The following is a 144,179-nucleotide window of genomic DNA, read 5'->3' on the forward strand; positions in this document are numbered from 1 at the left end:
TAGCGCCACTAATTCTGCAGCACTGTACAGAGAACTCACTCACATCAGTCCCTGCCCCATAGGAGCTTACAGTCTAAATTCCCTAACATACACACACACACAATTTTGTTAGCAGTCAATTAACCTACCAGTATGTTTTTTTGGAGTGTGGGAGGAAACCTGAGCACCCGGAGGAAACCCACGCAAACACAGGGAGAACTTACAAACTCGTCACAGATAAGGCCATGGCTGAGAATTGAACTCATGACCCCAATGCTGTAAGGTAGAAGTGCTAACCACTTAGCCACCGTGCTGCCCATTGATAAATTAGCCCCACGGAGGGCAATAGCCTCACTGCATAGGGTTCCCTCTAATCCTGTATGATTTCACAGTGTTATACATTATGGAGTAGTGGAGCAGTTGAAGCTTATGATAAGTTTGATTATAATAGAACACTAGGGAACAGACTGATCCACTATTGTTCCATTAATGATACATCAGACTCCCTTACAGACAAAATAGACATAAAGAATAAGATAAAGAATAACATCACAGAATAACATGTACGTGACATTGTAAAACCAGGTTCTTTATCAGATGTCACTAGTCTGAAAACCAAATAGTTATCTTTACTTTTCAAAGCCATAGTGTAAATGCATTTGCGTTTTATTTTATTCCAAATAATTGCAGAGATTAGTGTTCTTTATGAGAACTGTGGTTTCACATCATTGCACAATAAGATTGAATAACTTTCACAGTGGAAAATCCAGTTCTTTGTGGTTGTTGTTTAAATACACCATCAGAAGCTTTTATTACTAGATTAGACAAATCCTTTGTCCGGATTGTGATCTCTACGGCACTATAAATTTCCTATAGCAATATACCTTATCTATATATTCCTGGAGCCCCAAAGCCATTTCTTCTTATCTAATTGGGGTGTTAGGGTCTTTCTCAACATCCGCATTCCTTGCAGATGAAAGACAAATTCACTTGTCTCTTTCCTGTTTCCCATATTACACGCTAAATTATTCCTCCACTCTGACATCTCTGAAGCAGTTTGCATTGGGTGGGGTAATTGCTGTAGTGAAGACTGGGAAAGAGAAGAGTGCAGCTATAGGATTAAAGGCTATATTTCAATAAGGGGATTTGTGGAATAGCCTGTGGCAGAGTTTGTTAATATTAGACTACACCAAGAGGATTTCATGAAAAAGACACAATATTCCTGTATGATATAGTGAGTTATAATTATTCTATTTATTCAAACATGCCCATGTTTATAAGGACTTAGGGGCCACGCACTATTACCGTTACTACAGTAATAGAGGCGCATTATTACTATTAGAAGGGTAATTTCAATGCTGATTTTTTTTCCGTATTGTTCTTTTTTTCGCATTGTTCTTTAAATCTGCCCCTTAATCTATAAGTGCGATGTGCTTGAAAAGAGAAGACTTCGGTTCGCATTTAGCCTCTGCAGTGTTGTTCTTATTAGTATACTGTCTTTGTTACATGTGTCACCTTTGTGTGTTTAAAGCCAGTTATTACATTGCTAAAAGTGCAGTTGGAAATGTGCATTTAAATCCATTAAAAGTATACAACAAGGCCTGGTTTATGCCACCTAAGAACAGTGGAAAAATCAGGTTTTACAGGGAGAAAAATGTGCTGTACTTACCTGTAATGATGGAAAAGCCTCCCAAAATGTGTAGAGATTTTGTCATATCATAGACCTGCATCCCCTTATGCCTGGAGAGGCGGGGCGGGTAAGGGTAAACTGAGTACAGTAAGGGTGCAGAGCTGGATTAAGGCTTTGGTGGGCCCAGGGCACTTAGGACAGATGGGCCACTATCGTCAAACTTTAAGGGCGTAGTGCAGTGGTTCCCAAACTTTCTCAGTTCGAGGCACTCTTAAGGTCTCCATAATTTTTCCAAGCACCCCTAAGCCAAAGTAATTACTGGGTAGTCCCGTTTCTTGAGTAGTTGGGTCAAAATATTGTAAGAAGTATTTAGGCCCCTTTACCATCACACTGTACCCCTTCACCATTTTACACTGAGCCCCTTCACAATATCATAAGTGCCCCTTAACAATGTGCCCATTCATCATGTTCCCCTTCACACTGGGAGGAATTCAATTCTCAAGAATAATGCGGCCCGCGCACTATTACCATTAGTACAGTAATTTTAACACAGATTTTTGCTTGTATTGAAATTACTGTACTAACGGTAATAATGTGCACTATTACTGTAGTAACACACAGGCTGCGTTATTCTAAAGAATAACAAGGTCAATTGAATTGGTCCCACTGTGTCCCCCTTCATCAAATCACTGTGTCCCCTTTACCAGATCACACTGTGTCCCCTTAACTATATCACTCTGTGTCCCCCTTCATCAAATCACGGTGTCCCCCTTCATTAGATCACTGTGTCCCCCTTCATCCAACCACTCTGTGTCCCCCTTCATCCAATCACTCTGTGTCTCCCTTCATCCAATTACTTTGTGTCCCCCTTCATCCAATCACTGTGCCCCCTTAATCAAATCACTGTGTCCCCCTTCATCAAATCACTGTGTCCCCTTTTATCAAATCACTGTGTTCCCCTTCATCAAATCACTGTGTCCCCCTTCATCCGACTACTCTGTGTCCCCCTTCATCCAATCACTCTGTGTCCCCCTTTATCCAATCAGTCTGTGTCCCCCTACATCAAATCACTGTGTCCCCCTTCCTCAAACCACCGTGCCCCCATTCATCCAATCACTTTGTGTCCCCCTTCATCATATCACTGTATCCCCCTTCATCAAATTACTGTCCTTCTTCATCAAATCACTGTGTCCCCCTTCATCAAATCACTGTGTCCCCCTTCATCCGACTACTCTGTGTCCCCCTTCATCCAATCACTCTGTGTTCCCATTCATCCAATCACTCTGTGTCCCCCTTCATCAAATCACTGTGTTCCCCTTCATCAAATCACTGTGTCCCCCTTCATCAAATCACTGTGTCTCCCTTCATCCAACCACTCTTTGTCCCCCTTCATCCAATCACTCTGTGTCCCCTACATCCAATCACTGTGTCATCCTTCATCCAATCACTCTGTTTCCCCCTTCATCCAACCACTCTGTGTCCCCATTTATCCAATCACTCTGTGTCTCCCTTCATCCAATCACTCTGTGTCTCCCTTATAGCTGTTTCCTCTCCGTTCCTTTACTTACTTTCTTTCCTCATTTTCCTATGTCTTCTTTCTTGTTGTTTCTCTCTACTGACACTGTCGGATGTGATGACGTCATGCCCGACAGTCAGTGAGAACAGTGAGGAGGGCGGAGGATGATCCGGCGCCACTGGAGTGGTAAGTTTTTGTTTGTTTTTTTCTTCCTTCTTTTGCCAGGCCGGCCGTAGCACCCAGGTGACAGCGCTGCGGCACCGCAGGGAGCCGCGGCACACACTTTGGGAACCAACAGAGCCGGATTAACCCGAGGTCTAACTGAGCTACAGCCCAGGGGCCTCGGGCAGGCATCCAGGGGGCCTTTGAAAGTGCTCAGCTGCTGAGCCTGTCACTGTAGTCCTTCCCCGGTGCTCAGTAATCTCCTTACTGAGAAGATCTTGTGAGACTGAGTCTCGGTAAGGAGCTTACAGCGTGCCGCAGAAGGACTACAGTGACGAACAGAGAGGTAAGCGCTGGGGGGGGGGGGGGCTCACAGGGGGGCTTCATGGGGGAATGGAGGCCCCCTTAGCCCAGGGGCCTTCATTCCCTTAATCCGGGAATAGATAGTGAGAATGGCATGCAGTATACAGAATAAGAGTAATTGTAGTGTACTGGTCAATATTAAAAAATAGGAACATTACCAGTGGCAAAATCTTTAAAACCTGGGACTAGCCTTTGAAATTAGGGATAGTTGGCAACTATGCTGACACAGGATTTAATGGTTCATCACAAAAAACACATTTTACCACAGTTGTGGGCTGAAATGTATTTTTATAAAATACAGATTACATTGCCTATTAACTATGTGATGGTTCAGTGACACTGATCTCTGACTAACAATGATTAAGAACTCGCATTGGCATGAAAAAAAGTTGCATTTGGCCATTTGGAGTTGTTTGCGGTACATTTGACTGGTCCATCTGCTGCAGCCATCCTGCTTTTAAACAGCAAGCCTCAAACTTACCTCTGGGGTGTGAGGTTAAAATACTATACCATGAAGTTATTAAGCTTGAGATAGTTTGAAAATATTGGAACTAGCTTGATCATGGTTGAACTGTTCGCTCTACTTAAATTTAGCTGAAGTTTTTAGTCTAAAGTTTAAGAATTTATCACAATTTTTCCAATTTTAGTATGACGAAACAATTCAAACATCTCTACCACTGATTGCCATTTGTGATGTTGCTTTACCTACCTAAGCCACCCCCGCGCCTGGCTGCTAATCACTAGAATTGCTCAACATAACAGTGATGTTTGCAAGCAACAGAGGGTTAAACATAAACGTCTGCTGTTTGTTTTAATAAAAGTGTTTTTTTTAACGCAAAAAGATTTTTAATAAATTTTCCAAAGGGAAAAATATACATAGACAGTCACAGTTCAAATGTCAGATAAACGCATCAAGTATCTCAGACAAATACTTAATAAAAGTTTTAACTTTTTGTTTGTATGGAAATTAATGTCCAATTCCAAACATATACACGTTTTAATAAATCCACTTTTTTATTAATTCTGTCTATCTGCTATGTTTTAGTTTTTAGAGGTTTAGTATGTACAGTATTTAATTTCCTAAAGTACAGTACAAACATTGCACTGTGTGTCTGGTCTGAACAAGCAGTCAATGCTTAAAAGACAATGGTTCTCATAGACATATACATATCCCCCCCCCCCCCCCCCCCCGTGAAAAGCATAGCCGTAGTGTTTAAATTACATTTCATGTTGTTAAAGTGAAGCCTTAAGCTGGGGGGAATTAAAATATCGTGTTATAGTTGACAACACGAGCCGTTAAGAGTTAAATAATTATCACTGCCAGACAATCGTAGTTAAAAGGGGGAGGGGATAGTTAAGGGATAAATCACACTGGGGGAGTGGGCTGGCTCTCTCTTAGTTCCTGGTCTGCGGATACCTCCCTCCCACCCTGAACAGTTGTATTGATATGTTGTTTAATTCTTTTTTCTTATGAAAAGGCGCAGTTGGGTAGGGGAGCGGTGCAGTCAGTGACTAATCGAAGGTGCTACCGTTTAATGGCCGCATGTTGCTGAACCTTTCGCAGTAACCCGACTCTTGGTCCTCTTGAGCGGAGGGTCCCTTCGCGCGCCTTGAGCGGGCGCGTTATTGTGAGTCCAGAGGGGGGCAGTAGCGTTGATGCCAAGTTTAGCTCCGGCCAATGTAAAGACTTGGGACTCGTAAAGTCTTGGAACAGTGGTAAGTGAGGTTTACAACTGTATTGGTTTCAAGATTAGTTGTTAGATGACTGCGTTGCTCTCGCCGCCATGACAGTTCAAAAAATTTCATTAATAAACTGCGACCCCTTACCAAATATACATACTGTGTCCGTGTGGTTATTTTAGTTAAGTATAGTTAAGAATTTAACAATAAAGGTTATAAGTTGTGTCAAGGTATTAACACTGAGCATTTTAATGAAATGTTGAATATTGAGGAAAGAAAGCTATAACTTTCTGTAAATTAATAAACTGATCCTTTTTTTTACAATGTGATTTTACAATAATAACCTTTCCCACACTGGAACACTGACAGATTACATGATACTGTCCTAGCCTTAAACTCAGATTACACCAGAGCTGAGTGTAAATTATACTTAGTAAATAAATTTGACGAAAACAGACAGCTGATTTCTGACTGTTTCTCACAGATGGGATGAGGAGGAGGGGGCAGGGATTATGTCTTCTTTCATACATGTTCTTCAATACAATTGTCATAGAAATATGTCAGTTTTGGGGTATGAACTGTTTAGAAATAAAAATATCTTACATTGCAACAACAGGATGATTAATGAGAACTGAGCATAAAATGATGGGCAAACATATACAGGGACATGTGGAGGTACCCTGGTGATTACACTTCAGGTTGGCAGTATTATCTGGGAATTGCAAACCAAATTGTATAATTATGTAAAAACAATTCACGTATGTAACAGGCAATGTAGGTAACAAATATCTGCTATATCTTAGAACACTAGTAATAGAGCTCTTTGTCTATTGATTTAAGTTAAGTCATTAATTGATCCTGGTCGTGACTTGGAATGTGGGACAGACTTTCAGACAAATATTGTACTGTCAGCTCGAAGTTCTGCAAAGTCTAAATGACTTTCTGAGTTAAATAGTTGTGTCCTTCAGGCATTCCTCTCTCTCTGTAATACTCAGTCTTGTTAATCTCTATGTTTGTTCACAATTGTGAGGCGCTACGGTATATGCTGCCGATATATATGAAAAAATGTTAATAATAATAATTCAAGTAAAATGCAAAATAATACAGCTCACTATTTACTGCGACTATAATTGACCAACAAATGATAATTACCCACTGAATTATACCATAAAACGAAAGTGAAAAGGCATCTAGAAATATTCATATATGTAGGCTATCCCTTGTAGGCTCCCTTGCGCATTGGATAAATTGCACAACTTATCTAACTTTAGGGTGATGTCACACGGTGACCCACTGTACTAGGGTAGTCACAGTCCTCATGTCACTAAAGATCTCTTTATCTTTAAAAATCCTGGGTGCCCATCTGCCACCAATGCACTCCTGACGCTCCAGGCTCAGATTTTTGTGGCCTTTTCACAAATTTGAACATTGGTTTATCATCAATTGAGGTCCACAGTTCGTCATGTTTACTTGTCCAGCAATTATTGATTCAGGAGATCTAGACACACCAGTTTTGTTTTCCAATATTAGTGAGTTAACATGATTAGAAAAGTAGTAATGATTTCACTAATCTTGTAATAACAAAACTCAATAGATTTGGATCACAAAATAAAGCTTGCTATTATTATTATTACCATTTATTTATATAGCGCCAATAATTCCGCTGTACTGAGAAGTCACTCACATCAGTCCCTGCCCCATTGAGGCTTACAGTCTAAATTCCCTAACAGACTGGCAGACAGACTAGGGTCAATTTGTTAGCAGCCAATTAACCTACCAGTATTTTTTGGGAGTGTGGGAGGAAACCGGAGCACCCGGAGGAAACCCACGCAAACACGGGGAGAACATACAAACTCCTTACAAATAAGGCCATGGTCAGGAATTGAACTCATGACCCCAGTGCTGTAAGACAGAAGTGCTAACCACTTAGCCACCATGCTGCTATAAAATTGACAAAGACCAACAAGGACATTGGAAGTCTGTGTAACTATTGGAAAAGATCAGACAAGACATTGGAAGGCCCAATATGTCTTGCACTGACGACACGCACATCAATATTTGCCATCTGTGTGTGTGGTCATCTGCTGATCGAAGGGACCGGTTCCCATATGGTACAGTTTCTAACGGCCATGCACATGGATGTCCGAGCACCCAAAACGCTGCAGGGGAAAAGGGCCCCTGTCCTCGTGTGAAGGGCACTCGTTTTGCCGTAAGGGAAAATGGGGAAATACAGGAGGGACAACTCCACAAGGTGAGTGCACCACGGAAACAGCCCTCGCCCATTTTAGCATAAGTTTCTGATTTTCCCAAAAGCTTGCCATGAACTTGCTTCAAATGGCGTAACATGGATGAGGTTCATAGTTGGTTAAGGTCCCTCCCTCAACTGACTGTGGCTTTACAAACGCTAGACAATTGTTGTCAGGATTTGAGTAAAAATAATTCCATACATAAGAGGTGGATTTTTTGGTTTTATGTCCAGGCATGACAATAGCCTTCTTCTTATTACATGCAAGGACTGCTTCCACAGGTGCAGGACTTACACAAACAACATCATCCTCATCAACATCCTTATTAGCGCTCTCATCGGCTACACAAATATCCGCCTCATCCTGTTGCTATTCCAAAGTGGCATCCTCAATTTGTTTATCACCGGCTACACTTGGGCTGTTCAGGCACACATCTGCAGAAATGCTGAAAGGGGCCTTCTTTATGGGTACACTATCAGAATGGTCACGATTACACATAGCACTCATGGATTGACTCTCCTCGTGGATTTGTGTCATTTCTTAATCTGAACATACATTTTCCTCTAATGCCTTACTGTTTTCTTCCAGCTCAGCTTTAACACGTAAAAGTATTTGGACACCACTTTTGGAGTCCGACTGACAAGGTCTTGTTTGGTCACGCTGACCTTACATGAAGATGCCTCAGTGACAGTTGCAGAACTAGCACTGATAGAGAAAGACGAAGGCCTCATTCTTTCCTTGACACTGTGTGTGTAGAATGGCATGTTGGCAATTTTTTATTTTCTGCAGATAACTTTGCCTGGATTACAGGTCTTTTGGTTTCCCTGACTTACAAACACTATGCACTTTAACATAGGCTTTACCAGATGACGTAGAGGGATTACTATCATCATGACTGGTGCCAGCAGCTGCTTGTTGCTCCTGCACTTCTGTGTACTGCTGTGAATCCATTTTGATAACACCGTACACGTTGACTGCAAATTCAGAAGACCAAGCCTGCCAGCCCTAGTATTTGTATTTCAGCAATGACAATTAGCAATGGAGCAATGGAGCTCTCCTCTTTGTGTGTAACCTATATAACACAGTACAATGTGACTGCAGATTTACACCAAGCCTGCCAGCCCTAGTATCTGGATTTCAGCAATGACAATTAGCAATGGAGCTCTCCTCTTTGTGTGTTACCTATATAACACTGTACCTTATGGGATTGCAGATTTAGAAGACCAAGCCTGCCAGACCTATTAATTCTTTCTATTTCAGCAATGACAATTAGCAAAGGAGCTCTCCTGAATGTCACTGGAGACTTTGAAGAACACTGCTACACCCTCCTCTTTCTATTCTACCTATGACGATGCCCAACTGCTCTATAGACTGCCAAGAACTGTGCTACCCCTTCTGTGTCCCTTTGTGAAATGGCGCTGGATCACCGTGGAGGGCGGTACTTATAGAATTCAAAACTCACAAGATCCGAGATCCGACGTCATAACGATGACGTTTTACCTCGTTTTCAATTCCGAGGGCGCACGAAAGTACCTATGCTAAGTTCGGGTGTGTTCGAGTCTGAGCATCTCTAATTATGACCCCACAGATGGATACAAGTGCTCGGAACCCAAAGCAACTGACAGGATCACCCCTTTGTGATCAGTTTTAGCATTCAAAAAGAATAACCTGGACATTGGAGTGTAGAATTCAATATGTATAACTTTTTTTTATTTTGGTTGCTAGTAAATATGGGGAATACTTCACATTTTTCTGGTCTTGCAGCATCAAATAATAGATTATCACTGATCCTATCATTTCTAATCAGGTGATAACCACAGAAAACCAATTATTTCCAAGATAAGCAAATGCAAAGAAGAGTATTTATGTTATCTTATGGAGATAATGTTGGTTCTTAATCATAAAAAGCTGGGTACTTATGTTTCATTACTTGTAATTATGAAAAGCTTACATCACAGTTCTGTAAGCAGCCAATTCACAGTTTTCACACACTTTGTGATCTGTTGCTCGGCCTGACAGCAGAACAACTGAATGCCATACTGTCCATTTGCCTCATCAAATCCAGTTGATGTTGGTACACAGCAGATCCAGATGCTTTCCTGTATGCACTTTTAATTTTAATAACTATAACTATATATATATATATATATATATATATATATATATATATATATTAATATTAATTTAAAAAAATAATATCTACATCCCATTAGTCCAAGAAATTGAAAAGCTTTGACTAGAGGTTGAAAGAAATATCAAGATTCCTTTATTTTGCAAATTAAACAAAGTCCCCAACAATAATTTTATTATTATTTACCTTCCAGAATCTGTGATATCACAATTGCTCCCTATTGCCTATAATAGCCAGAAGTCCTCTTGACAGCTTCTCGTAAGAAAACAGCCTCTAGCATAGAAAACAGATCCCAGCCTGAGGACTGCAGTTCAGGGACATTTGCAGACAGTCATTCCCTGGAACACTTTTGGAGGACAAGATAAACGAATATACATTTTAATTATTACCAGTAGTAACAAACAAATATGCACATGCTAATACCATGAGACCATTCAATACTTCATTCAACATTTTTCACAGGTATTAGTGAAAACCTGGACATGATTCCTGTAATCTGTGAGGTCTGTGTCTTTGATATCTTTTACTTGGTCTAAACGGATTGTTCTGCAGCCGAGAGTGAATCATAGGAAGGAGAATGGATGTATGAATATATTCCCTAGGGCCACCAATTACAACCCTGTTACATATGGCCAGACAACCATTGTGAGTAACATACCTGCCTTCAATTAGAGAACTGGTACATGACTCAGAACTTTTCAAAATTCTTAAGAATAATGTGATAATCTTTCCCATGTTAGAGGGAACAGAAGTCTCTATTTGGGGCACAATGTTATTTTACATCTTATGTTTACTATCATTTATGTATGAGTCATTATGATTATGCATGCCGCAAGGTACATTGATCTACACAAGTGGCATAATAATATTATAATATATCAGTAATCCCCAGTCCTCCTACTTTTCGTTTTTTGTGAAGGCTGCACATCTTAACCCTAGGAAGTAAATTTATCAAGCTGCGGGTTTAAAAAAGTGAAGATGTTGCCTATAGCAACCAATCGCATTCTAACTGTGATATTGTAGAATGTACTACATAAATGATAACTAGAATCTGATTGGTTGCTGTAGGCAACATTTTAACTTTTTGAAACCCGCAGCTTGATAAATTTTCCCCTAGGTGTTTTCTGCCAGCCCAGATAAATTGTGATAGGGATAGGGATCTTTGAGAACTTTAATGGAACTCGTATTGGGAGAGTTTGCCTTAATTATAAAGGTTTAGGAAGGATGTTCAACCAACATATGGGGTATATTTATTAACATGCGATCAGCCATTATAACGGAGAAAAAGGCTATTTTCCAGGATGGTAAATTGCAGCAATAAATATGCATCACTGTGATTCTGGAAGGTAAATAATAATCAAATTATTGTTGGGGATTTTGTTTAATTTGCAAAATATATTTTGATATTAATTTGCAAAATTGATAGTTCTTTCAACCTCTAGTCAAAGCTTTTCAATTTCTTGGACTAATGGGATGTAGATATTATTTTTTTAAATGAATATTTATATATATATAATTTATATATATATATATATATATATAGTTATTAAAATTAAAAGTGCATACACCCCCAAGAAAATAAATGTCACCTATATAACCGCCATAGAGGGAGGCAGAGGCGGAACTAGCGAGCTGTGGGTCCCGGTGCAGGAAGGCGGGAACTGGAGCAACCCTCTGCATCTACTCTATTATCTCCATAGACCCCGGTGCACCGCACCTGCTGCACCATTGGTAGTTCCACCACTGGAGGGAGGGTAATGTGGGGCTTAGCGAATGCCAGAAGCACGATGTCAGCGTACAAGACTATTTTGTACTCTTGAGGTCCAACCTTGTAACCCGAAATGTCTGTCTATTTTAAGACCACCCATTAATGGGGAGGCATGTGAGGAAGGGGTTAAGTTCTCCAGAGGAATGGGTAGCCTCTGGGAGGGGGTGCACAGTTTTTTGTAGTCCACCCTATGCAGACAGCAGCCCCTGCTGACCAGAGATTGGTTTTCACTATAGCAGTGGGCAGGGCTGCCATCAGTAACTGGGGGGGCACAGTACTAATTAATCTGGCAGGACTCCCCAACCCTCTTTGCCATACATACCCCCCACCCATCACTGTATATGCTCTGCTCCACTCTGATCAAAGTAAATGCTCCACTCCCCGTGCTCTATTAGAATAAATGCTCCGCTCCCTCATCTCCTATCAGAATAAATGCTCTGCTCCCCCCTCCCTTATCACAATAAATGCTCCACCCCCATCAGATAAATGCTCCACTCCCCCAACCCCAAATCATAATAAATGCTCAGCTCACTTACCTGATGTTCACACGATCCGACAGATCCCGGGCACTGATAGACAGGGAGCGCGGCGCACCGTGAAGGCTTCAATGACTGGGAGCCACAGAATCACATAGGGGGACAGGCGGTCAGAGTAAGGAGGGGGGGGGTCGGACAAACAGAGGGGTCTGTCTGGGCCTCCAGTCTGTACAGCTGTAACGGCTGTACCCCCTGATGAGGCAGTGGGATCCCATGTTCGTGTTCTCCCTGTTACAGTGGAAATCTCAAGTGGTGAGGGGGACCATCTCAAAGCTGGAGTTGCAGTCACGTATCCTTTTGGACTTTTTAAATTTCTTTTTTTGAGTGGAATTATCTATTAAGAGCATTCTCTATATGAATAACTGATGATGATGATGATGATATAGACAAAGCCGCTCATGCATGAAAATGTGTCTGATTGTACATGCTCACCGGCTGGCACACAGATAAACAGTGAACAGATGTTAGAATATATCACTATGAGGGCCACAATATCAGTACTCAGTTTTCTGATTGCAAATCCTGGACGGACACTGGACACAGCTTGCTGCAATTTTGGTCTGTCTGGTGCTTGATGTTAGTATGTGAGTACTGATAGTGTAGTTCTTATAGTGATCTATTGAGTGCTACCTGAAGATCCACCCAAGTAATGCAGCACATAGAAATACACCTAGTGCAGCTGTACAACTGCAATGCTATAGAAAGTAATAATTATATTAGATGCAAAAAAGGACTGATGTTTGCATTAAGGGAAAAATATATATGCATATGTATATATATTTTCAGGGAACGGATGAGAGTGGGTTTTGGAAAATGCAAAGTGGAAATATGTGCTTAGTGGTTGGATATGCTGTAGGTGGGTCCTGAAGCTAATCTGGCTATGACGTGGCAATTGAATGCTGATTTTTTTGGTGTTGCGAGGGAATGGTTAAGAGTAAAATATAATGAAGAGGACTATTAGCAGGGGGCACATTGATTATGTGTGCAGATGTGTCAAAGTAGTAAAATAAACTACATGTTTGTGATATAGGGAAAAATGGTTTTAATGGGTACAAATGAGTGTGAGGATATAATAAGTGATGCACTAACAGTTCTTGGATGGCATATAGATACATGTAAATAATAAAATTAAATAAAAAAATTATAACAGCACTTGAGACTGTAAGAAAACAGTGGTGGGGAATAAGTGGTTTTTGGCTGGAAAGAGTTTAGTAATATTCAGAGGAACTACATGTAAAGATAATTTGTGCACTACTGGTCCCAGCAAATGGGTTATTTATGTTGAGGTTAAAAAAAAGCCTCATTATTAGTGAGGATTGGTAGCCCTCCAAGCACTGGTAATGTGTTCTTAGTTTTACTGTTTTATATAATATTCTATTGTACCCATTACAACTTTTTTCATGCATCAGTTATTCTAATTTTCTCTCATATGGACCCATTTGAACAGCACAGTGGTTTAGAGGTTAGCACTTCTGTCTCACAGCACTGGGGTCATAAGTTTAATTATTGACCATGGCCTTATCTGTGTGGAGTTTGTATGTTCTCACTGTGGGTTTTCTCCAGGTGCTCTGGTTCATCATCATCATCATCATTTATTTATATAGCACCACTAATTCCGCAGTATTGTACAGTGAACTCACTCACATCAGGGCTTACAGTCTAAATTCCCTAACATACACACACAGACAGACAGACATAGAAAGACAAACTAAGGTCAATTTGATAGCAGCCAATTAACCTACCAGTATGTTTTTGGAGTGTGGGAGGAAACCGGAGCACCCGGAGGAAACCCACACAAACATGGGGAGAACATACAAACTCCATACATCTTCCTACACTCCAAAAACATACTAGTGGGTTAATTGGCTGCCATCAAATTGACCATAATCTCTCTCTCTCTCCAAAAACCTACTAGTGGAACTCAGTCACATCAGTTCGAGCTGCAGAATTAGTGTCGTTATATAAATAGATGATGATGATGATTTCTTTATGCAACAGCAAATTGCTCACGTTAGAATTTCCTTTTTGTATATTTTACTTTTAACTATTGAATTGACACACCATACCCACATTAACTTCGGTTCCCATACCTACAGAACACCCTAACATTGCACAGTATCTCCAAATTGAATATTCCAAACCCACAATCCGTCCTTTACCAGAAAATATATACACGTATATAATCTCCCTCTAATCTAAACATTTTAATAATACTTTTTCTTTGCGCTGTATAACTACACATTAGTAAATCGCAGTGGACACTGCACAGGTTGAGAGGAATCTGCTCTCTCTTCCTAAAAAGACCCCCACGGCTCTCCAGAGAATGCGCCCACTACACTGTAATAATGACCTGGTACAGACAGTAACTTACACCTTACTTCTTCAGCGCACTACACATCCCAAACCCCGCCCACTTATACTTGACTCACAAACCAAGGTGCTCCGCTGTGCCCCGCCCACCGGCTTTAGCCGCTGCCCATTGGTTGCGGTGGAGATGATTGATGTGTGGGGGATCAGCCCCTCCAGTGCTCGCAGTAACCCGGGCACCAGTGTGTAATTGATTCTAGCGCAGAGTTGCGCGCAGTGTCCCATGTGAGTGCAGCATGTCCCGGGACAGGGTGGTCCAGCTGGCCCCTACCTCCCTAGCTCTGGTCCTGTGTAGACTGGATGGCTCAGGAGAGGAGGAGAAGAAGGGCAGCCACATCTTCCAGGACTTCCAGGCTGCCAATGCGAGGTGCTTCTGGAACAGGAGGCTGGTGCGGGCCGTGGCGGAGGTGTCCTTCCAGGGCTGGCTGGAGAGCTGGGTGCTGCTGGTCCAGGGGCAGAGCACGAACCTGGAGGTGCTGAGAGATGCCTGGGTCAGGAGAGCCCTGAGACCCCCTAGGGGCTTCCTCATCACTGCGCTGGGTGAGTAACATCCCCTGGTGCTGAATCCCAGCTTGTGTATTATACATTGTACTTGTACGGACGCCGCTTGTTTATTTGTCTATTGGTCATTCATGATACACTTGTTACACTTTTAAATGAGCATCATTTTCTCCTGTTTGTACACATGTTGTGGGCGTAGGACTTGCCGCTGTTTACACTTTTTTTATTCGTGTTTAAAAATATTTATAGCACATTGTAAAACATATGTATGTGTATATATTGCACAGCTGCTCTTACTTTGGATGTGGTATGCAATCAAGTATTTTATACTTGAAAACTTTAAGTTGTTTACTTTTCCTTGCTGTACAAATATACAATTGCACTTCTCTAAACTGTTCAGCTTTCCTTTATGTAGTGTACAGGGAATGTGATATGTCTTTACCACTAGGTAAAGGCTCCCTAAAGTATTGGTATAGTAGAGCCTACATCAAAATAAACTCTTCCCTCCTTTCTTATCTAATATGTACATATTCTAAAGGTAAATGTAGGTGGGTGTTATGAATTTTACTTTTTTTGTGATTTATTGTCTATGGCCAAATTGGACTTTGGTTGAGATGCCTGGCTGTATAGCATACATGTAGGCATTTATGAAATATGCCAGACATGGGAAGGATAGAAAAAAAAAGTCTGCATTCAAATGTGTTTTTATTGTTGTTGGACTCCTGGGGGTAAATGTATCAAGCTGCGGGTTTAAAAAGTGGAGATGTTGTCTATAGCAACCAATCAGATTCTAGCTGTCATTTTGTAGAATGTATTAAATAAATGATTGCTAGAATCTGGTTGGTTGTTACAGGCAACATTTCCACTTTTTTAAACCCTGAAGCTTGATAAATTTACCCCCTGGTATGAGTCATTCTGGCTCATAGGTGTGTGAACGGCTGGAATTGACACTGTTCCCTGTATGTGTTTATTTTGTTTAATACAAAGTGTCAATAATGTATGTGCCATGGTTCAACCTATCCTCATCCTTTCACTCATCTCTTTCTTGTTACATTGTATATATTTTACTTATGACTTATTGACTTCTTACCTCTTTGTATTACCCAGTATTGTACAGTTTATTACTGCGTTTGTCCACAATTGTAAAGCGCTATCATCATCAACATTTATTTATGTAGCACCAGCAGATTCCGTAGCGCTTTACAATTGGGATATGGAATTTGCTGTCACTATATAAATAAATATTGATGATTGACTTGAATAAGTAAATAGGGTTCTAAGGTCCTGAGTAGCACATGCATATTAACTGGAACAGAGTGCTTTATATAATCACATCTACTACACAAGCACTTTGGCTTCTCTTCTATTCTAAGCTAAAAATCTTTGGTCATTAGTGACCTTGCAGTCCATGCTTCTGCTGACAGATAAGCTATCTGACTTCTTAAAAAGGGGAGAAGGGTAAACATACTTTCTCTGTCTTAAAATTTGCAACTCAGTAGTCCTGGAGCCCCAGTCGTTCTACTAATAGACTAATTTAATTGTGCTTGACAGCTTGTTGTTATTGTATTCACTAAATTGGTTTGCATATAGCTTGTAATCTAGGAAAAGTTGTTGTTTAATTAATTTGCCAACCACACATGTCCATGTGATGCAGTCACTCAGCCTGAGCGCCATATGATTGGATCAGTTCAACCTAACGGACAAGTGTGTGACCAAATTGGAAATGAAAACTGTTGTTTAGCTGGTGAAATGAATAACCGAAAAGATCCGTGTTTAGCCTGCATTAGTTTTAGTTAATGTCTCTTGATTCCTTTACCCACCCACAATGCTGGAATGTTTTTTAAACAATAGGAACAACCTTTTAAAAAAAATAAAAAAATTGGAAAACTTATTTACCTGTAAACACAAACCTAAAAAAGAAAACGCAGTTAATACTTATAGATTTGCTGAGAATATACATTAAGACCATTAAAATGAAAATTAAGCAACTCGGGCAGGTTAAATTCTTTCTAGCCATGTATTTTGGCCACACAGGAAGCAAGCCATTAATTCAGCCACAACGTCAAGTGATCAGATGAGTGTCCATATTGGCCACACACATGGATGGACAAGTTTTACAGATGTTATCAATCAGTGGTTGTACTGAATAACTGAATCACAAGGGATATTGTGCTTTCTCAGCTGATGACCCCATAGACATGCCAGTGGGAAAAGTGATGGGCTCTTTATGACCCTGCTTGGCCTTTGGGGTGGGGTAATTAGCAAGATTGGGGTCTTTGGCGTAATTGACAGGGGTCCCCAAGACTCTGCTCATTATACCAAGCTATACTTCAAATGCAGCATGTATTGTTGGTCACCACGGCTGCAGTGGGCCAGATTATTACGTAGTGCTTGTGGCTGGATATATGTGTTGCCAAACACTATTGAGGCACAGCCAGTGGCAAATATCTGTTCTGAAATGTACCATTTCACTCCATTACCTATATAACCTGTTTTCTTATTGGTATTTTTGTAAATTGGTTGTCAAACCTGCCTTCACATCCTCAACTAGCTAATAGGAAATCGCTAAAATGTTTTTCTCCCTTAACATCATTTAAACAACTTGTCTTTGGAACCTGGAAGTTATGCATAGGCAAACCGAGAGGGGGTTTCCTTGTGCCTGGAAACCCCCATCCAAGCCTGGGGCACTGTATAATTGAGGTTGCCGGACCCTGCCCCTGCTTCATACGGCTCTGATCGAAAAAGAGAGAGCTGCATGCACCGAACAGTAGTGCCCGCAACATTGCCCATGTATATTATGGGCATAGGGAAAGTTGGAGAGCAGCCAAGCACTCTCTAAAATTATAGCCACGCCCCATGCATGCTGGTCACGCCCACTGGCGCCGTGGTGTGGAAATCCTGCGCTTGCCCCTGTTATGCTACATTTACTTTCCTAGATTTGATTTAAGTGAAATAAAACAACTGTGACACTAAGCACCTTTTAATCTGATTTGTACCTGTTGGAAAATGCCTTGTAATGAGATGCATCACATCGCACATCTATCCACCCTGCAGTTACTAGCTGTTTACCTTTTGGTGTTGCCCTTATCATGGCAATATGCAAAATTACCCCTTCACTAAAGGACTGTGACATATGCTACCATTGTACAATAGGTCTTAATTAATAACTTGGTGCAGAGTGCATACGTGTGCCGTAATGTGTGGCAATCGGACATTTGTTCACATTTTCTGAACTCCAGGAATATAGACAGAATCTGATTCTGAAGGACGTCCATACACTATTGGCTCATTTGCACCATGTTAGTAAATAAGCCCCTGGGTATTCAGTGACCATGCCTTCCAGATCCCTGAATACAACATTAGCTTCAAAAATAAAATGCCTCTGACTTGTATTTTTATCTTTTAGTTTATTATTGTAAAAACAGCAGAAATGTTGCTGTGAATGTATACAATAATTTATGTTGTATCTCCTTTGTATGCGTGCGATTACACTGTGTCTTCTATGGGCGGGATGTGCGAACTATTCATAGAGGCTCATATTCTATTGGGTTAGTAAGTGGGGGTGTTTTCATCTTGTGTGTTCAGCTGAGGAGGTGCTATAAAAACCCTGCTGTTCAAAGATGTTTACTTATAAATAAGGAAATTGGCTCACACATCTCACTAATGCTTACAGGCAGACATATAAATGATTACGCCGTACAGTCCTCATAGAAGTATCTATTGAGAAATAGGAGAACTAGTAAAAGTGTTTGTTTTGTAATCTTGCCTTGCTGCTTATTACCTTAGTACGGCTTCTGATGTCCTTGTGCAATAATGTTGCTGCCAACTGAAAGAGTTAATGACAATTATTCTTTTATAAAAGGTCGCCTGAGCCAATTGTAAATAGTGATTCTGAAAAATGTCATCTAGACATGAGCAGCTATCTCTATGGATTGATGGTGCTAGTGATTAAATGGCCATGATCTTACACTGCAGAGTCTAGACATTACAAAGATTGGGTACTGGTGGTGGGGAAGGTCCCCTTACATGGCAGTCTGATATATAGAGTTGTAAGGAGTCAGGAAAATGATATAATATATTGCTGTGTACCTTTTGGGGAGAGTATGTTTGTGTGTGTGTGTGTATCAGTGGCGCACACAGGGGGGTTTCTGGGTCTCCAGTAACCCCTCCCCTCCGCTAAAGAAGTGCCCCTGTATTATCCAGCAGCCGCGGCGCTGTCAAAGAAGCGTCCGCTTCTTAAACATCGCGGCGGCTGCTGGATAGTACAGTGCACACGGAACGGAGCTGCTGCACATGCGCAGCAGCTTTCGTTTTTTTTTTTTTGGGGGGGGGGGGGCCCTCTTAAAAATCCTTAGTGCTCCCCTGTGTATATAATAAATACATTGGTTTGAAGTGGGGGCATAGTTGCCAACGTTGGCAACTTGTGTCCCGGGAGACAGGTGCTCAAAGAATTGTGTCGTTAGCCCCGTCCCCAAAGCAGGCATCACTGTTCGGCCAATAAAAATAGGAGGTGGGGCCACAATAACACGTGTACGGACCAGTAAGCCCCACCCCCTCCCTTTAATTTGCCAAGCCGTCGGGAATCGGGAGAATTGCCTGCTCTCCCGGGAGTCCGGGAGACAGACCCAAATTTTGGAAGTCTCCCAGACATTCCGGGAGAGTTGTCAAGTATGAGTGGGGGTGTATAAGGTGGTATGCCATACCGCCACCTCTCCTACTGCATTCATTGTAAAACTATAAAATTCCATTTATTTACACTTATATTACATTTTTGATACCTCCACTTCTAATGTCTAAATTTACAATTAGACTATTGTGTATGTGTGAGATAGATAAAGATATAATATGTGTGTGTGTACTTGTCTATAGTATATTATCTCCACAAAAGTTACATGACAGTTGGGGGAAAAAAGTACATTAAAATATACTACATAATAAAAAGAAAATGCATGAGTGCTTGTGCTATAAGTATTGTAGGTGACATATATACCATATCTTTATATTTTAGTGATGGAGATTGATACAAGTAAGGAGAGTAGAATAAAAGGGGTAAATAACTACTTGGCTTAAGGGCTATTTAGATTATATACCTGATGGCAGCATAGTAATAGCTTGTGCTTTGTGCTTTTGAAGCATAGTTAGTGCAAGTTTTGGGTAACTCCTCTCATTTAGCTGCTCAGGGAGTTTAGTGGAATGCAATCTTCATAATTTGGGTCTGAAAATTACACTGGATAAAGGAGAGTCTCAGAGCGTCCATGTATAATTGTAAAAATATGCTAACCAAAGTGGTGACCTTCTTTTTGGAAGAGCTTGACCTTGCACCAACATTCATCTCCAAGGGACTGGGTAAAGTGTAAATATAATTATGGTGATGTTAACATTTTATTTCCAAAAGCATTCCACTGAAGACCTACATGCCCCGAGATTATTCCTGAATGTCAGATGCCGCTTGCTTATTATATATGATATGTTTTCCTTATAACATGTGGTTCAGCTCTTTCACGGAATTTCAATATACCACTTATTATGGAAAATTGTAATTGCAATTGAAAATCACATATTTATATTTTGCCTCTGATTAAAGTTGAGGAACCCACTTAGATCAAATAGCAAGTGGCAGGTTTCTGTCTTCCAGTGTGTTGTATAAGGAATGTATGACTACTTTGCAGTTTTTGGTAAAAGTTTAAAAATGTAAATGAATTATAATTAAAAGAAAAAAAGTGTGTTTGAAATAACTGATTCCCCCCCTTATATTTACCTAAATATGTAAAATATGCACTTTCCCCCCCACCACCACCAAGAGGCTATCATGTTGTTAGGGAGGCGCTTCTCTATCTGAGCAGGCAGAAAGTGAGCGACAGCCTGGCAAAAATGTACTGTATGTGGATTGGCTGCTTCATACACAGCAGTAGCGCTAGTGATGTTTAACTGAGTAAAAGTATGACCTGTATCTGATCCTGTAGCACGTTCTAAACATACCTGTAATAAATCTGGTATATCTGGTATATGGGGAAAAAGTAAAATAAAAATTCCTTGGTTAGAGTAAAATATCAAAATCACAGTTATTTATTGGTTAACCTACCAAATCCCAAGTATATGAATATTGAGTCCGGTCCTTGTGGTGCAAAATAACTCTGCGGGGCATATTCAATTGTCGCCGGTTTCCGCAGCATTAAAACTAATGCCGTTATTACAGTAATAGTAAGCTGGATTTCAGACCGCGGCTCAGGGAGCTGCGAGCTGAAATCCAGCGAGAAAACTACCGTAATAATGTTTTTTACGCGCACTATTACCATAATAACGGTAATAGTGTGCGCACCGCGAAATTTTCTGCTTTTCCGCCGACAATTGATTATGTACCTGCATGTTATAAACTTTTGTAGCATACCTGTAATGCAGTTGTCCAAACGTACATTGCAACAATGTATTTTACTTTCAGATTTAAATTTGTCCTTTGGGCATGACAGAGACCACTATGCTCCCTTTTCCCCCTTTCCAGATGGGCAATGTTGAGAGGTATGATGTTGAAACTATGATCATTATCGTTATCATTAATTCTCAATGCCTCATACCGCTCAGAATTCCTGTTTCTGAATGTTGGAAGTGGTGTGGCCGATGAGAAAAGAGTGTAACAAAATTGAGAGTTCAAAACTGTGTATTTTGTGTATGTCCATAGTGTTGGCAACTTCTTTTTTTTTTGTTTGGTAATCCTATCCCATAGTATAAAGATGTGACCATTATAATTTAGGAACCAAGCGTTGAGACCTTCACCTCTGCTGTCCCTTGGATTGTGTTGCTTCATTTGGAAGGATGGCCCTGAATATGTATTTGTAGTTTGTGTTTGTGACAGAGTTTCTAGTTAAGTGGATGTGAGGAGTCTCTAGTGGCTGGGGCCCTTCAATATATAATATGGTGATACAGTCTGGCTGTTGTCAACACAGTTTGGTCATATACAAGTCACTTCCTGCCTGTCTTTACCAGTAATATAAACCTCTAGGAAAAACAAATCCGCAGTAGGACACAGACATTAGAGTAAAACTAAATGCATAGGTTAAAGAATGGTTGAAGGGCGAAGGGAATAGTATATTACATTTGGAGGTCTTGCACATATTGGCCTTGCTGTGTTCCATATATGCATTCCATCATGGAATTAAAATTCAACAAAAAATACTCTGTGATTTCAAATAAAACAAACAAGCCTCAAACTTTTTGTTAATTGCAAATAAAAAAACAGACAATAATTACTTACATAAGCATTCACCCCTTTTTGCTAAGTTACTTAAATACACCCCAGTGCAATCACTTGTCTTCAGCAGCCACACATATCATTGATTGGAATCCACCTGTGAACTATTAAAGTGTTTAAATTGATTTCAAAATAAAAACCTGCGTCTGGGAAATATCCCACGGTTGATTAGTGGATCCAATCACAGGCCTCATCATGATGATCAAAAACATTTTAAAGGTCATTGAAAAGGTCCAATCAAGCCTTAACAAGATTTTAAAGACTTAACAGTCCAACAGCGTTACGGTTGAAATGTAATGTCCATTATAAAGAAAGCACTGTGAATTTTCTCCAGAACGGAGCATCAATTCAGTAAGGGCACCCCCTTGGAACTCCGCCAAAAGACCTACCTTAACTCTGACAGAGCTAATCTTCTATGAGAGAGAGGAGAGAATCTGTGGTGCCCAGGTATCACGTTGACCCATATATAGTCGTTTCTGATGTCTGCAGTGCCCTGGCGCTCTTCAAGGTCAGTCTTGTGCGTCTTTTGATCATGTGTCAGAAAACCACCAAAACATTTTCAACTGTACTAGAGGGTCATGAAGCAAAGAATTAAACTAAATGTGATAACAGTTCATGTAATCAGAGGAGGGAGCACTGTGCTGTCTGCATCACGTAATTTCTTTCCTTCGTCACTGCTAAGGTTCGTGTGATGTTTGGGTCATTGTGGGATCTCGCTTGCATGTAGGGACAATTTTGCTGCAAGCTGTGTCCTGGGGGCATATGGTAAAATTTTGGAGCAAAGTGAAGGTCTAAGGGGCATTTTCAGATGAGTAAAGTGGGGGGAGATAAGGTAATTTTGGGGTTATTTTTTTTTTTTTATTTTATTATTAATGAGATTCAGTATGTTGAGCCTTGACCATCGTAAGCCAATTTACCATTATGCTGAAGTACTGATAAATGCTGTACTATTCTTTTTGGATAGAAATGTTATTCCACAGAAAACAATGTAGTGTGGCGCTTTACAAATCAAAAATACTAAATGTCCTATTGAGAATTTGAATTTTCTACGTATTTCAAATGATTTCTTTGAAATTATTTGAAAAATTGCTGTTTCCAAGTGATCTCCATCCAATCTGAAGGTACTCGAGCCGTTTTTAAGAAGATTGTGTGGAACGCACAAAGCGGCTTTTACAAGGTTTGCTTATACTATATAGACCTGTTATTGCGGATGATTCTGTCAAGTCTTTAAACAAGGGAGTAGATGCTTATAGTATTAATTGGCTGTTTTATTTTTGTAATAAAAAAAAAAAAAGCTTTTGCATTATTGGTTGGCATTGGTGTGTGTATGTGTGTTATAGTAGGAATTCTCCAATAAATACATTTTGGTTCCCCAATGTAAGGAAATAAATATGTTATGAACATTGCAGAGACTGTGGTTTTCTCTACTTGTGTATTCAAGTCACATGATCTCAAGTTTTTGGTCAGCTTGGGCAGTACAGTATGTGGTCTAATTAGATGTTCCCTGAAGACTGGTTTACAAACTGGTTTGCCAGCAGCGTAGTAACCAGATATTGTATTTTTATTTCAATTCTGTTTCACATGGTTTTGGAACAAATGGTGTAGTGAATGATGAATTGCATTAGTATCTGTGTAAAGGAAGAATAGCCCTTAAGGATGGGCAGGCTGTATGCTGTAGTCCAAATAAACAAATTACATTTGTACTAGCAAATCTTTTTAGATTGAGATGTTCATACAGTGCTGCTCAGCCTCTTTGTGGGGTGGTCAGTAAAAGGACAGAGTCTTTGCTAGATATAAAATCATACAAGAGTATTTGTTTGGTGTTCCAAGAAAACCTGTTTCAGAGATTCATCTTATTTTATGATAAAGTGTTAAATATTTAAACCGCACATTTGGGCGGTGTAGCCTGGTCGCTGTGTGTAATAATGGTCTTATGTTAGAGCTCTGGACCCAATCTCCAGTAGAAGATTTAATTCGTCTTTATATCACTCTCCGTTCACCTGATCAAATTACTGAAAAAGAGGTACTCTCCTGCAGCAGTGTCTGGCAGATCTACAAAGCTCCTGACACCAGATACTGTATGATAAATATAACACATAACAGACCATATTCTAAATTAGATGGGCTGCAGATCCATTACACCCATGTGTTCTGGATTGTCCTACAAACCTGGTAAGATTAGTTTGATAGCTCAACAGCGTTTCTGATGGATTCTTCCATTCTTGGAAGCTTGTAGTGTAACGCGAAGACCATAACCATACGTAACTCCTGCTGCTCTTAAAGCTTCAGGTATTGGGCAGAATAGATGCCCTTCTCTCTCTTACACTTAAATCCCACCAGTTGGTTTCTACTACCAGCTATGTCCTCAGGGGTGTAAGTTCCTGTCACTCATAATAGTCATATTGGTAAGATTTACTTGCAGACACTTTAAAAAAAACATCATAATAAACCACAAACAACATATAAACATAAAGTCTGTAAAGTTATGCATGACTTGTAAGCACTATAAATAACAGTTAATAAATACATATTATGACAAATAGAGGATACACTCTCACAGGGCCTGATCAACCACTAGGCTGATCAGGCTGCAGCCTGGGGCGCTGAGTCCTGGGGGGCGCAGCGCGGCAGAATTGCAAGCTGGTTTTTTTTTTCCCTTCAAATGCCGGCGATCGGCTTCTTTCTCCACTAATGGGGCCGTCCCTGTCCTCAAGGGGGCGGTCCCGCATGCTCCTGTACCCAATCACGCAGCTAACAGCATCCAACGCTGTTAGCTGCTCTGTCAGTGTGGCTGCAGTTTATTGCTTAGTGTGGTCACGTGAGATCTCACATCTCACGTGACCACACTAATCAAACAGAGCGCGCCCGCAATGACAGTGCAGCTAACAGCGTCGGATGCTGTTAGCTGCATGTGAAGATGACAAGCGCCGGCATCTGGAGAGAGGAGGAATAGAAGACAGCAAGGTAAGTGCAGCTTGTTAAATATCAGGGGGGGGGAGAGATGACTGGGGGGTTTAATGAACTGGCTAATGGGGGGGAGGCTTATAAATTGGATATGGGGGGATTAATGAACTGCTTAGTATGGATTGGATAGGGGGATTAATGGAGTGAAAATGGGGAGGTAATTAACTGGATAGAGGTGGGGCTTATGAATTGGATGGGGGTTATGAATTGGATAGTGGGGGCTTATGAATTGGATGGAGGGTTTAATGAAATGGCTAGAGGGGGGATTAATGAAGTGAAAATGGGGAGCTAATGAACTGGCTACAGGGGAGGTTAATGAATTGGAGAGGGGGGATTAATGAAATGGCAATGGGGAGCTAATGAACTGGCTACAGGGGGGGTTAATGAAGTGAAAATGGGGAGGTAATGAACTGGCTACAGGGGAGGTTAATGAATTGGAGAGGGGGGATTAATGAAATGGCAATGGGGAGCTAATGAACTGGCTAGAGGGGGGGTTAATAAATTGGATAGGGGGGGTCATAAACTGTCTGGTGTAATTGGATAGGGGGGTCATAAACTGTCTGGTGTGGGTTGATAAAAATGAAGGGGGATGAATTGGCTGGTGGGGGAGATGATGAAATAGCTTGCGGGGGGCAGGATCTCTGTATTGTGTGGCGGTGATGTGGGTGCTGACTGTGGTTTCAGCGGTCACTAGAATACTAAATACTAGATAGACAGGGCTTTTAGATGTTACTATATGAGTGTAAATAATTTTTATATATTTTATTGTCTGACTGTACTAGGGGTTGTTTTGTATCATTCGGGGGTTGTTAAAATTTTGCACTATAATACAATTTTTGCACATTTTAAATGCAGGACTCCCAAGTTTCCAGAAGCCAGACAACTGACAACGCTCCAAGAACAAGCAATAGAGAACACCAGGTAGTCTACGCTGCAAGATCAGGTAAGAGAGGACGTGCATAATGAAGTGTGTTTTATGTATTAATTAATATTTTACAATTTTATTTATATCTATATCTATATCTATATGTGTGTGTGTGTGTGTATATGTATACGCACAATGATACGGGCGGGGTGGCGGTAACCGGTGTAATAGCCTAGGGCGGCTGTGACCCTTAATCAGGCCCTGCACTCTCAATATGTTTGTTTGTTTACTACTGATTCAATCAGGATGCCCATTAAGCAGTAATAAACGTCCTCTCGCTCAATATGCCTCTAAATTCAAACATGTTCAACAGCATAAAATCTCTAAATGTACCTTGCAGCTTTCTGCATTGACTTGTGAAGTCTGTGAGATGCACTATTATAGGTGCAAGATTTAGACATTCTTACTATTTCCGCAAAGCTAGCTTAGTCTTTTTCCGTACAAAGCAATATTTCTACCTTTTCTTTATTACTGAGATTAACCTCTGACCAATGTGATATCTTATCTGCTCTCATTTACAGCCTCTTAAATGCACTTTTTGTTTATTAAAAGCTAGATTTACTAAAACTTCTAAAATTGAAAAGTAGGGGTGTTGACCACAGCACCCAATCAGATTCTAGCTCTCTTTCATCTAGTACATGCTAGAAAATGATAGCTAGAATCTGATTGGTTGCTGTGGGCAACACCTCCACTTTTCATTTTTAGAAGCTTTCATAAATGTACCCCTAAGGGTCTGAAAATGGTACATTACTGGGACCCAGGGCCATCTTTTTCATTGGGCACGATGGGCAGCTGCCCGGGGGCCCCACGGGCAAAGGGGCCCCATAGGCACGGCTCTTAATGAGAATAAATAATCCTGCAAAAGAAAAAACCTGCAAAAAAAACCTACAAGGGTCACTGAGCAAGTACATCTATATCTCTATCTCTATATATCTATATCTGTATCTCTATACATCTATATATCTATATCTAGGGGCCCCGGTGCACTGATTTGCCCGGGGGCCCATAATGTTGTTAAGATGGCCCTGCTGGAACCTGATGGGTTCTTTAATTATTTCTACAAAACACATTTAAAAATCCCTGATCCCGCAATTTCCATATTCCGCCAATTACCTTTTTGAAGGTGAGGTGCGCACTAAACACGTTAGCAGCACATCTTTTTTTGTATTTTAAAAACTGTTTATTGAAAGCATCAAAAGTTGTCTAAATAAAGGTTACAGAAATACAAAGTGCAAATAGGTCAATCACCAAGAATACAAGGCTGTAACATAGAACCAATGCACGGGTACAAACAGGAACTTGCAGCATGGATTTTACTAATAATTGGGGGGAGGGAAAAGGAGGGGGGCATGTATTATAAAAAAAAATATATAGATTTGTGAAAACACTAAACTATTAGACACACAAAATCTCCATAGAACCGAGAAGTACATGGTTTTAATTTGTAAAGACCTGCTCAGTTGTGAAAGCTATAACCCATTTCTCTCATTAATACAGATTTGATATCTAGCTTAGTCTACAAAGATCAAGTTGGCATAATTCCTGGCAGGCAGGCCACAGACAACATATAGCAAACTATCTCTTTGATTACGCTGACATGCACAATTCTTTCAATGTTGCACTCATTAGCTGCTCAGAAAGCATCTGGTAGAGTAGACTGGACATACCTTTTATGTTTTTTTGACAATTTTTATAATTGTTTTTTTTTTTCTTCCAGCTTTATACAGGCCACCATATATCTTTATACTCACACTTTTGCTAGGATAGCTTTCTTGGGCTTCTTTCCAAAGGATCCAAGATTCTTGGAGTGATTAGACAGGGATTCCCACTCTCCGCTGTGCTCTTTCCTCTCTCCTTGGAGCATCTCACAATCCATATCCGAGTAGACGCCAGTCTACCATGGTTTACAGATGCAGGACAGGAATAAACAATTTCCCCCACCTTTTTGTTTTTTGTTACTTTCTTACATTCATATTACCTTGATATGTCTCCCACCTTTACAGATGCTTTTACAGTGTTTTACTATAATGTCAGCATTTTGTGTTAACGCCTCTAAATCTCACGGGGAGAACATACTAACTCCACACAGATAAGACCGTGGTCGGGAATTGAACTCATAACCTCAGTGCTGTGAGGCAGAAGTGTTAACCACTTAGCCACCGTGCTGCCCCATACTCCCTTTATTGGGGATAAGCCTGACACCTACATCGAAGACATTATGGGCCTGATTCATCATTGAGCGCAACCAGCATGCGTTTTTAAATTGAGCATGGAAACTGAGCATTCGTGCACCTATATTTAAATCCCAGTGAATCTCCAGATAAGTTTCTATTCGAACCTGGGTGTAAGTAAGCTCAGTACATTTCTTTAGACAGAACAGACTGCAGGATACACACATGTATGTGTGAAGTATCAAGTCCAATCAGAACGCATGCAAAATGTTCTGTGCTATCCAATGGCACGCACACGTGTAGTTTTTAATATAAAGACAATGCCATCACTATCAGTCGGCACTTCTGCCCTGTAGCTGGTGCAAATGATATGGCTAAAGGAGACATACTTAAGGGTAACTCAGACCTGAATTGCTCGTATCTGTGTTGGCATTCCCTTACTGTACATTGCCTACGCTCACCTGCCCCGTTCCGCCCTTCAAGTCGTAGGCAGTAGTATGTGTGATTTGCATGCAGACATGAATTGCGAGCAATTGCATTCCTTGGCGTAAAGTCTGTTTCTGAGCGCACGTAGATGAATTTCCCACTTTTATACTTTTTTTTTTTTTTTTTTTTTTTATACATTTCAGTACTCTAGCATTTGGAATTGTACTTTTAGTATATATGTAGTTCAGAAAACTACGGGGTCTGTTTAAGAAGCAGTGAAGAGCCAAAATGCTTTCTGCGATTTAACAAAGGCCTAACCCCATTCCATCTATGGGTACTAATCAATTTATTAAGCTTTCCGCAGCAAAGTAATGACATCTTAGGATGGCGTTTCTGATCCAGCTGGAGCCTCTCTAGCCTCCCTTGATCCCTCACCCGTCTATGTGCTATGTGCTATGAGTATATCCCTTCCTCCATCTCCCCCGGCAGCCTTGGGCTGCTTTTAAATAGAGAAAAACTTTATGGAAGAGGGGGGTCTGCAACGAGGCTCCCAGATTCAATTGGTTAAAAAATGGTGCTTAGTTATTGATCTTATCTCTCTTGTACTTATCGTCATTGAACTATTGTGGATATATTCAGAGGCATATGGTTTCCTATAGCAGCAACTGCACTGTAATCTTTAAACCATCAGAGACTGTTTGATAAATGACCCTGGAGCCAGTGCTTCCAAAGCCAAATAAACATTAATTTTTCATAATACATCTCTTTATTTTTCTTTACATGGGCAGATGTGTGTTTTACCCATGGGGGACAAGTACCTTGATTTCTGTGGCACAATGATAAATTTCTGATTTTAGTTTCAAACGCAAATGGATTTGCACTTCGTGCGTGTGTGTGTCTGGCGTGCATCTCAATTTCCCTTAAGAAATGTTGGTGTATTCAATTTCTGAGAGCTGGTTCCTACAACACTTTTATACAGCAGGCACCTATGAATTGCATTTCCTAGGGGCCTTAAAGGAAAGTGTGAAAATGTATTTACTGTAGACAAGAGCTGGATTTTTTTGAATGGCTGCCATGGAGAGCTACTAATTGTTTGGACCACTGCTGTGAATATGCTAATAATCTGTACCATTCAGGACATATGCAGCAGCCAGGCTAAGGACATACAGCTTACCCACAGGCTGTTTTTGTACTCTTTATGGAAACACTCTGACTTAAACCAGCATGTTAAAGTTAAGAGTTCTGTAAAAATGTAGCTTGTTAAAAATAGCCTGAGTGTTAACATGTGCTTTTAATCTTGTTAAAACAAGACTTTCCCATTAATAAAAAAGAAAAAAAAATAGACCCCTTTGTAAATCTTTTTATCCTTATTCTGTTATTTCTTTAGCCTAAAAGGCCAACTTGGGTAAGTAATATAATGGAAATAATCTTACTTTGTGTCTCTCTCCAATGTGTTTTATAGCAATAATTAATAAAAATAAATTGGGCTCACATTTTTGTTATTTTAACATGAAACATGACAAAGTACATTTTCACTTATTCATTTCTCAGTTTTTCTTCGCTATTCTCCTACAAATCATTTATCTCCTTTTCAAAATTTCTCTGGTGGGGAAACAAGTATGGCTCAAAGTCACACTCACAGACTCTCAGCTCGAACTCTTTAATTACATTCCATAGCTTCCATTCCTGCTGTTTCTATACTTTTCAGGAGAAGAATGAGAAGGATTACATAGTGTAAAAGCAGTGAGCTCAGAGGGGCATTCCAAAGCCTCTCTGCTCATTACACCATGTGCAATGTTCCTGTGGTTGCCATGATAGTTAAATGACACTGTGCAAAACATGCAGAACTTCAGAACATTCGTAGAAACAAACCAAGGACAAATGCTTCTTCTTACTGCCTGCCACATATATTTTGGATTGCTGCTTTAAGAGAAATGTGTGTGTGTTTTTTTTGTTTTGTTTTGATTTTTAATCTAGTCCTGTAAAGAGCAGGCAACCAATATCCATATGGGTTGAGTGGAGCAGCAGTACAAGATTTGGAGAGGGAAAAGATAAGTCTAGCTGCTGTGTTCAAAATACATTGTAGTTTGTTTATGGGAAAATCAGTAAGAAGGGAATTGCTGTAGTCAATACTTGTGTAAGATATATGCACATTCTGGAGATGTTTCCTAGATGCTTGTGTGTAGCTCTGTGTACTGTTCATAAGCAGAACAAAGTTGTGGAGGAAACCTGGATTTGGCAATGTATTACCAGCTTCTAGAAGCAGAAGGATTGAGTAACGTGGTGAATGTTGAGCTTAAGGACATATATCTATGAGTGTTGAATTGTAGAGTACTGAGAGGCAATATAAGAGGTGGGATATTGAGGGAATGAAGGATGTTGTAATTCGGAGGATAATGCCATGCAAGACAGTTTGGTAAACATTGTGGGATTTGGCAAGAGTTGTGGGAGTGTTGGCTCCTTTTTGACCCTGTTGGCAATCGCAAGTTCAATGCAGCAGTATCATGCACATATTTACAATAACGTATTGTTGTGGGAGAGAATTCAGGAATAACACACACAGAGCTGGAAAATGTGCGTCCTGGTGAAAAATCATGGATATTATTGTAAGCTTACGAGCAGGGTTCTCTTACCTCTTTGTCTTTATGTATTACCCAGTATTGTTTTGTTACTGCTTGTTCCCAATTGTAAAGCGCTACGGAATTTGCTGGCGCTATATAAATAAATGATGATGATATTACCGCTTACTTGTTTTAAACATTTTGGTACACTTTTTGTTTTTTTTGTTTGTTTTATTTCTGCTTGTAGGGACCACAGACAGTCCTGAATATAGTAATCTGATGGAGGGTGACTTTATTTCAGAAGTGGGGGGTGGTCTCTTGTGCCAGGTGATGGTAGGATCTGTGTGCATGTTACCGTATGCTCAGTCTTGTGCCCTTTAACTGTCAGTACAGTTGCCTCCCTATGCCCTCTTTCCATGTTTATTTTCTGTTGTTGTTTCTTTAAATTCGGTCATTATATTGGCCAGAATCCAAGAGAGAAACCACAAGGGAAAATTCTGATACTGACTATAGTGTTACAACTAACCTATGTTTATACGTGTTTATAGCTTCATGTCCGAAAATAGGTAATGTTCCATTTCGAAAACCCTGTAGCTGCCCTTTTAGGAAAATTCATACAATCCTATTTCATTAACAAAATTGCACTAGACGGAGAACATCACATCAGCAGAAGTTTGCCCTGTATGTTATTGCTGAATATAATATTTCATGTTTCTTTTAGATGATGGTTTTAAATAACTGTGTAACACAAGAACTGAAATTCTTCAGCTATAATAACAAAAGCCATGATACATTGCTTTGTCCAGCTGTTCCAATTGTGCACAAATGGTGTCAATCTGTTGATAAAGTCAGGGTCTGCAAGGTCTGGGATCGCTGCAGGAAAGATTCCTGAAATCTAAACACAGTATGTAACACACCAGACATTTGCAACATAATAACGAATACAAAGGGCCTATTTTACTGTCACCAATAGGCAGAAATAGAATTGTACCACCTAGTGGATATTTGATTTAAAAAAAAAAAGTTAAGAATGTGTACTATGTAGTAGTAGTAGTAATAATAATAATAATATTTATTGATTTATCTTTTAAACAACTTTGGAACATAGCATTTTCTCTCAAGCCTGAAACTAGTTTAGGAGACCTATTTTTCAGAAATATATTACATTTAGCAGTATATCCTTGTGATGTATCCAGTCTACTGTTTCCTGTTTATGGTCTTCCCTATAGACCCCACTATGGCCCAAATTCCATGTTTGGTTTATTCTTTACTATATGGTTGTTTGGTTTCTATTTCCCCATCTCTTTTTTTGTCTTCTATATGACCTCTTGTGCTGCTGCTATGCCACAGTGCATCAAAAAAAATGCAGATAAACTTGTACGTCATGCTTCTACACTCAGGCATTGTGATAAAAACTTGCTTGAACACTAATAACCACCGTCTGGTACAGATGGACATAGGTGGCTTAGTGGTTAGCACCTCTGCCTCATAGCGTTGGGGTCATGAGTTCAATTCCCAACCATGGCCTTATATGTGTGGAGTTTGTATGTTCTCCCCGTGTTTGCGTGGGTTTCCTCCCACACTACAAAAATATACTGGTAGGTTAATTGGCTGCTATCAAAAATTGACCCTGTTTCTGTCTGTCTGTCTGTATGTGTATGTTAGGGAATTTAGACTGTAAACTCCAATGGGGCAGGGACTGATGTGAATGAGTTCTCTGTACAGCGCTGTGTAATCAGTGGCGCTATATAAATGGTGATGATGATTGGGGGGCAATGTTATGCCTCTGAGTGGGGATTGAGCTGTACTGCAGTCATCCAGCAAACTCATGCATGTACTATGTTTCTTCGTTTTGATCTGAATGGACGCCGCGCTCTCTCCTGTGTAAATGCAGCTACTGGAATCCATTATTCCAGTGACTGCAGTATTCTTGCATCTCTTTCCAAATAGAATTTGATGTGATAAGAGCTTCCAGAAGCACATGTCTGAGCGGTCTCTTGGGGTAAAATATATCTATGTGAACTTTAGCCTCCGTGTAACTGTATAAAATGACTTTAAGACTAACTTGTCTGTGTAACCCTGTCCTAAACACGATAAAATGACTGCGTAATTGTGTGCGCAGACCTAACCCTGTCCTGCATGTGCTGCCTTCCAGTCTCTAGATGAGGAGCATCTAAATGCTAATACACAAGCTAGGTGCCTCCATAGCTGTCTGATTGCCTATAAACATTTGGGGCCAAATCTTAAACATCTGGCTGTTACACGTTCAAGGCTAACAGTCTGATCTAACAGGGGCACACTTGGACAATGACCTTTTAAATAGCGTAGACACGACTCTGGAGTTCAGCTCAGAAATAATGTTGTAATTTGAACAATTTAGTATATGTGTATTTCCTAGTTCAGATTAGTCATTGCAGACTGTTAGCCTTCCATTTATAGTAACCAATAACATGTGTAGTTGCCTGCAGCCATGTTTTTCTGGTTTGTGTGTACAGCTCAGATCAGTAACAACCCTTTTACAAAGTGAGAAATCCTGTTTTCTATTTGTATTTGTATAGCTCAGTTAAACAGAGGGTCCGTTATATAGTCCTACATACTGCTGGGCACGCATAGGTGCAGTCCTCAGTTCTACAAGTTCTATCTACATATCTGATCTATGCTGGCCCTCTGTGTATGTATGTATGTATGTATGTATGTATGTGTAGATATAATACTACATTTGACTGTAAATGTGCAACATTGACTTTTGTGTTTATTTTCAAATATGTCCTGAATTATGTCTCCTTCTTTTGAAACTTGCCCTCGCTCACCCCCACACACAGTGCCCCGACCACAGTCCCTTCGGGCCATTTGGTGAGGTTTGTGTTGTGTCCTTGGTTAGCAGGAACATATAAAGCTCTCTGGGGTGGTAAAGCCACAGGAGGCCTGGCCTATGCTGTTTCCATTCTCATTTGGCATCTTTGGTCTGAGTGTGGCTCAGGGATAGCCCAGGAGCTGCTGAAATTCCTAGGATACATTAGCAGCCAGCATGTGTTTCACATGAGATTACTATATGTTGGAGGCTTTCCACTTGCAATGTGGCTCCTGTTTTGTTTAGGTTGTTTTAAAACCCTCAAAATAAACTTTCTGAATGGCTCTGGATGAGAAGTTTAAACAAACTGCACTAAAAGTAGGAATTGCCACATGTCGTAAACCTGAAGCTTGTGTGATGTTACTTTTTTCTTTTAGTGCTATTTTGTACAATGATTTCACAGGATTATGTAGTAATGCCACTGCCCTTTGAAGTGAGTAAACGTGGTTGGTGTCCCTGTTTTTACTCTTCCTGAGCCTTTATTTTATTTTTATGTAGACACCACTATTACTGAGTCTAGGCATCCGAGGCAGTGTCATTAAATACTGGGTTTACCCCATGCATAATGTTTCTTATGCCTTTCAGGGTATGGATTTCAGCTAAAAAGTTCTCCCATATTTGTTTTTTATGGATATTTGCAAAATGCTGTTACGAAATGTTCTCTCTTATGTTATAGTGGGGGAGAAAAGTGTGTAAATAAATCTGTTTATAGCACTAAGGATTAAGTATTTATAAAAAAATCACATTGAGTACTAAAAAAAAGTACTAAAGGTCACAGTTCTTTTTGCTGTCTACAAGTTCTTCTGTGGTGACTGAGGAAAAGGCATGTGCTGTTCCAGATGAGTATCTTAGTCACCAAATATAGGATTATTATTTATATAGCACCAATATTACACAGCGCTATACATTGACATCAATCCCTGCCCCATAGGAGCTAACATGCTAAATCTCTACCACACACACACTAGGGATCATTTTGTCATATGCCAGTTAACCTGGTATGTTTTTGGACTGTGGCAAAAAAAACAGGTCACTCGTAGGAAACCCATACAAGCACTTGGAGAACATACAAACTCCGAACTTGGTGGGAATCCAACTCCTAACCGCAGCATTGAGAGGCCGTGTTACTACTACTGTGATCCTGATGCTGCACAGGGCGCATGATGCATGCACACTACTCCCACTGATTCCAGCAACTGTTGGGGGATCATATAAGTAAACAAAAAGAGGAGGATCATAGGAGAGGAACATCTGTTGGGGCTCTGTGCATTGTGTATGGGTTATCGGAATGGGATTCTGGGCATTGTGTATGGGTTGTCGGAATGGGGCTCTGGGCATTGTGTATGGGTTGTCGGAATGGGGCTCTGTGCATTGTGTATGGGTTGTCGGAATGGGGCTCTGTGCATTGTGTATGGGTTATCGGAATGGGATTCTGTGCATTGTGTATGGGTTATCGGAATGGGATTCTGTGCATTGTGTATGGGTTATCGGAATGGGATTCTGTGCATTGTGTATGGGTTATCGGAATGGGATTCTGTGCATTGTGTATGGGTTATCGGAATGGGATTCTGTGCATTGTGTATGGGTTATCGGAATGGGATTCTGTGCATTGTGTATGGGTTATCGGAATGGGATTCTGTATATTGTGTATGGGTTATCGGAATGGGATTCTCTGCATTGTGTATGGGTTATCAGAATGGATTTCTGTGCATTGTGTATGGGTTATCGGAATGGGATTCTGTGCATTGTGTATGGGTTATCGGAATGGGATTCTGTGCATTGTGTATGGGTTATCGGAATGGGATTCTGTGCATTGTGTATGGGTTATCGGAATGGGATTCTGTGCATTGTGTATGGGTTATCGGAATGGGATTCTGTGCATTGTGTATGGGTTATCGGAATGGGATTCTGTGCATTGTGTATGGGTTATCGGAATGGGATTCTGTGCATTGTGTATGGGTTATCGGAATGGGATTCTGTGCATTGTGTATGGGTTATCGGAATGGGATTCTGTGCATTGTGTATGGGTTATCGGAATGGGATTCTGTGCATTGTGTATGGGTTATCGGAATGGGATTCTGGGCATTGTGTATGGGTTATCGGAATGGGATGGGATTCTGGGCATTGTGTATGGGTTATCGGAATGGGATGGGATTCTGGGCATTGTGTATGGGTTATCGGAATGGGATGGGATTCTGGGCATTGTGTATGGGTTATCGGAATGGGATTCTGGGCATTGTGTATGGGTTGTCGGAATGGGGCTCTGGGCATTGTGTATGGGTTGTCGGAATGGGGCTCTGGGCATTGTGTATGGGTTGTCGGAATGGGGCTCTGGGCATTGTGTATGGGTTGTCGGAATGGGGCTCTGTGCATTGTGTATGGGTTGTCGGAATGGGGCTCTGTGCATTGTGTATGGGTTGTCGGAATGGGGCTCTGTGCATTGTGTATGGGTTTGTCGGAATGGGGCTCTGTGCATTGTGTATGGGTTGTCGGAATGGGGCTCTGTGCATTGTGTATGGGTTATCGGAATGGGATTCTGTGCATACACTCAACTATACCTCTCCTCTCCTGATTTCTCTCCCTCCCTCCTCTCTAGGGTGTCCGCCTGCCTCTCTGCCATCTCCTCCTGGATGTCCTCTCGATTCCTCAAACTTAACCTTGCCAAAACTGAGCTCATAGTTTTTAATCCCTCTCATACCTCATCCCCTTCTGACCTCTCCATCACTGTCGACAACACCCCTATCTCCCCTGTCCCCCAACTTCGCTGCCTTGGTGTTATCCTCGACTCCTCTCTCTCCTTTGGCCCCCACATCCTCTCTCTTGCTAAATCCTGCCGCTTCCAGCTGCGTAACATCGCTCGCATCCGGCCCTTCCTCTCCCAAGATGCCACCTAATGCCTTATCCACTCTCTGATCATCTCCCGCCTGGACTACTGCAACCTCCTCCTCACTGGCCTCCCCCACTCTCATCTCGCTTCCCTTCAATCTGTTTTTAACTCTTCCGCTAGGCTTATTTTCCTTTCTCGCCGCTCCTCTTCTGTCTCCCCCCTCTACCTAGCCCTTCACTGGCTCCCATTCCCCTTCAGAATCCTCTTTAAGCTCCTCACACTCACCTACAAGGCCCTCGCCAACTCCACTGCGCCCTACATCTCCACCCTCCTCTCTATTCATGCTCCATCCCGCCCTCCCCGTTCTGCCTCTGACCGTCACCTCTCTTCCCCCCTTATAACCTCCTCCCATGCGCGTATCCAAGACTTCGCCCACGCTGCCCCCCTCCACTGGAACAAGCTCCCTCCATCAGAACTTCCCGTAATCTGTCCAGTTTCAAACGGGCCCTAAAAACTCACCTTTTTCTTAAAGCCTTTCTGTCTCCCACTTAACTTCCTACCTTATCTTCTGCCTCCGTTCCCCTACTCTCCCTCTCTCCCCTGCGTCTCTCTGTCTGTCCACCCCTTCCCTTAGATTGTACGCTCCTCTGAGCAGGGCCATCTCTCCTCCTGTTTCCACCACTTCTAACTCTGCTCTCCAGCTACTTAGCCCTCCTCCTCGAGGGTCCTCCACTCCACGTCCACTCTCGCTCCCTCCTCCCCCCTGGGGGTCTCCCTGTCTTCCGCGCCCTCCTTCTTGGGCCCATTCGGTTGCGGATCCTCCCTCCCCCTTTCCCGCCCTCTCTAGCTGTGCATTGAGCTTATTGAGTTACTGTGCTTACTGTTTACTGTACTGTGTTGTCTCCCATTGTATTGTAATTTGTTTGTCCCTGTACGGCGCTGCGGATGCCTTGTGGCGCCTTATAAATAATAAAAAATAATAATAAAATACACTCGTCCGACATTTTTCAGGTTTTAACTATCATTCATTGCGTAAATCCACATCCTCAAGATATTCAGTCATATCAATAAGTTTGCCATGAAATGCTATTATGATATGCTTCAAATTGTTTTTTTTGTCTTAAGCACCAAAACACTAAGAACCATGGGTCCAGTTAATAAAGCTGTGTAGGTGTGTGGGAGCCTCACGTGTCCCTGTCATGTCCTGTAATTGTTCCCCTGATGAAAGCACTGTGCAAGTGCAGTGTACTTTATGGCAGGGAGAAGAGCTTCTTGTTTGCTCAGAACAGTAGACATCATTAGCACATTACACTCCTGCAAGGTTCACTGAGGAGAGTAGCACAGTATAAACAACACTACAAAGAGCTTTAATTAAAGAATACAACAGTCAAAATCAAATCAATTTCTGCAATACAGTGTTTCTCCATGGGGTTCACACATTTGTCTTCAGCCGTTTGCTACATCAACTTGGCTGGTTTTAAAGATTGAGCTTAATTGATCCCTAAAATAGCCACAAGAAAAAGAAAAGGTCTTGTATGCAATTCTGTAAGTTGTTTTTTTAAGAAAAACCAAAAATAAAAAAGTTCAAAGTTTTTCCCCGACGCTCGACACTGTGCCCTCCATGCTGCTTTTGCTCCCCTTCACCTGTCTCCCCTGTATCACACTGTGCCCTCCATGCTGCTTTTGCTCCCCTTCACCTGTCTCCCCTATCTCACACTGTGCCCTCCATGCTGCTTTTGCTCCCCTTCACCTGTCTCCCCTATTTCACACTGTGCCCTCCATGCTGCTTTTGCTCCCCTTCACCTGTCTCCCCTATTTCACACTGTGCCCTCCATGCTGCTTTTGCTCCCCTTCATCTGTCTCCCCTATTTCACACTGCGCCCTCCATGCTGCTTTTGCTCCCCTTCACCTGTCTCCCCTATTTCACACTGCGCCTTCCATGCTGCTTTTGCTCCCCTTCACCTGTCTCCCCTATTTCACACTGCGCCCTACATGCTGCTTTTGCTCCCCTTCACCTGTCTCCCCTATTTCACACTGCGCCCTACATGCTGCTTTTGCTCCCCTTCATCTGTCTCCCCTATTTCACACTGCGCCCTCCATGCTGCTTTTGCTCCCCTTCACCTGTCTCCCCTATTTCACACTGCACCCTCCATGCTGCTTTTGCTCCCCTTCACCTGTCTCCCCTATTTCACACTGCGCCCTCCATGCTGCTTTTGCTCCCCTTCACCTGTCTCCCCTATTTCACACTGCGCCTTCCATGCTGCTTTTGCTCCCCTTCACCTGTCTCCCCTATTTCACACTGCGCCCTCCATGCTGCTTTTGCTCCCCTTCACCTGTCTCCCCTATTTCACACTGCGCCCTACTTGCTGCTTTTGCTCCCCTTCACCTGTCTCCCCTGTATCACACTGTGTCCTCCATGCTGCTTTTGCTCCCCTTCACCTGTCTCCCCTATTTCACACTGCGCCCTACATGCTGCTTTTGCTCCCCTTCACCTGTCTCCCCTATTTCACACTGCGCCCTCCATGCTGCTTTTGCTCCCCTTCACCTGTCTCCCCTATTTCACACTGCGCCCTACATGCTGCTTTTGCTCCCCTTCACCTGTCTCCCCTATTTCACACTGCGCCTTCCATGCTGCTTTTGCTCCCCTTCACCTGTCTCCCCTGTATCACACTGTGTCCTCCATGCTGCTTTTGCTCCCCTTCACCTGTCTCCCCTATTTCACACTGCGCCCTCCATGCTGCTTTTGCTCCCCTTCACCTGTCTCCCCTATTTCACACTGCGCCTTCCATGCTGCTTTTGCTCCCCTTCACCTGTCTCCCCTATTTCACACTGCGCCCTCCATGCTGCTTTTGCTCCCCTTCACCTGTCTCCCCTGTATCACACTGTGTCTTCCATGCTGCTTTTGCTGCCCTTCACCTGTCTCCCCTATTTCACACTGCGCCCTCCATGCTGCTTTTGCTCCCCTTCACCTGTCTCCCCTGTATCACACTGTGTCTTCCATGCTGCTTTTGCTCCCCTTCACCTGTCTCCCCTATTTCACACTGCGCCCTCCATGCTGCTTTTGCTCCCTTTCACCTTGCAAATGGAACATAGTCACTTCCAAAATAAGGAGGGTGCCTGTTATTAATGGTTTGGTGCAGCAAGTTCTGTTCTCAGATCGCTCACATTACCACTTCCCTGAATATTTGGGATCGCCCATACACACGTACACATGAGGACCTTAAAACAGCACGACCACCTACAGAAAATATTTTTTGGCGCTATATAAATAAATGTTGATGATAATATTTTATTAATGTGTCCCTCCTTGCTGGAGGCCTGGGAAAAACAGCCACATGCTGCAGTGCTACTGAACCTGCAAATACATTCATCATAATTTCATCACTTTTAAATGGTGTGTGACCGGTAGGACTCTCTCGATTGTGGCTCCCATTTTCCCCCGGTTTTCGGCCAGGGCTGTAATAGGAAGGAAAAATCCTCCGAATGTAGCAGCCAACAAGCACGGCTCGTTTCTTGTTTTCTTCCCCAAATGATTGATTTGATTTGTTTTCCTGCAGCCTTTCGTTTCAAGCACACCATTTACAGTTATCATTTCTCTCCCGCCGGTATTAAATTTATGAATTTAACAGGAGTTTGCAAATTACAATCATTGTAGCAAATGAGACGTGCTTTATTTTAAATGCCTCTTTGATGTCAGGGCTCCTGATTTTAATGTCAACAGAGTTGAAACCTTGTATTCATTTCAATAGGAGGGTACAATGAGGTGCGATGGACACCCACTTAGGTGTTTTCACATGTGTTTTGGGTTGAACAAAACTTCCTGTTTTGTTTTTTTGTTTTTAAAAAGAGAACATTTAAAACTCAATTGCCTTCATAAACATGTGCTAAAAACTACTTTTAATATATACCTATTTTCACCTGTAGACAGCCAATAAGATTATTTGCAATGTTTTGTAATAAATTTAGCAATTGAGGGGGGGTTAATTTTTAAAAAAATTTTAAATGAACTTTCCTTTTTGAATTGTATGATAGAGTTAAACTAGAAAGGATATAATGTTGTAACTTAATACCCATTAACTGCAAGGCAGTATCGTCCTTTAAATATATGTGGCAAAGCAGTATCTTCATGATGGATTACCGTTACACTTGTGGTTTATAGGTCAATAGTATCCTAAATATAGCACACATGCGCTGGAGTAAAAGATTGCAGTAAGTGAAACACATTTGACATCTCTGCCAACGTGTAACCTCCTTGATGTATAGTTTTCATGTTGCAATTTGAAAAAAAAAAACCAGGATAAAAGTGGATATTGCAGAAGCCCGAGGCATGGGGAGTTACCAATATCCCACTAATCCTAAGAATGGCCTCTGATTGGTAAATGGCAATAAATTCATGGTTATTTGTCTGGTCCCAGTGAGTCCAAATGCTCCTAAGTCTAAATTCTGTACTTGAATCACAATAAAGCAGTCATTGTGTCAATGCATCAGAATCCATTCTGAAAGGTTGTTTTTTTTTCCTCTTCTAAAAGCAAAAGAAAATGAGGTTTCTTGGAGAAAAAAAGGCACCAGATGCTGGTCAGGAAGGAAAAGGCATAATTTGGGCTACAGCTGTTTTCTCATTTTGTAAAATTGTGAATCATGTAGCATCTAGGTCCAGGGACATACATGTAACCTTGTTATGATTACTGGTATGAGGTATCAAGGAGAATGTGAATGAATAGTGCCATTGGTGCTTATTTTCTTTTGAAGGCGAGGAAGATCTCCAGATGAATAGGTCCCACATGCTACTTAGCCTGAATTGGGAAACGGCAGATACTACGAATACAACTGGTTTGTGTGTGGTTAGAGGAGCATTTCACAGACTGCAGTTTTGTTTCGCAATTAAACCCACCGTTCCAGGCATATACATTCACTACTTCAAAATAGGCCCTCTCACATCACCAGACACACGAAAAACCTGCTAACCACAATATTACATGTGATTACTGCTAGCGGTTTGTTTTATAAACAGAAACAAATTGGCAGCCTCCAGGTCAATAAAACACATTTCTAAGTGAACGGTACAATAAACAGCTTGTAGCCTAGATATGTCGCTATCACACATACATTACCTATTGTTAATTGGTGAAAAGTTCAGCTTTGCACTGCACCAGCATTGTTAAATGTTACTGCACTTTTTCTTAAGAGGTTCAGTGTGTTTTAGGGACTAACACTGGTTAAAAAAAAAAAATTAAAAAAAAAATTGAAGTAGATGAATCACAAACATTAACCTCAACTTCTATACTAGTGCATACTTACCAACTCTCCCTGAATGTCAGGGAGACTCCCTGAAATAGGGGTGATCTCCCTCACTCCCTGAAGAGTCTGGCATTCTCCCTGATGCTGAGCCAGTACAAGACGTGGTTGGCTTCGCCATCTGTGGCATGATGACACAGTTCAGAAATTGTGACCCTTTTCCATGTATTGATGCCTATGGAAGGTGGCCATGTTCATGGAGACCAAGATTTAATCAAAGACTGACAGGTAAGACAACATAACTTCAGTAATGGAGACAGAAATGTAAAAGACACCTCAGTCTCTAGACATTCATTAGCTGCTTTTCTTTAACGCATAGTTGCCCAATATCCCGGAATGTCCGGGAGACCTCCCGTGAGAGCAGGGCAACCCCCTGCGATAGAAAGGTGGCGGGGGGCGGCTTAGTGGCACAAATATTGCGTCATCTTAGCCCCCCCCCCCCCCCCTCCTCTCCTGCAGTACTTGGCCAAAATTGTGACAATCGTTTAGGAGCCAGAATGATGTGATTCGTCAAGCCCCGCCCCCGCATGCCCACCTCCCCCGGTATCTCCCTGAAGCTAACAAGGAAAAGTTGGAAAGTATGTACAAGTGACTCTGCTCTGCTATTATGTGATGCCTCTCAATTTACCAGACAATAAGTAATGGGTTTCATTGTAAAGGATGACTAAATCCCAAAATTAAAATGTACCTTGTATGTAAAATGTCATTGGTCAGTGTGAAGCTCTGTATTAGTAATACCTCCCACGTCATACTAAGACAGCTCCTCCCACATTTCAGGAGACTGTCTTGGTGGTATCTCATACAGGTTAGAGAGCTGAGAATGCAGACATGTCGGTAAATGACATCCCTGCCCCGCCTCTGTCTATGAATCCACCAATCCACACACTGCATTTCTGTATTCATTTTACATCTTAACCTTTGCTGGTTAGGAGCTGCCCTGTATCTCGGGGTAAACTGTACTACGCTGTATTTGCTGATAATGGAAATGCTCTGCTTTTTTTAAAATGATTTTCATGCTGTATACATGTTTATTAACAGTTTGTTTTTATTTAAGTGAATAACAAATGATGTGGGATAGATGCTCACAGGAATATGGCAGTGCATGTGAAGAAATGGCTGAATTAGTTTTGACAGCTATTGAATTGAAATATCACTCCTGTCTTTTCCACCGTTGCCCCTGTCATTCCACATCTTATATAATTGTTCAACAGTGCTCCTCGCAGTGATTTGTAGGAGGAGACACTTGGTGATCACATCTGTTTTATGTCTTGTAAATACACCCTTCCCCTGGTAATTTGTAGGACACATTCCTTTGCTCGTCATGTCCCTCTGTCATCACGCTATATCACTAAAGCATCTGACAATTGCTATGCTGTATAATCTAAAATCTGAGTAGAGCATTATACTGTCACATGGTTGGTCAAATTACACCCTGTTGCAATTTTTAAAATGTTTTTCAGCTTTGCCCCTCATCCAACATGATTGCGATCCCTCTCCAACCTCCCTGAACTTGTGCCCCTGCAGTAAACATCTAGTTATACCTCCAATATAAAATGTATCTAGTGCATGGAAACAGGAAATGGTTTAACGGTTCCAGGGTTTCCCAAACCCAGTCCTCAGGGCTCCCCAACAGTGCAGGTTTTCCGGATCACATGTGACATAATTAGGACCACCTGTGGATCTGTTACAATGTGCCAGTCAGTAATGAATACACCTGTGCTCCAGCAAGAAGATATGGAAAACCTGCACTGTTAGGGAGCCCTGAGGACTGGGTTTGGGAAACCCTGAAAACTTTAACAGTTTGAAATAAAATTATAATTTTGGGCTCCCAGATCGATTAGTCCAATGTAACATGGAAGCCTATAACCAGGAGTCAAAATGCATCTCCAGCAACTTGAATTTGACGTTCTGATGGTTCATGGAAATAGGTACACGTTTCCTATGACTTTACGTAACTTCAGTATGTTTGAAATAGAGCAAGGTGGTGTCAAATGTACGGTTGTCTACAAACATGATGAGTACCACCGCCTAAGGGTTTACTAGTGGAGTGAGTATAAGGCTGTGTCCTGCGGAACAGGAACACGTGTCGACTGAATCGTGCCATTTTTAATATTGGGCATGTTGTATAAATGTGGTGTGTATTTTATGAATACTGTAATCTAATTAATCTTATATTATAAGAACTACGTTTTTACTTTTAAACTTAATTATAAAAATGCTATATGTTGAATAAGCAGTGAAATAGTGCCGCTATGTAGTATTTATAACATCACATTGCTATCATGCTGTAATGTACAGTTGGCCATATACCAGTACAGTACAAGCAGAGCCGGTACAGACATGCCATTTCATCTTATCCCTAACAAGCAATGGGATGGGTGGGGGCATATTAAAAATGTATAACACTTCTGTAGTGGTTCATTCTGTAAGTGGGTATCAGATATAATAGTCTCCAGTAGTGGTGATCTCAGATGGCATGTAATTAGTGATGGTTGCCAAATAGATGTCCTATCCGTATTAGCTGCTAAGAGCCAGAATGCTGAGAATACTTGTTTTTCAGATTCTTATTTAATGGCATAGTAGTAGATAATGATATTTATAACCTACCTATATAGGATATCCATATATCTGAGCTACCTCAGTGATTTACTGTAAAGCAAAGTACTTATGATTTTTTTATGCACATAATGTATATAGGTGGACATTGAGTTATCTTCTGTTTATTAATCAGGAATATCTAAATTAATGAGCAGTGATCGTCATTGTAATGGTATATCTCAAACACCATACAGTCTCTTACTAGATTTAAAGCTGTTACAGTCAAAATAAGAAAAGTGATCTTAAAATTAATCACGTCCAAAGGTTTAACAAATTACCTATGATGCGGCAATCCTGAAATCCCTTTTAGGAATTCTAACCTCAAATACTTTACGTCAACATTGTTTACATTAAATTTGCCATTATTATCTTCCCCCCAAAAAAGTGTTTAGAGCATCCTTTAACTTGGCATTCATTTTGATAAATGATGATCTCTGCGTGACCTCAGTGCACAGGACTAAGTACACAAGGCATTATGACTTCAAACATGGGCCATGTATTGGTGGGATGCTCAGTCATTCATATGACAATACACTAGTACTATGTCCGTGCAGATCTGTGTGTGATACAAAGGCAAATTAAAAGATACTTTACTTTTGGGATCCCAAATGCAGTAAAACTGTTCTATTTATATCTAATATATAAAAGCCTAGCGGCGTGTGTGTGTGTGTGTGTGTAAAAAAACTACCGGGTGACAGAGTGCTCAAGCTGCAGTGCCACCTGCTGGGCGGAGTTATATACTACACTGACCTACTAAATTCTTAGCATTATCTTATATATAAAAGCCTAGCGGCGTGTGTGGCGATGAAGATGACAAGAACCTTTTTAACACCTTAAGTAGCTTGATTTGACTAGAATGCATGAGTATCATGCACGGGTTACTTGTCTATAGAGATGAGCGGGCTCGGATTCCGCTAATCCGAGCCCACCCGAACAGTGCGGATCCGAACGGGATCCGAGCACTGTTCGGATATTTCCGGCGGGCCAAAAAATTAAAACGAGGCTCTGTCGTCCAAGTCTCGCGTCGAATCTCTCGAGGGGTGGGAGGGAGGGCCCAGAACAATTCCATCTTGTACCTCTTTTTTTGGCATTATGTGCTCAAGCTACCTCGGTGCAACCTTTTGGCCTAAAACAATATTGTGAGGTGTTCAGAATAGACTGGAAATTAGTGGAAATGATTGTTATTGAATGTTATTGAGGTTAATAATGGCGTAGGAGTGAAAAAAACAAAACACAAAACTGGTTTTTAGCACATTTTATGTTTTTTTCAAAATAAATCCGAATCCAAAACCTTAAATCCGAGCCAAAACCTTTCGTCAGGTGTTTTGCAAAACAAATCCGAACCCAAAACCTCAAGCAAATCCGAATCCAAAACACGAGACACCAAAAGTGGCCGGTGCACATCCCTACTTGTCTAGCATATTTTGTGCTGAGAGGAATGTTGATCCTCGTGTTATATTCATTAATGACTTGCAGCATTATACTTCCTATTGCTGTATTACTCAGTTTTCCCTGGATGGTACAGTTTCTTCTTGCTGGAAGTCTGTAAATGTTTATTTTCTTAGAATTCCAATGCCTAATGCAGCCAGATTAACAGAAGTAATGTGGATGGGTCTCTACATCTGTTTTACTGCATTTGGCTCAACAAGGGAGTATGGTGCAGCTTTTATGGACTAAGCAAATGTCAGGTCACACGGTTGTTTGGCTTTCTGTTTCAAAAATAGAAGAAATAGGAGATCCCTATGTATTACTATTCTGTAAAGCTATACCTTCTTAATAGCTCTGTTAATGCTGGTTTAACGAACCAAATATGTTACAGATTCCTTTTGTCTACTTATATAATTTGTTGAATAGTGACGGGGTTGTGTCAGGTTAAGTTGTGTTGTGCTGTCATGACAGAAACAATGTTCATCTAGACACCAAGGGTATATTTACTAAACTGTGGGTTTGAAAAAGTAGAGATGTTGCCCATAGCAACGAATCAGATTCTAGCTGTCATTTTGTAGAATGTACTAAACGAATGACAACTAGAATATGATTGGTTGCTATAGGCAACATCTCTACTTTTTCAAACCCGCAGTTTAGTAATTATACCACAAAGTCTTGGATCTCTCAATACATGAAAATGTTCCATTTATTTTCTGGTACCTACATAAATTCTTTTGTGTGTTTTTTTTTTTTGCCTTTGAACTTGACTTGAGTGCCTGAGAATAATTTTGTGTGGGTTTTTGTTTTCCCCTTTTGGCCTCCGTAAGTAAAGGAAGTACCAGCAGAGCTGTCTGTCTGTCCCAGCTGCTACCTTTCCCCTGTAGCCACCTCCCCAGCCAGAACATTGTTATTGTGAATTTATTGGCAAATGTGTTTAAATTCACTATTGCTATCAGGTTTGTTTCTCTTTCACCTATTTTAAGTGGCATTTTCATGACATTCCTGTCTGAAGACTGTGGGTATTATATTTCACAGCTGACATAAGTTGACCGAGGAGGGAAGGTATCTGAAGTCTTTCGTTACCCTCTACAAAGACTTTTCCCTGATTTATACACCTGAATGTGGTAGCCTAGCAACTACCCAGGATAAAAGGCTCTTGGAAGGTTCTGTATAAACAGGCTTTGTTGAAGTTCACAATGGCAGGCTGCAATACAAAGGTCAGCAGTAATTCAACAATCTCCCTATGATTTAGCCCTGTCAGCAGCTGTACATTACGGGCTGCAGTCCTCCTAATGCACCCTCATATTGAGAAGTGAACTTAATTTTGTTGCCGTTTGTTTTTGTTTGGCAGAAACATAGTGCCTTTCAGTCATTTATTAACCCCCACCCCTTTTTTTTATTTATTGCTTTGTGAAGTCTTTGTGTAGTCATCATGTATTAGTATTAATTTGTGCACCAACTGTTATTTAAAATCAAACCAAATAGTCACTATACCATGCAAACCTCTTGGTGGTGCTGTGGAGCATCTGCTCCACACGGCTCATACTTGTGTTATCTTGCCCACCAAGTAGAAGTCACAGACGTTGTAGCAAAATGCAGTGGGCCACCTATGTAGATAAATTAGTATAAATGTTGTTGGGGTATGGAATCCTTACCAAGGGGTTAAAATATAATTTGCCTGTGCACATTACCATTACAATTTGGTAAAGGTATTCTTAAAGTGGAATACTACTAAAAATGTTGTAGAGCATGTATTTATCATCTCTCCTGTCTTTTAATGTTGATCAGTTCCATTTAGAAAATTATTCAGAAGTTATTCATTGTGCACTGCCCTATTTGTGAGCGTTGCCTCCTTACTGAACTCATTGACTTTAGTAAATAACCTGCCCTGCTCAGTAATGTATGTAGTAATAAGGTCTGTACGACATCACTGCACTCAGCCATCCAATAGTACATGCACTGTCACTGGAGCGGACCCAGCCCGTAGTGTAATGATCACTGTCCCCTAACTGAAATAAATAATAAAAACATCTTAATCACAGGCTCAAACTCTATGGGTATCATTAAGATCAGCCACACTTTAAAACTTGTAGACTTCTAAGTTTCACAGCCTTAAAGTATCATGGCAAAACATGCAATGGTTAAACACAATTGCAATGCATTTAATACAATATGAATAATCATAATTTGTTGAATGTGGGTTCAAAAGTGGGACATACCCATTGTAATTAAAGGTCACCCAGTGATTTATTTCTCTGTTGTAGTTTAGTATAACAGTAATAGGCATATTACGCCTTAGCTCCCTCACCCTCCTTCCTGACTTACTCTCGGGTTGCATCTTGCTGGCTTCCCGGCTTGGGTTAACGCAAACCTTCAGGTCTTTAAACGATACTGGCCCCAACAGATGTTTCCATCATGAGGATTTGCTACTCAGATTTAGTCTCCAGAGAACTAATTTTTATCAATATGAAACTTTTACTCTAGGTGCGGGTAGCCAAGTAATAACTTTGGCTACCCGAACGTAGTGTGGCGCCAGTCTGCTCCCTCTACTATACCGCTTTAGGGTCTTCTTTCTACTTTATATAATAATCACAATAATAAAGACCAATTGCTTAAAGAATCCCATGAACTTAAGTTGGAAATGGACTCGGTGGACCAGAGGTGGAAGAGTTCCATTAGATCTAAGGTTGCTAAGGAGAATGCATGTTAATGGTATTGAATATTGCATTATGACCCAGCCAGACTGTATGTCAGAGCTTCTCTGGAGGCTTTGCTATCAAAAGTGCACATTATTTCATATATGGGGGCAAGGCCCTACAATATGTGGAGAGATATCTAGTAATTTATTAAAGCCTAAATTGAGACTGTTGGGAGGTAAGAGGTTTTTTGTATTGGTAAATTGAGACCTTTGCATGGCGTGTTATTATTTTTGTGGTTTCTGTATAGCGTGACCAGGCTGATCTCCTTTGTGTCTATTATATAATGTTACAACCATAATAATAAACTGTTTTAAAAAGAAATAAAAAACATATTTTGTTGTTTTTTCTTGAAACAACAAGCATAAGTAATCAGATGCTAGTATAATACCTCTTGATGAGTTTGTCCTCTCACCACATCCTCTGTAGTAACTACAATCTTTAGAGCTGTTATCACATATAATATAATACCATGGTAAGGATAAGGAACGCTGATAGCCAACAAATTAAAATATTATTTCTAGTGGTGTAGGACTTTTGCATTTACAGGCCTGATAACCTACATGTTCGTAGGCTATATCTCATCGCCAAAGTAACCTAGATTCATTCAGGTTTATAAGAGCACCTATCGCCTACACATAATAGAGCCAGCTGACTTGTGAACCAGTTTTCACAACCTGTCAATCCACTGGGAACTAATGACAGGTGGTAAGAAAACAAAACTCTGCATGAAATGCCTCAGTGATATTGCCAGTTCTTTGTGAATTAGTGTTCATCCCACAGAATGGACTTGAGGGCAGCATATGACCCTGTGGATATCCAGAAATACAGGCTTGGCATATATTATATTTATATTACAGAAGTCGCTTGTTTGCATATTCAGTTTCATTTCCAGTGATATGTGTTGGTGGTCTATACATTGATATTGTAATGACTCATGTGACCTTATTATCTGGTTGTCTCTCCTTGCAGGTGATGTGTCTCCGGTGCAGATGAACCAGGTGTCTCAGTCTCAGTTTATACCCCTTGCAGAAGTACTGTGTTGTGCTATATCCGATATGAACACAGCACAGATTCTAGTCACACAGGAGTCCCTGATGGAGCAGCTGATAAAACACTACCCAGGTGCAGACTATTTGCTTACATGTATTTAGGATGTTCTCTATCTCCATAGCCATTCTCATCATGTAGGATGTTTGTATCTGTGCAGTGTGTTGTAAGACCATTATCTCTTCAAGCATCTCCAGAAAGGTAGTAGCCATTTGCTACAAGAAAATGTACATTTTTTTTTTTACACCTCCCACACTTTGCTGATCCAGTTTTTTATCCCATGCAAATTAATTGAAAATGGATATACTAAATCAACAACGTAATTTGTGGAACAATACTGATCTATAATTTATACCTAGGCCACATGTAGTGTATTACATACACTACATCAGATGTTCTCCAACTCAGTCCTCAAGAGCTACCCAGAGTTCATGTTCTCAGAATTTCTTTACTCATGCACAGGCAAGTTGATCTATTTTTTCTGGGTCCGTAATTATCCCACCTGTTTCTCCAGACAGTAATCCTGAAAACATGACCTGCTTGTAGCTCTTGAGGACTTGGTTTGAGCACCTCTGCTCTACATGATCAAAATGTTTTCTGGTGTGACTGATCTGTAGCTGCCACCGGGAACAGATTAGTGCCAGGATCCTGCCTATTTATCTCACCCCAAACTAAGGCTGGGCCGACGGGCAGTGTTGCAGCAGGGCTCCTAGGGATGGTGTGGGTGGGGGCTGGGAGTCCCTCTGTCAGTAGCATGACATAGTGTTTCAACTTAAAGTGAAAGCGTTGTCCAAAAAAAAACAACAACGTTTTAATGTGATTGTCAAAACTGTTTTCAAATCTCACACTGACTGGCTGATGTGGTCATTTATACCCCATTCTTACTGCACCAAAATCCCGGGTTTTTGCCGGGGCGAGCTCAAACGACCCGGGTCTTGGTGCAGTATGAATGGTACAAGTCAAAAATCCCGGGTCTAAAAACCCGGGTCTTCAACCCGGGATTTATCGAGGGGTAATTCCCGGGTCGGACCCGGGTTGCCTGCACTATGAATGGTGCAACCCGGGTTTTTCAACCCGGGTTGCACAGAAAACAAGCTGATTGGCTGTCTGCCTGTCTCTGGAGGATAATGTCATCGGTGGGAGCCCGTGGAAGATTCGAAATGGAGTTTAGGAGAAATGGTGGATGGTGGGGTGCAGATCAAGCTGAAGCAGAATCGGAGTTTGTTGGAGAAAATTGCTTTTATTTCACTGAAAAAGTGTGTATTAACAGCAATTATCTTGCATCATCTTTATGCGTCAAAAAACCAGTCACCTTTCAATGACATCACCATTTTTCAGCCAATGAAAACTGCTCTGGTGATGACTCCCACAAATTGCCAGGGCACAGACTTGTGCAGTATGAATGGGGTCATCCCGGGAAATTTCCGGGTCCGAGGTGCAGTATGAATGGTGTTTCTGAGCTGGGACGCTCCGAGCCCCGGCAAAAACCCGGCTTGAAAAACCCGGGATATTGCCGGGGCGGCAGTATGAAAGTGGTATTATTCAATGACCTATGTCAGGAAGATTTGAACAAGTGGTTCATATTGAAGCAGTGCTGATGAGATATGACAGTGGTATAAGTATCAAGTACCAAATGTATTGTTACAGCTCTTTTTCCCTTTTGTTTTGTTTTTTTAATGTAAAGAAGGTGCTTTAGAAACGTATATGAAGTGTGTATTATTATTTTTTTTTTAACACAGGATTTTGCAGCTTGGGTAAAGTAGAATGATCACTTATTCAGTGCTCTACATAGCAGACAAGCTTTAAACACAGGTTTTGAAGAGAAGAATTATCCAATATCATTGTCACTGCTGCTAATATGTATTTGTAATTGTTTTGTGATTACATTTATTGGAATTTCTGTTTGTTACTATGTTGGATAATGTACCATTTTCAGTTGCTGGTTGATCACTTTTCTGTAGCATTGGTGATACAGTAGAGAAAATATTAAACACAAGATTTATGCCATCATAACAAAAGAACTATAATTATGTTGCATTGCAACATTTTTAAACAATAAATTGAATCATATGTAATTTTAATATAACATTCAAATATCCATATTGAGAATACATTTAATGCTACTACATCTTGTTTAAATACATTTTAAAATAGTAAACCAAAAACATAAATATTGAGTGTAGAAGTACTTCTTTGTGACTAGGATTATTATAGATCCAAGGCTATTTGACATTTGTATTGCTAAACGGAAGAAACATAAAGAGAACTTTAAAATCCACTATTTGGTGTTCACTAGGTTACCACTAAATCCTCCGTTTGCCAGTTCTGCTGGTCCCGTGTAGCCTCTAGTGGTCCTGTCCTGCTCTTCTCTATACTCTCTATACTACCACTGCTGCCCTCTTTCAAATAGTAGATGGAGTTATTGATGCCCCATGTGGATGAATAGGAGCTTACAGGGTCATTGGCAACCACCTGGCCCTTTATAAACAAGCTCAGCAGTAGGGGCACATAATAGAGGCATTTGACAATTGAAGGATTCTTGCATCCAGTGAAATGTACATACCAGTAATTAAACTTCTGTTTTCATTATAAGACCTTGATCTCCACCACGTACTACTTTAAGTTTTTGTATGGAGCCCTTAAAGGACCTCTAAATCTAAAATACCAGATGGCTTCTAAAAAAGATCCATTTCTAACCCTCTTACATATCTATGGGCAGTATACAGGAGCTTATCAGAATTGACGATATCTGAGATAACGTTGTGGCTGTAGGGGGATAGATTTTCCTACACCCCACAGACTTCCTGTCCAGTAATGGCAGTGCAGGGCACAGCAGCTGGCCTCCCGCAGCCTGATATGGATGATGATACCTTGTACACGGCTACATTTTAGAGATGGGAATAAATCATACATTCCTGCTTCCCCAAAACATCTGGGAGACTCCAGAATTTTGTGGAATCTTTCCAGACTCCCAGGAGGAGCCGCGCTGACACTAATAATAATGCCACGTCCCCTGCACTTCCATTTGGATCTCTCCTTCGGCATCTCCAGGAGTGAAGGTCCAAAACAATAGGGGCAAAGGAAGTAAATGCAGGTGTACTGCAGGGGGACACATTTAAAATTGTGCAGACTGATTTAAGAGGGGGCTCAACTCTAATCACTCTGTTAAAACAAAGCTGTCCAGTGTTTACAGTTCTACTTTCAAAAGTAGGCAGTGTTTTCCCTGCATAGAAAAAAATATCTTTTGCAGCCCTTGTATTACACCATGAATAACTGTAAATGGTAAAACAATGTTTTGTTCTTTCCTGTCAAGGTATGGAAACTTACATATATAAGCCATTAGCAAGTCACAGATATAGAAGGTAAAATGTCTTTTTAGTGTGTGCTCTCAATCCTTTAGTATATGCTTGTAAGATATGCCCCTCCAAAGTAATGCATAGTAGAATCTGTGAAAGCAAACATAAATAGGACAGCAGCATAAACGCAGATGCTTGTAGTATCTTGTGAACCCATATATACTTGGTATTTTGCCCAGTAATGTCCATGCCCTAAACACTCAGTCAGCACTAAGCTACTTTTTATGGTTCCAATTCAGGGACATCAATTTTAGTCTTTGCCACAAAATAACCTTCCTTCGCCATCACTATATAAATATGCCAAGGAGATTACATTTTTAAAATTGTAATTGTAAGCGCAGAACCTAGTTTTACAATTCAATACTATAATATTTACTGTTTAAAAACATATTTTTGCTTGTTTGATAGGAATAGCAACACCATCCCAGGAAATTCTGTATTCTACCCTTGGCACACTCATCAAAGAAAGAAAAATCTACCATACTGGAGAAGGCTACTTCATTGTCACGCCACAGACCTACTTTATCACTAGAAAGCCATTTCTGCACAACAAGTGTGGGGCAATTGAGGATATTTCCACCTCTCCAGCAGCCATCACATATCTTGTCAGCATGGAGAGTTGTGCAGATCTAACCAAAGTGACTGTTCCCTCGGTATCACACTGCCGGTCCTGCAGATGCTTCTCTGAAAGCTCCAGCCATAATATACTAGGCCAACAATCCATTAACGAGAGCAATGGTAAAGAACACAAGAGCGGCAAGGAATCCAAACCGTCTGTTCAAAATCAGGCAACATCCACTTCCCGGGATCATCATACTTGTGTTAAAACAAAGACACAACTTGCATTAAAAGAAAAAGAAAAGTGTAATAAGAAATTTGGCATCAGTCTCTTTTGGCGAAATGTTGCTCGGAAGGAGAAAACTAAAAAAGAGCTTGTGAGCTTCTCTGCACAATTTCCACCTGAGGAATGGCCAGTGAGGGATGAAGACAATTTGGACAATATCCCACGTGACATTGAGCATGAAATCATTAAACGAATCAACCCGGTTCTTACCGTGGACAACTTAATGAAACACACAATGTTGATGCAGAAAGCCGAGGAACAGAAGAAGTACTTTAGTAAAGGGACCTCAACAGATATAATAAAAAACAAAAATGGACATAACTTTAGGGGCAGCAGTAAGAAGAAAAACAGCCGGATTTCAAAGTACCACAAAAAAGTACAGTCCAGTAAAGAAAAAAATAAGAAGGGAATTTGTGCTGCAAGGTTATCAACTGAAGTAGAGACAGGTGTGGGAAATAAACCATTGCACCAGACCAGTACAATGGGCGATATACTAGTTCCCGACCATCTAACCCCTGCTATTGCAGATGTTGATCAACATATTATCTACAAAAAGCAAATTCGTAACCCCTTTGAGGGTATTTCCTACAGGGATAACAATGAACTCAATGGGCGTAAACCTATAAAAGAAATGAAGAAATCCAATGGTGAAAAGAACAGAAAAAACAAGCTGAGGTCAAAGTCACTTGACTGTTCAGGATCAAATGCTGCAGTTGAAGCTAGACATGTACAAGCTGAAAGTGCTGTGCAGGAATATAATAGTGAGGATTTGTTTCATGATCAGATAGTGCCTATTAATGATAAGGATGGTTTGAGAGAGTACCCTCCCAGTTACCCACAATGCAGTACTCTAAGGATAGATGATAAATTTAAACAGATTAAAGAACACAACTCTGTAATAGGTTTATCTGGTGAAGAGAGGAATCCCCTTTTTAGCGACAATCAAGCAAATATGTTGGTAAAATCAGAAGTGACTTGGGAACATGAAGGAGGTAAACCTTATTCTGTTGAGTCATATTGTAACACAATGACCTCAATTAATGGTTCATTACACCATGCACAAACAAATATTTGTAGAAGTGTAAACTCTTCACAAGCCTTTGGTAGATCCCACATTGGTACGTTAGAGGAAACCGAGTCCGAGCAACATGTCAGTTATTCAGCAAGTGGAATAAAAGGTCAAGATTTTCCAAAATTCACAGCTTTTACCAGTTCTCCGAACGAAGGACTTGCTGAAGATGAGCAGGTGTTCTATAAGAAGGTAGATGATGATGATGCTTCAAGTTCTTTCTACTTTGAAGGTGATACGGATGAACACCTTGGCATGTGTCAGAACCTTGAAATACGCATGCAAAACATAACTATGGATATTCTCAATTGGAATGATATACATGATGAAAGCCATACTACATCAGAAACCTCTCCAAGCCACTGGGACCCCCAGAGGTCCTCAATACATCAGTTTGCTGCTTCTGCCAGCCATCACCAAGATGACTATACTCCTTCTGTGTTTTCTTCAGACAGTTCTCAAAGTTATACAAGTCCTGCATTGCATATGAAGGGCAGTTCCAGCCAGCCATTGTCACAGTATGTTCTCAACCATCCAGAGATGAACGTCGATACTGCTGAATGTATTCAGTCTCCAGAGCTTGCTGAAAGCAGCATATTTAACTACTGCAATTCCAGTGACTGTAACTCTATGGCAGAAACTGTTCAGATGTCTGTTGTAGGAAGTGATGAGAAACATGCAAAGAACTCGGGGCAGGCGTCAGGGGAACTGAGGACATGTTATGAACACACACTGAAGTTATTTAATGCAAGCAGTAACCCATTGGAAACAAATCCAAATGAAAACCATAGCACTACTGGAGACAGTGGAATTGAATCTCCACGGTAAGGTTTTTTTGGTAAACTAGTTGCATGGCACTATTATCTGATTATGTAACAAATAATTAAAATAGCGCTGTTTAAACAGTAACACAAAGGAAAAAAAATAAATCTATATACGATTCTAGACAGTAATTTTCTAAACTGCGGTTTTGAAAAAGTGGAGATGTTGCTGTAGCAACCAATCAGATTCTAGCTGTCATTTTTTTTAGAACATAATAAATGAATATCTAGAATCTGGTTGCTATAGGCAACATCTCCACTTTTATTTAAAAAAAAAAAAAAAAAAATGCAGTTAAGTAAATATACTCCTAGATCTGTTAATTGGTGACCGTATAAATTCACTTGCCCATTATAATGGTTTCAGTAGAATTGTCATTACTTAGCATTAATATATCCATGCCTTTTGTATTGATGTTCCAGCTTTTGAACTGTTCCTGCACAGGGATGTTTGCTTTTCTTATGTTGAGCAGGACTTGTTACAGTTAAATGAATGGAGATCTTCTCAACATTCCAAAGCCATGTGAAAAAATGCACATGCAATCAGTAAGAGCCTACTCCGTTAAATGGGTCCTTCAATACTTTTGATGTGTTGAGGCATAATAACTCCATTCATTGAACTGTATGCCCATTTCCACTTCTCTAAGCTGAGCCAGCTCCTTCATGTCTATATGTTGGCGAGTTTGAAGTGGGAGAAGTGCTAGACCAACATGTTTTCATTGCGAACATCTTCATATTAAGAGCACAATATGAGGCTCAAGTAAACCATGTTTTTAAGATGCAGTGTTCATGCATCTTGTTAGTCTCCTTCACGTATATATACAAAATAAAATTCCATTTGCCCCCCCCCCCCCCCCCCCCTCTTTTAGAACCCGGATAAGCCTTGCATCTAATAACTCTGTGATTTTTGAGAAGCTGAAGAAAAGGACGTTTCTGCAGAACCTAGAAGTCAATGTTGATAACAAGAAAGAAGGACTGCTCGCTAGCAATTCCCTAATGCAACTGACTGCGGCTATGAATGTATAGGACATGTACCCAACAGAGCCTTCAAGGCAGCAATCTCATTCATGTTGCTTTTCTATGAACATATTTATACAGCTCACTTTTCTAATAGTTAAATGTGACTTTTATATGTAAACATTGCACCCACAGATGTTTTATATATGTACTATAACTAAACAGGAATGCCCCTGTCAAATATATTTTCTAACATCTGAACTACATGTATAAATTGTTATATAAGCCCTCCTATAAATCAATCTTGCTATTTCTTCTGGAACTGCATAGATTTCTACCTCTTTTTGATCTGTGTCCACCTTTCCAGCTTAATATTTTGTGGTTCCAATATGCAAATGAGACAGTGTGCAAAGAATGGGCCCTTCGATTGTGATTTGGGTACAGAATTAAAAAAGTGTAATTACATGAGTTGTTTTTTAAACAGAAGAAAATGACAATCAAAACAGGAAAGAAACATTTTATCAAATAATTCTGAGTATTACTGTGACAATATCATTTTCTGTAACTTCTGCAATTAATTTATTTAAAGAGGAAACATTGTTCTAATGTGTGGGCATTTAAACACTACTAAACTTTATAATGTATTAACAACCCATTATTTCATACACTCTCCCTTTGAACATTTTTTACTTGGTCTAGTTTTTCAGTTTCTGCTAGGTGTTCATAAGCGTTTGATCATTACTATGCTGGCAGGTTAAGAGGAAGGGGGGGGGGGGGGATACTACTCCAGTCACACGAGAGCGATACAGCTCAGAAAGCATTGTTGATTGGCTCTTTACTTTGACCCCGCGGTTCCCAAAGTGTTTGCTGCGGCTCCCAGGGGTGCCACGGCGTTGTCACGGGGGGCCGTGCCGAGGAAGAGGGAAAAAAAAACAACAACTTACCAATTCAGCGGGGCCAGGGACCCAGCATCCTTCTCGCTTCTCACTGAATGTCGTGTGTGACGTCCTCATGCCCGACATTCAGTGACAAGCGGCAGGAGAGAGGATGCTGGGTCCCGGGCACCGCTGAATTGGGAAGACAGAAGGCCAAGTATGGTAAGTAAAGAAACGGAGGGGGAAAGTGAAAGGAAACGGGAATGGAGGGGCAAAAGAATGAAAGAGGGGGCACAGAGTGTGTGGAGATGAAGGAGGGCACAGAGTGAGTTAGCTGTAAATTATTATTTGGCAGAAATATAATTGAAAACAATATAAAAATATTATTTTTCCCTTGGATTTGTGTGTATTTTAACATACAGCTAAATAAGTATTTTTGTCCTGACCTAAATACTTATTACGTTATTTTGACTCCACTACTTACAAAACAGGACTGCTCGGTAATTAATTTGGAGGGGTGCCTTGAAAAAATTATGGAGACTCTAAGGGTGCCGCAAACTGAAAAAGTTTGGGAACCCATCGCCATGGTAACTTTTGAGTCACACTTCTGCCTACAAAGAGGTAGCATTATTGGCCCCCCTGTGTCACACGTGTGTGTGTGTGTATGTATGTATATGTGTGTGTGTATAGAATTTACAGACTTGGTAAATATTTCTGGAATAAGATGAGCAGCCATGCTTTAGTGGTTATTTTTGCAAGGGCCTGAGCCCTGACCTTTTGAGTCAGTGTTATGTTGCATATAAATTCACATTCTCTTCTGTTAGACTCTGACTTGCTGAACAGGAAGATAACTGTTTTCAAATACAGAAAATTAAGCTTTAAATGCCAGTGTGAAGTGTACTTTCCAAATGGAAACCAAATGATATCCCATGACCTTTAAGCCATTTCCATTAATTTGAAAGATATTTTACATTTGTTTGTATAGTGCTAAACCGTATTCCCTCTTCCCCCAAACATGAAAATACCACCAGTTTAATGTCTTATGCTTGAATCCAAACAGCAATTACTCTTGAAAATAAAATACTATTTATATTTTAATAAACACAATGTAAATCAGGACAAGGTTGTTTCATATTACATTTTTCTTTATATGTAAACATGTAAATGTTATTTATATAATATGTAAGATATATAATATTTGTAATTCCGGTTTTATATTTTTAGCTATTGACAATAACATTGTAGTAACAATGATAAGCAACCATAAAACACACTAAGGATTTTGAAAATACACAATAAATTTGGAACCTTTTTTCACTGGATGCCTCCTTGTACCATGGTGTGATTAATGTTCTACTCGCTCTTCAAGAATAACTGCACACAAAACTGAAAATTGAATTTAGATGGAGTTGACAAGTTAAACATATTACCTACCTCAGTCCTGGTAAGCCTGCAGTCCCCCTCACTTCCGCTGGCAGCATGCTGACGATGCATAACACACTGCCCAAATTTGTTTTATTTATTTTTTTACTCTGTGTAAAGATTACTGTGCTATACAATAAAATAAGAATGTTTACTCATCTAGACTGTGGGATTCAGATTAAGGGCAAAGAGCAGGAAACAAGTAATACGAGGGCTACTATAAAAAGATTTCAGACTAATAGGTTAAATATTTAGTTTCAATTAATTTTGTAATTAAGATCAGGCAATTGTAGTGATGTCTCAATAAAAGTCTCGGTGATGTCTCATGTACTTTTTCTATACGAACTCTTGCTCTTGTATGCGGCTGCCATACTGAAGTAATGTCTCCACAATTGTATAGATTTGTGTTTTTTCTACACACCCCCCCCCCCCCCCCTTCTGCACATGCTAAGGCTCATTACAAACCACAAAAATGCAGACCTATAAAGTTTCTTTATTTGCACAAGTGTCCGCCAACTGTACTTCAAGGTCCATGCCCACTAACCAGTCATTGGAACTGCTCCTGTTAAAAGGGGGTTGCTAACATTAGTGAAGATATTTTACTCCTATGTGAGTTACAGGATGGTTGTGTTTCATATGCGGTAAACCGCATTTTTAACAGCGATTTTTGTCATTCAGTTTTGTTTATCTAATCGGGTACTGACAGTATACAAGATAATTGAAACAAAAGAATACACACCCCATGGGCATTTTTTTTTTATGGTACACCTGTTCATTTATGCAAATATCCTATAGATTGTAAGCTTGCGAGCAGGGTTCTCTTACCTCTCTGTCTGTATGTATTACCCAGTATTGTCTTATTAATGTTTGTTTCCAATTGTAAAGCGTTACGGAATATAAATAAATGTTGATGATGATGATCTAATCAGCCAATCATACAGCAGCAACTCAATGAATTAAAGCAAGGAGTTGAGTTGTTGTTCAGATCAAACACCACAAGAAGAAGTGTGATGTAAGTGACTAACCATGAAATGATTGTTGGTGTCAGTGGTTTGAGTATCTCAGAATCTACTAATCTCGTGGGATGTCCATGTACAACAGTCTCTAGAGTTTATAGAGAGAGCACAAAACAAAAAACAACCTGGTTCAAGCTGACATTAACTCAAAAAATCACGTGCTACAACAGTGTATGCAGAAGAGCATCTCTGAACGCACAGCATGTTGAACCTAGCAGTGTATGGGCTACAGCAGCAGAAGACCATACCGGGTCCCGCTCTTGTCGGGTAAGCACATGCTCTCCAAAACCGACCAGTTAAAGATTGGAAAAACATGGCCTGGTCTGCAAAATCTAGATTTCTGCTGCGACATGCATGAGGATTGTCATTTTTTGCATCCGGCTTATTTTTACACTATATTTTAAGCTACACGTATTTTAAGATCGCGCATATTTACATTATACTACTTGGAGATATACTATATATTGATATAGGACATCGAAGATAGCTGTATTGGGAGTTGCAAGTAAGTGCATAGACCCATTTTTGAGTGTATGCAAACATAGCATTTTTAGGTTTAATCAATTCCTTTTTCTGAAATAGTATGAGGAAGCTGGCTGATCAAGAGCAAAGATCTTTAATTGATGGATACAATCAGTGTGAACAACTGCAATCATATTCCTTGTAGAACAGCATAAAATGAATACACAATCAAATAACTTGTGAAATCATCGCTTTTCCACCCTGGAAGCCATATTACTGGAGTTTGAGGTACCAAAGAGAGGCACATTGATAAATATACATCAGAACCCATATATCTACAGAATAATTACAAATTTGATAATTCATATAAGTGGTCATATTATGCATGCAAATTAAATACATCTTCACTCAGAAATATTGGTTGTCACTTATTGGAAGAAATCTAGGGTCATAGGTATATATAATTTGAGAATAAACACCACATTTATTTGAAATTTCTCCAGGCGCGTACCAGATTTTCAAACTAGCACATATTTAACAGTTACAGAGGATTGTACTGGTATTTATATTTAAAACTATGAAAAGAAAAAAAAAAAACTTTAATTGTGGTACATGCACAGTACACAAACAATTTGTGGAGAAAACAATTCTCTTAATACACATTCCTTTTTTTCCCCTTGGTAATTACATAAGCATATAAGGCATTGACCAGTAACCATCCTGAATATTGAGGTCCGTTTTCTACATATACGATCATGAATCCAATTATGCACAATCCCATAGAAAACGAACATTTCTTGCAAAAAAAAAAAATAAAAAAAAATACAGATGTTACCATCATAATGACACATTACTTTAGCTCATGATGGCTGGATGAGAAGGCCTATTCCAGAGAATTGTGCAATTTAAATGGACTAATCTTTTAAACATTTTTATCGAAACCAAATATTGTGGGTGGAACCCACAGAATAACGGCATAATTCTGCACTCAATGATTATTTGTGATATTGACTAATTTCTTCTAATTAAATGACCTCTCCATACAGTGCAAGAGAGGTCTAAAGAAAACATGGATGTTTCTGCACATGCTACCAGCACTGGCAAGTAATCAGTGATATTTGAGATGAATGAACTTCTCTGTTACTTATGTGCATTTGTACCACAGTGTATGAATCTGACCTAATTGTTGCACGTTTCTTCCTTTTAAAAATAATAATGACTAGGCAATGTAAGTGAAGTGTCTTGTTCTCTGATCAGCATAGATTGGACCCATACACCGTTTGAGAAAGCACAGAATATTTACCTTACGTTTTCTGAAATAAAGCCCAATCTGTGGTATTTGGACACATCCACGGTGATCATGAGGAGAATCCACAACCTATGTACATGTATATTTATCACTATGTTATGAGCATCAGGGAGATATGTGGTAAAAGGAGAAAAACACAGCATAAAATTACATTTCTATCAGAATGCTGGTGACCATGTTATGTAAAAACAGAAGTAAATAAAAGGTTTACTTTTTGCCTTCCTAATCTCTGATAATGACACGAGATTCCTATATTGCATGAACATTGCACCCTTTAGTAGTAATGCTCAAAGATGTCAAAGATTTGCAGTACAATCTTCACTATACTTTGATCTGATTTTGCCATTTGAACTTTGGGGCTCACGTTAGTTATTTCACACTTTCAATGTGAATATCAATGAAATGCTGCCTGTAAATTCAAACAGCGAACACTACCGAATTCAAAGGATCACATTGTTAAAATGTATTTGTTTCAGATTGTACCAGCTCCAACGATTTAAGAATATCCATGACATTTTTGAACTTTTAATCCGATCCAACAAACTGGTTCAGGAAAGTTTTATAAAACTTGAGCATCTGTACCCCCTTAGGATTGGTTTGATGGCAGAATTCATGTGTGGTTATAAACTAGCTGTAAGCATGTGAACTGCTTGTGTTACAAGAAAACTCTGATTATGTTGTATAAGAATTACGCAGAACAAGGAACATCTGTCACTGAGCAGTAATGATGGCCATATTAAATGAGGTATTCTAACAAACACGGATTTCTGGTAATATAACATTAGGTCCACATACTGTATGTGACATTCACAGTACAAGTAAGGAATTCACTGCATTCAGAAGAGTGCTGGGAATGTTAACAGATGTCTACCAATGTAACGTCAGGTTAAAATGATTTGTGAAAGTGCTGCCAAGACAATTATTCACTTATACACATATATCATTAATTGACTAAAACGCGCCTTAGTTTCACAGTTTTGTAATTTGTTACGGGAATCAGACCACCCCCTTTATGGGTGCTGCATACTTTGAAAATGGAGAATCAGGACATCCTGAGTACACTTGTTACACAGACTAGGGCCTCGCCCATAGGAGAAGCCTTGGCGTTGGCAGGTAAGCTAATTGCATTGTGCACAAAATCTCCTACTTAATATATAAATCACTGCCTGTCAGCATATACAGGTTTGTTTCAGAGCGCCAAACAAACTTTTGTTTTCACATAATTGCCCTGGCAGCATATTCTCTAATGAAATGTGTACAAGTGAATAAAATTTTTTGAGAAAGTGCTGCCAGGACAATTATGTGCAAACAATAGATAGTCCAACACTCTGAAACAAAGTATATAAATCACTATGGGTCAGCATATACAGAATCATTTATATATCATATCAGAGGACAAATTCATAGGCACAAGTAGAAAGTTCTCCACCCACAACAGTGCTGGATATGTTAACACATTAAGTGACTTCCTGGATAAAGTCATCAGTTCCATATTTTGTATTGGACAATCCGTAGACTAAGTTGGAATTTACCTAAACGTACGAGTGATTCTGGAGGCACATAAAGCAGTAGAAAATAGACACACACATATATGACAGAAGGAGTAAGAGGTACATACAAAAAAATTGAGAAAGAAACAGAATTGATAGAGACATGAGAATGAGGACAAGAGACATAGCTGACACAGACATGGAGAGAGGAAAGTCAGTGATGGGCTGGGGGAAAGTGGGGGATGCTCCTGAGCAGATATGGGGGAGGGATCCATGTTGCTTAAACTAACTGGCTGTGTGCTGCAGTCCTTATGGCAGTGTGTGGTGCAGAAGAGGGATGTCCCTTTTAGAGGGCAGAGCAGCAGTAATAGGCTGCACAGCTCCTCTGCCTTCTTCTGGCACTCCCATGACGTCACTGATGCTGCCAGTGTACAGAAACACCTCTAGTGAGGTCAATAACTGGCCTCTGCATACTGGAGGTGAAGGGGAGATTCAAGCATAGGAGGGTTTCCAGGCAACTGGAATCCCCCCCGATGTGTGCACCTGGGGGTGAAGGGATATATTGGACAAAGCACAACATACAAGCACACTGTTAAGGCAGTCTACTATGTGGTAGCTCCAAAGAGCTGTAGATACAAGGGAGCAAAATTGGAGGAACATATAGTATTAGGCATGGAGCATAGTGCCAGGCCGAGAGCACATGTAAAGAAAGAAAAAAAAATCTGCTTGGAGATTGGAGGGTAACTACCTATCAGGGTCCGTGCCTCAGCACTAGGGAAGCTTTTCACACTTATTCCTGGCACTTTATCAATGTCTATTCTGCTACCACACACTTCTCTATTATAGGAGCAGTACATCCAACTGGTGGTTGGAGTGCAATGAGATGGAAAACTGCCAAATTGTCCGATGAGCATCTGAAAAGGTCCCCAAATGCTGAAGGGCACCCCTGATCACTTACTGGATTTCAGGCTCTTTCACTTTTAACCAAAAATGCGAGGAGGACTTTGTTTATAATTAGGGATTTTGATTTCAACCCACAGACCCCATTGTTATCTGTAATAATTTACAAAAGTCAATTTAAAGATCCATTATGGTCTTTATAAAAACAGTTAAACTGCAGCCTTGTGCCTTTATATGGTCACAGAATTCTTGAGTGACCGAATATTCCTAGAATTTACAGCAGGGGATACACAATCCTACAGTAGGACAGTATTAGAAGTACAAGTCTATATGATAGTATAGTGGACAATATAATGACAGTACTGGTGTCAGAAAGTATATTAAATATACATACATACACACTGTGCATATATATATATATATATATATATATATATATATATATATATATATATATATATATATATATATATATATATAGTTAGTGACAGGACACAGTTGAGCCCCTGCATATGGTGCAGACACATACCTACATGATCTCTATTACAATTAAGCCCTTTAATGGCAAAAGAACAAAAAATAAATGTACTCTCTCTACAGACAAGACTCCATTACAACCCGCTTTACCTCTAGGGCCACATGGTATGCAGAAAGTCACATACTGTCTCTCATTACAGTCTAAACTATAGGTCAGGAAGGGGATGGGCACAAGGAACTGTTAAGCTGAAGCAGTCCCAGGCCCGTCTCCTACCTGTGAGGCTGTTCCATCACTCCAAGCTATGATAGGTTGGGTAAAGGACTCTACAAGGATCAGAAACTGCAGTGTTTAGGGCTGGATAACTGCACAAAGTATATTTTGGGGCAACATCTTCTGTAGAAACCTCCTCACAGCAGACCAAAAGAAAACAGAATCCTAAAGGGTGCAGATGGCCATTTATAGAGAGAAATGTCCTCTTCCATCTACAGGTAAACACCAGAAGATGCACTGACAGGGAGCACTAATAGAGAAACACCAACTCTAACATCCAGAGCAAAATGTTTGCAACGTGGTTTATTACAGGGAAGTGGATTGCTATCCTTGTAGGGCATAGTCATCTTGTAATTCCAGCTAGGAAGAACATACATAGTGCAGGGGAAGACGACTTAATGGAAACCAGAATTGCATCAGTATATTATTATCTGCCATTTTATTATTTTATACCAGTCTTATTTAAACAATAAATATTGAATACTTGTTTTTATTTGTACACAGAAAATAAATCTGAAAGAAAAGCTAATAAATCATTAGCATCAAAAATTTAAATGCATTACATATATAATTTGTCATTTGGCTACAATTTTATTGCTAGGTATAGTTAGTTGATCTAGGTTCTGTAGGGAATATTCACTGGTAACAGACAAATAATCTGTATTTAAAAGACAGGCTAAAAATAAGTTGAAATCTTTTCTAATCTTAGATTATTATTTTTTAATATATACATAAAATAGTGGAAAGGATAACAAAAGAAATATATAGAGGTTTAATTTATTACACAGTCTATTTTTTTCTTGTGTTGCCAACATTTAATTTATCCAACGTATTTCAAAAAAATGTGTACTCTGGTTTGCTCTGTGAATTACAGGCAATCACTATGAGGCAACGCACGCATTCATAAAACTATATACATCTTTCCTCCATTAAATATCAATTAAAACTACATACCGCTTCTTTTTACTCCAACAAAATCATGATTTGCATAACGTTATTTAACATTATTCTTTGCTTTCCAGGACAAAGTAAAAGTGGCATCAAAAGCTGGATCCATTCTCCTTTGACTTCTGATCTTCAGATGTCGATGGATTCTGTTAACATATTAGAAATATTTGGCATGACACATCAACCAGATGTACATATAACAAAACACTTAGGGCCTGATGCGGGGTTGAATTTACACTAGTTTGCATATAGTAAATTATGATAATGTGCACTGTGCATGCCCACAAAGAGTGCACATATATATGCATGTATCTGACACTGCTGCCTCTCCAGCTGTAAGGAGGTGCAATAAGTCTAACGTAGGCAGAGTACCGTAAGGGCATGTTCACGCAAACGTGACTGAGGCAGACCAGCACAGACGCATGGGCAGCACGGTGGCTTAGTTGTTTAGCACTTCTGCTTCACAGCACTAAATTCCCGACCATGGCCTTATCTGTGAGGAGTTTGTATGTTCTCCCCGTGTTTGCGTGGGTTTCCTCCAGTTTCCTCCCACACTCCAAAAACATACTGGTAGGTTAATTGGCTGCTATTAAATTGACCTTAGTCTCTCTGTCTGTGTGTGTGTGTGTGTTAGGGGATTTAGACTAAGTTCCAATGGGGCCAGTGACGGATGTGAGTTCTTTGTACAGCGCTGTGGAATTAGTGGCGCTATATAAACAGCTGCTGCTGATGATGATATACTGTCCTGTCAGGAGCCGAATCTTTTGCACATTCACTCATGTTCAAATACAGTGGTGATGATGATGACTGCAGCAGAAGCAGATAGCTTGTGCTGGCAGCTAATTCATCTCTGAAACTCATTGATTGTGCTTATATTATAGAATTCTGTGGACGTATTTTCATTTGTACGCGCGAACATTATATTACAATGTTATATCTGCTGTATTATATCAAACCTACTAGCAAATGAGTTTTTGGTGATCAAAACAAATGTCAGCAATCCTTTCTTGTGGGTATGACCTGGCTGGGTGTATGTAAGCCTGACGTATAGGCTACAGGTGCAGAGCAGGACACGTCTGAAGATGTCTCAGACTCGGCATATGGCCGTAAGTACTTTATTTTTACGGGCTGCTTTTTTTTAGATTAAATTACATTCAACTTAGCATCAGGCCCTTAATGCAGTGCTGGTTGCAATTTAAGAGAGATTATAAAAACATTTAAAGAAAAAGTACCAGGAAACTTGAATTTATTTTTCCTACCATATTGTTTTATGACTGATAGTTAATTGTACCTTTACAAAAGTACTATAACAGTTCTATTAATGCATAGAATATACAGAATGAAGGATCATGTTTTAATTCACAGATAGAGACATGTGTATATATAGAAGTCTGCAATACATATTATTATGTGTACTAGATCCCCCAATTAACACTTTTTAAGGAAGTGGAAATTAATTAAAGATTAGCTCAGAAGATCTTACAGACAGTGAGGCAATTCATCTACATATATTTATACATTTACTCAAATGTCGTGCAGTGAACAGAACAATGCTTAACACATGTACAGTACTTCACAGTTCTTGCACCTATAAGTATTTGTACAATTTATGGGGCACTGATACACAAAAGGAGGCAACAGGATGAGGCACACATGTGTATGACAGTAGAGAAGGCATTCTGTTGGGGCCTAAACGTAGGTTCACATGCTGTGCAGAATGGGTTTCCAGTACTGGTTGGATTTTTTTTTTAAAACTAATATTTTGGGCACAAATCTAATGTTTAAATAAGAGTAATATACCGTATATACTCGTGTATAAGCCGAGTTTTTCAGCATACTTTTGTATGCTGAAAAAGGGCACTCGGCTTATACACGGGTGAACTTACCTGGTGTCCGGTCCCTCGGCTGTCAACTTCTTCATATGCGTTCCAACAACAGGAAGTTCGGCATTTGGAACGAAAACTTGCGTTCCAAATGCCGAACTTCCTGTTGTTGGAACGCATATGCGTTCCACTGCCGGGTAAGTGAAAAATCTCTCTCTCTCTCTCCTTTTTGTTTTTTTTAATTTACAGTGCAATTACATAGTGTAAGTGAGTGGGTGGGGGGTGTAGGGGGCAAACAGGTTGCAGCTCTAAAAACTTGGTTCACCAATGCTCCCTGATGTACTGCCAAAGAAGGATTTAAGGATTTTCTTTTCAAAGTGTCAGCAGAAGGTATCATCCAGAAGATCATGTCTGATAAATAACCACCCAGCTGCTTTGTACAGATTGTCCACTGAGAAATAGGCTCTCCTTGCCAAGGAAGTTGCCACCTTTGGATCTGCAGTTCCTCACATCCATTCCGCTTGTAAGCCTGTGCAATGACATCACCGATTCATCTAGCAAGAGTGTGTTTGGATGGAGCTCAAGCAGGAAGGATACTCTATCTTACTGCACTTCTTCGATCTGGAGAGGCAAACAGAAATCATACTGACAAGATCCTGGGTATGTAATTGCACTTCCTTGTGATTAATTGGCTTTAGACAAAGAGATTTTCTTATCGACATGAAAAAAATAAAATCTAAAAATAAGGTGGTCAGAGATGAGTCTGGTGTCTACTAAAACCCTAACCACAGATACCTATCAGAGCAGGGCCCGTGTCTAAGTCTTCCTGAACAAAGTCAAGAATATGTAGGATGCTGGCAGAAGCATGCTCAGTCAGTTTGGGCTTATGCCACAGAATGAATCACTTCCAAATTCTATAGTAAAATGAAGAATTTGCTTCCTAGCTTGATGCAGCACCTCCATCACTTTGTTAGAGACTCACTTATGTCTTGGTCCCTGGTGCAGAAGATGTCACCAAAGTGGCAGAGGCCAAGGATGTTCCAAGAGCGTTCCCCAAGCTACTGCAAACCAGAACAATGATTCTAAAATGGGAGGACCACTATGATCTCCATTGTTTCTTTCTTGGTCTTCCATAGGGTGTGGCAAATGAGCGGGAATGGAGGGAATCTTTTCTAGTGAAGCTGGAAGTTCCATGGTACAGACTGAGAATCTACTAGGTTCACCGTCATGTTCCTATGATAGGGATTGAACCGCGCTACTTTGATGTTCTAAGTTGCTGCCATCAAATTCTATTTAAGGAAGACTGAACTTCAAGACCAGTAACCGAAAAACCTATTTGTGCAAAATCAATTCTCCTGGATGACTGACAACTGCTGTGATAATCTGCCATATGAAGTGCTGACAAGGATATCGAATTGTCCTCTGCTCATGACAGGACTTCCAATACCTCAGACATCATGGTCTAGCTCCTAGTACCACCTTGTTGGTTTATGAAAATAACTACGGTCCAACCGTCAGAAAATATCTTGCAATGTTTGTGTCATAAAAGAGGCTGAAAATGCAGAATGGTAAACCACACTGCTATCATCTTCCGAATATTTTCATGTAGCCATCTTTCTCTCAGCAACTACGTGCCCTGTACCATTTGTGTAAGCAGATGAGTACCCGAACCTGTGGAGCTGGAGTCTATTGCACAATCCATTCCGCGATCCATCAACCTTGGATCCTGGCAACAGTTGAGGGATTTCCCGGTGGCCTTAATAAAAGACTGATGACTCGATCGAGAGAAGTAGACTCCAATTCTACTGGCGGAGCAGATCCAGTTGGGAGGTCCCACATATGCCACCTTGCTAATGGGAGAATGCCTACAGGGAGAACAACCCCAGGAGACAGAAACAAGTCCGTATTGAAGTTAGTTGAGGAGACTGAAGATGGTATGCCAGATATTTAAGTTTGGCAAGCCTTTCCTCTGGTAAAGACACTCTGTTTCATGTGGTGTATCTGTACTTCCAAGAACTGCAACAGTTGGGAAGGCACAAGATGGCCATATTGATGAACCAGTCATCACCTGGGTTGTCCTGGTTCTAATGATACGGCCAAAAGAAGGCCTTCCCTAAAAAGGCAGTGTAGACAGGAACCTCTTAGAAGTGTTGTCTGCAGACCAAAGAGGATTCGCTGCCTTCAAATTGGATGAGAATCTGGAGAAGGAGGATTCCTATAACTCCAGAACTCAGTAGGGCATAGAAGCATTTGCCTGGATCTGCTCAAAGAGCTGTTCTGGCAGATAAACAACTGGGAGAATGGATGTTTTCTTAATTGAGGGCACGGGCTTGGTCTTGCAAGTGCTGAATGTTCAGGACAAAAACAATGCCCCGAGAAGACTGTTGGCAGAATTTGTCGAAAGAATAGAGACACATCTGTTCTGGAAGGGCTGTTGAATAGTCCTTGTTGTCTTCCCTAGTTTTGCCTTCCTCTTCACTAGAAAAAGGGTTCACCACCGACATTTCCAAAACATTCCCCATGAGCCTAATGTGCTGGAAAAAGGAGGACACTTGTGCTTCAGGGAATGATTCACCTGCAGGCCTTCAACTTTTCTCTAAAAATTCATAATGAATTTAGTCAGATAACGGAATGGAAAGAACCAAAGTAATTTGGCTCTCCTCTGCATTCCCTGCCAAGACACATAATGTAGTGCACAGACTACACGAGGGACCAGATCCCACTCTCTCTCATGCATTCCCTGGAGGGTTTTAGGCCTGTAGGGTTGCTGTTTGGAGCAATGCAGGCATAGCAAACAGGTTTCTTGATGTCCTGCAGCTAATTTTGTCTGGAATTTGGTATAGGCATAACTGTGGAGAACCAAGGTGGGGGCCTAGAGCTCTTGGCCTTAGACATACTGCAAGAGCAGGAGTCAGTCCTTGTCTGCTAGTACCACTATGATTCCTAGGAACACTGGACATGACAGACAGACATATGTCTGGAAGCACTGTGAATGCAGGGTGTAGCAGGCACAGGACTCTAGAGCAATGAAAACCGGCTAACAGCCCAGGAACTGTTGTAATCCTAGCACACCTGCTATTTGCCAGTCTGTGTCATGTGTGCAGGTCCTGGTTGGTGGAGCACCCTAAACACTTCTAAAAGGTCCCTTCACCATATCGTGACCACTATTGTGAAATGTTGAAACAAGTAATTTGGCTGACTGCCGAATAGGAACACAAAGCAGCAAATAGCCCTCCCCCCTCCTATATGCAAGGCACTGGAAAAGGGACTGAGGAGGATCAGGGGGGCTCAGGGAGGGGAAAAGGTCAGTTTTTTTTCCCTTGTGCCCTGCCTTCTTGTTCAGGAAAATACCACACTATCTGCAGAAACAGCGATACCTGCATGTTGTAAAACCAAAAGAAATCAAAATACAAAAGAGGCAGCGAAGCATACTTAAATAAATCACAATGCATTTCTGGAATTAATCAAAGTTCATTTATGTTATGTAACTTAATAAAAATAGTATCTTGAAGATAGAATTCCTTTAACATGTGAAAACATTATAATTTACATCTTACGGCACAGAGCATGACAAAAGTATGTGCAGTATGGATACATTGAAGCATTTAACTTACTCTATTGAGAACACCTTGGATTCCCTCCATGGTTGAAGACAGTTCTTTGATGGTTTTAGTCAGCTGGTCCTCATATTGGCAGTTTGTATCTTCCAGCGCTTTAAAGCTCTCCCGTAAGTGGCTGAGATCACTTTTTGCTACTTTCAACTCTCCAGACAAACTTTTATTAGAGGCCTCTAACTGGGAAATTGCCTTTTCATCTTCCTCTGTGACAAATGAAAAACATCCTTGGATCAAAGTACAAGATATATAGTCGATGTTTCACACCGACTGATGCATGAGTCATCCACACAAAGTATTTCATATACCCATAAATCTTTCAATGAGTACATTTCAAAACTACTCATAGCATAGGTAGTGCCAGAAACAGTTGTGCTCTCCTTTATGTTATGTAACCTGAAGCTAATTCAGATGGACAAAGTTTAATGGTGACCAAATTTTGATGGTATTTATATCACTACTTTGTTTGACACAAATTTGTTGAATTTTAATATTGTACAGAAGCAAAAAAGGGAATGCTGGTACAAAGCATAGTCCATGGTTAAGTGCCATGGGATCACCATTAATATAACATTCTTCAAGGCTTGTGCCATTTCTGGGGACAAAATATGCACAAACTAAATTTTATTCCTAATTTCTACTTTTTTTTTTTTTAAATTAAGTTTAAATAGAAAAAAAATAAATCTATAGACTCGTAGCTTTAACATTACTGTGGAAAAATAATCAGATTTTTATACTTACATAAAATTAGTTTCTCACTGCATCCAATTGGGGGACCCCGGGAACATTGGGTATAGTGTATGTGAGATAAGCATGAGGCACTTTAAAAAGTTACAGAATTTTTTCTGTCGCACCAAATGTAAGAAGTTACTTTACCCTATAGTTAAATTCCAAAATATTTCTCATTTATTAGGTATGGGGTGCTACCACTAAATTATTCTTGTCAGTATCGAAAAGAGAAAAAAAAAAGAAGAGACATTTGTTCAGAGTGGTGCACTGTGTACTCCTATGTCTTTCACTTTTTATTTTTTTACTTTGTCTTTCCTGATCATTTCTTAGGCTAGGTACACACTGGAGCGTTTCATCCAATAATTGGGCAAATCAGCAGACATACGACCATTCGGTTGGAAGTGGGGTTAGTGTGTATAGTGACACGATGGTCGAAAGTGTAAATTGTTGGCTCATTTGGTTGGTCATACGGTTTAATATTTTCCGACCAATCACCAACCGATCATGTAGTGTGTATGCACTCATGCACACGATCTCCACAGAGTTTACAGAGTAAGGCTCTTTTCAGCCACTGCTAGCATTGAATGTCAAGGTTAATAAATGTAGAGGGTACTGTAAAAGGAATAATTAATTTGTTCGCTCCGAGACAGAATGTTTCGTTTCAGAGTCACAGAAGCGAACGAAATTCGGTAGTACACGTGGATAGCTATAACAAGGCGGTTTTAATCAGTGTGACAATAATGAATCAATGAATCAATGAATATTGTGCTGTCATTCTCTTAAGACTATAAGACCAGATGAAGACCACAGATCTGAAGGTAAATCGTGTATGCATGAATCGCCAGACTGATCGGACCTTCAGTCGTAGGTTCAACCGTTTGAGATAACAGGTCGGTCGGAAGATTCTTCAGTGTGTACCTAGCCTTACTATTACAAACGGCTATTCAAATTATTCTAATTCAAATTTAAACTTTATTGAATTTTTACTTAAAAATATATTGATTATAAAACAGGAGTCAAATAAAGTGAATCCAGTATTTTATTTCATAATTTAATTTATTCACATCACACCATTTTTCAATATATTTTGCTGTTGTATAGTCATTTTAAACAAAAAAAAAATAATCAATAAAGTTTAAATTTTAATTAGAACAATTAAGGGAGGAGCTAGAGCTTCAAAATGACTGCCTATTCTGGTGTCCGCACGTGAGGAGTGAGGGACCACCAGGGAGGAACTGCTGGGAGATGAAAGAAGCACCTCGCCCCTGTGCCCAGCACTGGATTGCCAGCAGTCCAGCAGGACAGACCCATTCACCAATCCATTGTCTAGCAAGGGCTTAAACCATCACTGTAACCCCTACCTGACCTATTGCCCCTAGTAAGATACAGCCACCCAGAGGGCCCACTATGTCTTCTAACCTCCCCCTTATCACCCCTGTGCAAGGAAGGGGTTTACCTTACCTGATGCCATCCTCCGTTTGCACAGTGAAGCAACAGCTGCTCCTGTACAGAGGGGAATGGGCTTGCCTACCAGATGCAGACAGCAGCTGACAGTAATGAAATTAATAAAATGTAGATTAAAATAAACCTAACAACAGGGTCTGTATAGCTGCACCAAACATCTTACATGTTGAGGCACGTAAAATAAACGGAATCCTAAAGAGGAAGGGGGGTATAGAGGGGCAGGAGCTAGGATTAGCTAACAACTTTCTTAAAGTGCTACACGCCTATCTCACCTACACTATACCCAATGTCCCTGGTGTCCTCCAATTGGGTGTGGGAGAAAAAGCTAGACACAAATACACATGAAAGATGAACAAATGACCTATGTGCATTAGTGATGGCATGCTTGAGGCCCATTTTAAAGATGTTCGTTTGTAAAACATTTCTGTCAGAAAAGATTTGTTTTTGGACATTTGTTGTGCTGGTGGGAAAACAATAAGAACACAAAGAAGCAATTCTCTGTTACAATTCTGGGTTTAGTGATATTGCTATAAATAATGGAGATACTATGTTGCTGGATTAAAGTAAACTGTTCTGCTTCAGGTATATTTGCTGCACACACTATATTTTACCAAGTAAAGCAAAAACTCCAGTTAAAAAGTATAACACATTTAAAACTAGCATGGCCTTAGCTATAACTTTATAATGCATTTAAATCACCATTATAGCGCTTAAAGGAGTGCAGTGGTCTTTCTGCACTATAGCAAAATACTAGGCCCAGAAACAAAGTGACAAACACATATGTGACACTTCAACACTGGAACTTTTCAACAGAATGTGGTTGACAGTATAACCAAGTGCTATAATAAGTGCTTTGTCCACTTTGCTACAATTGCCCAGTGACAGCAAGACAGCTAGCAGAAAATTTCAACACAACATTGAGGCACACTGATATATGGGTTCAACAAGACAATTAAAGTATTTGTACTAGAATAGAGCAGTTTAAGAGTATGTTAGATAAAGATGCTCTTTACGCGACGATACAAATCTTTACAACTTAGTTATTTCATTTTCATATTTCAGGGGAGTGGAAAATGGGATTTAATACCTGCATTAAATTATTTTCTCTGAATCCAAAAGGGAGACGCATTGTGGCAGACAGGAGCTTTGACACTTTAAATTTACCAACAAAAGCTAAAAGTTCCTCCCCTTCTAGAGCCCATGGGCTGCCTGGGACTTCAGTATATAAGTACAAAAATTTAATTTTCTCACATACTAATTGGGGACACTGCAAAACTAGGAACGTCCTAAAGTCGTCCCTAAGGGAAGGTATACCCAGAAGTTGAGGAGTTCAGCAAGTTACATCCAAAACTGGTGTCGATGGATGCAAAGGTGCTAAATCTGTAGAACTTTGTAAAGGTGGACACTGAAGACCAGATGACTGCCAGGCACTCCCGCTCATCCATACCCGTGCTGCAACACCCAAAAGGCACACACTAATCTAGCAAAAAATGTCTTCACAATTTCAAGAACAGGATATCCTGTTAGCACTTCTGCGCCTCAGCACTAGGGTCATGAGTTCGATTCCCGACCATGGCCTTATCTGTGTGGAGTTTGTATGTTCTCCATGTGTTTGCATGGGTTTCCTCTGGGTGCTCCGTTTTCCTTCCAAATACTCAGAGGACCAGGGAGTCATCGGTCCAGGGCACTTACCTGGTCCAATGGACATAAGTCAATAACAACCCTGACCAGAGTGAAGAAAGCACTCTTCATCTAATGACCTTCCCTGATGTAAGGCCAGAACTCAGATATCTCGATTCAGATGGAACCTGGAAACCACCTTAGGCTGAAAGACAGAGCCCCCCAACTCAAACAGATCTAGCAGTGGATAAAGCTAAAAGGAAGGTAGTCTTCCAGGTAAGGAATTTTAGCTCCACTAAATCAAAGTAAAGCTGTCAAAACCAGGAACAACCAAGGAACAACTGAGGGGATGTATAGAGGTCGTACATGCATCATCCCCTGCAAGAAGGACTGCACCTCTGGCAAAAGTGCTAGTTTTCTCTGAAAGAAAATGAATAAGGAATCCAGAAGCTAAGTCTCAAGCCCCCATCCAGACCCTTCTACAAGAAAAGTTGCAAATGAGCCACTCTAAAGAAAGATGTAGAGAACACCTACCATTCGCACCAGGAACTGTAGGTCTTCCAGACCATGCAATAGGTCCTGTCCGAAACCGGTTTCCTAGCACTGCGATTGGTCTGTTCAAGAAGGTATATGTAAATTACCCGAATGCCCTTTCTTTTTACCTTATTGAGCACCAGTGGAAGCATTGCTACCAAAGGGAACTGGTGAATCAGGTGAAAATCCCAGGATACCGACATGGCATCAACCAACAACGCTTATGGGTCCCTTGTGCTGGAGCAGCCATTCGCCTTGATGAAATGAATGGCTGCATGATCCTGCTGATCCCCTTGGTGCTTCCCTGATGATTTAACTATGTCACTGCCGAGGCACTGTGACTGGACATTTAAGGCCATTTCTTGCAAGAACAGGTGAGCTCTGACAAGGGGTTGAAAACCCTAAGATTCAGTACATTTGTCGGGAGCATTGACTCCTCCGGAGTTAAAAGACCCTGAAACTGGAAGTGAAGGGTGACTGCCCACAAGCCTCGAAAGCTGGAATCCCATTCATCAAATGGTGCCCAATATGAAATGGTGAATTGAAGCCCCATGTTGAGGTTGAGAAGTGACTGGTGCACTCTTTTAGACAGTCTAAGGCACTGACTGAGCAGTTGAAGGTAAGACTTTTTCCATTTCACAAGGAGTTTGAGCTGGCAAGTTGAGTAGAAAACGGCACTGTCTCGGAGGTAGAAGACCATCTTGCCAAACACCTTGATACAGACATCAAGAGGGACTTCACCAGTCCCTGTAATAAGAGAATCTATCAGTAGGAACTGTGTCAGTGTCGAACTGCAGCCACTGGGAAGAAATGTAGTTGGATTTCTTTTTAGTTGATGATTCAACAGTGAGATTCCACTGTCTGGGCCATCTCCTGTACATGGCCGAAGTAAGGTTGGAGAACCTCCTTGATCAGCAAATCAACCAGGTAAGGAATGACAGTCATGCCCCTTGATAAGCACCCTTGCATTGTAAACAGGTCGAACCATAGGACCCAGAACTGGAATTGCTAGGACTGCAAGATTGGACAATGGATACCAAGAACACACCCTACTCCGTGTTGATGACAACTCTCAGAGACTCCATGTAGAACTTGTCAAACAGAAACTGGACATTCAGGAAATTGAGGTTGATGATGGGTCAGAAGGAACCATCTGGATTCAGCACAAATAAAAGTTTCCCTGCTCATCATGCTGACTGCTTCTCAGCAGGTTCAGGAGCTGGACGCCTAGCTGCCCAGGCCTATTTATCTTTCAACAAGTAAAGGAATATACAAAGCGCTTCCTTTTCCGTGATAGAAAAATATAACACATAAATCAAACACATAAATTAAGCGTATTTGAAATGCAGAAAATACATACATGTACATACAGCCTCTCATTATTACACTTTACTTTTATTTTCTGCATTTCAAATACGCTTAATTTATATGTTTGATTTATGCGTTATATTTTTCTATCGGGGGGAAAGGAAGCGCTTTGTATATTCCTTTACTTGTTCTGTTATTAATATGCTGACATACTTTTGGATATGATATGTTATTAGGAATACTGGCTGCATCCTTCACTAGAGTGCCTATTTAAGATGAACCAGTTTACTTTTTATTTATTTATATTTCTGCTTACCTGTGGAGGTTGACTCCACGCTTTCCAGAGTTGCGAAAAGAGCTAAAACTGGGGCAATTGCAGAAAGAAAGAAACTTTTTTTTCCCCCCTATGGTCCAAGCTCAGGGCCGAACAAATCTCCCCAGTGAAAGGCATGGATTCCAGTACTTTTAGGTATTCTGAACCCTCACAGATATGCTCCAACAGTGAAAAAGTTCCAACCGGGGTCTTCCAGACCACAGCCCCTCTGTCAGCTGCTCCAAACACTTCTTCCACTGCAGTAAGTACTACAAAGCTAAAATGGGTACAATGATGCCCTGACCTGCGATCAGGATTGACCCCTGCCTCACATTACAGGTCCTCTCACTAAAGAAAAGAGAGAAAGGAAAGAAGTTTGTTTCTTCTCTCTCAAACAGCAAATTCTCAGGAAATGGATTCCCCTGTATTCTGAATATTTAGTGCCTGCCGGATGGCTTGCACTACAGCCCCCACTGCCTGCATACTGCCGTGTCCTCGTCAGGTTCAGATGGCACTTCCAGGTTCTGGAGGTGGTGGGGGAATCCAACATCCTTTTCAAGGAAAAAAACCTGCAACAGACCATGCACCGATCTAGCCAGGTCTTGCGTCCAAATCAACTTATCGGATGCAATAGGGTATGGCCCCGTAGGTCCCTTATCCAGAGACACTGGGGGCTGGGTCGCTTACTGAGTGGAAGATCCCTGCTCAGCTACCTAGAACAAGCTGCAAGAGCTCCACAATTGCCGGGACCAAATATTTTGCCCAAACTGGGACCAGAAAGGCAAGTGCAGTCACTGGTCCTCCACAACACATGCCGTGTATATGGTGTCCTGGCCCAGACTGGGCAATTTAGAGTGGCACCTGAACTTTTGCCACCGTTGCTCCTTGATGGCATGTCCTGGAAGCACTCCACTACCCAGACAAAGTGAAGATGAGGGGAGGAGGGGAGAAGGAGAGAAATACCAGTTATAGTGCACTGTAATGTCAACTAGTGTAAGGCTGCCATGGATGGTATTTCCCACCAGACCCCTCATCCTGGCGACCCTGCACCCACTCCTCTTGTGAAGGTCCGAGTGCCATGTGCTACTATTGCAAAGTGGAGTCACTTACCTTTCCACCTGCACCTCCGGTTCACTATCTCGTGTCAGTCCCAGTGCCTGATGGCGCTGGCTGGTACAAGGATCCCGATCACTACTTGAGGCAGCAAAGATCAGATTCCCCAACCCTCCCCAGGAGTCGAGTCCACACTGGGAGTGGGTTGCATGCTCAGCTGCAATTGAGGGATGTCAATTCCAAGATAAAATAGCACTTTAAAAAAAAAAAAAAAAAGAAGACCAAACATACTAAAAATTCAGAAAAGTGCCTAGTTCTGATGGAAGCCCTAGGCAACCAAGTGGATAAGAAAAGGGGGGGGGGGCTTGCGGTTTTGCCAGTAATTTTAAAGTGCCAAAGCTCTTGTCGCTGCAGTCTATATCCCAGGGTTTCAGTGTTCCCCAAGATAAATGGGAAATGGTGTTATTACACAAAGGAGTTCTTGCCCTGAATGTGACAGAGAAGAAAATCCCTTGGTATTTTTACATAAACATTTTTCTGTGATAACAGAAGGAGCTCACCAGATGCGTACTCACTAATTTAAACACTCTTGTTCAAGTGGACTTGTCATTTTGTTGTTTTTAGCTTCCTCTATTACCTGCTTTGGACTGAAGAGCCTGTAGTCTCTGTTCTAACTCTGTCCTCGCCTTTTCACTCTTCTCTAGTTTCTGAAGAAGACTTCCAATATCAACCATTGCCCCTTTATAGACAATAAGACCACCTTTTTCTTCCACAGAGGACACTCCAGATCTTGTAGCTTTAGAAGGCAAAAGTAAGCAGTTTCCTGGGGAAGGGAGGGGTGTTTTTAGCATTCTGAATCAAACATATTTGCTAAATGGTTTTAATTTAATGTGCAAGGGCTACTAAACAAACAAAACATAAAAAATAACAATAAAACAGAGGCTTTTGTCTACATAAATAAGGTGCTATACGAGAAGTACCTAAAATGTCTTCGTTGAAAGACTCCGGTCCTTCATGATTCCCATCGTCTGTACAAGTGTCAGTTAATTTGCGGTAAAAGCAAGACTCCTTCAGCAAAACTTTACTAAACATTTTCTTCACCTAAAAGAAAAATCTTGTTTTATTGAAGTGCCCAATTATCTAAACACAGTAGACTACACTAGATTATCTGATCGAAAGTACAGGAAAATTACAATTGTAATGTTGTTGTTTCATCTAGGCCAGAACTACACATTTTTGGGATTGAGCGCTAAATTTCCAATAGCCCATATTCACCCACATCTCATTTGTTTGTAATACCAATATGTAACCTCAATTGTTTGGAGTGACACACCTACGAATAATCTAGGATACTGAAAACAATAAGGCCTTGTTACCATCTGTTGAAGCCTGGTGCAGTACTCTGAAATAATGTCATAATAATGTGCAATGACTCTCAGTATGTCAGAGCAATTAAGGTCCATTATTAGGAGTTTGTTAACGGCCCTATACGGCCAATGAGTCGGATAGTGGCAACAAGCCTTGGCCCTTCTACTAATGTCATGTCAGCACATAGGGATACTTTCACATACATTTCTTCTTCTTTAAGGAAGAATGGAATTGATTCATAGTTAAGTGTCCTACTTTATCATGCTCTTCAACTATGTCTGTCATTCGTTAATGACTCCTCAGTGTGTGTAGGTTATAAAAAAAAAAAAAAAAAAAAAGAGGATTTTTATACTCACAATAAATCCGTTTCTCCTATTCCATCTGGGGGACTCTGCTATCATAGGTTGTGTGAGGGGAGTGGAATTTGGCACTTATCTAGTTCACTTGTTAATGTATCATGCTGACAAACCCCTCCCCTGTGCAAATCCCCTGCAGCCTCTTCAGTTTAAGTATAAAGCCCCAAGGAAGGGGAATCAACCAACCAGAGACCAAACAGCAGAAGAGCAGAAGGGAGGAAACGCAGTGTCCCCCAGATGGAATCAGAGAAACGGATTTATCGCAAGTATAAAAATCCTCTCTCTCTCATCCTATCTGGGGGACACTGCTACCATAGGGACTTTCTAAAGCAGCCCCCCTAAGGGAGGGATGGCTCTGGCAGCCCAGCACGTAGAGCACTATGGCCAAAACTGGAGTCTGCAGACGCAAATTGAATTGAGAAAATTTTGTAAAGATATGCAGAGCAGCCACTTGGTCCTCGGCCCATAACTGGTCCGCTGAGGTTCCATTTAGCGCAGCCCAATATGCGCTACGAACAGGTAGAATAAGCAACAATACAATCTGGCACAGATTGGTTAGCATTGATATAAGCCTGCTTAATAGTCGACGTAAGCCATCTAGCAATCGATTGTTTGGAGACCGGCCATCCTCGTTTTAAGAAGTCAAATAAAATAAATAAGGAATCTGTGCGGTGAATCTTTGATGTCCTATGGACATAGATTCGGAGAGCTCTGACCACATCCAGAAACTCCACATAGAGCCTATTCCAGAAAATTGTGTTTCCCCGGTGAACACTGGAACCACTAATCTGACAACCACTCTAACATCGTGAAAAACAAGATATGGTTCGCGACATAAGAGAGCACCCAACTCGGAAACGAGTTGGGTGCTCTCTCATGTGCTGACGCAATAGCTACTAGAAACGCAACCTTCCATGTTAAGAACCGTAACTCCGCAGAATGTAATGGTTCAAAGGGAGTTCCTTGAAGCATTTTAAGGACCAGATTAAGATCCCAGGGTGCCGTGGTTGGAGTATATGAAGGTTGGATATGCAGGACTCCCTGTAGGAAGGTCCCAACGTCCGGTATGTCTGCTAGGTGAAGGTGAAAAAACACTGAAAGGGCAGAGATCTGCACTTTTAAGGAACCCAGGCGAAGGCCCCCATCCAGGCCATCCCGGAGAAACATTGAGAGGCGGAAGGAAGCTGTGTGGCAGGATCGGCTCTCACACCATCTAATGTAGGTACACCAGAAGCGGTGGTAAATGTGAGCAGAGATTGGCTTTCTAGCACGGAGAGGGGTGTCCACTACTAGTGAAGATAACACTCTAGACCTCCAAAGGTTGGCTTCAACAGCCATGCCATTAAATTTAGCAGAGGTAAGTCTTGATGTTGGAATGGTCCTTGTAGAAGAAGGTCTTCTCGAAGAGGTAACCAAAAGACCTGGACCTATGACATCAACAGAATTTCTGCATACCAGACTCGCCACGGCCAAGCAGGAGCCACCAATATCACTGGGAGTCTGCCGTGCTTGACTCTTCGAAGGATGCTTCAATCATGGAAATGGAAGGGAACAGGTACCTTAACCTGAAGCCATGCCATAAGGTCTCTGTCCGGACTCCCCCATCGTGAGACCAGAGACTGGAAGATCTCCGGATGAAGAGACCATTCTCCCAGCAGAATTGCATGCCAGCTTAGATAGTCTGCTTCCCAGTTCTGTATGCCTGGAATAAAGACTGTGGAGATGAAGGGAACATGGTTTTCGGCCCAGGTCAAGATCTGAGCCGGCACCTCCATTGCTCTTGCACTCCTGGTGCCCCCATCTGTTGACATAAGCCACTGCCGTGGTCGGACTGCAAGTCGGAACGGGTGGCCGTGAAGGATGGTCTGGGCACCCTGTAAGGCCTTTAACATGGCTTTCAGTTCCAGTATGTTGATGGGGGGAGAGGTCTCCTGAAGTCGCAAATGAAGGGCCACAGCCCTCCATCTCCGTAAGCTGGCTTCTGTGGATACTAAGATTCAAGACTTTGGGGCAAAGGACCTGCCGACTACCAGATTGTCCTGGACTATCCACCATCTGAGGGATTGTCTTGCCTCTGGTGACAAACGAATCAATTGGTGATCAATTGGCGTTCTAACTTTTGATTGTATCCTGACCACTTCTTTAAGAGGTCCAACGGGAAGCAATGAGAGTAAAGTCGACCGTAAGGGAGAGTCTCGAAGGTTGACACCATCTTTCCTAGTAGGCGCATGCTTAAGAGGAAAGACGGCCTGTGGAAGGTCAGAACTCGTGTCATAGTGTCCCGCAAGGATTGGGATATGTCCTCTGGAAGGAATACCTTCTGTTTGTTGGTATCCATTATCAGTCCCAGAAAGGTCATTCTCTGGCAAGGAGTTAACTGGGATTTGGACTGATTTGTGAGCCACCCATGCATCTCCAGGATCCTGATGGTGAGCTGTAGGTGCTGGTCTAGCAGGGGAGAAAAGGCAGCCTTGATTAGTAAATCCATCTAGGTAGAGCACTATTTGCACTCCTCTGGAATGAAAACAAGCGGCCATCACCGCCATTATTTTTGTAAACACCTCTGGTGCTGTTGAGAGGGCGAATGGGAGAGCTCTGAACTGGTAGTGAGAAGGTCCCACTGTGAATCTGAGAAGAGCCTGATGTGCCTTCCAGATAGGAGCGTGGAGGTAGGCGTCTTTAATGTGTATTGATGCCATGAACTGGTTTGCTTCAAGTCCATTGATAACCGACCTTAGGGATACCATCTGAAATTTGTCCACCTGCAGGTGTAGGTTCAACTGGTTTAGGTTCAGGATAGGGGGGGGGAGGGGGGGGAAGTAGTCTGGCTTTCGGACCAAAAAGAGGTTGGAGTAGAAACCCTGTCTCTTTTGGTGTTCTGGGACTTTCCGGATGACTCATTCGGAAAGAAGAGAGGCAACACAGAGGAGCATTGCCTGTCTTCGCTGTGGGTCGCGGGGTATGCTGGCTGCGAAAAACAGACGTGGGGCTGGGCCTGATAGGTTTATTATGTAACCTCTCGTCATAATCCCGCAAATCCAACGGTCCTCCGAGGACACTGCCCACTGATCTTTGTACAGAAACAGACACCCCCCCCCCCCCCTCCAGCTGCCACGAGAAGGGGTGGTGCAGTCAAGTTGCCGGTTAATCCGGGAGTTTGGGAGAAGGACGATTCGTGGAGAAGGAGAAAGACCTACCTCAGTACGAGTGTCCTCTGGTGCCAGATGGTCTGGACCTGTGTGTCTGGCTCCGACCAGATGAGCCTCCCCGAAAGGGCTGTCTGAATGAGCCAAACCTGGGTGCCCTAGGCTTTGGGACATTGACTGGGAGGAAGGTACTTTTGCCTCCTGTGGCCTGGCAAACTATGCTGTCTAATTCGGGCCCAAATGGCACTCCACCTAAGTAAGTGAGAGACTCCAGAGATTTCTTTGATTCGGTGTCTGCATCCCAGGACCTCAGCGATAGGGACCTCCTAGCCGCAACTGCCGTTGCGGAAACCGAGGAGGATATAGAGGCTGATTTTGAGTCTCCTCATAAGTATCCTGAAGCCTCCTTGAGGTGAAGGGCAAGGGGAAGTAAGTCTGAATCCTGCAGACTTTGTGCCCAATGGTCAACCCATGCTGATGAAAACGGGTCTAAATGAACTGCCTGCTGCAATGTAGATGGACTTTAAGAAAGCCTCTATCTTACTGTCACTGGGATCCTGCAGGGAGGCGGTTGCTGGAACAGGGAGTGTGGTGTGGCGAGCCAAGCGTGCCACTGGCGTATCTCAACCCTTGGGACCTGCTCCAATGGTTTAGATCCTCCTGTAATGGGTATAAAGCAAGGTACCTTTGTTGAACAACGAACCTGCAATCAGGCTGTTCCCAGAATGCTTCTGTGATCTCTTTCAGCTTCACTGATGTAGGAAAACGGATCGCCCGTCTCCTGACCTTTTTAAAGAGACTCAGATCTGTAGTTCTAGTCTCCTCTAGGTCTAGAAGACCTAGTGCTTCTGCACTGCTACCACCAGGTCGTCTATTCCCTGTTATTTGGAAGATTGCTCTGGGTCCGTAACCTGTGCAGAATCAAAATCTTCTAAAACCTCGCCCTCTTCTAAGGCTCTCTCCGAATCAGAGAGGGACACAGAAGGGGGTTAGCGGGTCTGTGTCGCTTTTTCTTGGGCAAAGGTCTTGGCGCATGCAAGAAACGGTTTAACCGATCTAGGCCCCTAAGCAAGGATGCAGACCAAACCCCTTCTCCTGTAGGAGGGGCCTGAAAGGAGAGTACAAATGGATCCCCCGTCTGTCTTAAGACCATGGACTCAGTGGTCCCTGTGGTCTTGCATGTTATAAGGGGGTCCTACTGTTCCAGAGGTTTAAGGGAGTACCGCAGCAACCGTCAGAATCTCTGCCGGTCTAGAAAGCAGCTGTACCAATGTGGAAACCCCCTGCGTCAGGGCAGTCACCCATGCTGGTGTTTCCGGTATTGGTGGTGCGTTAGTCTGGACCTGCGCTACTAGGGGAACCCCACTGCAGTCAGTACAAAGCGCCCCCGGGTCCTTTTGTTCAATAGGTAATTTTACACTTGGAGCAAGTATAATACTTTGCACGAGGTGCTTTACCGTTGTCAGAGATTTTATAAGGAACAGAGACACAGCAATAAAATGTAATACAGGCAATCACACAAGAAATAGACAGAAGATACTAACTAATCTATGACAGAAGTCAAAAGATAGTATTCCTGTTAAAGCTATGTGTGTCAAACAAAAGAATATCTATGCAAGTAGTATTCTATCTATTAATCTATTTGCATCAAATAATTTTTTCTAATACACCCCTATCTATATTATAGTGAGTATAGAATTTTTTTTACTGGTACTTAGCCTTCCCTAAGACTAAGATGTCTGGAGCAGGAGAAGTCTGTCAGCAGCTCTGCGTGTTCTCTCAGAAGAAGCCGCTGTCTTTCCCGGGTAGTCGCTTTGGCATCTTTGGGAGAGTCCAAAATGTCTCTGCAGATGGGGGAGCTCTATAACCTAGCTCTCTCCGTCCTGCACCTCTTCTGTCTGCCCTCGTTTACACCATAATGCCGGCAATGCCGATTTACTGACTCTTCAATAAGCAGTAAACGCTGAATCCTTTATTGCTGTGGCCGCTGTAATTAGTAACCCCCCTTTTCTGAGGAGGGGACTTGGTATAATCCAGAATGTCAGCCTCCGACGCCGATTACCGGCACTCTCTACCACTCATTGCAGCGCCGGTAATCGTGTAAAGATCAGTGTGACAGCAGCTTATAAGCCACCTGCCACACTGAGCAAGTGGAGATGAAACGAAAATTCTTCTGCTGTCAAACTCCACACCCCTCACACAACCCATGGTAGCAGTGTCCCCCAGATGAAAGAGAATATAACTAGTCCATTCTATGCAGAATATGGGCTTTATATGGCGCAGTGGGAACCTGGGAGTCATTACCTACCTGGAATCTCTTATGGAGTGCAACAAGGTAAATGCTCCAGCTAACTGCCTGACGGTTTTTATATGTTACTGTTTATATTTTAAATACATTCCTGGACTTTAATGGATCAGAGTTTGAGGAATAAAAGCTTCAACCAAGATATTTTTCCTCTCCAATTGGATTACTACTGATGAAGATGAGGGCATCAATAAATAAGGTTTGTGTTCTCTTTTTAAAAATTACATTTCACCTTTAGAGTCAGTATGACCTGAGTAACTGCCCAAGAGCATCTGAGACGGAGCCTACACCAGTAGACTGAGGACTTTTCTATCGTCTAAACCCCAGCACAACAGAGGGTTTATTTTATTATTCTATCCCGCACACAAAGCCACATGATGGGCCCCGGCACTATTCTGGTGGATAATTACTTTAATTTTAAAAAAGAAATATGTATTTATTTACAACACACTGTCCAGCTTCAGGAGCAATACAGTAGAGTTGGGGGATTCACTAAAGCAGAGGTGTAGTAGAAGCACATAAGAAACTTCGGCAAAAAACGCATGTTAATTTAAAATGCTCCTTTCTGCAAAAACAGAGTATAACCAAACCATTTATGGGACAAAACAAAGTGTTAGGAGAACCAATCCATAAGCAACAATATACTGTATTCAAATTGCCACAAATTAAAAATACTGCAAACAAAAGATTATGTACCTGAGCTCTTGAAAGATGTAGTCCAAGTGTGTAAACAATTTCTTCTAAATCCTTCTCCAATAAGTAGCCACAATGGCTTTGATCAAAATATACAAATGCCATCAGTAGATCCTTATTTACTGTAACCATCTGCTTCTTTTCTTTATCCTGGAAAATAACAGTGAAGGTTCAGGATGGTGTTTAAAGAGCACTGTAAGATAGTAGACAATGCTTTTGGTTGTCTTCTTCTAAACAAGCATATACATCCAATAAAATTAAATATATTGATAACATCACAAACACAGGCCACACATGGATCTCTTCCAGCCACTGGGCCTGCTGCCACTAGATATACATCTATGGGCATCGTGGCATGAGAGCAAGGATGCCACCAGAGCACAGGCCAATAGCTTGAGAGACTGTGAGGCTAGATAAAATAGGAGAAAGCAGAACCACTGTCCCTTTTTCTGAAAACAGGAGATAAAAACAACAACTTTAAAAAAGAAGCTTTAAAGTGGCCGACATGCGGCCACAGGGTAAAAAAGAAAAACGTGTAAAGAACAAAATGGGGGCAGAGAAGTATATGTACAACTTCTAAAGACCATGATAAGACTAGCTGTGCATAAGCTGCAGAGGGTATAGTCCAAGGGAGAGGAGAATTCAATAGAGCTGCAGAATTCCCTATAAAATGGTGGGAAAATAACACAATTTATCCTATAAATAAAAATACATATCCAGACCCCTAATTGAATGTTTTCAGCCGGTTTGGTAGTGCTGGATAAAATAGCGGGATGCCTATGTGGTGTGATGGTGACTGATGCGGCATTACTAGCCAGGTCTGGATGCCTTCCCAAATAATTCAATGGGAGCCTATTTGTGAGTTTGCATCACCCATATGCAGAGCATAGTGAAACCTGCCCCTCCCACACATCTGAGAACAATGAAAGAATCAAAGAGCAAAAGAAAACAAAGAAAGGAAAAAAATCCAAAAATAAAATATTATTTATTATTATTATTAATAATACTAATAATAATAAAAAGATAGAAACCAAAAATAGAGGGTGGGGGGAGGGGAGATGTAATAGAGAAATGGATATAAAAAAAATTAAAAAAAAGAAACAAAGGGGAACAAGATACAAAGAGAGAAAGGTAAGTCTATGTTCAGTATTTAATATTTTGATTATCTTAACTTTTTACTGCTTAGGGGGGTATTCAATTGTTAGCGAGATCACCGGAAAAACGAGCGCTCAAAATATATTAGCGTTAATACGGTAATATGCGCGTAAATACCGTAGTTTACTCGCTGAATTTCATCTCGCAGCTCAGGGAGCTGCGAGATGAAATTCAGCGAGTAATTACCGTATTAACGCTAATATTTTTAGAGCGCTCGTTTTCCGGGGATCTCGCTAACAATTGAATACCCCCCTTAAAGTTGTATTTTCTTTTGGAACTTGTTAATTATACAGATGACACTGAGCTCACTGGCGTCACTTCTTTCACTTGAACGGTTTTCAAATCTTCCGCTGCATGTCTGACGTGATGAATTGTTCAGAGTTGAGCAAGCAGCTGGAGATTTAATAGCGGTTCAAGTGAAAGAAACGGCGCTGGTGAGCTACATTATTAAATATTCAGCACTTGAAAGACTATTTAACAGTAAATAATAAATACAATAATGTATATAATGTATCTTTTTTTTTAAAAAAAAGTATAATTAGTATCTGAATATATAATTACCAGAAAGAGAGTACCACCGTGATGCTTGTTAAACAAGCTCCTCCAGTGTGGATTTCACTGGCTGTAGCCCTACTAATATATAGTGAGGTGAAAACAAGCTCTTTCGCCAGCAACATGGCTTTTCACCATTTGATAAATAAGCCTGTGTTCTATAGCTAAAACCGCTTTGTAAGTATGGGCCACTGCTCATGGGCCAATTTTGTTTACTTCCCCCCAGCCCCTGGGCTACACTAAAAACGGTGTATAAAAAAAGACAAGTGGAAAAACCACCAACCTGATTTTTTTGTTTTCTATAGTATCAAGTCTCAAAAAAATAAGAGCTGAGGGAGATTATAGGGAGGAGGAACTTTAATAAAAAAATTTTTAGCAACCTGTATCCTAGGGGTGTGGATTAAAGTTTTTGCTGGTGAAAGAAAATGTGAAAACTGGTTATACTGGAAGAACGCATGCCATCCCAAGGTGTTTACACCACTTTCTTCTTTCTTAAATTTTATAGAATTCCCCACTTGGTGTACAACTCCTGACACAATGAGCTTGTGGTTCCCCTTTGCTATGCGAGAGAAAATAGATTTCACAAAATATCTAGACGCAAGATGAACATAGAACACAAGGACAATCTGATAACAGCATACCTTATCTTTGGTTAGCCACTCCTTGCTGTACTTAATGTCTCTTTTGTCTTCACGTTTATCCTTGGTGCTCAAGTCATCATCATCATCTTCTCGGTCTGAAATATTGAACACAGATAAGTATCAAGTTATCATGCTATTTGTTTTCTTTAAAAGGACACTAATATGGAAAATACATTCTGGTGTTTTAGATGTTTAACTATAAGGTACTGTTTAATACATTCGCAATTACTTTGTTGTGGGCAAGTCAAATTGTCTCAACAAGAGTAACTACTACAGCACTGCATGGCAGCCAGACAGACCTTGACAGCTTGCTTAATTTTTGATTGAACAAGCAGATTTCAGGGTCTTCCTAGTGCGCTTAAACTGCCCTTATCTTCTGGAGAATGCAGTGCAGGGCGATGTACAACCATCTTTAAGTCCATACCTTTAGATTTGTATTTATTTTTTAGCATATAATATCTATTAACAATAACTTGCATTGAGCTGCAAATGAAAACAGATTGTCGAACGCCTCGAGTTCTATCCAGGTATTAGAATTTTTACATAAAGGGCTACTGATATCACTTCCATATATTTATCATTTAATTAAGTCCACTTGTGCTTAGTTTAGTTGACATTTAGTAGCTAAACATTAGTTGCAAAAGCAGCTTACAGCAGAAATCAATAGCTCTGGTGAAAGAGTTCATGTCACCTACACACTGCACATAGAACTGCTGACACATAGCTAAACAAATGTTACATAATGGTACACTGTTGTGCAACAGCTGTATAGTTTTGTCTATGTTCACTAGTTAGCTATCTTCTGGGCAGCTATGAATATTCATGAGTATTAGCGAGACAGTAAACAGCCCATGTACTGGCAGCACTCCTGAGAAACTTCATGTGCCTGCAAGCTTTCAGTATATGGGCTCTGAATGAACAAATGTGTGTTGTGGAACATGATTTTCTACCCACATCACAGCTCATTTAAACAATTATTTATGACAGATGCAGGGGCACAGCTTTATACTGATTTTTTTTTTCCCCCAAAGAAAATGATATATGGTACTTACTGTACATTGTAATTTGTTTTTTTAATTTAGGCTGTGCTATTAAGGTTTGATTATTCCAAACTGTATGATAGGGACACTTTAAGGGCTGCTCACATGAAAAACTGGGTTAAAAAATCACATGAACGGCACAAAATGTAGAATCCGTTTCTCAACTTTTGCACAGAGATCTGGGTAATTTGCTGACATCCTATCCAGACTTGTAGCCAGGCAAGATCTTCAAAAACACCATTATAGACAGCCTAGTGCTGATTGGGTATACTCAGGAGTCATTACTGCTGGATTCCCTTTAGACACAAAATTGAAAATATGTATACTGAAGAAGGGTGTATTTAACCACGATAAGTAATGGCATTAACAGTCTGTTCAGACTGACCTTCATAGTCACCATCGTCCTCTTCTGCTCCAATGGGCTCATAATCCTCTTGGTTGTCATCATCCATTTCTTCGTCATCTCGGTAATCATCTCTTTTTTTGTCCTCCCTCTAGAATATGACCATGTAGAATTTATTACACTATTGGTGAAGGGTGAACAAAATCACTATGTCAAGCCCAAAGTTTTACACAACATGGAAATAATTGTAATATCCAAAAACAGCAACCCAAAACATTTGTAAAAAAATATCCACAAAATCTATGGATAGTAGAAGACATGACATCCAAAGGCATTCCTGTGTATGGGGTGATTAATAGCATAATGTTGTTTAGAAGCATACGACAAGGAACTGAGGTTTTTCATGAGTATAGTGAAACTCCCGTAATGTACAGTATTTTGATTGTTGTACCTTGCAATATTAAAGAATCCATAAGAAATTCACTTATCAGTTATGAATTATATATACTATATACAAGGGTTGTTGGCTGATAGTCCACCAGTTGCCAATTAAACCTCCAATACTTTTCTACTGCTACCAGCTTCCCCGATCAATGCCAGTCTCTGTATTATTACATGGTGACAAGTTATGTTTGCATGAATGTAATCCCAGTATTCCACACAAGGTAAGAGGTGGGGGGTGGGATCCAGAGTGTTTCAAGCAGCCATAGGTATATTGTATATGAGATGTCAGGAAAAATATATATATGGTAAATGCAAACCTTTCTTTCCTCTCTTTCCTCCAACCTAGATTTGTCATCTGAAGACTTTCTTCGTTTGGGTTTTGGGTCATCGTCTTCATCATCTCTCTTTTCTTTTTTGTCTTCCTTCTTAATCTTTTTATCTTTTTTCTCATCCTTTTCAGGGAGAGCCAAGAGCTCCTTGTATATGCGAACACCAAAGTCTCTCTGAAGCATTTCATTGAAGAGCTCAGCAAAAAGCGACACCTGACAAAACATAAATGCGAGAAACAAGATCTTGTATAAATGAAGTAAAGAGTTCCATAATATTCATGAACACTGTACAGAAAAACTGGTTTTATAAAACGGTCAACCATTTTCATGCTTAGTAAAATAGGAATACTGCCATCACTGAGGCATGGCTTGTTAATTTAATGCCAAGAAATGTTTATCTGGAAAATCACAATATTGCTCTCTAGAAGTGGAGGCAGGTCATGGAAACAGATAAACAGAATGCCCTAAGCTTTGCAGCAGTCGTGCTGCCAGGAAGAGTTTAGAGAGGTTTTGGCACGGCCCAAGCTCTGTTGCTATAAGCTTGTGCCATCGATATGTGCCCTGTGTAATGGTCATTGAATAACTATATTATTACTACAATTTTTTATTTATATAGCGACACTAATTCCGCAGCGCTGTACAGAGAACTCACTCAGTTCAGTCCCTGTCCCATTGGAGCTTACTGTCTAAATTCCCTGACAGAGACAGACACAGAGACAGACACAGAGACAGACACAGAGACAGACACAGAGACAGACACAGAGACAGACACAGAGACAGAGACAGACACAGAGACAGAGACAGAGACAGACACAGAGACAGAGACAGAGACAGAGACAGAGACAGACACAGAGACAGACACAGAGACAGACACAGAGACAGACACAGAGACAGACACAGAGACAGACACAGAGACAGACACAGAGACAGACACAGAGACAGACACAGAGACAGACACAGAGACAGACACAGAGACAGACACAGAGACAGACACAGAGACAGACACAGAGACAGACACAGAGACAGACACAGAGACGGGTCAATGTGTTAGCAGCCAATTAACCTACCAGTATGTTTTTGGAGTGTGGGAGGAAACCCACACAAACACGGGGAGAACATACAAACTAAAGCTATTGAAAAAGCCACTTGGTGTAGATACAGAATAGCCCGACAGGAATATTAACCTATCCTTGTGCTGGCAGACCCGATCCAGCATGGAGCATAAGACTGTGCATGACCAGGTGTCATGACATGTTCCGGCCATATGTATCCTATTTAGGACACAGAGGCTGAATTATTTTGAACTGCCAAACATCATCATCTTAGCATGTCCTTCCACCAGAGACATATATATGCCAATTTGCAGACATGTACCAGTTTCTGACCACTTTGGTCAAATTGTCAAAATTATCTGAGGACATAATCATATTGTGGCCACCTATAGTTATTCGGAATTAGTAACAGACTTATAAAATGTCATCATCTTCTGCAGCACTGTACAGAGCAGTATATAATGACAAATAACTTTTCACACCAGAAAAGAGAAATCCTGCTCAATGTACAATCTAAAGGATAATGTAATAGAAACAAAGAGGAGAGTATAAAAAACAAGCTAATTCCTGGTAATATCTCTAATGATACCCATTCAGTAGTGCAACACAGAGTACAGTAAAGGACACAATGGCCATTACCAACTCTTCTTGTCATAGTCTAGTTCTCATTCCAGCCCAGTAACCCAGCTTTGTGCAGAGCAAGGAATATATCAGATTTAGCATAAGTAATATGTTGGCAACAAGATGCATAGCAAGGGTACCTCAAATGAGTGTTCTTTATTGTCCTCTATTCGGTAATCTAACAGGACACTCAGAGACATGATACTGCAGTCAAACTTTCCATTTTTGGCCAACCAGTTGGGATGAACAATAATTGCTGGCTCATCAGGCAATATGTATCTTTTCTCTCTCCGCTGACGCTCTATTTCCTCCTGACGTTTCCTTTCCTCTTCCTATTAACGTGGAGATAGGGAGTACAAATTAAGTTTACGGACTATGACTGTAGAAAGAGAAAGTGCATGCATCTTTAAAATGGGATAAAAACCTCTTTATCATCTTCCGATTTCCGCTCTTCCTCCTCATCCTCCTCTTTTTCACCCTTTTCCTGCTCTTTCTGTTCCTCTTTTTGTTCTTCTATGCGAAGTTGCTTTGTTAATCGAGCAATAAGCTGAGATTTTAATCCCTTGGAACTAAGAGTTCGACTTTCTAGCTCCTTGCGCAGATCGTTTACCTAAAAACAGTAATTTTCATCCACAGACAAAACACAGCACAGTGGCAGCTACGGAGAAGAATTCCTGCATTCTATTAACACAGCTATGAAGACGCAGCATTTCCCAGCGCACTGCATGGCCACAACACTGATGGATGTAAAAATTAACAGACAACTGCATAAAGAAACAAATGTTTGCAAACTGCATAAAAACTAAGATACAATGTAATGATTAGACAAAATCTCTCTATAGCTATATCTATGACCCATAGTTGTTCAACAAACGAACAGACCAGCACCAGCAATAAGAAAAATACTAAATTTAATAGAAAAAAGTAGAAAGATACATCACAGTAGGGCAGGGCATACCACTGTGATGTATCTTTCTATTTTTTTTCTATTAAATTTTGTATTTTTCTTGAAAAGTAAATTTTTTTTTTTTTTTGAAAAGTAAATTTTTATTGTAGTTTTTCAAAACAACACTGGAGTGAAAATGAGACATCATATGATAAATATGTGAAACAATTCACTTTAAATAACAGACATGCATATATATGGGAGCATGTACAGCACAAAGAAAATTGGCATGTTTCTGTAAAGAAGCGAGGGTTGTTTTTATTTTTGTTGTATGGGGAAAGGGGGAAAACAAACAATGAGGAAAGAGGGATTAGGGGAAGAGAAAGAGGAGGGGGGAGTTTATCACCTATTGCTCCTTAAATCAGGTGGCAAAGAAGAAAAATAGCGATAGACTTGGCTATATGGAGGTGTAATCAGATTGTCTGTGATTACCATTTAAAAATACAAGACATTCCAAGCCTCTAATGATCATAGTTTATGGGAGCGGGTGAGTGTCAAACGGTTATTAATGGGGGTTCAGCATTGAAATGGCTCGTCCAAGGAGACCATGTATTTTGGAAGTTCTCTGGCTTATCTTTGAGGACAGCTGTAATGCTTTCCATTCTGTAAATTGACCAATTTTACTAATGGTAGCTGAGAGCGAGGGGAGGGCAATATTTTTCCAGTGAGCGGCTTTCAGACATTTAGCTGCATTTACCATATGACCTAAATTTTGTATTTTTCTTATTGCTGGTCTGTTCGTTTTGTGAACAACTATGGATCCAGTTTTTTGAATTATGGACTATCCATAGCCTTTTAAGCTTTGATATACTTATTGTGAATTGAGTGCATCTAGATATATATCTATATTCTTGAAATTTCAACAGGAAGCACATAAACAAAAAAACTGATTATAAAGAGGCTGGAGATGAACAGGTAGACGACTTCTTCTGTGATACCATCTACTGTCTGCTGCTCCAACTTAACATTTCTCCTCACCCAGCCAATCGCCTTCCTGTTCCGCACCCACCTAAGTAAAACTGAGTGCCAATTAGCGTTGTGTCATCTGGGAGCGCATTAAACACTGCACTTTCATCTCCTATTCTGTAATTAGAGGAGGACTTTGGAGCTGCCAGAGCTGCAAAGCCATAGGGTAGACTTTGACATTCCCTTAATTCAAAATTGAATTGGGACTAATGTTATTCGTATATAGTATCAGGGGCGTAAAGATCATTTATGCATGTGGCACTTGCATCACTTTGATAGGTGTGTCTATTGCTGGATCTAAAGCTTTAATAGGTTTCACAATTATATCTGCTTTCTACAATTATTAGCAAGTACAAGATTTGTCCACGTTAGTGATGGGAAATCTAGTTCATTTTGAAGATTAGTTCATTCTGATCTAGTTCACACAAAAGATTAGTTCAAAAGATTAGTTCATTTCACTCAGTAGTTCATTTCACCGATTTCACTCATTTGACTCAGTAGTTCATTTAGCTCAGTTAGTTCAGTTAGATCACTGGCTCTGGAACACTGCTGAGAGAAGTGATTGGAGACATAGATCTAGTCTATTACACATATTGTAGGCATATATACTACATCTCATTAGATGAGATATAGTCCTGTTAAAATTATCAGATAAGTGTAATATGTCAGATCTTTAATATTTTAAAAAGGGCAATCCCTTATACAAAAACTAGTAGTGACATGTTAAGCTCTGCAAAGTTAATTACATTTTCATTATTATTTTTTATTTCCATAATATGCAAATGAAAAAGACCCAAATTCAGAGTATTATAAAGTGTCACTTTTTTGCTTTTAAAATTGAGATCAGTGCAATCAGGATATAGGAGAGATGTATCAAACCTTGGGGGGAATTTTTACAGCTGTAAAAAGACCCCAAATAGGCATGACGCTACTGGAGGCGGGGCCAAAATGGCACAATTCACGAAGCCCCGCCCCCTGCACCAATACCCCGCTCCAGCAACTCCCAGATGCAACTAACATAATGTTGGCAATTATGACTAATCAGCTTCTGTCATTTATCTAGCAGAGTCTATAAAATGGCAGAAACTGATTAGTTGCTATGGGCAACGCTTCCACTTTATCTCTCTTGAAGGTTTAATACATCTCCCCTGTATATATGGTGGAGTAAACAGAACTACAGTATATAACATGCAGCACTCAGCAGTGCACTGTGTCTTGAGCCGACAGGGAAGGGAATATTTCCTGTGACTCATGAGCTAAATGATCTAAATGATTGAAAAGATTCGGAGAGTGGAAAGATTCGGAGAGTGGAAAGATTTGGAGACTCGTATGAGTCACTGAGTGAAATGAACTAGATGAACTAATGAACTCCTGAGCGAGGAGAGTGACTCACGACTCACAGTCAGTGATCAGCTCCAGAGTCTCACACAATGTCTGAGCACAGCAGTGCCACCTTTGGTAGTTTAGAGGTACTGACTCATGAGTATTAAATGAGAGAGCTGAATAGAAACAAAAGAGCCAGTGTGAGCGAGATAGTGAGTGAGGCTTCTCTGCTTTATCTCTAACACCTCCCACTTGTTTTAGTTACTACCCATCACTAGTCCACGTAGTAAAAAGTTGAGGGGAATGGGACACTTCAATTTCTATCTGTAAAGTTAAGCTGGTGATCTTAATGATCAGTTAAGTGTTTGACTCCGCACATACAGTCGGTATGTGTCCAAATTAAGACCTATTAGACCCTCCAGTGCTTAGGCCAAACTCCTGGACCTTGATTGGTCCTCTTACTCCCAACCCTTCTCTGCTACTATTTAAATTTTGTTAAATAAAATTAATGTGCTGATTGTGCATTACAGAACTGGCAGTTGGATTGGGCACCATAGGACATATTTTCTAGGAGGCAGTGCAGCTTTAATGTAGTCAGGCAATAATTGTGCAAATGCAGTACTCACTAGATGACTCGTTGCCAAAGGAACCACACATGCAGTGATTTCTATAGGCCAAATTGGTAGACGAAATGGCAAAGTGTGGCCAACTTACCGCTCTCACCTAACTAGATCCATTCCATTACCCATCAATACTTTGATTTATTCAGGCAACAATCAGATGTGTAAATTTGCAACTAGGACTGAGAGGCATGCTTTTTATCTGTCCACGTACAGCTCAGTCCTATGGCAGACGCATGGCATACTGTGGCTATGGCTACACCCTTAGTAGAAACAGAGAAATGTCTATACATGACAAGCATCATTAACATTTCTTCAAGATCTGGTATGGGATCCTTGGGCTGCTCACTTTAATGTTCACTTAACCTTTTAATTAACCATTTACAAAACACATTCCACTGAACACCGCATAGTCTAGATATTTATATTATGAAACTTGTTCGTTTGAGCAATGCTAATTGGACCATTATATTGTTGTATATATCTAATAAAGGTTAATTACATTTTTCTTTTTAAATAAAAAAAAAAAAAAAGATACAGGTTTACTACTTTCCCATAAAGAAAACACGCTTACCTTCATTATCTTTGGATCAAGTTTTGACCAGTGAGTAGGAGTACAAATTTCTTTTGCATCACCATCATCTTTGTCCTCTTCTTCCTAGTGCAAACACACAATAAAGTGGTTAGTAACATACTTTTGGAGGACTGATATCTGTCGCAGGTCCGTGCAAGTAGCAAGGTCACAATTTTTCATTGTCTTCTCCTAAAGCTTTGTTGAGGCACATACACACATTCTAGCACTTTCACTGACCGCTAAGTCAATCAAAGCCAAATCTGTGAAACAAAGGGATGATGAATAGAATAAATAATAACAGTACGTACAGACATTGTCTGCAATTAAAACCACCCCATATTAATTACAGATATTTACTATTCCTTTATAGCCCAAAAATCAAATGGTTCAGGTTTGATTTTTTCCAGTTTAGGGATGGATGTGATAAATGTGAACCTTTATAAGATGATAGGATGGTGAATAGGGTCAAATGTCATTAAATACGACCAATGACCCAGCAACCTAGTGCTATATTAGACAGAAACTAAACAAAAAATAATAATAATGTATAATCATTTTGATATTTTAGCTCCAAATAATTTTCCATGTTAGGAAGCTGGTGTAGGTAAGATTCACTACACTGCAGACGACGCGAAGAGTGTTCTTTTAGGGGGTAGGGGTGTGTTTAGTGTGTGCAGTGCATTGTGCCTGTGTTCCTGTGCCTGCGAGAAGCGGAAATAGAAAAAGAGATTAGCGTTCAGTGCCTGTTCTCCATCAGCTTCCTTGCGTTCACCCTGAAGCTTGTCGGCCAGCTGCTGCTTGTATCCTCGGCACAGGTTTTCCCACTCTGAGCGGGTGGGAAGGCAATGCCAAACATCCGGGAAAAATAAAACCACTGTCTCCACATGAGCAGGAAACGAGCGCCCCTTGTGCGTCTCCTCAGGGCGATGGTAGCGAATCTCTGCAAAACGGTACCTGTCGCAAGGGAAGAAGCATGTTGGAAAAACAAAATCTAGAACGCATGGAATATAAGAGCCTAGTTCTCTTGTAGCTCAGGGTTGTCTACAAAAAGAAAATAAAAAACACAATTATATAAAGCCATTGATTTTCTTCAGGTAAGTCGAAGCATTGTTTAGCGTATAATAGAGAAAACAAAATGAACTGGCGTGAATAATGCAAATTTCACAAGTACCTATATGGGCAACATCATATTCAAATGCAAATTAAATAGAGAATCTAATTTTAGAAGAAGAATCTTCTTATGAAGGTCAACAAAGCTCGAAATACCATTAGAAAATACGGCAAAACAACTTGGTTTTATGACAGTGTAAGACGTGATCTTCTGGACGATCTGTAGCTGAGCATGAAAAGAAAATGTCTTCATAATGCACAGAAACATTTATTGTCAATCAATAGAAACAACTTCAGATTCCCTGCTCTTCAAAAACCCATTAACATTTTAGCATAGAGCAACTGTATAGCTCTAGAGAAGCCGTGGATGAAAAGGGAGACATGTCCTGATTTAAGAATTGTACTTACCACTGGGTACACAAGCTCAAGTCAATGCCAGTCAGAGCCTTACAACAGCGGACCGCAGTCTTGATAAGTACCGAAGGGTCTTTATCCGGATCGGGTCCATCAAGTGAAGGAGACCAGTGTCCTCCAATTGCCATTGCCTCATCCTTACCCTTCATTCCCACTAAAAACTAAGTAAAAACAATTGGTTTTACTTAACCATTTTTATTATAGAAAATAGACCATCAAAAAGACATTTAAAAGAAGACAGACATTTTAATCATAAATCATGGAATTAATATACACTGTTCAAGTATACTGTTACTTTCAGTTTAAGCAACATTAAAATCCAATCCTAGCTGGTCAGAGCAGAGACAGTACTTTACCTGTGCGCCTGTAAACCAATCACTCTGACCAATTAAGCTTTATTTAACCATCTTACTAATTTCACATTATTGCAAGATAGAGACAAACATATAACATTAGCTCAACCGGTAGTGCAAATAAGGTTCAATGAACCAAAAGAAGAAAATGCTGACAGTAAACATAAGTGTTCACAGTGAATGCCGAATGTAAATGGATGAAGCATGATCTTGTCTACAAGTTCCGTCCCGTGTTCATTGTGAATGCTTGCGTGTACGGACAATACATTCTTCATAGGGTTTACATAACCCTATTTGCAGTGTCACTTGGTGAACGATGCTCAGACCAAAACTTTCCAAGGACACAGGGAAAGCGCTTGTGTATACAAGCACTAAATACATGTTTTTCTTTTACATTACATAGAAAGGTTCTGCCCAAATCAATTCATGTTGAAAACATGGATTTGTTGCGATTTCCCAACAAATTATAAACATTTTTTTTTTATATATTTAATTAGGCCTAAAGTCCAATTGTCAGAAGCCAAAAAAGGAACCACTAACAATTTATGGGGTTATGTAAACTTTTTCATTCCAGTGTTAGACAATGGTAAGAAGTTTTATCAAATGAAATATACAATATTTGCACATTGATTCCACTCATAAGGATAAAGTAAAATCACTTTCTATGCTTTAGCTGTCAGAGTGTACTTTGTGGGAACTCTGGATCAAGGTTACCAGTTATGTCTTTGCCTTGATGAGCATTTTACCTTTATTAGTCTTGCTGGATGCTGAAAACCCTCTCTAACATCCACTGGGTCCTCAGCAAGCGCACACGATTTGTGGTATAAATCTTCCAAAGCGGGACTTGCCAGCAACATGACCTAGTATAAAAAAATAAAATAAATCAAAACCATAGAACACAATAAATACAATAATGAAAACAAAGATCTACCTTTTCCTCTCAACTGATCACATAACTACACATCCACACGTGCATCAATAAAAACAGATTTGGGGGTATATTTACTAAACTGCGGGTTTGAAAAAGTGGAGATGCTGCCTATAGCAACCAATCACATTCTAGCTTTCATTTATTTAGTGCATCCTACAAAATTGGTCTCTTGAATGATTCCTAACAGCAATGACCAGTTCAGGATACCAACACTGCATATTGACATGTTGTTTTCTTAGCCTTGCATACATTTTTACTCAAATGGGTTATGTTTCTCCTAATAACATTTTTTGGTCAAATAGGAGAACAAAACTGTAAAGCACATTTGTTGAATCTTACTGTAGGAACACTACTAGCAAAGCTTATAACCAAAGACCAAGCAACAACAGCTTAAGCACAATAAGATGTGTAAGGATATTGAATTGCAGCACACATGTCAAGTCTTGACTAGTGTTGCATTAGCTGTAAGCTCATTTCTTTATGAGAAAGAAAAAGGCAATCAGGGGTATGTGTATATACAAAATCTTTAAAATCACCCATAGAAAGATAAGAAGAGATACTAATAATAATAATAAAAAAAATTGTCAAAAACAAAAGAAATAAATATGGTGAGGCCAATTTTTAGTTTTACATGCCTTATGACTTAACAAGGGAAGGCACCCTGCACTGGCAGTTATCCAACCCTTTCATAGATTATTAAAGTGGCTCAGCACTCCAAAGACCAATTAAGCTAATTGTAGGGTGTATCCCTAGGATATATGACACTCATCTGGAGGAACACTCATTCACAATACACCTGAGGGAGCCCTGCTGTATTCACGGGTGAAACGCGTTGGTAATACTGACTTTACTCTATACATCTACTGATTTGTAAGTCTACTTCACTTATACAATCCGGTGAAAATGACTGAAAACTGCGGCGGACTGATACGTATCCGTTTAGATAGAGAAGCAGAGCTATCTCACTACAACTTCCGTGATCTGAGCACATCTCCAAGCAACAAATCAGAGTCTACAACAAACCCCACCTCCCGACTGCTTTGGAGAGGTAAGGACGGTCCCATTAAGATGACTCTTCCAGAGATGGATCCACCGTAGAATTTAAATGGTATGAACTCTTGCTGTGGCTTAATACTCTGTTTATTAAGACTGTCTTTTCACTATCTACGTTCTGAGCCAGTATTACTAACTCATGCACATATATGGAGAGACTGATGACAAGGACATATACATTGTATCCCAATGTACAATTCCATGTATAGTAGAATAGATTATTTCGACCAAGCAATGTACATAATTTGGCCGAGTTCTCCAATAGTATTAGAATGTTCCCTTTTTCTTTACACTATCACTATTACTACTCCATCCCTACAGGAAAAAAAATGTTCGAAATAAAGTATTTTGATTCCATTTTTATTTATTTTTTAATCAGAAGCTATTCATAGATTAGAACAAACCTACAAAACGAACACAGATAAAGAGAATTGTCAGCAATCTACCACTGTGCATAAAACTCAAAATGCTAATATCCACCCATCGTTCACTCATATGAAACACCAGCAATACAAAGGCGGAAATAATTAGGGAAAGTATACAAAGGGCCATTAATGAAATTGCTAATATTTTTAAACAGTCTTTGGGGTCTTTCTACAATCTCAGCGGTTGACTCCTCCTCAAGGAGGATGTAAAAAATATTAAAAAGCAATTCATATTAGCAAAGTCTACTAGAAACTGACTACAAAATATTTTAGATGGAAATCCTTTAGGAAGGATACCAGGCTCACAAGTATAATATATTGTTTTACCTATATTCAACACAAAAGTTTTCACACAATTATGTAGAGGGATATGATTTCCATTTGTTGCCCAAGCGTAGGCCAGGATGGTTTGAGAATGGTTTGGCATCTCAAAATATAAAATCCTTTTCACAAGTATTGTTGCTAGTTATAAATGAGAAGGTTATGGCCTACTTCTCTTCTTTCTGATGTTTAAATCATACTTGCCAACTATCCCGGAATGTCCGGGAGACCCCGAAATCCGGGTCGGTCTCCCGGACTCCCGGCAAGTCTCCCGCATCCCGCAATTCCCCGGACAAAATAACTCGATTTGCGGTGAATTGCGTCATTTTGGTCCCGCCTCCCGCAACGGAAATTACGTTTTGGCCCCGCCCTTTAGTCACACCCCTCTCCTGGACTGCACTGCCTGAAAGTAGGCAAGTATGGTTTAAATGGCCAGCAAGATCTGATCAGACAAATTGTCAGTGTTGTGTATTTTGCCTTTATGTATGTGCTCTTTTTGTTTATCCTAGTTATGGCTCTTCCTAGTTACACTGCAACCAATCCCCTTTTTCCAGATTCCACTATTATCCCAGACAGACCCCATAACAATTCTGTCAGCGGAAAATGTTACTGTAGGCTGGGAATAGGCTTTTTCTCTTCCCTACTTTACCTCAACTTAAATCCAGCCCACACACTCTATTATGGAGACGATGGTTTGATCTACAGTTCAACATCCAGAACAAGTATCTACAATTATCTATGTACTGAATCATGTGTAAAAAGAGTTTGAATGATTACTTGCCCTCCCCTTTTTGCCTTCTGCATACTTATTTTGGAAAATTTCAAAAGAAAAATAATAAACAAAGACCTTTAAAAAATAAACACAAAAAGACATAAAATACCCAACATACCTTTGCACTGTATGTGTGATCTACATCCGGAGGATCCAAAATGGACGTATTCTTCTCAAATGGATCCACTTCCTTGTGCATTACATAGAAGTTACTGTAACTACCAAGCTGAAACGGCCGAGAAATAGGAAACGCATCCACCCAAGCGAACTGGGCGTCAAAGAAATCACTGGGAATGTACAGATTCTGATAACGTCGCCTTAGTTCCATCATATCACACCCAGGGCTACATCATAAATAGAAATAGAGAACATTTACAGAGTGTATAAACATAATGTGAACACGCTATTTGAGATACCCGATTTTAAGAATTATCAATAATTTCCCTAAAAAGGGGAACATTTTTTAAACCAAGTTAAAATATATTGACGACAGCTGAATAGATCTCATGTCACGTTACCTTGTACAGTGTGGCTGTAGGTTGTAGTTGACATGGGAATGCATCAGATAAAACAAATGACATGAATGAATGTCATGAGCTAGTTCGAGGCTGTCGAGTTGACACTCCTCTAAATCTTGTTTATGTGGACCATCAGTTTACGTGAAAGCTTAATAAATTGTTTGTTAATAGTATGTTGCCTACAAATCCAGAAATGTATCCCCTTAACAGAAATATCTGGACAGCATTAATTCAGAAGGTACTTCCCCAGAGTCAATAAAACGCCTTCAATACAAAATACCAGTCTCCAGCCACTAAAAATACTAGGCAAGGAAAGTTTGACAGGACATTGGAGGCAATAAGAAAAATAGGAAACAAAATATCGGTAGAACATTGCCTTCTTTTCATGTAATAAACTGAGGGACACAGGAACACATAAGGGCCTCATTTAGAGGTGAGAGTAAATCCAGCTTGAAGGTATAATTTCGCACATTGGCAAACACTTTGCCTCACACACCAAAACAAGCATAACATGAAGTACAATGACAATGAAATAAGCAGAGGCAACTGGCCAACCACAGAAGAGAAGATCTTCACTGACCAGAGGACTTGTAGCTGGTGGGAAAGACCTGTGCACTCCCACAATGAACTGTTTAAGAAAAGTACTTAAGGGTAATCCAGTTTTCTCATGCGTTACATTTGGTGGTGGGGGACAGTCAGAGTTCCATAAGCAGCCCTATTTGCAGCACCTTATTCCAAAAATGTATGAAATTTGCAAAATCTTAGGTAATTTACTGTTTTAGACAAACTGGATCCAAAAAAGCCCAGGATGTGCTCACTGTTAAAGAAGCTCTAAAAGGAGGGTTGTTCTAACCTAGACAGAATAAGCCTTAACTATGGGAGCATTGCAAGAGCGTCGCCAGCCCAAATATCTACCTGCTAGAGTTGGAAGACACTAGGAAGTTAACCATCCAAACCGGCAGTGCAAGAGGAATATCTGACAAGAGTTGAAACGGACTATCCTGTAACACTCAGGTTCAGAAAGGGAAACAGCTCTGGGTGTCTAGAATTTCCATTGACATTAGAAAGATGGCAATGGCGTTTTCCACTCCATGTGAATGGCTGTTATCACAGGGACATGCATCTCAGCCAAGGTCAGGATCCTTGGAGACTCTGTAGCCACTTTCCTGCTCTTCATGCCACCCAGTTGATTGATATATACCACTGCAAGAATCTAGTCTGACATCCAAGAGAGAGATGTCTACATGCTCTGAAACAGAAGGAGGGGCCAATTGAGAGTGTGGTGGGAGCTAGTTCACTAACGGAGAATGGCTAACTCTAGACCTTGGTATAGCACTAAAAATTGAACACGCTATGGTTGCCACCATCTGTCCCAGGACCTGCATGCAATCCAGTGCTAGTGACTGCCAACAGTCAACGGACCTTTTCCTGAGGTAGGAAGAATCTGGGCTGTATCAAATTCCAGACACAGATAAGATAGGACAGAGGTCATCAATGACTACTTCCCCTGGCACCACTTGGCCAAAGCAGCCACTCGTTGACTAAAAGTGTTAACCATTCACTGACTTTGTGCTCCCAATTGTAGGTGGGTATTGTTGCCAACACCAGCCCACTTCTTTATTCTACAAAAGCTGCAGCAGCAATCATGTAGTGAGCAGGCCATCATTCATCTCTGTAACCGTAGCCCAAGAGGAGGAAGAGGCGGCCCACCTGGCCCCACCCCCATGCAGAGACTCTCCAGGGCAGTTGTGGTGTTAGGCTAAGGGGAGGTACAAGATAATACACTCCCGTGCCTGTCCATTGGTGGTTCTCAGGGATCCCTTAGGATGTAAGCTCGTATGAGCAGGGCCCCCTCCCCTCCTGTCTCCATACCTGTTCTTCCGCTCCGTCTTTACTGCATATGACTGGCCGGAGTTTCTGAAGTATTGGTATTTTTTGTTCATTGTTCTGTATGGTTTCACCCTGTATAGTCTACTGTTAGTACTGTGTGCGGCGCTGCGACTACCTTGTGGCGCCTAACAAATAAATGATAATAATAATGCCACCAGATCTAGTATGGTGAATGGAAGAGGGGAGCAGGGAATCGGTCCCCATTGGCCTCTTTCAATGAGTCAGTCTTTGGGGGTCCCCTACATTGTTAAAGTTGACCCTGAAATTGTCCACTACCCTTCAGGGAAGTCTGGATAGGGTACCAGAGAGGTGCATAATAAAGGATGGCACCTGGGAGCCTGAAGGTAAAATATCAAAGAAGGGACTTTGTCTAAGACCACTTCCTGTGGACAGGAGGATAAAACTGGTCTGGGGGTACTGCCTGCAGAAAGAGTCATCATCTTGTTCCTAGGGTAGGCAGGTTCTATATCCAATGTGCCCATGTCCCATCTGTGTAACACATGAGAAACAACCTCCAGCTTTTAAATAATTGACAAGGTTTAAAAGTCGTATTGTAAAACAGACTATTGCAAATACAAAAAGAACATAAATATTCATATATGTATTTTGCTACAGTAATACTATTCCAAACCAGTGTTCTCCCAAGAAAATTTTGCCAGCAGGGTGACATTAAGTAGCCAGGTGGGGACAGTTGTAATACTTTACAATAATTATGAAAAATGTTGGAAGTTATCGCCTACACCTGCCAGGACTGGTCTAACACACACTGCTGGCTGTAGTGCTCACATAGTGCCTGTTCTAAAAGGAGAAACAAGGTTTTATTCTATTATAATAGGACTGGCAAGTAAAAACAGCCCGGTGGAACACCCAGGAAATAAGTGCTGGGGAGAACACTGCAAGCCATACTATGCTAAAACTTTCTGTTTACCAAGTACTTTTCATAGATTTAAATAGTTACACAAATATGTGTTATGTAAATTCTAGCTAGGCTGTAACATATACAGGAATTGTGAAGGTGAATGTGATCATGGGCAGATTTTTCTTCACACTAGACCCTGGAGTTTCCTCACAGACAAACTTACCAATCTAGAGAGAACTTGGAAAACTGAACAGTGTAGCGGGGAACAACCCGTCTAGGCCTACGAGGTGACCTCTCTCTCTCACGCCGTGGAGACCTCTCTCTGGAGCGCTTTCTCTGAGGTGATCGGTCACGTGACCTACGCCTGTCCCTCTCTCTTTCTCGACTAGGAAAAGATTTGAAAATCATGCTTCATGTTGTGAACAACTTAAAAAACCAGAGATCATTTAACAACGTCCATTGACATGGCATTTATTTATTGTACTTTCTACTTTTGTGTTGTATTTCCTTGAGCTTTTGACACGTTACTGTGTTTTATAAACCATGTTCTAATTTGGATTTTGTTTTTACACCGGTCCCGTTTTTACACTAAATAAACAGAATAAGACTAACTTTCGGTCATCTTTCCTACTGGATATGGAATCCCCTCTATCACTTCTACCAGAGAATCTTGATGGTGGTTCAATCCTTCGAACTGGCTGTGGCTGAGATACAATGCGAACAGGGGTCTGTAATAAGCCAGCTATAAGAAAAAAAAAACAAAACAAAACAAGGTAAACTATCTAAATATATTTTTTTAAGAAAACCACTGAAGTATGCCAAAGGGTTTTGCTTCTTTAGTAAAACTTCAATATGCAGCAAATTGTTGACACAAGCAGCATGAATGTAGTCACAGCTAATGAAATACACTTTCATTGTGCACACATGTGCCTATTTGTCTGTGATGCAAATACATAGGTGCAAATACAATTCTTCCCTGGCCCACATTTCAACCAGACTTCCCCGCAAATGGTCAATAGTCATGACAATATCAATGTATTAATGTAGACCACAAATATAATGAGCTGGATACAAGTGATTTGAGAGAACACTTGGGTACCCTACAAGGTTTGGTTACATTCTGCGGCTATTAAAGTAGGTGGATAAAATGTACCTTTAGGCTGCTGCTGCTGTAACAGAGGGGATGGCTGTGCCTGAAGTAAAGGATTTAGTGATGCAGCTGATATTTGTGCCTGCAACAGAGTTTGTGCTTGTGGAGGTGGTTGAGTTTGAACCCCAAAAGTAGGTTGTTGCGGAACAGGCGGCATTACTGCTGTAGGGGCCTTTATCAGAGGCTGTACCGGAGCTGGATTCTGAAGGAAAATGATCATCTGTATAAATAGGAGAAACAGACTACACAACAAGGGAAGACCAGGAGACAGGACAGCAGATACATTCAGTTACCTGATTAGGAAGTGTCTGAATCCTCTGTGCATTCCATTTAAATGGCATGTTAGGATTGTAAGTGGCTTCTACCAAGACTCGATCTCCAACCAGTGGTGACTTTCCCTTCACAGCACTGTAGGCACAACAAGAAAACTGAAGGTTATTGGGAAACTAAAGAAAACATAATTAACTGCAAAAATCTATTAACTGTAATAAAATCTCTGCATAGTTCTGGCCTAGAAAGTTGTATTTATGATTTGTGGTGCAACAGACTTCTTAACCCCCAGCAAAGAGCTGGCAGCCACCATCCTGCGTGCCAGGTGTAGACTGTAGTACCTGCTGCACTTATTTCACAAGTAACTCATATGCCAGTAGTGTCCTTTTTATATCGGTGGAAGAATCAACACACTCAAACGTTGAAAAAAGCAATGGTACAATGGACATTCGGCACTTAAACTGTTTGGTCTTTTAATAAATGATTTAATAAATACATACGTTAGTTGGAAAAACACATCTTCATCCACAAAGCCAAAAGTTTCATGGAGCTTTGTGACAACCCCAGTGAAAACACGCTGCTTCTGGGGCTGGGTCTGCTGCTGCCCGGAACGGGGTGTAGGGTAAGAGACCGTTATCTGAGCTGTCTGCTGTGGAGCAGACAGGGCAAGGCTTGTAGGAAGGGCAACTGCTGGCTACAAAACAACAAGTCAATTCAAACACTCAAAAGTGTTACGAAAAAAAAAATATATATATCCAGAAAACACATAAAAATATGGAGCACTCACCTGTGTTATCATTGTTTGCTGTGGCTGCTGTAACTGAAATCAGAAAGAATGACATTACCAGGTCAGTGCTATAAGATAATGTTCATCATCACTGTGACTAATAAAACATGATATTTAGTACAATGGGTATACTTTCTAGGGGAAACCTGCAGTGTAATCAATCAGTTCAAATGTCTACTCACATTGCAGTTGTGTTGTCTGCCACCAAATGCAAAAAAAGTGTGTGGTTTATTTTTACACATCTTACACAGTCTCATTTGTAATACAAGAACATTAAAGTAACAATAATAAGATTGCAGCATGCTATGATTCAAAAAACACCCAATCATATAACATGAATTTAGAAACACAATATAGAAATCAATTATTAATCTATATTTCATACATAACAATGACTACCAGATAAAAAGCACATAGGTGTAAACAGTACATAAAGGTTGGTAATATGCAAGTAGAATTTAACCCCTTAACACCTGTTCATAACAATCACTGGTAGTTTACAGAAAACCAGAGTCAACCAGTTAAATAAAGTTGTACCCCATACAAGCTCCAACTGTAACACTTGTGCCCGATGCAGCCTTGATAACTATTTTGGAAAATAAAACAATTGTAGAAAACAAAGAAGTTTAATCGTGTCTCCCTGAGATTTACACAAGCCCATTAATTCAAGTAACAACAGCCACAAAATTTGCACTCCATTACAAAACAAGAAAGGATTTCCATATTGCTAAAACATAATTGACAAAGATTTAAATTCTCCTGGTATAATTTGCAGGTGGGCATGTGCATCAAGACAGACATAGGACGTTTCATCCCTCATTATCTTGCATTACATTTCATCCAGGGTAGGCGAAATTATGCCTTAATTATTCAAGTTAAACAAGAGAACATGTTAAACTGCTGTTGAAACAGCTAGAAAACTGCTGAAGCCATTAGAACCAGCATGCTAATCAGGGGGAGGAGCCTGAGGTTCCAGACACTGCGTCTTGAGAAGACTCTAGACAATGTATGTGCAACAGTTAATTATTCTTTTAATAGTCAACCTTAATCAAAACATTATTTGATGTTTCAAAGACATCAGTGTAGTATGAGATTGGAATGAGAGGTCCATTTCATTAAAAGGACCACTTAACCTAAAAAAGAAGTGGTTTTATATAAAATGTGCCATAATGTAACATAAATGAATATGTATGACATTCTATCTTTATTTTTGTGAGCAGCTATATTGTCTCCTGTTATCAGTCATTTTAGGCTGACTACAATAAAAAATAAAGGAAAATTGAAAGTGCCCAAGAACCTGTCACCACACTCTATACCCCAGTGCCCCCTTTAAGATGACAGAAACAGAAACAATGGAATTAAACCACCATCTACATTTATTTTCTCCTAAGAAAATTAACTCCAGCCTAGCAGACTATTTACTCTACCAGAAACCACATATGCTTTAACCTTGAAAAGAACAGACATTAACAGCGAGTTATAGAAACATGGAAAGGTGCTTTATTAAACAACATCACAGTGCACATGATATCCTTTGAATCTAGAAGATAACCTGCATCATGTGACTACACTAATTTATAAATATTTGAACATAGGAACAGTTCTTCATTTTCATTGTTTAAAAAATATATATTTTTTTTTTACCTTCTAAAATAAACTAAGCACTTATACAGTCATTAAAAATTGCAACTGTTAACTACAAACTTATAGATTTGCACACTTACATCTAGATACTCCACTAAAGGACAACTAATTAAACATTGAAGCACATGGTCTTACACTGACTTTCCACTGCAGTACTGTTAAACTATAAGCGGGAATGATACAGCGAGTGAAATAAGTATTGAACACATCAACATTTGTCTCAGTAAATATATATTTAATGTGGCTATTGTAATGAAGTTTACACCAAATGTCAGCAACAACCCATATGATCCACACATGCAAAGAAATCAAACCATAGATGTCCATAAATTAAGTTTTCTTTAATAATGTGAAATGACACAGGGAAAAGTACTGAACAAGCTTCATGAACTTTATTTAATACTTTGTACAATAGCCTTTGTTGGTAATGACAGCTTCAAGACGCCTCCTGTATGGAGAAACTAGTTGCATACATTGCTCAGGTGTGATTTTGCCCCTTTCTTTAACGCAAATAGTCTTCAAATCTTGAAGGTTCCGTTGGCTTGTTCTATGAACTCTGATCTTTGGTTCTTTCCATAGATTTTCAAATGGATTCAAGTCAGGTGATTGGCTGGGCCATTCTAGCAGCTTTATTTTCTTTCTCTGAAACTAATTGAGATTGTCCTTGGCTGTGTGTTTGGGATCATTGTCTTGCGGAAATGTCCACCTTCGTTTGTTCTTCAGTATCCTGGTAGATGGCAGCATATTTTTATCAAGAATGTCTTTGTACATTTTTTTATTCATCCTTCCTTCAACTACATGCAGTATGCCAGTACAGTGTGCAAAAAAAAAAAAAAAGTCCCACACCATGATGTTCCCACCTCCAAACTTCCCTGTTGGTATGGTGTTTTTGGGGGGATGTGCAGTGCCATTTCTCCTACAAACATGGTGTGTATTATGGCATCCAAAGAGTTCAATTTTGCTCTCATCTGACTATATTCTCCCAGTATTTCACAGTCTTGTCCAAATGTTGTGCAGCAACCTTTAAACGAGCTTCAACATGGTTTTTCTTCAGCAAAGGAGTCTTGTGTGGTGAGCATGCATACAGGCCATGGCGGTTGAATACATTACTTATTGTTTTCTTTGAAACAATTGTACCTGCTAATTCCAGGTCTTTCTGAAGCTCTCCACAAGTGGTCCTTGGTTCTTTGACAACTCTTCTGATAATTTTTTTCACTCCTCTGTCAGAAATCTTGCAAGGTGCACCTGGTCGTGGCCAGTTCATGGTAAAATGATGTTCTTTCCACTTCCGGATTATGGCCCAAACAGTGCTTACTGGAACATTCAGCAGTTTAGAGGTCCTTCTGTAACCAATGCCATCAGTATGTTTTGCAACAATAAGGTAGCAAAGGTCTTGAGAGCTCTTTGCTTTTACTCATAATGAGATGTTTCTTGTATGACACCTCTGCACTGAGACACCTTCTTATAGGCCATCAGTTGCGGCCGAACCAGCTGGAAGGATTGCTTTCTAATCACCGATAGATTTCAGCTGGTGTCTTGGCTTTCCATGCCTTTTTGCACCTCCCTTTCTTCATGTGTTCAATACTTTTCCCTGTGTCATTTCACATTATTACACTAAACTTAATTTAAGGACATCTATGGTTTGATTTCTTTGCATATGTTGTTGCTAACATTTGGTGTAAATTTCATTACAATAGCCACATTAAATATATATTTACTGAGAAAAATGTTGATGTGTTCAAAACTTATTTCACCCGCTGTATTTCTCCAATACAGTTAACTGTCTGACTTTATCATAATGTCAGATTCACAATATGACAAAAAGCTAAAATTACAAAAGCACAATATGTCTGCTATACTTGCTGTGATATCAATGGCCTAATCCACTGTGTATGAAGCTGGATATATTTCACCAAGCACAAAATCACATTAGTTTTATTAATCAGTTCACCAACACAGAGGGATTCACATATATTAAAGTCAAAAAACACTTTTGTTACTTATACAATATTTTAAAAATAAATAAACCGCATACTATTTAAATCCTCTAGGCAATTACAGTTAAGTTTACTGAACTAAACTTGCGTGTACATTAGTATTCAGTATGTTACCAATGCTGGCAATAAGTAACTGTTAGTTTACGGAAGAGGGCACATTCTGAGCTTGGGCTATTTATAATAGGGCTTGCTTTTTAACTTTAATTAATAATTCACAAGTTCCCACAAGCTAGGTTTGATCTCACTAACACAAAAACAAGCAGAACATATCTAACTGCAACTGAGCATGATGCTGCACTGTTGTAAGTGTTCCATTGGGTGATACAAAATGACAAGTAACAGAAGTTTTCAATTATACAAATAGAAAGGGGAAAAATATCCACAAACCTGTTGCTGTACACTGTAAATCTGCTGTGGCTGAGAATATTGCTGAAAATAAAAAACAAAAATAACACTTGTATTATTACTGTCTTTTTGTCGTATTTAAATATGAACATTCTATCTGTGTTGCTCTTTCGTCCTTTCTTATTAAGTCAGGCTTAAAAGGAGGAAGACAATGTCACATATGGAACAAACTGTCGTATTGGACCATTTATTTGTGGGTCACTGCTCATTGCTGCCTAAGTTGTTGCTGTTGGAGGCAAACCTTTATCTGCCATCATGCTTTTTGTTTTGCTGTTTTGAGATTAAAATGCAGTAATAAAACATGAAAAAACAAGATAATTTTTTCCTATCTTAATATTGAGTTAAATATATTTCACAAAACACCCACATTGCATACTAAGCTGCACTACCCTTTACACCAATGAGGGGCAATGTGAATTAGCTGAGAGCCTCATGCAGACTACAAAGGGGCTCACAAAGGAATAAGGGAGAGCACAGTGCACTCCTTTCTCCTCTGGGTATCCCGCATAACTCCCCCTCCCCCCAGCACTGTGCAGAGGAAGCCGGCTGGGGAGCTGCACGCGAGGGCTCCGCAGGCAGCCTGTTACCTACCGCGGCCCTACACATATGATTTTACTAACCTCCTCTAGCCTGAGTCTCAGCTCCCTTTCTCCCTCAGTTTCTTCACACAGCTCAGGCAAGGGGAGGAACAGTGGTAGGAAGTTAACATAATGTAACGTGTAGGTGTTAGTGTAGCTTTACGCTTCTATTTTTCCTTTTGGACTTTCCATCTATAAACACCCACATTCTTTTAACACATGCAGATAGGCACTATGAGAAATATTTGTCATAACATACTGCTTGGAATCACTGTTATAAAAACTCGAGTCTCTGGATCGGCATTTAAATTAATCAGAGATTTACAAAATATTGCAAGCTGTTTTTTTGTTTTTTTTACACATTTAAGAATCTGTACAACTATATTACAGGTGGTTTAAAGTATTAGGAACACATTCAAAGTAAATCCTAGATCTCCTGCATATAAGAAAGGGGTGTTGCTAGCCATGCCTACAAGAATATGCATTGAACCTTTGCAGAAAGACACTTCTCCAGTAACAAGAGAGTGAAATAGATCAGCATTTACCTGCTGGAGAGCAGCGGCCGCGGCAGCCGCTGCCGCCTGTTGCTGCAATGCTGCAGTCTGAGAGAGCTGGTAACTTGCTGGAGAAGGGGAGCTTAGACCAGCTGCTGCAAGTGCTGATTGCTGGGTATAGAGTGTGGGCGAAGCCCCAAGTATGGACGACTGCTGGACGCCTAGTGGAGCTAACAAAAGAACAACATATTAGCAGATTGCACAACGTTTGTAACAAACCTAAAAAATACAGACACATAGCGGTCTGACTGAACAGATATGTCAGTTTATAGCTCTCCAACATCTCCAATAACAAACCATGATGGTCAGGAGAGGCTTTATTGTCACTAAGATTACAGATCAAACAAATTAACCAATGCAACCATAATAACAAAGGCACAGATTAACCCTCTGCCAGTGACACACTATGTCCTCCATGAAATGCAGAACTGCGTAGAACACGAAAGAAAAAAGTCTGCAGTAGGCAAGGACTCCCCTCAAACGTTATATGTAGAGCAGCTTATTGCTATCTCACATTCATAATGAAGAGGATATCTAACAACTTACTAGGAGCATGTTAGCTTAAGAAGCTCTGTTAAAAACTATTTTACAAAGCCTTCTATGCGGCCCATCTATAGGATCTAGTGGGTTGACCTCATAAGTTAAACTATAATTATAAACCAATTATATTCAGCAATTATCCCTATGTAAGAGCTATAATGTGTGACAATCATAATAAACTTGATATTGTTAATTTTTTTGCACAATCTTGCATCTTTATTTCCTATCAAGGATACACAATGGACCTGGTGAATGTGAATATATTTCTTTTTTTAAATTTATTACTAAAAAAAACCAAAAAACATTTTTTAGAGTTGTAGAATAAAATAATTTTTGGGCTGGAGTGTCTTCTCCTTTTTCAAGTCTGCTCTACCCTGGTAAAGTTAACTAGTAGACCATGCTCAGAGTGCCTAAACCTCCCTAACACAGGAGACTGACCAGCTAAAGGAGCAAACCAGTCCTTTGTACATGGCACATTACCAATGAGTGCAACATTATACTTTCTACTTTATAGGCAAATTAAATTTGTATTTTTATGTTATATCTGTTCAACTTTTAGTTCTTATATAGCACTGTATAAAATGTTGATGCTATATAAATAAGAAATAATACATTTCCTTTAATATTGTGTGCAAAATTAAATATTGTGACTATTGGTCACGCCTCATCAACATTAGTCATTTCCCTTTGTGAGGTCACTGGTTCCTATTAAATACGCGGCCATTGTATGAATATTAGTTTAGCCCACATGCATATGCCTAGTATGACAAACATATCACATTCATAATAAGGTCATGTTTCCAATTAAGAGCTTAAGATGCAACAAGAAAGGTTTACAGAGTATACAGAATAGTTAGGGTATTAAAAATAAATAAAACACAACTTAAAAAAGGGGGATCTGTTTTACCTGGCTGAGACACAGCGGTTGCTGTAAATTGGGTGGCCCATGGAGGAGGGTTCTTCTGTCCTCCAAACTGAGCCATTGTGATGAAAATATATCAGACTATTTCTATGCCTGTAACCTGCAGAAGAAAGTGACTCATTTAAATCTACAGTTAACAGCTGTGAGTCAAAGCCAAATGCAATTCATTCAGATTCTTTATTTATTCTGGGGAACACTATTGAGCAAGCTCATTTACAGGTTGAGCTGCATTAACTCAAGACAGTAGATGCAACATTACAAAAGTACAGGTAGACCTCTAATTGACAGGCTAAATAAAAATACATTTGGGTTTAGGTACAAGAGTCAGTAGGACACGCACAACAATGGGGTAGCAAGTCATTAAGACTTGTGCCGAATAAAACAACATACATGTATTTCTGTAAAGGCATTATAGTCCAACTATGAGATTAGATAAAAGTGGATTCTACAAGTAAAGTGACGTCAATAGTGATTTTAAAAGGAACTCATAGGGGATACATGTGAGAAGATTACACAGTATTCTGCCACTATTCTGTGACACAGAAAATGAAATATGCCCTGTAGGGCAATATACTGCAGCAGTGGGCAGCAGGCAGTACGCCGAGTCTTCTCCTGAGGCCCCCTCAGCCGGCTGCTCCTGATCATATAATAATGGGGACAGCCGACTACCGTGACCCACTGCACAATGCAGTAATTAAAAGTAAAAGCTGTTGAACAGGAAAGTGACTATCACATTCCAAGACTGACATTCACATTGCAAACTACAAAGTCAGTAAAATACACACACTGCTTTCACTTATACTGTGGTGGCTGTAATGCAAAGCTGTGGGATAAATCCTGTTACCGTAGTAACTGTCTGACAGTGTGAAATGAAGACTATAAACATTGCCTAACTGACCGTGTTTTCAGGTGTAGTAATGACAAAAACTGTAAAAAAAATGATGACCAGAGACGTAAGTTATGAATAAGACAGCATTGACACATCGGGCACAGATAAGTACTTATGTTCTAGCCTTTCCAATTATTTAAACCCCCCCATCGAGTGTTATCCTTACCCTAAACTGTGAGGGATCTCCTGTAGCTCCACCCTTCAAGCTGTTGAAATCAGATACCCATAAAGGAGGACCCAATCCAATGTACGGTGCAACACATCACTGTGTTTGGCCCAATCTCCAACCCCTGTCATCCCTTTGCTATGGGGCCACCAAATTCCAAAGTCACAGTGCAAATCATTATTAAGTTAGTAACATTTTTTCAACGTTCCATTGCGGCCTTATGACAAGAACAGGAGCAGAAATATGTGGTGGCCAACTCCACAGCAAGCCAAATGTTGAAAGGACCCGATTTCTTCTGTGTCTCGGAGAGAGGATGGCTGTCTAAAAGGAGGGACCCCCCCATTAAGAGCGAAGGCGTTACCTTTTGAAATTTTCCATTCAAAAGGCCATGGCACAAAGTTTACCAAAATCTTGGGGTATATTTACTATACTGCAGGTTTGAAAAAGTGGAGATGCTGCCTATAGCAACCAATCAGATTCTAGTTATCATTTATTTAATACAATCTACAAAATGACAGCTAGAATTTGGTTGGTTGCTATAGGCAACATCTCCACTTTTTCAAACCCACAGTATAGTAACTATAGCGACTGGAGACGTGCAGCACCATTGTTCCACAAGAAAGCGAAACAACGGGCGCTGTACCAGGCGTCGCTCTAGAACATTCCATAGATGTTTAATTGGGTTTATATCTGAAGACTAAGTCATGTGATATGGATAAAATCAGTGTCATGCTCATCAAACCATTGGCTGTAGAGTAGTTTAGGTTAGCGCCACGCATGCACTCGTCCATCTGTCAAGAACGTTGAAGCATGTTCTAATCACATCCATTTCCTCCACTGCTTGATTGTCCATTTCTCTTTGCACCACTGAAGTCGCAAACATGCGGTTTATGCACTGCAACCTGATCCTGTTCTGTGGAGCTCTCGTCAGCCCATTCTTGATTAAACGGACTGCAAATTTCAAACTGTGGCACGAACAATCAATTAATCTGCAGTTCATTGGCTGTTCTGTCTTTCAAATTAATTTATTAATATATGGATATCACGATCCTAGAACATGCTTTCAAGCTACTGTTGGCCTTTGCTGATCATTTCCCCCTTGTTGCGGTGTCTAAGGTGATGCTGACATCACCTTAGACACTGTTGTTTATGAAACAGTAGAAAGCTGAACTGTCTTTGTCACTAGCGTCCCTGCCAAACATGCCAATTAAGGCAACTGCTGTTCTTTAACTAAATGACTTTCTCTGCCAATTGTACAGAACAAACTTCTAACATGAATAGAGACAGACAGCTGACTTTGAACAATGCCCTTCACGAAGCCTGCATCATTAGTTAAGGTGTGGACATTATAATTACTGGTATAGACCTGTTTTAAGATGTTTCAATGTGGACACTATTATTTACTATGCAATTCTCCAATTTACAGAGGATAATGTCTTAACTTTCCAAATAGATTATTATCTTCTATTTCTATGGCACGAAAAGGGGTCCGCAGCACCGTACATAGAGCATGGACAAATCACAAACGGCATACAGGGTAATACAAAAACACACAAGTGCAATTGAAACCGCAGCTGAGAATATGTGAATAGGGCAAAGAGGTATAAGTGAATTAGTCTAATAATATTAGACTGTAGTGAATATATACAACTATAATACTCAAAACCCAGGGGTGGTCATGCCTTTGGTGTTGATTACATTTGCCATGGTAAATACAGGGAAAACCCATCATCAAAAGCTTTGCTATACTATTTAGTAAACTACAGTAGCAACACTGTGAATGTAAATGTAATAAAAAGAATGCTACATACTGGATGACAAAATGTGTTCAGGGGTGTATTGGCCCACAGAGCTTACTGCCCTCATGATGTCCACTTGGGGGCAGTGGCGGGCTGGGCCAGTATCTCTGTAGGCTGGAGAAGCCTGCTGCCATAAGAGATGCAGCTTGCTGCCATTTACATAGGCAGTGCAGTTTCTAGCGGTGCACATTCATGTCCCATCTTCCTCTGAATTGCACTGGGACCACAATGTGCAGTAAATGGCCAAGCCAGTAGAAGAAGTGCATAGAGACCCTTCCGATGGCCTGCTCAAAGCACAGCCTGCCCACCAGCCTCTACTTCTCCTTTCCTCCACTGCCCACTCCTAACTCCATTTTCCGTTGCACTGTAGTCTCACCCTCTGTTTTGTGTGCCTTTGGCTGCAGCCCTCCCCCATATCTCCTCCTATGTGTTTGTCTCTCTTGTGTTTGTCTATCTCTGTCTCCCCATATGTGACACCCATTGGGTGTCTGTCACTTTCTTCCTGACCTTTGTGTGTCTCTCTTGTCTACAACTTTGTATATGTATCAATGTCCCCCCATTTGTCTCTGTGACCCCATGTTTTTTTCTCTCTCTCTCTGTGCCCCTCCATTTGTGTGTGTCTCACTTAACACATTATGGGTGCCTGTTCCTTTCTTCCTCTCCCCATCCCATCTGTTCCCTTTCTTTTTTTCTACCATTGCCCCAACAACCCCCTGTCCTCTTACACCACACACTCTCCCCCTCATCCCCATTCCGCTCCTCTTGACATTGTGGTAGACAGAACCAGAACTGGTGGCTGCTGATCAGACGCTCAACCATGTCCAGCGCCACATAATTAAACCCAAGAATAGCAGATAAGCACAATTATCTGACTTTAATATTTTTTGCTGAGTGTCTGAATAGTAAATTTGTGTTACATTGATTTTAGTCATCATGCTCAAAACCTCATGAGTGCATGCTCTCTTTTTCTCATTTCAAAGTGTTACAGATGGCAATAATGCTGCTAATGCTGACAATAACCCCTGTGGCATGAAGACTGCCTTTGCACAGGGAAGCCTATATAACAAGTATCACCTCCGTATGTTATACCAACGCAACAACTGTTCTGTTATTGCCATCTCAGGCAGTGGTCTCGCTTACCACTGTTCTGGCTAGAACTAATAGTGTGTTAACTCCGCCTACTCTGAGTTGGCCCCGCCTACACAAGGCCACCTTCAGTTCCCAATGCACCCGACTGTATTTACAAACAAAATAGATCACTGTTGTAACTATTTCTCTGAAACACACTACAATGCATACGCTACGTTGTTTTATGTGTAAAATGATCTACAACAAACATTTAATAATAACTGTCACACTTTGTACAATGTATTTTTTTTTTTTGTTGCAACATGAACTGTCAAAAGGACAACCTTTTTGTAAAACACAGTACACTTAAACAATGAAGGAAAAATACACACACAGTGAAACAGGTCCTGCAAACCAAGTGTGTAGGAGATCACTAAGGCAATAACATCAGAACCGAAGACACATCACAAAATCCAAAGCCATTAAAAAAAAACAATCATTGTCTAATTCAATTACATGTATACACACAAACACAATTCTTAGAAGCACTATAAAACGATCTGTAGCAATCAAAACAGTATTTGATAGAAGAGAATGCAAATAGGACTGATATACAATACAATACAATACATTATAATCACCATTTAATATATTATGCTTGTCATGGTATAAAGCAAATTATTCTTTTGTTTTTATTAATGGAGCGGCTGTATAGAGCGTATCAGAGTCATTGTTTGTGCGTGGTATATTCCTCATACATGCATGCAGCCTTAATGTTTGTTACCGAATATGACAATATATACATATTTATAGGATATAAAGAAAGACACAGGGAAAATCCAGGAGCCCCTGCAATGTCACATTTATATGTCTGCCTCTTGGCATGGAAACATCGGTCTAACACTAAACCTCCAAACCAAAAATACCGCTGCGTCCACTTTTGTCACATACTCACCCTGATCCGCTGTTCTGCATCAGCGACTCCATAGTATGCCCGGTATACCGCGGTCACCACAGTGCGCATGCGCCGAGTCTCCAGCCAGCAGTCACAGGACGTCGCGCAGGGTGTATGATTCGTACAGTATTTTCCGTACACAGGAGCGCGTGTGTTGCGTGACGTACATGACGTCCTCCGTCAGCACGCAGGGATCATAGTGTGAAATGGTTGCGCACTTATAAGTATAAGCGCTGTTTTTTTTTTTTACAAGTTGTACAGAAATATGGAATAATGTTAATGTGAAATACGTGATCTAAATCGATGCTCGTTAACCAGTAGGGATTGTATGCTATCTTGCTATTTGTACAAGTTTGGTTGACCTCAAAAATTTCAAAGTCAAATATTTTTACTTCTTAAAATGAGCCTCTGCAGTGAATTGCAACTGTCGTCCATGTTCTGTGGTTTCAATTTGCACAAGGCTGACTTATTCATTTTATTATTTTGACAATAAATACTAGGGCCTCACATCATGTAGTCATTCACTGTACACACACCCACACATCTCAGTTGTGTAACGAAACATAACGGTCACCGCCCACAGTAAGCACCCAGCACGTGACCACACGACCAATCACAAGCTGAGGAGTGCCACAAGCCGAACTGTGCCATCACAACCAGCACGGACGAAGTACGCATGCATCGGACTCCACACACAAGCAGCCCGCATGCACTGTTTTAATGTTTTTGCCGCCGACCTGCTATGCTCGACGGCGATTCAAGTCCACATGGACCAAACATCAAGGGGCATATTCAATTAGCTTTCCGGTCCGCGGGATCGCGCCGGAACGGGCCGCAAAGTCAATCCATGGTACCGCAATAACGTGGATTTTCGTTCGCACCCCATTGGGTTGCGTACGAAAATCTGCGTTATTGCGGTACCGTATTACCGGCAATACTGCGCAACGTGAACCGGAAAGCTAATTGAATATGCCCCCAAATGTTCAAAAGTTACTTTTAAAACTTGGAAAATCCATTGATAAAAGGTGCCGGAACTCAGTTCTGTGAGTTCTATGACAAAAAAAAGCACTGCATTTAATCATATTACACCCAGTGCTGACTATGGCTTTCATTGTTAAATAACATTTTTCTCATTTTTAAATGCTCATCTGTAATAAATTTGTCTTTTGTACACTCAGCCTGCTCAGCATTGCGTAGGGAGATTAGGGAGATAACTTTTCCATTCTCCATTCTCTATTGTCTTCTCTCTAGACAATGTATTTTACATGAGAATGTGGAGAATTTTGACCTGTTATTATTTTGACATGGAAGGATACCTTGATACTTGTGATGGCCCCTCTCTCTCCCTAGTCTGTTTCCCAGCTATCTTGCAGTATACTCTCTTCTCAGTCATTTGATTGAGATTATCAGCCTTAGTAGTGGTGGCATTTGTCCTCCATAGACATCACCTTGCCCCCTCTAATGAAAGTGTTGGTTTAACTTTCTCAGATTCTACTGGAAACAAATAATATTCACACAGATATATAGCTACATCTTTAATAGTAATAAGGCCTCTCCCTTCTCTAACTTGGTGAACTGTGTGGCTTTGCTTCCAAAATACTTTTAGAATGATTAATGAAGAAGTCTAAAGCCTATTTTTAAAAATATGATTATTCATTATTTTTATAATTGCAATAGTCTTGTCTGTAAGTTATAGACAGGGAAGTTTAATGATCTGAATTTCAGTAATATGTAACTTGTTGAATCCTATGTATATATACACAAACTAAATAGTAGAAATGTATCCTATATAACATCATCATAATTTATTTATAAAGCGCCACTAATTCAGTAGCGCTGTAGAGAGAATTCACTCACATCAGTCCCTGCCCCATTGGCGCTTACAGTCTAAATTCCCTAACACACACACTGACAAGGGTCAATTTGTTAGCAGCCAATTAACCTACCAGTATGTTTTTGGAGTTTGAGAGGCGGGGGAGGGCTGGCAGACTTTACCCCAGGGGGCAAGCACACAGCACTGGCCCATAAGTAGCGGCCCATCGTTAAAGTGTGGCTTTTGGTACAATATATACTTATCTATATAAAAAGAGGCTATTTTAGTGTTGCTTAATCCATATATATATTTTTATGCCCAGGCCAAGAGCTGGATTAAGGCTCTGGGGGGCCTGGGCAGTTTAGACAGAGTAACCCCCTATGATGTAGCATGGTTAGCATTTTAGACAAATACACAGGCAATACTGTGTGCACTACTGTTAGGTGCACACAGTTCTGCCTTCACAAGCAGTACACGGTGAAGCAGGACATACCTCCCAACTTTCCTAAGCGAGTCACTCAAATTCAGAACTGCCCCACCAGATTTAGGACCAAATTCTCTCTGTTCTTGTCACTGTCACCACTTGAGGCTGCAGTTTTTTTTAGCTCATTTACCACTTGTCTGGTTCCTGGAATATTGGAGGCCCTATTTGGAGAAAAAAATGGGTACATGAAATTCAGAAAACTCCAACCAATAATAGCATTCACATTTGATAAATAGCCCTATTTCCCTCCAACTAACCCTGACATTAAATTAATAGTATTCCCATTTAATAAATAAACCTATTTCCCTCCCTCCAAACAGCCCCAGCAATAAATTAAATAGCATTTACGTTTAATAAATATAACCATTTCCCACAACCATCCCAGGCATTAAATAATTCATAATCACTTTTAATAAATTGACTTCATTTTCCCCAAACAACGCCACATTCAGTTAATAGATCCCAAACCACCCCAGCATTAAATTAAAGGTCCAATCACCCCATCTTAACTTCATAGGCCCCACTATTAAATTAAATTGCGCCATCATCACAACACAAATAAAATAGCAATACACACACAATATACTGGCCCCTCACTAACACACACACACAATACACTGGCCCCTCACACACACACACACACACACACAATACACTGGCCCCTCACACACACAATACACTGGGCAATCGCTCACATACACAACACAATGGCCCCTCACACACACACACACACAATATACTGGCCCCTCACACACATACAATAATGGGGCCCCTCACACACACCATACACTGGCCCCACACACACACAATACACTGGCCCCTTACACACAGAATACACTGGCCCCTTACACACAGAATACACTGGCCCCTCAGTCACACACAAAATACACTGGCCGCTCACTCTCACACAAAATACACTGGCCGTTCACTCACATACAAAATACACATAGATAAGGCTATAGTCAGGAATCAAACTCATGACCCCAGTGTTATTAGGCAGAAGTGCTAACTTCTGTCTGGCACGCCGGCGCTGAAGCTGCTTCTGTAAAGCAGCCGATGACAGCCGAAACGGAGCTTGGGACAACTATGTGGCATAATGTGAATTGGGGGGGGACGGGACGACTGTGGCATACTATGTGTGACAGGGTGGACGGCCTATACCTCCCTGTCTGTTGCTTGGATTCGGCTGGGCTTACTGTGCCACCGTTTCATTTTTTTTTCCCAAATGCGCCCTCTAACCGCAGTAGGAGGGGCTTAAACTGCTGCCAGCGCTGGACTCCTTACCGGCATCCAGAACTGGGTTCTTTCTAGGTAACTGTCGCGACTAGTTTACCCCCTTGCTGGTGCACCTGGGCTGGTACCCTTGACCTGTTCCTATAGATCAGGGTTGCTGTGGATGGATCCCCACTTGCCTATCACACTGGCCAGAGCTGCTAGGTAGCAGGCAGAGCGGTGGTATCGGAAAGCTGGGTCCAATCTTCAGAACAGCTGGGAACGAATTAGAGTTAGATCTAAACTGTAGGTCACAGGAATTTCAGCATTGAAAAGTTGTCAAGCAGGTCTTTGAAGCAAGTGATGTTTATTTGCTCAAGTAGTCCTAAGAAGGACAGTTCAGACTGGTTTGAGGTACCAGTGATCAAGAGGTCAGAAGAAACAAGAATGATTTTTAATACAAAACAGTGCCTTTGCTATAGACATTTGAAGACTAGTCTTAGCAGGAGATAATCCGTCCTCCTGTCTTTTTAACCAATCTGGGTTTATTCATGCAGGTTGCATGTGAATCAACCCAGAGAGGTCAACACCTTTTTACATAGAAGCTAGTGGCAGGAAGGAGTATACTTCCCCCCTGTCCACGAGCTGCCAGGGAGAGGGGGGCTCAGCCCACTCTCCTCCCCTCTTTTAAATCTCCCGCCCAAAGTTACTTCTAGGGATTCTGCTCCAGGGTCTGGCTCTCCCTCCTGGTTGAAAATAGTACCAGAGAAGGAGAAACCAGGTTCCAAGGCAACATCTTTTGCCTGTCACTAGCTGAAGCTCTTTGAGATCCAGCTAGGGACTTAGCTTCCTGGGACCCCCAGGAGGAACTGCACCTCCCGGAGGTGTTTAATTGCAGGAGACTAGTGTGGAAGTCCCTCCGGCAGCCACTAAAACTGGCTGCCAGGGGGTGAAGGATTCAGTGCTGCTCCTGCAGCCCCTTCTGGACCACCAGGGACCAGACAACTATTTTTCTTCATTTTACACATATTAATTTTACATGTAAAACACACATAATTACATTTAACACATACAGTAGGTGCCGGAAATAACCTATTCAGCGCTGAGCGCCGGTTCCTTACCGGCGTTGCAGCGCCTACACATACACTTCTACATTCATTTTTATTATATTTCCACGTTTAACCCCTTGCACTGGGTGCTATTCAGCGCTGCAGCGCGTGCATTCAAATCCATTTTTATTTTAATGAAAGACATTTTTACTAACATTTCAACCCCTTCGATGCCAGGTATTAACCCTCCCGGAGTCCATTTAAAGAGGGACTGTACTCGGGGGACCCGGCCACACTATGAATAGGGGGGACAACTATGTGGCATACTATGAAAAGGGGGATAACTGTGTGGCATACTATGAAAAGGGGGATAACTGTGTGGCATACTATGACTTGGTGGACAACTGTTGCATACTATGAATTGGAGGTATAACTATGTGGCATACTATGAATAAGGGGGACAACTATGTGGCATACTATGAAAAGGGGAACAATTGTGTGGCATACTATGAATTGGGGGACAACTGTTGCATACTATGAATTGGGGGATAACTGACATACTATGATTTGGGGGTACAACTATGTGTCATGATATGATTTGGGGGCACATCTATGTGTCATGATATGATTTGGGGGTTCAAATATGTGTCATGATATGATTTGGGGGCCCAACTATGTGGCATACTATGAATTAGGGCACAACTATGAGGCATACTATGAATTAGGGCACAACTATGAGGCATACTATGAATTAGGGCACAACTATGAGGCATGATATGAATTTGGGGCTCAACCATGTGGCATAATACAAAGTGGGGGCACTACTTTGTGGCATAACATGAACGTTTGTGGGGGGCCTATGAATCAGGATGTCCGCATGAAAAACAGGGCAATTGGGGGGTATATTCTGCTTGTAATAATGTTGAATAATGACTACACACCAAAAAAATTAAACATTAAGTTTTAAATATATCAGTAACTATTAATATTCATTAGGGTAAGTGTGTAGTTTCTATTTATGTTTTTTTATTTCTTATTTAATATCTTCAACATAGCAGAGAATTTTGTTAGAAGAGATATTGAGAGATTATTTAAAATTATATTTTGAACATTTCTATTTATTTGATGTATCTACATTTATTGATTATAGTTGTAGTTAGGGCTGCTGTAGAGAGAGAGATCTTGCTATGGGTTATCAATAAAAGCATCACAACAAAACTCTTATTCCAATCATAATGTTAGGCTTAAATTGCTAGAAGATTTTTCTGGCTTCTGTATGTTATTCCATATTAAAAGTCTAATCTGAAGTCTTGTGTCTACAATATTCTACAACTGAATTAGCTTCCTAAAGTATTTGGAAACATACAGATGAATTAAGATCCTGATAACCTTAATTTGACAATGTATTACTGTGGCTGATTTTGGACCACCCAGAACATCATCATCATCATTCATTTAAATATAGTATATAGGACTTCCTTTGCTGTTTGTCAACATGTCACATTTTCTACCTATGCTGCAAAGCATCTATGCCTCGTCATTTTCCTTGATGCAGAATGGTAAATTGGAACGCCGATAAGACATGACCTCTCACAGAATCCTACATCATTGTAATCCTTATAGCTTTTAAATCTGAACTGGTGCTGAATTCTTCACTGAACCTGCTTCAATATAGTTTTGCAATAATAGGACACAAATTAATGCTATGTGAGGTCAAATGAGGTCTTTTTATGAAGCGACAGGACCCCTGGCTAACCACTTAAATAGCTATGTTAAATTAGTCATTATGTCTTATGAACGCATGTAGAGGAAGACCAAGACAACACATGGGGGTAAATGTATTAATGTCCGGATTCTTCAACTCCGGCGTGTTCAGCGTCTTCGGCGATTAAATTTAAAGCGGCGCTGCCTTGTAAAGGGAAACTTCCCTTTACAAAGCAGCGCCGCTTTAAATTTAATCGCCGAAGACGCTGAACACGCCGGAGTTGAAGAATCCAGACATTAATACATTTACCCCATGGTGTGCTTTTCTAGTTTATCATATAATGCAGTCGCAAAGTGTGGTCCAGGATCACTTGCAATGGATATAAAAGGTATTCACTCCCCTTGGTCTTTTTCACATTTTCCCGTGTTACAACATGGAACCAAATTAATTATTAACATTTTTTTGCCCCCTTGCTATATACATACTAGGTTTACTCTAAAGTAACAAACTTTCTTCACATTATTAGTTTATTGGAGTCCACTGTTTGCAGCTAAGGTGTGTCAAATGATTAGAGCATAAATATGCCTCTCTATGTGATCACCCTCAGGCCATTGTCAACTATAAAAGGGCTACAGTGTCACACTTTGTTCCCCGGGTATCTCCACCTCAGCCTCTAAACACTGACTATCACTTTAAATCTCTCTTCTCAGTACAGGCTGTCAGCTTTGCCTTGTATCCGTGATCAGTTCACCTGTGTGTTAGTCAGTACTACTCTTGGTCAGTCTCTCTTTATAAGGTCCCTCCTTTCACCTTTGCATTGCTGGTTCTTCAAGTCATACCTGACCTGATTCTGATGCCTCCTCTGTGTTCCATATCTCTGTGGTAATTGTGCTTCAACGCTGCTGGGTGTCTGGACTATGCTGATCTCTATGCACCTGTTCCACTTGCCTGTGGTAAATTGCTGTGATCAACATCTACTGCCTACTCGCCCTGCACCACTGACTACTACTGCCGTGTTCCACAACTCCGGGTAATCGCTGTGATCAACTTCTACTGTCTACCTGGCCTGCACCACTGACTACTACTGCTGTGTTCCGCATCTCCGTGATAAGCTGTGCCTCATCGCTGCTTTGTATCTGGACTCTGCTAATCGTTATGATCAGTGCCTGCTATTCATCTTGTCTGCACCACTGATTGCTGCTGTTTCGTTCCACGTCCTTGTGGTAAGCTGTGGCTCATCGTTGCTGTATGTTTCTGGACTTTGCTATTCTCTGTGCACCAGTTCCACTAAATGTGGTAATCACTGTGATCAACATGATCAATAACCGCTACCTATCCGGCCTGCATTACTGACTACTGCTGCCTTGTTCCATAATCCTGTGATGAGCTGTGGCCCATATATATATATATATATATATATATATATATATATATATATATTTTTTTATATATATATATATATATATATATATATATATATATATATATATCAGATTCTGCTGCCCTCGGTATATTTGTTTCACTTACCCGTGGGGACAACGCTTGCTATCTACTCTATCAACATCATTGTCTATGCTGGCTCATTTACATCTTTATAGTGAGCTGTGATTCATCGCTGCTGCATTTGGATTTCATTGATCTGTTCATCTCCAGTACTTCATTGAATTTTGTATTATGTTCCACTCCTCAGTGGTATAGTGGTGATTTGCTATTGGCCTTCAGTCTGCGTTATGGAATTTCATTGATGGTTCCTATTCTCTGTATATTATCGTTATCATCATCTACAGTTTACTCAACCTTCAGTGAACTTTGTATTATATTTCACAATAAAGTGGTAATCGTTATTATCACCATTTGATATTTGAATTGGATTTCTTCTGTTATTAAGTCATTCTCCATCTGTCTCCCTAGGAACTTCCCTAGAGGGCCGCCACCTGCAGGGTGGAAGCCGCTGAAGCCCAAATTCTCTTGCGGAAGTCTGGTGAATACCTTCCACCTTGTTAGACTCTGCGCCTCTGGGGAAGTTTAGCTAATACCTATTGAGACAGCAAGATCTCACTCATCTATCCGTGAGCTAACCTGACATACAGTCTTTCATGACAGAGATCGGAATAGGTGTGCATGGGACAACAATAGCACAAGCGCTTCCTAAATCTGGGTTGTATGGGAGGGTGGCATATGTGGGAGTCATGCCCATGTGGAGGAAGATGCTATGGTCTGAAGAGACCAAAATTGATCTGTTCAGCCCCAGTGTTAAGTGCTATGCATGACACCAACCTAACACTGCACATCACATTGAAAACACCATCCCTACAGTGAAGCATGGTAGCGGGAGCATCATGCTATGGGGATGCATCTCTGCAGCAGGAACTGGAAAGTGCATAAAAATAGAGAGCAAATGTACAAATCAACGTACAGAGAAGTGCTGGAGGAACACCTGCTGCAGTCTATAAGAGAGCTTGAAATTGGAAGAAGATCTATCTTACAACATGAGAATGATCCAAATCATACAGCAAAAGTCACTGTGGACTGGCTTACCACACAAAGGGTAATGTCTTGAAGTGTTCTAGTCAGAGCCTAGATCTCAATCCAATTGAGCATCTATGGCACCATTTAAAAATTAGTGTCCATTCAACCTCATGGAGCTTCTTTTGCCAAGAAGAATGGGCTAAATTTCCAGTGTCTATATATGCAAAACCGATAGACTCTTACCCAAGTAGACTCAGAGCTAAAATTGCTGCCAAAGGTAGTTCTACCAAGTATTAACTCTGGGGAGGGTAAATACCAATGCAATCACTCTTCTCAGTTTTCTGTTCATAATTAAGTTGGACAAATGGTTAGATTAATTTTTCTGCCACATTATTGAGTACTTTGTGCTAATTAGTGGGACTAAATTTCAAATAAATTCATAATGGTTCCATATTGTAACATAGCAAAATGTGAAAAAGTCCAAGGGGGTGAATACCTTTCATAGCTATTGTATATACATGGTTCACGGCCCTGATTGTCAGGACATGCTGACACTTGTAGTTCTACAAGCACCAGCATGCCCAGACTGTTAATGGCACGCTGGGCTTGCTGGTAGTTCCACACATTTAAATAGTGTTTACACTGAATTACTTTCTTTCCACATGCCATGCCCAGGGTAGCTCTGGGGGTGGGGGGAAGAGTGCACTTCTATAGTGCTAATAGTTCCCAACTTAGTGCTGGTTATCGTAAACTCAGGGGGATCCCATACTTCTCCCCCCCCCCCCTTCACAATTTTTGCAACTACCAGCACTAGGTAGCACAAGGGTACATTTAGTTGGGAAGGGGGTATCTCATGCTTTTTTAAAAATGTAATTATTTATTTTTAAACTGTATTGAGCCACCAGGTCCGGCGCATTTAGACTAGACCCCTTGCTGGTGCAGGAGATATGGCTGAAATCAGCACACTTTTAAGTATGCTGGAAGCTGACTTTACATTGCCTACGACATTCCGTCCATTCCCCACCCTGTTCACTCTCATAAACCGTAGGCTGTAGTAAGCCTTTTTTTGTGCTAATCGGGCATGCGTGGAGCGATTTTGCGGAGGAAATGCTCAAAACAGCCAGATACAAACCTTAATGACTCAGGCCTGTTAAGAGCAAAGGATGTAACTGATTCAACCTAATTTTCTTCCACTAGATGGCAATATAATTTCATAGTCATTTAATTAGCAGTTAGTAAAGCAGTGACTCAAAGGGCTGTCATGTGCATGTCAGTTAGACACAAACATGTCTCAGTACAACTGGGTACACACTACGGGCCGGATTCATTAAGGAAAGTAAGGCAAAAAAATGAGTACGTTTGGACAACCATGCTGGAATGCAAGGGGTGCAAATTACTTTATTATTTTGCACATAAGATAAATAAATACTGGCTGTTTTTTCATGTAGCACAGAAATACTTGATAGCTTTATTGTACACTGATATTTAAAGTTGATCTAGAACATACCCTACCCCAACTATGAATCTGCCATTACATGTTAAATTTGCCTCTCCCTCCAATGCAACAAACATGGTTTTGCCAAGGTGCAAAGCTACTCATGTTTTGTTACTTTCCTTAATGAATCAGGCCCTACAGGCTTTTCACCAGATTATCGTGACGATCACACAATAAATGACCGTTAGGTCCGATATCGCATTAGTGTGTACACTTCTGTGATAATGTTTTATGATTCCAAAGCACATCATATCGTTTGGTTTGATTTTATAAACTGACTAAAATTCTCTATAAACGATGTACTGCCAATTCTGTAGTGTGTATGTATATGCACTCATGACCAGCAGTGTGGGCTGATCTGCAAAGAGTTTACAGAGTCACAATCTTTTCAGCCAATGGTTATGACTGATGAGGAGCACAGATCTAAAGGTAGATCTTGTTAAATATATATAATGTGTACAAATGAATCAGCATGCTGATTGGGACTTTCAGTCATTGGTAAAATCTTTCACGATATGTCATCAGGAGAAATTTTCTGTAGAGTGTACTCAGTGTATTGGATGTGCACAGTTTTGTAGCATCTATATAGTCCATATAACGCACATCATGGTGCACACCTACTCTCTGCTGCAGGCAGGCTGGGCAGGGTGGCATCTGCCCCCTGGGACGGTCCCATTGTGGGCTACCTTGGGCTGGGTCACTGGCCTACCTGCTTTTGTTTCCCCTTTAAAATGTTTCTAACAGGCTGCTGAGCCAAGCCAACCACTGCTTCCATCTAAAATACTGCTTGGTTTAACCTAATTTAAATTGAACATGAGAGTGAGGGACATCCAGACTGACTTTATTATGTATCACTTTTTGTGTGAAGCTTTTTTATTTTACAGAGTGCAATAATTTGTATAACATAAAATATATATTTTTTTTCAATAGGGCTTATTGTGGGGGCGACATTTGATGAATTGACTGGAATGTTTTAGCAATTAGATTACACTGCACTAAACTAGGGCGACTCCTGAAAAGTAGACTAATTCACTTTTTTTTATTTAATTTTAAATATAGACAGCATGACGACACAGTGGATTGCATGGATGCCTCACAGCACTGGGGTCATGGGTTTAATTTTAACCAGTGCATCATCTGTGGGGAATTTGTATGTTCTCCTCATGTTTGTGTGGGTTTCCTCTTGATGCTCAAATTTCCTTTGACAATCCAAAAATATAGTGGTTGGTTCATTTGTATATGACAGTATTGCTCGACTGGGGCAGGGACAGGTATAAATGATTAAACATACTCTGTAAAGCACTGTGTAATATGTTGGCATTCTATAAATAAAGGTTAATAAGAAAAATATACATAAAGCAGTATTATAAGTTTTCTACTTGGAACACCATTACTAACACTACAATGCATCCTTTTAAATAGGCCTCTTAAATTTTAACCTAGATAGATTGGTGAGTCTTACCATACTATATTATACTAATACTATACTATACTATACTATACTATACAATACTATACTATACTATAATGAATCATGTTGCCATCATGTACTTGATGGATTAACAAAGAGTGTAATTCACTGACAGAAGGACTATTTCTAGGTAGTATGGTGCATTTTAAAACATACATTCTCCCCCATTTTGCAGTACATGTCCCACACAAGGCCTCCTCTTGCCGCAGTCTGCAGAACCATCCTAATGACTGTTTCTCTTGCGTTATCTGTGTCGTCAATATGGGAAGAGTGAAGTGGGCAGTAATACACAAGGAGCCGAATAGTGACATGGGCAGTAATACACAAGGAGCCGAATAGTGACGTGGTCAGTAATACACAAGGAGCCGAATAGTGACGTGTGGTAGTAATACACAAGGAGCCAAATAGTGACATGGGCAGTAATACACAAGGAGCCGAATAGTGACGTGGTCAGTAATACACAAGGAGCCAAATAGTGACATGGGCAGTAATACACAAGGAGCCGAATAGTGACGTGTGTCAGTAATACACAAGGAGCCGAATAGTGACGTGGTCAGTAATACACAAGGAGCCGAATAGTGACATGTGGCAGTAATACACAAGGAGCCGAATAGTGACGTGGTCAGTAATACACAAGGAGCCGAATAGTGACATGGTCAGTAATACACAAGGAGCCGAATAGTGAAGTGGGCAGTAATACACAAGGAGCCGAATAGAGGCATGGTCAGTAATACACAAGGCGCCGAATAGAGACATGGTCAGTAATACACAAGGCGCCGAATAGTGAAGTGGGCAGTAATACACAAGGAGCCCCTTTAAAGGGGGGAGGAATTTGTCACAGTCCCAGCATGCTGAGGACTCTCTTTGTCTGCACTGCATCCACAGGATTCTAACTATACCAAAGATTCTATTCCATGGCTGCTATGAAAGCGTGTATAAGAGTTCCAGCAGACTTACCAACCTGCATGAGGACAAGGTGTGGATGGCTATACAAGAAGGTCTGCTTCTCTGGACTTTACTACAGACCAGGAACTTGTGCAGACACAGACACTGCCTATGGTTTTTCTTCAACAATCAAACATCTTTGCACCTCTTCTTTGTATCACTGTCTTCAATAAAGCTTCATGTGCCCCCCCCCCCCCCCGCCCTGCTCCCCACCCCCCTCTCTGCTTTCCTTTTATCCATCACATGCCCTGAACTTTATATACTGTCATTCTCAGTAATGTTTGAATAGTGCAGTGCATGGTGTTGGGTGCTATATTGTATGCTATATGTCATGTATTGTGTATACTTGGGTATATTGCAACTCTGCTGACATAGTACACAACAGTCAATTTTCTTATGTCAGATGTATGTTTTTATATATTTACTGTAAATAAAATATACTTTTTGCAATAAATCTGTATTTACATGTTTGGCTGTATCTGTGCTATAAACCAGAGGTTCTGCATGCAGAGACAGAGACATATGAGAAATAATATGCATGGATTTGTATCCATCCACGATTTGTTAAATATGGATTCAATTCCTAATGTTTGGTTTTGTGGGCCAAACTTTTATAGTAAGAATATGTAAATGCCTTCTGTTTTAAAAAGTCTGTTGCTATAATTTATTTATGGTGGTGGACTTTTTGGTTTGCAGTTGTGCAGGTCCATGCTAGTTGAAAATGCATGGGGAATCTGTGGTGATAACACTTTTCACTGACATGTGATAGTCTTTTAGATCCCAACATTTATAATTATTATTATTATCTTTTATTTATAAGGTGCCACAAAAGTTCTGCAGCGCCGTACACGAAATGTACAGTAGCATTACAAAATACATGATTAAACAAATTGGATTTTATCTTTTTAAGCGATTGTGCTTAGATAGGCCATACATTCTATATCAAGGATTCTTATTATTTATTATTATCATATATGTATATGGTGTCCCAAGCTTCCACAGCACCATACATAGTACATAGGGGGTTAGAACATACAACAGTATTTCAAAATTACATAAGTACATACAGATAAGAACTATGGGAACAGATAAGCAGAATAATAAATGCATAGATGCAATTTATAGAACAAATTGCATGGCATTCAAAAACAATTCACCATAAGACTAAATGGAAAGAGAGGAGGATGGTGAGTGGGGGGACATGATACATAGGGTGTAGATATGAGACATAGGATTGAGGACCCTGCCCATAGTAGCTGACATTCTAAAGGGAGGTGGTAGTGAGAGACAATAAATGGAAATGGGAACAATCGGCATAGTGGGGTTCACAATGGGGTAGAGGTCTGCCAAATACCATGGCCATGATGTAGAGAAGCCTAGATGGGACCATGAGGGTGCAGGGGCCTAGGTGGTACATATCCCCGGAGGGTTCAGATGGTGCAGAGGACTAGTTAGGCAATGTCCAGGATGTTACAGGGCCATGATAGTGTCTGGGTCTAGGTAGTGTAAAAGGACAGATGGTGACAAGGGAGGTTTGACAACAGCAAGGCAGTATTTTGGCACAACAATGTTTTGGTAGAGCTGTACAATCGCACTTTGTGAGAGCAACCACTTACTGTAGGAAACCCCAACACATTTCCATTTACAGTGATTAAGATAAACTCTCTAATCTGACTAATATTAAATACATTCATCTATTCTGAATGTCTGGCTGTGCCTATGCTATTGAAACCGTCCGTTCCGGATGTAGTTTGCCACTAGGACACATAGAGAACAATGATCATGCCTCTAACCCACAATTCTAAAATAAGGACTATAATTTATTTATTGCTTTGTGAGATGATGCTATTTTATAGCAGTGAACATGGAAATACCTTTTGTTAAAGAAGGTTTTATACTGTATTTTATCACAGTGAGGAACTTTTAATTCCTTTTTGTGCACCTCCCTATAACCTTCCATGCTCTGTTGTGTGTAGAACACAACTTGTGAGGCGTAAACTTCGAAGCATATTTTGTTATTCTGTAACTCTTGAAACTAAAGAGAAAATAAAACTTGTTTCATGACACAATTAGTTCATTAGAATTCCAGGACGTCCATAAAGTCGATGATGTGAGGAAGGGCGGATTTGGTGTCTAGATAAGAAATGAATCTGCTAAGTAGCAGACTGGACCAAAAAGGGACATGCAGTTTAAGTTATTGTGGATTTGTTTATTTAAACCCCCACCGTGAAGACAATGGTCTGCAAACTTATCTCATTATTTTTATATTCAGCAGTATCCTGACCTTCATATTGCACACTAGAATGAGGTTAATTGATGACATTTTCAGGTCTCCTTGCAAGAGACAGGCTGATCCAAATAATTTTGTTTAAAACAAAAACAATTATATTTTCAAAGCTTTGTTAAATAATAAATATTGTAACAAGAGGTTATAGTCTTGTATGATAGTGTAGAGACAGAATGGAAATGCCCCGTCATCCTGCTGCATGACGTAGCTATTTTTGCACAGTTGTGTCTACTATTATAAGCATGCATGTGGACTTGAGCAGTAAGTTTGTGTTGCTCTTATTAGATCACCTGACCAGACAGTAGATTGAAGGTGTTCCAATTAGAATGTTATCAAACCACTTTAATACGTCTTACTGAACATGAATGTATAAACTAGGTTTTATTTTGTAGGATCAGATATTTTAATGAACTTCAAATTAGTGGAGAGTATATTTAGAGGCACTATTGAGCTAGCAAGTTTGAGCCTTTTATTTGCATAAAATGGATCATTTCAGAAGTGGAGTCAATCAGCCATTATTTCTAATGTGATGCCTTTTGTCCCACCATGGCGCATTTTGTAGAGGAAGCATGTTTACATGTGCACATAAAGTATTGTAAATAGAAATTAAATTAAATACACAAAATTCTGGTGGTTGAAATAAAGGCGCCCCCGATCTTCTCTTATTTTCATGAATTATATAATACATAAAGTATTAGGTAAATACATCAAAAGCAGAATATATATTTATTGGGCAGCACGGTGGCTTAATGGTTAGCACTTCTGTCTCTCAGCACTGGGGTCATGAGTTCAATTTCCGACCATGGCCTTATCTGTAAGGAGTTTGTATGTTCTCCACGTGTTTGCGTGGGTTTCCTCCAGGTACTCCGGTTTCCTCCCACACTCCAAGAACATACTGGTAGGTTAGTTGGCTGTTAACAAATTGACCCGAGTCTGCCTGTGTGTGTATGTTAGGGAATTTAGACTGTGAGGTCCAATGGGGCAGGAACTGATGTGAGTGAGTTCTCTGTACAGCGCTGCGGAATTAGTGGCGCTAAATAAATAAATGATGATGATGATGATATTGTGAAACTGACATAGGTTTGCTGAACCACTTTGGGGTAGTATTATTCAGGAGTGTCAGCATGGTACAAACAGCAACTCTTGTAGTTCCAGCAAACAAACAAAAGTTATTATTATCTTTTGTTTATACAGAGCCACAAAGAGTCTGCTGCGCCGTACATGACATATACAGAAAACAGTGATCCATAACACATAACATGATACATGAAGAACAAAATACAATGACCAGACATACTGAATCAATAACAATACAGGTAACATAGTAATGCAGATCAAATTATTTGTAGGACAGTGCGTGAGCGTGATGATAATAATCAATGGGAAGTAGGCCTAAGCTTCAGAAAACAGGGCTAGGAAAGCAGGCCAAGAGGTACAGAGGGTAAAGAAATATTAGAAGGAGAACACAAGGAAAGAGGGCCCTGCTCATGAGAGCTTACATCCTAAAGGAAGGGGGAAGACACAAATAGGGTGGTACTAAATGGGGTTGAAAGCCGGGACAAAGAAGCTAGAAGGAGGGCTGATAGACTTGAATAAAGAAATGAGTCTTAAGGGCACGCTTGAAGCCTTTGAGAGTAGAAGCTAACCTCATGGAGCATGAGAGATTGTTTCATAGCTGGGGAGCAGTCCGCGCAAAGTCCTGGAGGCGGGAGTTGGAAGAGGTGATCAGTGAAGTAGTGAGGAGGCGGTCATTGGCAGAGTGGAGGGGGTAGCAAGCAGTGTAGGTAGAGGTTGGAGATGTAAGGGAGGAGGATTGATTGAGAGCTTTGAAGGCAGGGGAGGGCTGGCAGACTTTAGCCGGGGGGCAAGCACGCAGCACTGGCCCATAAGTAGCGCCCATCCTTAAAGAGTGGTTTTTGGTACAATATATATTTATCTATATACAAAGAGGCTATGTGTGTTGTTTAATCCATATATATTTATGCCCAAACCCAGATCTGGATTAAGGCTCTGGGGGGCCTGGGCACTTTAGACAGGGTAACCCCCTATGATGTAGCATGGTTATCATTTTAGAGAAAAATAAACAGGCAATACTGTGAGCACTTACTACTGTTAGGTGCACACAGTTCTGCCTTCACGAGCAGTACACGGTGAAGTGGGACATACCTCCCAACTGTCCTAAGCGAAACAGTCACCCAAATTCGGGACTGTCCCACCAGATTCAGGACAGATGGCAGACTGTCCTGCTCTCTCCTACCTGTTCTTGTCACTGTCACCACTTGTGGCTGCTGGTTACTTTAGCTCAGGATCCTTGGAGGCCCTATTTGGTAAAAAAAAAAATGGGTACATGAAATTTAGAAAACTTCAACAATCCCTGGCATTAAATTAATATATCACCCATGTTTTATAATTAGGCCCCCCTTCTGCCCACATGCCTTAGTCCTACATGCCCCCTCTCCCCCCAGCATCTTTAGCCACACATGCCCTCCCTCTGCCCCAGCACCTTTAGCCACACAGGCCCCCTCTCTGCCACCATCACCATTATTCACACATGCCCCCATCTACCCCAGCACCTTTAGCCACACATGCCTCCCCTCTGCCCCAGCACCTTTAGCCACACATGCCTCCCCTCTGCCCCAGCACCTTTAGCCACACATGTCCCCCTCTGCCCCAGCACCTTTAGTCACATATGCCCCCCTCTGTCCCAGCACCTTTATCCACACATGTCCCCCTCTGCCCCCAGCACCTTTAGCCACACATGCCCCCCCTCTGCCCCAGCACGTTTAGCCACACATGCTCCCACTCTGCCCCAGCACCTTTAGCCACACATGTCCCCCTCTACCCCTAGTACCTTTAGCCACACATGCGCCCCTCTGCCTCAGCACCTTTAGCTACACATGCCCCCCTCTGCCCCAGCACCTTTAGCCACACATGCCCCCCTCTGCCCCAGCACCTTTAGCTACACATGCCCCCCTATACCCTGCAGGGGTGAACGCAGGATTTAGAAGGGGCCCAAGAAAGCCCAAGAATTAAGGGCTAAAAATGAACATGGGTATACTTTTCTATGGTTAGTGATATGAGTCATCCATCTTTAGGTGACCATTCTATATATCTGTGATGTTCATAGCTATTTGGACCACCTTTATGTTTCTATATGAGGTATTATATTTAGTATGTAGGAAATTGTAATTTGCTTCCTTATTTGCCACGATTTTTACACAGGAGTTGCGGGGGGTGCCGCGATTTTTGCACGGGGGTCAAGGGGGGGTGCCGCGATTTTCGCGGGAGGGGGGGTGCCATGATTTTTGCACAGGGGTCGCTGGGGGGTGCCACGATTTTTGCGGGAGGGGGTGGGGCAGGGTTTTCACGAGTGTGGGAGAGCCAGGGGGGAAGGGGGTGATGGAAAAAGGGTGAGAGCAAGGGGGGTGCTGGAAGAGGAGTGACAGCCAGGAGGCAAGGGGGTGCTGGAAGAGGAGTGACAGCAAGGAGGCAATGGGGTGCTGGAAGAGGAGTGACAGCCAGGAGGGAAGGGGGTGCTGGATGAGGAGTGACAGCCAGGAGGGAAGGGGGTGTTGGAAGAGGAGTGATAGCCAGGAGGGAAGGGGGTGCTGAAAGAGGAGTGAGAGCCAGGAGGGAAGGGGGTGCTGGATGAGGAGTGAGAGCCAGGAGGGAAGGGGGTGCTGGAAGAGGAGTGAGAGCCAGGAGGGAAGGGGGTGCTGGAAGAGGGTGAGAGCCTGGGTGAAGGGGGTGCTGGAAGAGGGGTAAGAGAGCCAGGGGGGAAGTGGGTGTTGGAAGAGGAGTGATAGCCAGGAGGGAAAGGGGTGCTGAAAGAGGAGTGAGAGCCAGGAGGGAAGGGGGTGCTGGAAGAGGAGTGAGAGCCAGGAGGGAAAGGGGTGCTGGAAGAAGGTGAGAGCCAGGGTGAAGGGGGTGCTGGAAGAGGGGTAAGAGAGCCAAGGGGGAAGTAGGTGCTGAAAGAGGGTGAGAGCCAGGGGGGAAGGGGGTGCTGGAAGAGGGGTGAGAGAGCCAGGGGGGAAGGGAATGCTGGAAGAGGGGTGAGAGAGCCAGGGGGAAAGGGAATGCTGGAAGAGGAGTGAGAGAGCCAGGGGGGAAGGGGGTACAAGAAGAGGGGTGAGAGCCAGGAGGGAAGGGGGTAAAGTGAGAGGGACAAAGGAGAAGATGGTGCAAGGACATAGGTAAAAGAAAGTGTAAAGGGAGAGACATCTTAAGAATGGGAATGTCAAGGAAGCAGCCATCATAAAACACAAGCAGTAATGAAGAATGGGAATGCACAGAGGGGACAAGTGTTAAAAGAATATAAAAAAATCAAGCCTTCATGCTCCATTCACTTATATTTTCCATACCCCCACTTCTAAATTTCCACTTTGACCACTGCCCTCGGCCCGAGCTCCCGACTGGCTGTGTGAGCTGACAGCTGCAGATCCCTTCTCGCCCAGCGCGCCCAGTAGGAGAACAGAACACAGGATGCCATAATCAGGTAAGTTCATATATTTTTTCATGTGCAATGTGTTTTTTTTTTTTTTTTATCATCAATCGTTTTTATTGAAATTTTTTAAGTAAATGGGGGGTACAGAAAGAAAAAAAAAAGGGAGGGAGGAAAGGGGGGGGGGGTGGAGTTCAAACACACCAATATAGCATTTGCAATTTACAGACAGTATACAATATATAGTATTCAGTTTACTGTGGAACTTTAAACTAACTCACCAGCCCTGGCCTAGGTCTTGGAAGTGCAATGTGTTTTTAACCATACTTCGTTGAACTGGGGGCACTACTGTGTATCCAATGACGTTTAAAACACTATGCATTGCTCACTATTGCGCTGTAATTTTCTTGCATATTTATCTGTACAGAGACTTTTAATTAAAAGGAAAAAGCACTGCTTGTCATAAATGTTGTCTGTGATTATGTCAATATATCTATTTTTGTTTGCATTGTAAATGGTGTATTAAGTTGCTCCTGGGACTCACACTCTCAGTATCTGATATGCTGTACCAATTTTTATTTGTGAATGAGTTTTTTGTCTGGGCACTACTGTATGGCATAATGTTATTTGGGGGCACTATTGTGGCATAATATTATTTGGGGGCACTACTGTATGGTAAATGATTTGTGGGCACTACTGCATGGCCAAATATGAATTGAGGGTAATATTATATGGCATAATATGACCTGGGGGCACTACGGTGTGGTATAATATGAACTGGGCGCACTACGGTGTGGCATAATATGAACTGGGCGCACTACCGGGTGGCATAATATGAACTGGGCGCGCTACGGTGTGGCATAATATGAACTTCTGCCACAGGCAAGTCTCTCATTGTTGAATATGACGGGGGCCCAAAGAAGTTGCTGTACTGGGGCCCAAAATTCCTCTTGTCAGCCCTGCCTGTGAGTCAAGGGGGTAGATGTCTCCAGGTAAATAATCTAAATGTTTCCTATCTAATCAAACTGATGGATCACATTCAATTATCTCTCACCCACCTCCTCTACCCCCCTTAATTAATATACTGTGTTATTTAAAATGAATAGAAAAGACGCATATCCAGTTACTGTAGTATAAAAAATATTTTTCTCTGACATTTTTCTGTAGATGGAAATACTTTTAATGCGGCCGTGTGGGTTCAAATGATCATTCAATAGTTATGTTTTTTTCTGATATATTTGTTAGAGTTTTATTTCATGTGGAACGATTCATGAAAATTCTGCCATTACTATTTAATTGAGGGAAAATGGTACCTGTTACCTATATGTGTGTAAGTATTCTGTTGCTATTTTGTGGGAGATTTGAAAAAAGCAAAACATTGGTTTCCTACAGTGGCGCCTGTATAATTGGTGGTATTGCTGTAGTATGGGGTGGCGTGGTGGTGGCAATGTTATAGTGTGTTTGGGGCTTAGTATTGCTAAGTATGATAGGGTATTGCTGTAATGTGAGGATGATGCCGGTTGCTGTAATGTGGGGGGTGATGCCGGTTGCTGTAATGTGGGTGGGTATCGATGTTGTAGGAGTGTTGTGTGGGGGCTTATTTATTGCTGTAATTTGGGCACTAATAATATATTGTCATGGTATTTATTGATGTAATATGGGTGCTAACAATATAATGTTGAGGGATATTAGGAGAAATAAATACCCCCCCCCCCCCCCACACACACACACACACACTCATACTACATCATGATGTACTGCACCAGCAACGCGCACTGCGCCAGCATCAGTGTGCAACAATATAGTGCATGGAGCCCACAACACGTGGGCCTGTGTGCTTTAAATGCCAGGGCTGATTTTAAGTCTCAGTCCGGCCCTGATAATATATATATATTTAAGTACTTATAGCTACTTTATAGAGGTGGAATTTCTGTCTCTTTATTGCTTTTGCAATGTGTGGACACTGCTGATTTCACAGGTGCAGGGTGAGGAATTTACTCCGTTATATAACGCACATTTTGACTTATATATGCACTGTGTCCCTGAGTAAAGTTATATTTTTGTAACTGCAAGGTCAGATTTATTCTATAAACACCTATTGCTGTGAATTTTGTCTCTGAAAATCATTTAGTGCTACTCCGTTTAGATCTTATATACAGCCCTCCCTTGGAATAGAGGAGTACAGAAGAAGGTGGTCAACTGCAAGAGACAATTAAACAAGTGTCTGATTGGTTGCTATGATTTAGTGCAAATTGTGCAGCCTAAGGGCTAGATTTACTAAGCTGCGGGTTTGAAAAAGTGGGGATGTTGCCTATAGCAACCAATCAGATTCTAGCTATCATTTTGTAGAAGGTACTAAACAAACGAAAGTTAGAATCTGATTGGTTGCTATAGGCAACATCCCCACTTTTTCAAACCCGCAGCTTAGTAAATCTAGCCCTAAGTGTAATGTTAGTAAACGAGCCCTAGTATATTCTACATAGCTGATTTAATCAATGTTTTTTCCCACTGATAAACCAGGAAATATTGACAATAGCTTCCTGGAAAAAGTAAGAGGCTGAAAGTGCAGCAGGCAGCTATCACACGTACCTGTCATTTCATGTGTTTTATGTGCTTGTTAAAAGCATAACAATATATAAGAAACAAATATAAAAACAGGTCAAATGTTAACGTACATTTTTCAGATCTCCTTGTTACATTTTTGTTCTTTCTTTTTTTTGTTTTCTTTCCCTTTTTTTCCCCGAAACAAAAAAGAGAGGGAAAAAATTCCGACATAACCCTATACCAAACATTGCATTAAAAGACAATAATATTAAATAAGAGATAAATTTAGGGGAGAAGATGGGGATGTGGGAGTCATCCTATTCGTTGTTAATTGCCTAGCATAGATTGTATTTCCTTATGCATGATTCCTGACAAAAGCTATTTTAATCATTCTGCAAGAGTCTTAGTAAATATTTTATAATCAGTATTCATGAGCGAATCAGCCAATAAAAGAAGGCAGTTCTGTGTCTCTCCCTGATTTTGGTAAAACTTTAATAAATGTATGATTAAAATAAACAGGCAGCAAATTTTTTATAATGATAGTATTAAAGTACGTGTCATTTTACATGTAAAGATGGTTTCCTACTAAATGACAATACTGTAAATGGTGATAGGTTAAATGCCCAAGTGACATAGACCAGTCCCAAGGAAACATATTTAAAACTAGCTGGGATTGTATAAAACAATAAAAATATATAAACATGTCTTTATTACTGTGAATGTTTTGTAAAAGTTATGTTTATAGCATTATAGTCCACTTTGCTGTAACTCTTTGTATGCTGAGAGTTCTGCATTGTACTGAAAGACCATTTGGCAACTGCCCAGTGTAAATTCTTATTTGGCAGGGAACAATCTGGTTTTCAGTCAATATTCCTCTAGGCTTCTGGGATATCTGACAAAAATAATATTTTGCTAAATTCAATACTACTGATCAGTCTCACGAGAATAGTATTTGGATAACACTTAAAACTATAAGCTGTTATTTTCTTTATTTCATTTTTTTATTTAATGTAGAAGTGTGAATTAGCTGGGTATCTATCTGAGCCTTATTTAGACAGAAGAATTTGACAAAGGTTATGTCAAGGTAGAAGTGCATCTCAAACATAAACATCATTGCGTATCAGAATCCTAGTAGTGTTAGGAAGACATTGACTTGAAAAATATTTCTTCTTATACATTATTATTATTATTATTTATTTATTTATTTATTTATAAGATGCCACAGATTCCGTAGCGCTGGATACAGAAGCAAGTAACAAATAGATGAGGTAATACATATAAGTGGCACAGGTGAGTGTGAGTAATGCTATGGGGACTCCACAGAGTGCAAATAAAGACGTGACAGGACGAACAAGGGAGTCAGACAGTAGACATACATGGGAAAATAGGTAGAGCGGACCCTGCACGTGAGAGCTTACATTCTAGAGGGAGGGGTGGTGAGCGACAGTAGGACCAACTGGTAAAATATGGAGAGGACAGGCGAGGAAGAGGATGAGATGGATAAACATTAAAAGATTTCATAAACAGGGTGTATGCTTTATAATCCATACGCCCTGAGGGAAAAAATAGCAGTATCTCACAAAAAGGTGAGATGTAATCCTTATAACTTCACCCTATCCTACTTTTATAGAATATTCCTATTTAACACTGTACAGATGTATGCATTGGGTTTCCCTGATCAGTTGAACTTACTTACTTATGTAAGGTTGATACCTAGGACAGTACGGTGATATTCTCTAAGGGTCATTTAAGAAGTTGCATAACTGCGGCCATGCAGAACAAGTTTAGTATTGTAACATTCTATTTTTGTATGAATGAGCCTGTTTGTACAGGAAGCATGTGGACCAACGTGGCAAGACGGCAGGTGGACTATGTGTTCCTAATTAAATCTGTGTCTGCTATTGCACCCACGTGCAAAAAAGGAATCTTGTGTAAATAGACAAGAACTTGAACTTCAAGGAGTGAAGAGTACGCATCTTGTGGGGCAATCCTGGATTAACCTCACCCCTCCTGCAAGAAGACTTGTTTTCTATGGGTGCTCTGGAAGTGCCCCTGTGAATTGCCTTTAGTACCATCCCGATGCATTTTATTCAGGAAAGCACATTTCTAGGCGCCGTTCTACTAATGGTATTCCCAGTGTCCCCTCACTCTCGCAATTTATTTAAAGTGGGCCTGTAGCCTACACACAATTACACATGAACAGATATATACCTAAACATATGTTACATTCACTGTGTGTTGCAGTGGTATAGATTCTTCTCAATTTTTATTTCTGCATTTCTGCATGAAGTTAACCATCTTCTGGGAAGGTGTAAATACTCATTAGTATAAATGAGAGTGAGAACATTCCATACATTGGCAGGAGTATGCTCATTGTGCTCCTGAGAAGAATTCTGCGTCATCAAACTATATAAAATATGCCAACTTTCACTACAGACTCCAGACTGGCACTGAGAGATCACCGTAGATTAATATCACAGTATTTGCAGCCCACATAAATTGCTTATTTAATTAGCACCTAAGGCATTTATGACACAGAGGCGTAGGAGCACAACTTTTAGCTTTTTTTTTTTTTTTTTTTTTAAATGATGTTTGTGTGCACTACTTATTGTACTTCTAATTAAACTTTTACTCAGGCTTAGTGGCATGCTGAGTAGGGGGATCATATGTCCCCTGGTCTGGTTCACCTGCTTTATTTGTAATGCTGCACAGATTATGGCTCCATCTGGTGGCTGAGTTGTGGAGAGAGGCAGGCAGAAAATGCTCCCTGTCACAGCAGCCCCTGACAAACACAATTGAAATGGTTGGGAAGCTCATATCACCTTTGGGCT

At 40.7% G+C, this 144,179-nt stretch overlaps 2 protein-coding genes and 1 long non-coding RNA gene across 3 annotated transcripts; 2 read left to right on the plus strand and 1 right to left on the minus strand.

The window, feature by feature from the left end:
- The first annotated feature begins 14,557 nt into the window (after nt 1-14,557).
- Nucleotides 14,558-60,102, plus strand: STOX1 (storkhead box 1). Its single transcript, XM_075216476.1, has 4 exons — nt 14,558-14,918; nt 49,840-49,992; nt 53,682-56,010; nt 56,874-60,102. The coding sequence occupies exons 1-4, from the start codon at nt 14,615-14,617 to the stop codon at nt 57,028-57,030; spliced, it is 2,943 nt and encodes a 980-aa protein (XP_075072577.1). The 5' UTR covers nt 14,558-14,614; the 3' UTR covers nt 57,031-60,102.
- Nucleotides 60,103-65,605: 5,503 nt separating this feature from the next.
- On the minus strand, nt 65,606-119,587 carry CCAR1 (cell division cycle and apoptosis regulator 1). The gene is made up of 25 exons (XM_075216477.1): nt 119,434-119,587; nt 114,542-114,656; nt 113,086-113,264; nt 111,945-111,986; nt 107,917-107,949; nt 107,630-107,823; nt 107,153-107,267; nt 106,863-107,061; nt 106,322-106,451; nt 105,933-106,094; nt 102,561-102,786; nt 99,687-99,800; nt 98,582-98,748; nt 97,807-98,017; nt 97,064-97,147; nt 93,059-93,244; nt 92,775-92,966; nt 90,950-91,174; nt 90,231-90,339; nt 88,806-88,900; nt 86,461-86,607; nt 79,570-79,690; nt 79,227-79,412; nt 71,569-71,774; nt 65,606-66,277 (listed from the first exon to the last, which is right to left on the minus strand). Exons 2-25 carry the CDS (start codon nt 114,615-114,617, stop codon nt 66,224-66,226), a joined length of 3,453 nt encoding a protein of 1,150 aa, XP_075072578.1. The 5' UTR covers nt 114,618-114,656; nt 119,434-119,587; the 3' UTR covers nt 65,606-66,223.
- LOC142161170 (uncharacterized) lies at nt 94,302-96,997 on the plus strand. The gene is made up of 2 exons (XR_012693357.1): nt 94,302-94,917; nt 96,157-96,997. It is a non-coding gene; the product is annotated as an uncharacterized LOC142161170 (long non-coding RNA).
- Nucleotides 119,588-144,179: the final 24,592 nt, after the last annotated feature.

The sequence above is a fragment of the Mixophyes fleayi genome, chromosome 6 (genome assembly GCF_038048845.1).
Source record: "Mixophyes fleayi isolate aMixFle1 chromosome 6, aMixFle1.hap1, whole genome shotgun sequence".
In the NCBI taxonomy this organism is placed as follows: Eukaryota; Metazoa; Chordata; class Amphibia; order Anura; family Limnodynastidae; genus Mixophyes; species Mixophyes fleayi.

Excerpts from the sequence above, each read along its gene's own strand:
- STOX1 (XM_075216476.1), top strand. The coding sequence starts at position 14,615 with ATGTCCCGGGACAGGGTGGTCCAGCTGGCCCCTACCTCCCTAGCTCTG. Across the intron at positions 49,993-53,681 it reads GCTGATAAAACACTACCCAG|GAATAGCAACACCATCCCAG; the intron begins GTGCAGACTATT and ends CTTGTTTGATAG. Across the intron at positions 56,011-56,873 it reads AGTGGAATTGAATCTCCACG|AACCCGGATAAGCCTTGCAT; the intron begins GTAAGGTTTTTT and ends CCCCTCTTTTAG.
- CCAR1 (XM_075216477.1), bottom strand. The coding sequence starts at position 114,617 with ATGGCTCAGTTTGGAGGACAGAAGAACCCTCCTCCATGGGCCACCCAA. Across the intron at positions 107,824-107,916 it reads AGCAAACAATGATAACACAG|CCAGCAGTTGCCCTTCCTAC; the intron begins GTGAGTGCTCCA and ends GTTGTTTTGTAG. Across the intron at positions 93,245-97,063 it reads TTGATCCAAAGATAATGAAG|GTAAACGATCTGCGCAAGGA; the intron begins GTAAGCGTGTTT and ends TACTGTTTTTAG.